The 144,179-nt window shown below is 46.3% G+C and overlaps 3 protein-coding genes across 6 annotated transcripts; 1 reads left to right on the forward strand and 2 right to left on the reverse strand.

The window, feature by feature from the left end:
• Window positions 1-4,895: 4,895 nt before the first annotated feature.
• LOC128755735 (tripartite motif-containing protein 16-like) lies at window positions 4,896-6,533 on the reverse strand. The gene has a single exon (XM_053859683.1). The coding sequence runs from the start codon at window positions 6,522-6,524 to the stop codon at window positions 4,896-4,898; it is 1,629 nt and encodes a 542-aa protein (XP_053715658.1). The 5' UTR covers window positions 6,525-6,533.
• Window positions 6,534-25,187: 18,654 nt separating this feature from the next.
• Window positions 25,188-65,595, reverse strand: LOC128755394 (cadherin-10-like). 4 transcript variants are annotated; one of them, XM_053858787.1, is made up of 13 exons: window positions 65,437-65,581; window positions 52,881-53,216; window positions 41,519-41,813; window positions 37,796-37,915; window positions 35,010-35,177; window positions 34,759-34,940; window positions 34,106-34,359; window positions 32,948-33,084; window positions 32,761-32,882; window positions 31,169-31,277; window positions 30,507-30,758; window positions 27,867-28,014; window positions 27,245-27,298 (listed from the first exon to the last, which is right to left on the reverse strand). In XM_053858787.1, exons 2-12 carry the CDS (start codon window positions 53,082-53,084, stop codon window positions 27,911-27,913), a joined length of 1,947 nt encoding a protein of 648 aa, XP_053714762.1. In that variant the 5' UTR covers window positions 53,085-53,216; window positions 65,437-65,581; the 3' UTR covers window positions 27,245-27,298; window positions 27,867-27,910. The 4 variants fall into 4 exon arrangements, with proteins under 4 accessions (XP_053714760.1, XP_053714763.1, XP_053714761.1 ...); XM_053858785.1 differs by lacking the exon at window positions 27,867-28,014 and having other exon boundaries at window positions 25,188-27,298; XM_053858786.1 differs by having other exon boundaries at window positions 27,175-28,014.
• A 5,061-nt stretch (window positions 65,596-70,656) lies between these two features.
• LOC128755709 (tripartite motif-containing protein 16-like) lies at window positions 70,657-72,894 on the forward strand. Its single transcript, XM_053859636.1, has one exon. It carries the CDS (start codon window positions 70,657-70,659, stop codon window positions 72,265-72,267), a length of 1,611 nt encoding a protein of 536 aa, XP_053715611.1. The 3' UTR covers window positions 72,268-72,894.
• Window positions 72,895-144,179: the final 71,285 nt, after the last annotated feature.

Raw genomic sequence — 144,179 nt, forward strand, 5'->3', positions numbered from 1 at the left:
GACTTGAAGGGATATATAGACCCGTCCGAAAATTCGCATGTCAAGAACTTGCAAAATGAGTATCCTAAAAAACAACTTCCAAATAAAAGAAATTCAGAATAAATGTCCCGCCTTGTCAGGATTGTTAGTCAACGGGACACTGAGTTGTGTTCCGTCGCTCCGTGTTAGCCGTGTCCCGGCAGCACATAAAGAGACGTCTCGCCTACAGTCCCCGCGTGAGCACTGATAATAAAATGGAATGTTCTGGGGGCCGCTGGGGCCCAGGCATCTATAACCAATAACCATGGAGGAGCACTTGAGCTGCGGCGGCACTGCTCCTGGAAGAGCCTTTCATTACGTTTATCACCAGGTCTGTCCATCACGTCACTCATGCCAGAAGAACATGATCCCACTTTACAACTTTACGAGCGACGCTTAATGCAGGAAAGACACATTTACATGTGGAGTACGGGTCATGTGGTCCTGCGAGCCATCAGCCGTGAGCGATGGCCTTCGTGTGGCGCTTCTATTCCGGGAAGATTGGATTTAATATCTTATGTTTTTCTTTCATGAATACTGTCTTGATCGATCATTTTTTATTCACACTTAATGGTATATATTATGTCTTTATTTTTGTGTGTGAATACACTGTAAATACAGCTTGTACGGTTCTTTCTATTTGCACTTCGTAGCATATGGTCTCCATTTTTATTTTCATCTTGCATGTTTGTTGAGTAACTGTCCATGTTACCTACGCTCTTTGCTTTGTGTCCTCTTTTATTTTGAGCAGGAGTTGTGGTTGTCCCGAAAAGCAATTTCCCTCCGGATAAATACAGTGATTCTGACATTTTATTTGTTTAAAACAAACATATATGTTCAACAAGAACTTGCGGCTGAATAAAACTTTGAAACCTAAACCAGGAAGTCATTGGACACACGGTTCACCAGCTTGAGCGCGGGCTGTTTTGAGGCGAGCGGCAGCAGCAGAACCAAGTCCGAGTCTGAACTCTGGACCGTATAGCTTGGTCTCATTCATGGCAGGATAATTAAAGTGAGTCCCCGTTCATCGGAATCAAAGCTCACGGCGGCGTGGTCATAATCCCGTCGGGAACTCCGCCGCCCGCCACTCGTCCTGCTCTTAATTCCCTAAAACACCATCACTGATCCTCCAATTTAGTGGCGGGACGCTCAGTAGCTGTAGCTATTTTTGAGTGTTGAGTGAAAACTGTGAGTGTTGGAGTCGGACTTTCACACCGTCCCTGAGGCTCAGTTAAGTCTGGTCCAAACTCTTCCTCAAAGAAAATAGGGCTTAATTGATGAAGTGAAAACACTTTGAACCAATTTATTACTATTATTATTGTTGTTATTATTATCTTTTTTTTTTTCTTCTTCTGAGCATCATGAAATCTCCTCCACAGAAGGAGTCGGCGGGACTTCATCATCAGGACCCTGAGAATCACTACATTGGTGACATCAAACCCTATTTTCATGGCGGGACACCCCAGGACTGGACGCTCTCAAAATCACACTGTTGGAGTCCTGAGTCTTTATGAGACCAAAAAGTCCCAAAATATCAGAATGAAGCTGATTGTTTAAACTGAGGTAATTGGTGTTGGAGCCACAATATCAAGTTAGTTACAGCAGCATCTTTTGTTGTTTCAAGTGTAGTTTTGGGGTTTGCCCTCAGGTGGTGCGCTGACCTATATAGGAAGGTGAGGAGCACCAGGTGTTTTTTGTTTGAACTTAGCTTTCTTTTTTGAGCAATTGGAAATGTTTTTTTTTTTTTTTTTGGAAAGAAGTCGAAGGTTATTTGAGTTACCTCGCCTTCTGGAATATTGGACCATAAAACTGCTTTGCACAAGACGAACACACGTATTGGCTCGTCATTGCTACAGAACACAAGGATGAATGAGTTTATATATATATATATATATATATATATATATATATATATATATATATATATATAGTGGTACCTCGGTTCTCAACCACAATACGTTCCAGACGGACGTTCAAGAAGCGATTTGTTTGAAATCTGAATGGATTTTTCCCATTACAATGAATGGAAAAAGAACTAATGCGTTCCGAGCCTTAAAATAGTCTTTTGTAGGAGTGAATGTAGAGCGTCTGCTGCAGGTGGCTGTTCCTCTATGTGTGTGGCCGCTGCATGTGGGAGGGGTTGCCGAGTGAGTGAGGTCTCTCCAGAAGTGAAGAGGTGCCCGGTGCGTGTCCAGCTCTGAATGTGCGCTTCTGTGCAGTTTGGCTGTGACCAAGTCATAAACCAAGTCACGCTCTGTCCCAGACTGGCCTCATCCCTGTCCCAGCTCCAGCCCACAACAGGACATCAAACCCTGGAGTGAGCGCTCCAGCACCTCCCCTGTGACACTCTACCACGCTCCAGTGTGGAGACAGGAAAGGTTTGACACCTCAATATGAAGAAAAAACAGTCAGTAAATGGAGCTAACGGGACACGTCTGCATACAGAGGCTGCGTTATACACAATAACAAAGTGCCTCGTGGGTCAGCTGATCGGTCGGCGCACGTTAGGTTCTTTCCAGTTTTTTTCGGGGGCATTCGAGTTCTGGATTTTCGTTCCGAAGCAAAAAAATCCTGTGTATATATATGACATTGAAGTCACATGACACCACTGAGGGCGCTGGATATCAAACAACTTTGTCAAACATTGATCCTTTCTCACACGGATGGATGAGGCTCCTGACTCCATCTGTCGTGAGAGTGAGTTTTGTCCACTGGAGGCCACCGTCTTCTGTGAGCGCTCCTCATGGAACAGTGAGCTGTGTGGATCAGGCTCCAGTGAAGAAGGAACAGGTTTCTGTCACTGACTCCACACTTCATCTCCTCAGCTGACTAGCGTCTACTCTCTGTGGATTGTGGTCTGAAGCCTGCGCTGCAACCATCCTCTCTACTCTGCGTGACTCCGCCCTCCAACATTTGGGCCAAGCACCAGCCACTTGGAGAGAAACCAGCTCCTCAACATCAGCCAGCTCCACATCGCTGTGCACTGCCGACCCCAGCTGTTGGCAGCAACCTTCTCGGCAGCTCCAGGAATGGCTGGTGTACAGCGAAGACGCGGGGGCCACAAACGGGTGTGTTTCTCTTCTGAAGAATCAACACAGCTGCTGGAAGGTGGCGTTTGCTCCGGCAGATGTTATTTGTTCAGATGCTCGGGTGGGAGGACGGGGTGGTGGGGGGTGCTCTGGCCTCGGGCCTCCATCTTCATGTTCCCTCCGCTATCCCAGTTAGTCTTCAGCAAACACATGTGGAGACACTGTAAATACAGTCTGTTGACGCGGCTGTCAGTTCGGTGTTAAACAGACGGGAATCAGCTTCACAGAGAAGCGTGGAGATCACATCACTTCCTGATTCTGTGTTTCACAATAAGAGAAGACTCTTGAATCAGCAGGGTTTGATTGTGGAGTGAGAGAGCTGCTGAGCTTGGATTAAACCAGGTCAAAGACCCGAGAGACTCAGGCCAGATCACCATTTTTATGTTGGCCTCTTTCAACTGTTCTGTTATGACTGACATTATTCTGAAATGACTCCCTCACTCAGATATGTGGGACTCTGTTAGTTTGAATCGTGATAGAAGGGAAATACTGAGTACTGAAGGGTAGATGAGGCTTCATGACTCAGTATTGAAGGGTAGATGAGGCTTCATGACACAGTATTGAAGGGTAGATGAGGCTTCATGACACAGTACTGAAGGGTAGATGAGGCTTCATGACACAGTATTGAAGGGTAGATGAGGCTTCATGACACAGTATTGAAGGGTAGATGAGGCTTCATGACACAGTATTGAAGGGTAGATGAGGTTTCATGACTCAGTATTGAAGGGTAGATGAGGTTTCATGATACAGTATTGAAGGGTAGATGAGGCTTCATGACACAGTATTGAAGGGTAGATGAGGCTTCATGACTCAGTATTGAAGGGTAGATGAGGTTTCATGACTCAGTATTGAAGGGCAGATGAGGTGTCCTGATTTTCAGAGGCCACCAGATCTGCCTGTCTATCTATCTACTCTTTAAGAAGAAAACTCCATAAACCAGTCACTGGACTCCTCAGAGTTGCAGCACTTGTGTGCCCAGGATTTAAATGTGTCTTGTCCTTCACGTTTTCCTTGGTCTGACATCTTCAGTAAAGGACAAAACCGTGATAGTTAGAACTCTTTGTTCAATGGCAAAAAGCCATTTGTCAATTTGATGTTGTGAGTTCTTCAGTAGGCAGAAGCAAATGATCAGCGATGTTTCGAGATCGGATTAAGACACAACACAAAGCAAGTTGTGACTTGGTTGATCAAACCCTTTATTTTTACATGTGGAGAAGAAGAGCAACATCAGCCAAGGAAAAGGCAACGTCCAGACATTCACCCTCTCCCTTTCATGGGCTGTAAGTGTCAACTCCTGTGTTCATCTCACACGGTGATGGGTTCTTTTTCATTGTTGTGTCGGATTGTGCTGTCAAAGAGTGAACTCATTTGATTCTCACGCCCCGAGTCTGGACCTGAGAGTCCTCCACTGCAGAACAGAGCCATGTTAAAGGAGGAAGTCAGAAGACTTGAAGGTTCAGGATGGTGTTCTGAATTCTCCAGGATTGTAGCTGTGGAGATACGTTCACAAACAATTGCTGTGTCTTCACAAATAGATCAAGAGAGAAGAGGGGAAAAAATCATAAATAGAACACTGCAGTGATTCGTGACTTCTGAACACACGTCTGAGTTTCATATTGTTCTGACGTCTTCAGAGCAGGAACTCAACCCTGAGGAGAGCTGGAGTCTGAGGAAGTGAGCTCAAACACTTGTATTTCTATCCTTGTGGGGACATTGTGACCCTTTCCCCAGCCTCTCCACCTAAACCGAACCATCCAAAACACATGGCTCACCTGAAGCAACTGTTGTCTACTTCAGCTTCAGGATCTCACATGAGGAACCAAACTTGAAACAAAGCCAGACCGCAGCATGTAGAGGCTGAGTGAAGGTGGTGTGGACTCTGTGGAGGAGGGTCATGGTTCCAGAGACGCTGTAGAAGGACAGAAGACCTGCAGAGTGATCCAGGTACACTCCCACTCTGGAGGGACCAACACTGGAGACTTTAGTTATGATGCTGTTGTGCGTGAAAGAACAACCAGAGTCATGACAAAATAAAGACCAGGACTTATTATTTAACCCAAAACGACGTTTTTCTCCTGATCTGCTGATGTTCTTGTATGAGACGGCTACCTCCACAGCATCTCCACTCCACTCCACCTCCCAGTAACAACGTCCAGTCAGAGGCTCTTCACTCAGGACCTGAAGATAATCAGTGAATCTGTCTGGATGAGGAGGACGAAACTGAGCTTCTCTCATGTAGGTCACTTTCCTGTTTCCTTCAGACAACAACAACCTTGTGTTTGCAGTCTTTTGCTCCAGAGTGACGTCCCGAGAGGATCTGAGGAACTCAGCTCTGGTCTTGGGCTCTGCTCTGAGCATGAGTGAGATGTTGGTGCAGGTGTCTCTCAGAAGGTCCTGGAGTCGCTCTCTGCTGGCTGACACGGCTGCTGACACTTCCTCAAAGCAGCAGTGAGGACGGACGTGGGTCCTGGAGGAGAGCGTGTCTTCACTGACCTCTGAGGGTGAGGACCAGTTCTGGAGAAAGACCAAGTAACTGTCGGTGAGTGACAGCTGCTGCAGCTCAGCATCTTTCTTCTTCAGCTCAGCGATCTCCTGCTCCAGCTGCTCCTGAAGTCCTCGCACTCCAGCGGCTTCAATCTCCTGCCGGGATCTGATCTGCTGCTCCACATCAGACATTCTTCTCTGGAGGTTCTGGATCATCTGCTTGAGGGTCTCCTGACTGTCCTTCACTGCTTTATCAGCAGAGTCTCTGATGGTCTTCTGCTCCTGCTGAAGCAGCTTCAGCTCTTCCTCTCTCTCCTGGATCCTCTGCTGGATCCTTCCTCGACTCTGATCCACCTCTTTCTCTCGCTCTCTTCTCTCTACTGCGGCTGAGACAATGTGGTGGTCTTTGTGTTGGTCCACAGCACAGAGGTGACAGATGACCTGCTGATCAGTACGACAGAACATCTCCTTCACCTTATCGTGTTGAGGGCAGATGATCTCCTGGAGCTGCTTGGACGGCTGGACCAGCTTGTGTCTCCTGAAGGCCGGAGCTTCTAGATGAGGCTGGAGGTGTTGCTCACAGTAAGAGGTCAGACACAGCAGACAGGACTTGAGGGCTTTCAGCTTCCTCCCAGTGCAGGAGTCACAGGCCACATCTTCAGGTCCAGCATAGCAGAGGTCAGCAGCTTGGAGTCCAGTCTTCTTCAGCTCCTCCACTAACTCTGCTAACATGACGTTCTTCTGAAGCAGAGGCCTCGGGGTGAAGGTCCGTCTGCACTGAGGACACTGGCAGATGTTCCTCTCACCTTCTGAGTCCCAGTAACCTTCAACACAGCTCTGACAGAAGCTGTGTCCACAGTGAAGAGCCACTGGCTCCCTCAGGAGCTCCAGACAGATGGAACAGGAGAGAGCTTCAAATCTCTTCTTCTCCATTTCAGTGACTGACAACCGACTGCCCTCCGTGATATTTAAACCACACTGAGTCACATGATTTTATGATTCTTGTGAATGATCCACTTCTGAACATGTGACTGTTGCCACGGTGACAACATTGTCCCCGACTGTGTTCCTAAGAAGCAGTGGAGGAGCTTTGTTTTGAGGGTGGTCTGCTGTGTAAACACAAACATTTGCGCACTAAAGACGTGAAGAAGTTCAAACTACTCAGAGTTTGAATGAAACTCGGCCACATAATGGTTTCTGAAGTCATTGTTACGTTGTCTGGAAAGACTCCAAGGTCACCAAAGAGATAGCACCCGTCACTAATGTACTTTCTTAAGCGTCTTCAGATTGTCCTCGATGGGCCTTTTGTTTGCTGCGAGGACGTGATATTTCTAAATTGATGGGGACAGCAGGAAGCTGAGACCTTGGGAGGCCATTAGCATTCACACGCAGCGCCGGTTCATCATCGCCGTGAAAATAAAGGTGACCACATGACGGCTGCTCCGCTCACTGGAGGCGATAAGAAAGAGGTCCAGCCCCTCTGATGTTTAGGACCGTTTGGGACGTGACGTCTCGCGCTGGGAAAGCGCTGACGTGGCTGTTTTATTGACGGACGGGCTGCGGCTCTGACACATTAAGGTCACATTACTTCCCTCCAAGCTCCCGCCTCGGCGACGGCACCCTGCCGCTAAAGATAGAAGCAGGACAACACCGAGACCCCAGCATGTCCACCATTAAAAATGCATGGACTTCTCGTGTTGAACATGGCAAAGGACAGAGAGACAAAGCGCTGGAGAGGTTTTCTTGGAGCTGAAGGTGCCGTGTGGACTTTTCACAGATTTCATTTTTTAAGTATTTGATTATTATTCACAACTAGCACTCAACGAAAGATATTTTTTTTATATAACATTAATTTTTAACATATATATAGTTCTCTAAATTAATATTGATACATTTCAATCTCCATACTTTTCGTCAATGACCATTTTTTATAACTATATATTGAACAAAAGCCAGGAAACAATCAAGAATGAAGTTCATCAAAGGTCAGTATTGAGACAATATCTATATTTATCAATCGTGATGTCAAGCCTTTTTCAAATCAGGTTTTACTGAGATGACATCTGAGTTCAGGTGATACAGAGATGCAACAGATCAGTCACTGGAATATCTCGATGCAAGGAAGGACAGGAAGTCGGAGACCAGAGACGCGGCAGTGTTTCATCCATGAACCTTCACGATCAATGGACTAGAAACGTGACTCTGTCAGAGTCCAGAGTCGGAGTGATGAGACCCTGACTGATGGTTCATCGCAGAAGGTGTGAGGATCATGGTGCCGTCCCTGGTCTTCCCACACATCACTCCGTCCACTCAGGCGCCATGCTCCCCTCTGAAGAAGCTGGAGACCACAGAGTGGTCTGCTCATCTTGAAGGACCTGCTTCAGAAGAGCAGTCAGTTTTCATGTCGACAACCAGCTCCTGGACTTCTGGGCTTCTGGAGGTCCACCACCAGCTCCTTGGTCTCATTAGTATACACAGGAAAACGTGGTGGAGTGAGGACAGAGCCCTGGGGAACGCCACTGAGTCAGAGCTCTGCCTCACATTGGAAGTCTCTGCAGTGCAGACCAGATGTTGTCGTCCGCCTCCTGGATGGTCCTACAGCAGCGATGCAGTGGCATCGCGACAATAGATGCTTCGACTGAAGGAAATGTTTTGACCTCGTAGCGTCAGCTGTAGTTTTCTCATAACATCTTCCACTCAAACTCTGTTGATGTGTTGACTCCTTTATCACCTTGCCACTGAAGCATGTGGTTTCAAGAGGGCGGAGTCACGTGTGAGTGGATTTCTGAGGTGCTGATTCGGTTCAGCGGGACTGACCATGATTCTGAGGGCTTCATCCTGCACCGCCCCGCTGAACTGGGCAGCTCCCGTAAAAACTAGGGTGTAAACCAGCAGACGACGGAGTCACTCCAGTCAATCACCTTTCATGTGACTGTGGTGATAAAGTGGTGTTGTGATTGTCCACTGAACATTGCTTTCAGACAATAGCAGAGCAATAAGGAAGCGCTACGACACGGGTGTTGACCCCAGGGTCACGAGTCAGAGCGGATGCTGGTGTTTGTGAATGAACAACCAAGTTTCCAGAACAGCAGAGGACTGTCTTTCTAACCAAACCTTCCTTCCTCACATGGTATTATGAGACATTCCTCCGCCATATCGCAGCACGCAACACCTGCAACACACACCAGTAAATGGCTGAAACGTCCGTGAGGAGAGAAGTGTATTTGCTCACAGCACAATAAAGTCAACACACTCAGAGAGCGCACACTTCCGCCATCGTAAACCGAGTCAAACTGAAGCAGGAACTTTATATGGCGTCACACAGAGCCCTAACCACTGACAAACCTCTTGTGTGGTCCGGCTTTAATTCTGGTCCCAAGGATGAAACACAACAAACAGGACTGAAGTTGGTCACAGTGTCAGACTGTCAAGCACTACACAAGATAACAGAATCACGCTTTGTAGCTTTGCTTCAAGAACAATGCAAAGAAACATGAGACTTGAAACTTTCCTGACTGTTACTCTGACGTGTCCTGCTGCAGCCTCAGGTGCCATATGCAACAAACAGCATGTGTATCGCGAAGCTTCAGGCAGGAGGAGCTCAGAGTGGCAGGAGTGGTGGTGAACTGGGTCCAACAGGGAAGAGTCCATGCTGGATCCAGACAGTGGTTGGGATCGGATGTAGCGCATGAACAACACAGTCAGTTTTGATCTTATGATATTTATGGCTGCACATATACTGTATGTTGCAAGTAAAACTATGATTAGAATGGCATAGAGTACTTTTAATACACACACATTAAACATGAATATAAACATATGGCAATAAAAACACACAATTCATCCCTGAAAAAATTACAATGAAGGATTCTTTGGCAAGTTTTTCTGTTCTTGAACTGCATTTGTATTTATTTTTTTGCATTTTACTTCAAGATAATTTTGTTGTCTCCAGAAACAAACACTGGTCGCGTCTCTTTCTTCATTCTTTAAACAGCACGTTGGTGTTGTTAAGACCTCATCTGCTGGAAAGTCCGATAAGCTGTCTTGTCAGCATAAATAATGCATGGCAGGCTCTCAGGGTAAAATGGAGAAGAGGTTATAAATATGAAAAGGTAGGCATGGTTATCGACGAGGCCGAGCTGGCATCCGTCATCAGCAGTGAAACAGCAGACGCTCGGCGTCCTCGCCCTCTGCTGGACCTCCAGAGGTCAGCCGAGGTCGCGGAGGGGTCATGTGCTCATGCAACAGTCAATATTTCATATCGCTACAGTTTTCTTTTCACCTCCGGCTCTGGAATCTGAAGTCCGCCTCCGAAAAAGACAAAGGCTCCGCTGGACTCTGATGACTCTCTCTGACACTTTGCAAATGGAATGGAAATATCAAGGCGGGACGGATGAGGTCTCCGGAATTCTTCATGCCGGGGTTTGAGGCTCCTTCCAGGGATGCGCCTGAATCGATGAGGCTTCAGTCTGGGCTCGGATGATTGGTGAACGCTCACAGGAGCGCCAGCGCTCGTGAGGGGCTGAAGGAGATGGATGGTGTGGGCGCTGCCACAGATCTGTTCCCACGTCCCCTCGGAGGAAAGTACCTGCCTCGCCATCCATTATGACAAGGAAGGTTCTGAGGCTCGCTGACAGGTTCTGATGTGGTTCTGGGCTCTGACCTGGAGTTCACTCACGCCGGACCCAAACACTCGTGTCTCCCTATTTAGATGTGGCCCAAGTGCAAATGTTTTTATCTGTCCACAGTATTTACTTGCATTTAGTAGTTTAAATGAACATAGTTTTTTTGGAAAAATAATATTTACCAGTATTTGTTTGTTTGTTGTTCATACTCCTTTACTTTTGTTTTGTGCTTGTATTTTGTTTTCATTATTAATATTGTACGTCACGCATTCATGTATCAAATATTGGGATCATAATTGTGTTTTTTTCTTTGTTCATGAATTTTCTTTTGTGCCTTTTCATCATAAATTTCATCCCTTTTCATCATAAAGAAATGTAGCATTTTTATTTATTTTTAAAATACACATGTATTTGTAAAGTGTATATGCTCCACTCCTATAATTATTTATGTTTTTCCTAGATGCTATTTGACTTATTAACATAATTGACTTGGATCTATTGAATGTTTTATTTCCAATCATTTTGTTTTCATGTTTACTTTTATTTTTAAAGATTTTTTTATCCATATACATTGTTATTGAGATTAATATACATTTAAAATGACTAAATAGCAAACTATTCTGTATCGCATCCTGTCACGTTACATTATACTGCGTTATATTGCACTTGTTTTTACTCAAATGAAGAGTTCAAATGAGGAGTTCAGATCTCCAGGATGAGGAACATGACAGCTCCTCAGACACATCAAGTCCACCTGGACGTGAGGATTCTAGCGTCGTTTGACTGGTGTTTTTTGGACCCCCGTGATGATTTTAAAGTGATGTTGTGAGGTTCCTGCTGCTGACTTCAGGCTTCAGAGTGTCAGGTACCGTCATGTGAAACGCACAGAGGCTGGCTCACCTTCCTAAATAGCACCAGCGAGCGCCTGGCGAGTTAACTAAAACCAATCCACTGACCTTCCACGCAGCGCGTCACAGGAACATCCTCCTCGTCACCGGCCTCCGAACCAAACAGGTCTCCTCTTTCTTTCCGCTCACTCGCTCGGGTACGTGCTGAAGCCTTCTCCCTGACAGCATGTCGAGTGCTTGCGCAGCTTGGAGTGGCGGAGGAAGTGGGATGAAGCTCTCTAAGGTGTAATTTGCCTGACTGAGATGGATGATGGTGCGACCGCGTCTCCCTCTCCAGGTGAAAGAAGTCGGGCTTTCTGTGGAGGAGAACTCTTCTGGACTCTGGTAATCGTGAGATTTATGATCCCAGTCAGGCCTGGTGCGGGGAGGCGCCGCACCAACAGGTCAGCGGGTCGTTTTGTTGTTTGCTTCAATGAACATGATAGAACTTCCTGTCCATCTTCTCATGTGCCGCACCTGTAAGGAGGCATTTCCAGCCTCTGCTTCTTTCTCCCGCCACAAAATCATTGTTAAAACAAGACTGACATGTGACTGTGCACAGGTGAATTCAGTTCCCAGAGGAAGACAGATGAAGAGGTGCTCAATGCTCCGTTGTCTAAGTCAGTGACTCCTAACCATCGGGCCAGGGCCCATGGTTGGGCCGCGAGCGCCCCCTAGAGGGCCACTAGACGCTCAGTTTTAATGCATGAGCCACGTATGGTGGCAGCAGTGAGTCACTGAACTGACTTGACAGCTGCACATCTGTGATGTTACCAACTATGGAGAAGTTCTTGAAGTTCTTCATAGTAATATGTTCATGAAACACCCCTTTTGAAAATGATGCGATACTTTCATTCACACTTTACTTATATCTTCTTTGGAGTTTAAATAAAATATATTGTTTTTATTTTATGATTTTTAGACATGCTTTTATTAGATTTATTTTATTAGAATTTTCTTTACTTTTTCCAATTTCAAATCAACACTTTGCATCAAGTGTATTATTTCTTTTTTTCTCTTCAGTAAATGGGATGAACGTGACTTGCGCCTGCTTCTGCTGCTGGTTGGACTTTTCCATGATAAATAAATATCTTTGCAATGATCACATGGTTTCATGTCATTTCACACAGCTTTAGTTTGTTTGCGTGTAAGTAGATTAAATATGGTTGTTGATCACAAATGAAATCAAGAGTCATGAATCAGTTCTGTTGAACGTGACTCCAGGCCCAGTTGTTCTGGGAAAGGTGGGCCCCGGTTAAGAACCCCTGATCTAAGACACGATCACTTGACTTAGCGCAGATGTTCAGTCCAGGGTCTCAGGAAGAAAATACAAACAGGGACTGAGGGACGGAAGACGAGGTCTGTTGCTGGGGATCAGAGGAGCAAGCAAAAGATGGAAGACAATGTTGGACCTCTTCTCCGCCTTTGACTCAAATAGAATTGTAGTTTCTTCATGGAAAGTTCGGATATATAACGAAACGTTTCCGAGGTTAAATAGAAATGCTGTTAGAAGCATTGGTTGCAGCAGAGAACCGGAGAGGGAAAACAAAATACGATCAAGATATTGGATGTGTAAACATGATGAATCCACAAATAACATCAGGAGAGAAAATGAATCTCCAGCTTGAACAAACATCGTTGAAGTAGCCACTCGACGGCAGCGGGAGAGAGGCTCTGAGCTCCGACTGTTATTTGGACGTGGCTGCCCGAGTTAAAGGGCCAGCTGTGGCCCTGGGGGCCTCCCGCTGTCTGGCTTTGAGAGGAAGTGGGCGCACAAACATTGAATATCTGTGAGCGGCTTCAGCGTCACAGACGACCCGCTTGCTCCCCAAACTGCTCTCTGCTTCCTCTGGTTTCCGCTCAGGTCTTGATATCAGAGCGATAAGGAGCAGGCGCAGCCGCCTCAGAAAAGACCTGTTATCGGTCCGCTCTGGTTTCCGACACCCGCCGCGCCGCTTTTGTCACTTCTTTGTCGCTCCCAATTTTGTCATTATGCGCCGCCGAAATCCCAGCACCGCTTCCCTGATATCATCCTGCCGCCGCGCTTCACACTCATGAAGCCGAGGCGAGGAGAAAAGAAATGCAGTTTTGTAAAACAGCACCCATCTTGTGCCTCGATAACTCAGAGCTGCTGAAATATTCAGTCCGTTTGCCTCCATGGCCATGGAAGAGCAAAACACAAAACTCTGCCTGAAGGTGGGATTTCCTGGTGACGCCAGGTGTTATGTGAGGACTTCCTGTTTCAGAGAAACTAAACTAGCACAATATAAGACAATGACTAAGATAGATAAGAATCTAAGATATTTGAGCTGTCTGAGTAGCAGTGATGGCTAGAGGCATCATGAAACAGTGTTGTAGAGTTGCTGAAACAGTGTCCTAATTTTCAGAGGCCACTAGATGGAGCTCTTGCTTTGGAAATGATGTGTGGTTTCAGTGAATTAGTGATGGTTCGGTGAGGTTTCATGAAACAGGGTCCTGATTTTCAGAGGCCACCAGATGGCGCTGTCTGTTGTAAAATGTTTGGACTTGAACAACTAGTGTTACCCAGTGGCCTCTGAAAGGACCCAGGGTTTCATCAACCCTGCAGTACTGTTTCATGATGCCTCATCTACAACCAATAAAGGTCATCTAATCTAATCTACTGACAACATCTCATGCTGGTGCTGAAGATGGCACTTGAATCACTCACTGCCAACTACTGTTAGGAACTTCAGGGACCTCAAAAACACAAACGTAACATGAAGTCTTTATCTCATAAATATCAGTATTGTGGACCGCATGGCGCCAGAGTGATTTCAATGAAATATTCGACTTTGATATCACTATTTTTGAGGCTGGAGGCTGAAACGGTTAGAGACAAAGGTGTGCAGTGACACAGAAGAACATTCAGTGCGACCCAAAGCTGAAACCTTCTCATTTGCTTCTCCGGTGCATCTAAAACCACTGTAGCCTCAGAGATCAGGCTCTGTTTTCTAGCGTATATTTACTCAGAATCTTTGACTTGAACATGCCTTGTTGCTCAAATTGAAGTTACAGGTGCCTCGATGTTGCCTGTTGCCATTTTGCAACTTCAGCACAAAATGGTTAAAATATTCAGATATATTTGGACGTAGGAAATATTGAAAAGAATTTCCTCATTCAGTCATTCCTCTTCAGCTGCTTCCTTGTCCGAGTCTTCGTGATGGCGGAGGGAATCCCAGCTGCTGGAACCCTGAACCCGTCCACAGCATGAGCTAAACAGCCATTCAGCCAGACAAGTTAAAGAACTCAATCAACCTCTGTTTGTTTTTGTTTGTTTTTTTTTTTTACTTTGGGAGGAAAGCAGAGTGCAGAGTAGATCCACACCAGCATGAGGGGATCATGCAGACCCCACCCATTAAAGACAGAGGTTCACTCAGGCTGGAAGCAAACGTGGCTGTCATGATTCTGCTTTTATTTCGGTCCCTTGAGTCCTGTTTTGCTTTCTCCCTCCTTCCTTCCTGTTCCTGTGTCACACGGCTGGAGCCAATCATCCTCTGATCACCTGTGTATAAGAACACCTGGACTCTGGCTCTCCTGGTTCGCCCTTTCTCTGTGCGCTTGTTTGCTTGTGTTGACAACTCTGTCTGAACCCTGGTGCCTGAGTTACTCTTCTGTTCCTTCCTCTGTTTCCACCTGTTTCCTGGTTTGTTTTGTGACTGACTCTCTCTGTTCATTGTGTTTTGTTTCTCCTGGTTTGGTGACTCTTTCTGTTGGACTCTCATTCATGTTTATGGACTTCTGCCAGTTTGGTGACCCTTTGATTTTGGACATTCTGACTTCACTTTGTTTCTCCTGGTTCAGTGATGCTTTCTGTTGTGGCTTTATTGTTGTGAATGATTAAACTATAGTATTTGACTCGCTCCTGTGACTTTCATCACTGCACTTGTGTCGGTGCACAGCAGTTATTTGTCAGAAAGGGGCTTCAGGCCTTGTGGGGGGCTTGGTCCAGGTGAGGCTGTCATCCAGCCGCTGGGCTGAGGGATCATGGTGGTTAACTGGCTTCATGTGGTGCCCCTGGTGGCACCGCTCCATGCCACAGCACTGGTGGTTGTAGACTGAGGGAAGGGAGGACCGGGTCCGACTGGCCAAACAGAAGGTGTACAATGCTGACATGTGACCGTTGCTGGATCAGCAGGGCATCCTGGTTAAACAAAACAAACCCCTGCTGCGAACAACCCTTCCAGACGTCACCCGCCATGACAGCTTGAACTTGTGAACTCTGAGTCGAGTTTGTCTTCAATAAACCCGCAGCCGTCCTAAATGAGCGTCCCGTCTCTCTGGGACTCTCCTGTGAGCGCTGGACTTTGATTAGCCGTCTTCAGGGACGACTTGTAAATTCGACTTTTCTCGCAGAAAGAGTCGCGGAACCAGATCCGAATGGCTGCGGGGCTCTGGCGTCTGCACAGAAATCAAAGCTCTGAGCCGCTCACGCAGCTTCTGACAAACATTTCTGGTGATTGCAGCATGAGCGCCGTGCAGGAGCGGAGCATTATGGGATGTCGCTCTTCTCCGGCCTCCCACCAGAGGCCCAGCTTCCCGTGGCCCCCCGGGTCTCTGCGTACGAGCGCGGTGGCCCTGGCTGCTGTGAAGCCACACGACACTCTGGCGTTTTAGCGAGGCACCGAGGCGTCGCTGTAATGCAACGGCGCTGGTGGCCTTGGGTGGGACGTGGAACGGGTTATTATCCGGCTCTTCAACTGTCGATCACGTTGATGGCACGCTGGTCGTGGCATCTCATTGACATTGTGTGGAATGTCTGCGCTGCTTAATTGAACACAGAATTGCCCCATTTGGAGGCGGCGAGCTGAGGGAGGGGGGGAAATAGCGCCGTAGTTCGGGGCTGACCTCTGGATCGCACCGCGGATGGGCGAGCCAAACGCGACCGGCGACAGCCATCCGTCAAAGCGCATGGGTTCCAAGCGCCCACATTTGGATTATTGTGTGTGATTCAGCCACGGCAAGTTGCCTCTCGGACTGCAACCCATTCTGGACCGAAGCATCTGTGGCGCTGATGCAGCACTTGGGGGGACAAAAGTTCATCACGACGCTTCGCTCTTAAAGAGCTGTAGTTTGAGCTGATGCAGACGCAAAGTTGCTCAAGAGCTGGCTCTACTTCCTGCAGGTCAGTTCAAAACATACCTTCAAAATGAGGATTTTGCTTTGATTTTTTTTCAGCATAACTGTGGAGATAAATTTGAATTCAAGAAATCAGAAGTTAATTTTCGATCCCGGATCTGATTGTCTCTGGTGTCATCAATTCATGACACACAATTTTTGTTTGTTTTTTTTGGATTTGTTCAAATGATTGATCAAAAATTACACTGTTTTCACCCAAAAATAGATGTAAAGGAAGAGGAAGTCAAGTGGCGCTCTGGAGGATCTGGATCTGAGCCCTGACTTGTTTCCCTCCACGAGTCTGTGAGGACCAAAAAGGTCAGCAAGTGCATGAAACGGTCAGGCATCATGGACTTCTGTGGAGCAAAAGTGAAGATTGAATAAAAGCTCTGTTTAACCAATGAGCTGTAAAACTTAATTTTTCAGTTTTTAAGTTCAGCACTGGGTCAGCTCCGCAGGGGGGAATGAGACTCCAACAGCATGTAGCCTGGATCCCAGAGTACAACTGGCCAACATCCAGGCCAGATACAGTTTGCTGTCAGGGCCAGTTTGACAGAGCTAAAAACAACAATGAAAAAAAAAAAAAACTTTCTTAGATTAAAGGTTTCCAACTCTGACAGGATTCTACTTTGTCCAGCAGGGGTCACCAACATGGTGCCAGCCAGGGAGCCGACAGAGACCAAGGGAGTAGCCCACGGACTGTTGAAGAAAAGAAATAAATAAAGAAAAAAATCCTTCAGGAATATCCTCAATCATCCATTATATATGGTGATGTCAGAAGTCGGGTCACACAGTGCCACGGTCGGTCTAGTCCCCCGGACTGGGCTCCTCTCTGGCAGAGCACGAGGCAGCCGTGCACTCCCATCTTGCACAGCATCTAAACCCTCCAAACTCACTTGTTCCCTGACCGTGTCGGCACGCAACGATTTTTCTAGTGATGGTTGATGAAGATTCATGAAACAAGGTGCTATGTGTCAGCAACCACTCGATGGCACTGTCTGAACATTAAACCATTTCAATGGAACATTTGTCCTCTACAGTTTAATTTCATCATTAATTATTCAAATTCCAGTTTGTGACACTTAAATGTACAAAACATGTGGATCAATAATGCTGTCAGTGCAAAGAAATGATCCAGAAACATCGGAGTTGACAGGCGAACTCAGCAGCTCTGGTGGTCAATCCGACCCTGGCCAAACAGCGTGAGACCAGAGGAGTGAAATGCTGTTGTTCCAGGCCTGAGATACAAGGCTTTCTGGAGCTCTGGTGAGGGAGAAACTCAGTCGTCCGCCTGGGACTCGGACTAGAGCTTCTCCACACTGTCAGGTTGAAGTGGTTCCCTCTCACGAATAACCATAAGAATCGCTCAAAAACCCCTCAGTAACGTCAATGTTATGGGAGGATCCGTGAGTCTGGTTGGTTTAAACAGGTGATGAACGGGAGCCAACGACGTGCTTCATTTAGCTGTCGCGTCTGTGGCGCGTCAGGTGAAGATCTCTGCTGCCCTCTGTCGACTGAAGGCGGGATGGCACCAATGGAAGCTGCAGAGTTCTAAGGTGGCTCCTCAGCTGAGAATCCTCACTGTTCAGTTGTTGAACATTCATTGATTCTTGGGTCCAGCAAGTCAACAACGGTCCTGTCGCTGACACACCCTCGGAAACACTAGAGGGCGCTGTCGAGTCTGACGCCCAGCGAGAGATTCGATAAGCAGGGTAACAAATAAAAATAAAGAAGAGAGGGAGAGAGATCTGTTCAGGGCAGACAAAATAGAATAAAAATAAATAAAATAAATAATATTTTTAATGTCTAATTTTACAAATTCATCACTCTAAATTTTTTGTATATTTTTTTCAGTTTCCCTTTTTGCTGACTTTAGATGATGAATATTTTCAAAATCTAGATTTTTGCACAACATAAACGTATTAAAACCAATGGACAGGAGATGGCGCCACTTCGCACTCCAACACAGACACACTTCTCTGCGGGAAACTTGGGCCCAACCAGAGTTCCAGGTATTTCCGGACAGAGCCGCAATGCGATATATTATAGTCTGTTGTGTCTATAAATGAAACCCTAAATTGTTTTGACTTGCTTTTTCCCTCTTCTTTAAATGAGCATTTCTTCAAATTCATTTCATGGCTTTTTTTTTTTTTTTTTTTTTTTTAAATGCCCGTTACATTATTGCAAACTGGCCTAAAAAAACTAAAAATAATTATTTTTGGTGAAATAAAATGGCAATAAAATAATAGAATAAATCATCAATCTAGGACGCAGAAATAACACAACACAAACATCATAGTTTAGGTTTATTAAATAATAGAAATAGAAAACGTTTGAGGGTGAAAAGGAAGATTTTAAAACTTAAATTGTTCACATATGCATCTAAATTATTTGAAGTCAAATAAATGAATGCGAGTAAGAAAAAAAGAAATATATATATATAAGTGGCGCTCTCGGATTCAAAGTAAATAAAACAACTATTTCATGTGTATTTTGAGAAAATGTTTTGAAATGTTTGATGTATTTTTCCCATATTCTCTGATTCATTTTTGACGAATTTCCCGCATGTCAAGACCAGTTTTGAAGTTTTCAACTGGGATATAATGACGATTTGAAAAGCGCTGCGCAACGTGAGGCAACAGCTCCATCTCCAATGAATGGGAGACGCAGTGGCAGGGCTCAGCCAGAAGAGGGCGCCAGAGGATAAGGTCCTGGCGCCGTCCCTGCTGTCTATCATGAGAGGAAGGGCCGTGGGGGGAGAAGGAAGCGCGTTTTTACGAGCGTCTGAATGGCCGACGCTGTCATTTCCTGCTCGGAGTGAAGGATTAGGCCTCATCTCAGGTGCTGTTTGTGTCTTTGTGTTGATGCGCGCTGACTCGGATTGCAATTACTTGCTCAGAAAATGATCCAGATGGGTTTGAAATATGCAACAATTTGTTTGGTCATTAAGCTGCCGATTCCAATTGCCTTCTCTTGTAATTATAACCGACTCGGCAGCGCGCCACGCCGCTGATGCGTCTCCCTTTGTGCTCACAAGCCATTTTCCCTCCCTGAGGGGGAGAAGCGCGGCGCCACTCGCGCGTTTTAATGTGCAGCCCACGTCCGGGCTCCACGACGGGCCGCTGAGAGGAGAGGGAGACTCTTCCGCCAAAGAGGAGAAGCGCCACTGATGTGAGATGACGATGGGACGGAGTGACGGCGCGAGGCCGCGGCCGGAGCGGGGGCGAGCTTGCTGCCTGGTATTTTTAGGCCGCTCCCCGGGACGTCCATCTGGCCGCGAGTTTGCTCCGAGACCAGCTCTTTGCGTCAGGGTTGCAGAGCTTGTTTGCCTCCCCGAGGGGGGTCAGCTCCGCAGACTCGGCTTTCACCGCAGTTCACTGAGGACTCTGAAAGCTTCGCCGTCCGCCCGCCTCGCCACTCGCATGAATATTGGACCAGGCGGGGAAGTAGATCTCCTCAAACACGACCGGCACAGAGAGGAGCGTCACAGTCAGACTCCTCCGCTGCATCTGTAGCCACAGGCCAGGATGTCCACACGTTTGAATGTGGAGCTTAGGTTCGAGCCAACAAGCCGCCACGTCATCGTCGATTCAGTGATGTCTCTTCACCAGCCATCAAGCCAGCACAGCATTTCCTCACATGATTTAATCTGAATACCAAAATATTCCATCAAGATTTTAACTCGTCAGATGGCACCAAGCCAGCACAGCATTTTCTCATCTTTAGTTTAAGACAAACATCATTTACGAGCTGCTGTTCTAATTATTTTGTTCTTTGTTTTTAAATAGCGCTTCATGTGAAGTTGAACTTTCAACATCCAAGGTACCAAGCCGTCGATTCCATTTATTGTTGTGAAATGTTGATGTCTCTTCACCAGCCATCAAGCCAGCACATCATTTTATCACATGATTTAATCTGGATAAAGAGTCAAAGTTATTCTCTTCAAAGATCAACTAAATTATGTTTTTTTTTTTTTTGTTTTTTTTCTTCGGCAGTTTCAAAAGCCGACTGTTTCTTCACACGACAACAAGCCAGCACATCATTTTCTCACACGATTTAATCTGAATAAAGAGTCAAAGTTATTCTTTTCAAAGATCAACTAAATTATGTTTTTTTTTTTGTTTTTTCTTCAGCAGTTTCAAAAGCCGACAATGTTTCTTCAGGCGACAACAAGCCAGCACAAGGTTTTCCCAGATTATTTTGTCAGTGCTAACAAGCTTGTGCAACACTTGCATTGGATTTGGTTTCAAGTAAAAACATGTATTTATTTATAATCTCACAGACATTTATATTCACTTTCCTGTTCATTTATTTTTCAATCTGCCAATATTGTGACATGCAAGGCAGCAAGCCGGCACATCATATTTCCGCAGTGCAATGCACCCCAGTGTTTCCTAAAGAAGCTGGTGCGCCGCTTCCTCTGGTTTCCTTTGGACACTGAATCACAGAGTCACATGAAGCCAAAAAGCAGTTGTGCTGTCGAACTTGGCGAGTGGGAAGGAAACGTATCTTAGAGGCGGGAACTTGGACCTGCCACTGGGGAGCTGGGAGGTTTACACCCTGGGTTTATTGACCTCCATTTGTTTCACACTCCGACAGACTGCCGCACTTTCACAACCCTGACGCGGCGCAGCGTGGTCGGATGGCGGCCTGCGGAGAAAATCCGGGACTGCGAGGCTTAGCGGTTTCCCGCCGCTCTGACATGTGGTGACACACATTCGCCGCGTCAACACACGTTTGCCTTGTCAACACACCTTCCTGCACCTGCTGCTCGTCCTTTTGTCGCACAGCCAGGAGCCGCCCGCCAGATCTGCGCTGAGATGGGGAGATTAAAACCCAACAAACCGCAGACCCTGAAAATAAAAGGATCCATGGACGGCAGCAACTAAAAATACACCTTCATTACAATTTCTCCATCGAAAACTCACTTTAAATGTCCACTTGGGCTCAAAACTATTTTTTTTCTGGAGTTCTTTTTTATGATAATTTTTATTGTGTTTAAGTGTTTCAAAAATGCATGATAAATCAATGGAGTTTAAATAACAATGTATTACATAAATTAGAATTAAAAAAGAAACACTAATACCCCTTTTCAATTCTGATCAATAGTTATTTAAAATTGAAATGTTGATCAATAAAATACTATTGAGAGCTGTATGCATATATTTTTAAGGCTTTGGTGATAAAATATGGTCATTTCACTCAATACGGATCGATATTTGTCTTATGACGGAATGTAAATAATGATGATAATAATACAAAGTTGATATATAACTTAAATAAGGGTTGAAAATTTGTGATGATTTGTCGAAATATCCAAAACTGTTGGAATTAAAATCGATTACAATTCAAGAAATATATAAATAAGAAATTGGATGTATGAAAAACGTGAATAAAGGAAGACAAAATTAAATACTATTTTAAAAAAAATAAATAATAATGGAAGGATTAACACTCATCCTCAGTATAACAATTATTTCATATTAAAAACAAATTAAACTATGAATTATTGAAACTGCAGAGAAGTGTGAAGAAACAAACATGGTGAATATGAATGAAAAACCACGCTTCACTTGTACGTCTGCCTCTCCCCTCTTGGCTTCTGTTTGCTTTCCTCCTGCACTCTGACCAGCCCGGGGTCTCTCTTCACGGCAGAGTTCACCATTGCACTACCATGTCTGCGGCGGCTTCTCTGCAGTGAGCAAACAAAGGTACGTCCATTTGTGGATTTCTTTGATTTCTAAAAGGTCATGAACGAGCACAGATTTTGGCTGCTCTTCGCCACTGACTGGAGGTCTGTGTTGATGTGTGCCGGTCAGAGAGAGGGTCAAGTGGCCTCACTCGGTTTGAGTTCTGCTCTTCAAGTATCTCCTCTTCACTTCGGTGAAGATCAGAGGTCGAGCTTGTTAACAGGCCACAGTTGGTTCTGCAGCGTCTCCATCTTTCATGTTTTATTCCATGTGACATGCAAATGCCTGTTCAACATCAAGCTTTGGTTTGACTGACCCTCTGATCAGGAAGAGGGGAGCATCTATATCTCCGTGGAGCTGAGGGTCCCAGGGGCCCGGCATGAACGATGGTGCTGAGAGTGATGCAACCTCGTGGTTTTCACAGCTGGGATTCCACTGCATCTAGTTCAAGCTGTCGGCCGATGATGTAGTTCTGTTGGTTCCTCAGGCTCCTCCAAGTCTGAGTCCACGGCTCTGATAAGTTCTGTCCAGGTTGGAGATGAGATCTTGTCTCAAGGTCTCGCTCATGAGTGAGGGAAGGACCAAGAAGGAGCTGAGCCAAAGGATGTCTCACCTGTGATCCAGATGAGACTCAGAGTAGAACCTCTGCTCCTCCAGGACAAGGCCGTGGCTTTGCTCAGGTTGTCCCCTGGACTCATGAGGAGATCCAGGAGCAGGCTTGGGCCTCTGTAAATGGACTGCTGCCCCCGGGACCTGACCTCTGACTCAGTTGGCGTCCATGGTATCAAGGATTTTTCAAACCTATCAGGACATACATTGACTCTTCAGACCACTATTCCTGAGGCAGAATACAAGACTTTCTAAAGGTCTTTCATGGACAGCACTGACTCTCTGACATGTCGACATAAGACAGAAGTTGGGTAATCGATGCGAGGCCAAGACTCGTGGGACCTTGCACCGGAGCAGCGTTGCGAGTAAAGGCTTTCTGAGCGTTCGCACATATGCACGTGACGTCTGGCATCTCGAGGCTCCCACGCAACGCCTTCTTCTGGAGTCTCCAGTTCAAGACTTCTCACGAGTCAGATGTGCAGCTTGGAGGACTCCTCCACGTTAGTGCTTCTGTGAGTCAGACGTGTTGTGGAGGAGGTTCAACCGCTTGGATCACAGACTCACTAAGATTAATTTGAACCTATGAATCCGACTTGCTTCGCTCCGAGTCACCCAAGTCACTGTGATACATGAATCAAAGTCTAAGGTGCATTTATGTTGAAGTTAAACCAGGACAGCTGTCTGAGAGACTCATTCCAGACCTTTGGAAGTAAAACATCTGTGAGATGCTAATGTGCCCGAGTCCTGCAATTACTGAGTCAGACTCAGTTCCTGTCTTACACAGGTACATTCTCCACAGAAGGAGAGGGACTTACATTCCATCACTAGGCTTCATTCATTTGTGTGAAAGCCAGTCCACCTTGCATCCGGCGAGTCTTTCAGAATCAGACTCATGATAAACTTGTGTGGTTAAAGCTGATAACACAAATTGTTGCATGAATTGTGGGAAGTCATTCGAGTCTCTGAGAGTCACTGACTATGATTGAGTCAGACTCCCTTTCTAACAACAACAGCGAAAAGGACTCCACTCTACTGAATCAGACCCATTTCCTGTCAACACAGTAATGTGACTCATGAGTCAAAGGATTTCTGCTCTTCTGCAAGCCAGTGAATTTGAGTCAGTGTCAGCACCGACTCATGGCTTAAATGTTCTCTAGTTCTTTGTAGTGTTTCGTTGTGATATGTCAACTCATCACTTTCTGAACTCAAGTCGGTTGTTTGTTGAATACAACATGAAGATTTTGAAGTGACTCAAATGACTCACTCATCTTTGTTCATATCACGAGTCTTCATCACACGACGTGATGCTGACTGAAGTCGACGTTGTAATTTGAAGGCGATACTCATCTGTGAACAGAGTCTGGAGCAGATGGAGTCATTTCAGGTGAGTCGGCCGCTGGTGAAGGAGTCATCGTCGAGTGCTGAAAATAGAAAAGTGCAAGATGGAGCTCCGAGGAGGCGGCGAACAGCTGGCAGATGTTAAAACCTTAAAGTGACCGGAGAAGGTTGGTGCTGTGTTGTCCACAGCTGCCAGGGACACACGACAGACTCCGATCCCAGCGACTCACTGGGACGTGAGGAGACAGCAGCTGCAGTGGCACTCGGTTTCAGCTGTCAGCCAAGAGTTGGTTGATGCTTCACTACCCACTTTTGCAAAGGGTTATTTTGGATTTATCTTTTCAAACCTCCACGAGATCAGCGGCTTTCCAGCGCTCAGCAGGCGGTGCTCTGAATGGAAGGTTCAGTGAAATTCATCTCGTGTTCTCTGAATATGAGGAGACCGTTTCATGAAGCCTCCTGATGAAGACTTGATGAAGCTTCATGAAACAGTATTTTTTTCCTGAGCTCAGTGGGTGGTGCTATTGGTACCAAGTGAGGGTTCACTGTAGTCAAGCTAGTGTTTAATGAATCCTACTCTGTAGTGACAGGCTGATGAAGCTTCATGAAACAGAGTCATTATTCCCACAGCTCAGTAGGTGGCGCTGTTGTTTTAAGAAAAACTGCGAGTATTCATTGAAATAGCTGCTCAAAGTTTGATAGACATGAGGACTCTGTTTCATGAAACCTGCCCATCACTCTGAAACTGCCAGATGAAACATACAGCAGAAAACAAAACGGGAAGTAGGTAAGTATTAAACGGCAAAAAGTTTCATGACACAGTACTGAAGGGTTGGTGATTTCCAGAGGCACCAGATGGCGCTGTCTGCTATAAAATGGTGGGGCTTGAACAACTCATTCAATGACACCTCACATCATTTCTAAACCAAGAGCGTCATCTAGTTTCCTCTGAACATGGGGACACTGTTTCCTCAACACTGCAGCTCAAGTGCACTTTTGTCTTTTGTTTTTATTATTTTATTAATGAACGTTTGCCATTAATAATGAAAATAAAATTTTCCTACGTTAGAGTGTTTAAATGATTTATTCATTTTATTTCACCTCAAAACTGCTCGTTTATTAATTTATTTTGGTCAGAAGTGTGACAGAAAGCGCTCACCGCTCCTTCTGGCTCAGCTCTTTTATCGTCCTTGACACAAACTCTCTCTTTACTGAAACTCGTTCCGACTGACCGAGTAATTCAACACTGTGTTTTACAATCTTTTATTAAGAAAATAAGTATAAAAATATAAATATAAAACAATACTCCGCATTCAGACATCATGACTCCAGTGTATGACACTTTCCTACGACACACACTTCCGTTACATTGTACACCTACAGCGATGAGATGAGATCCACGGACACACGGCACCGACCGTCCACGTCACCTCCTCGGGACAAAGATAGCAAATAGAATATAGGATCGTAAGAAACACTGTACATTGACGGTTTGGAACGGAAAAGCCGCTCGCCTTCGCCTCCTCCTCCTTCCCCCGCCCCTCCCTCCCCCCACACACCCTGATCACGACATCGATAGTATACAAGACTACTATCTCTCTGCTCAAATACAAAACACATTTTCCACACCAGTGTTCACAAAAAGATCTAAACCTCAAAGGCATCTTTACTGCGTATGACTGAAAGAAAACGTTCAAACCTTTGAGTATTTCTGGAGTTTTGTCCGCTCGTTTTGTTGGCGTTGTGTGCAAGCGCTTCCCCCGCTTGACCCCGTACAGCCCGCGTTCGGATGGGCCTGTGATCGGATCTGCGACGACAGAGCCGGATAAAACGTGGATCGCAAGAGCAGAAGTACAAAGTAAGGTTTCATCACTACAGCTTCCGACACGGCAAGGTTTGTGAATTGTTGAGCAGTTGTTTCTCTGTCCCAGCAGCAGGTTCTCTGCCGCGTCTGGATTCTCCAGTTCACTTTCACCGCGTCAAACAGGATTTAAAGGGAACAGCGAGTCAGCTCAAAGTAGCGTGTCTCGACTGAACCATTGCTTTCCCCTGTGTCTCCTATCAAGTGAGATATTCTCTCACCTGTGTCTTGGCACCTGTGGTGACGTCATGCGGAGCAAACTCAGCCGCTGATTCCCGTTTTCCTGAGGTTCCGCCTTCTCATCTGTGTGTCCTCTTGTGTGTTTTGAATTGCTAATCCTAATCTCCCTGTGTCCAGAGACGACGCGCATTCGTCTCCATCTCGTTCATGACAGTTGCAACGTAACCACGAAAGTCTTTTAATTTGGAAAAACTGCCTCCTGATCGCCCCCTACGTTCCTGTGAATGACCCTTATTTACATCAGAAGAGCTCCGTCTCTGGCTGCTAGTCCCATGGTATCTTGGCCGTTTGGCAATCTCCTCCGTTCATTTTCTCAACGGAATAAACTCTAAAAATGTCGTACACATTTCAGTAAAAACCTTCTGGGTTGGTTGTGAACCCAAGTTTGGTCAATGCATGACGACAGACTGATGTGTCTGTCTTTAGTGGCTGTCTTGACTCGGGGTATTGGTCTTGACTAGGCGGGGCATTTCACGGCATGAAGCGGCCAACGAACTTGTCCGGACTGAAGAAAGTGTCCCGGGTTTCCCTGGAATCAAGGTATCTTGGACCATCAGTGTGAGTATTGCTTTGTACCGGAGGTGCAACCCGGCCAACTACCTTACGAGTCACAATATGTTCTAAACAACTGCGCACAATCCGATTGTTAAGTGACCCACAGAACTCCATACCAGGTCAAACAGGGGTTTCGTGTGATCATGGAGAAAGACTAGCCGACCAGCACCCAAGCTAGCAAACTAGACAGACAAATGTATCGATAGGTCGACAGATGAACGGCCTTTTGCCAGCGATGAAGAGACGAAAATAAATTCCAGAAAAGAGTTTCACGTCTAAGTTTCTCTGTCGGGACTTTTGCCTATGTACATCTCCGCTAACTTCTTAAACTGAGGTCCCCAGTTGCTGAGATAGTCGTACTCCTGGTCGCCCTCGGTGGCGGCCGACTCCAGGGAGCTGAGCGACTCCGCCAGTGAGCCGCTGCCTTCGTACGCGTACGTGGCCAGGGAGTCGTAAGGGGGCGCCGTCGGATCCGAATCGTTCTCCTGCAGCCTCCCGTTAATGAAGTCTCTGACGTCTGTGTTGTCTTTAATCGGCGACGTCCTCCGAAAGGGGAAGAGCATTTCGGGGATGATGTCCCTGCGTAGCTTGTTAGCATCCATCACCTCCGGGTTGCGCAGCGTGCCGATATCAAAGGCCTGGGTGTCCTCCTCGCCGCCTCCCTCGTCGTTGTAGCTGACGACGTTGTCTCTGACATCCTCTTTGGAGATGATCAGAGGCTCCTTCTTCCGCTGCCTCCTCAGGGCAGCGAACAGAACCACGATCACTGCACAGAAGCGGAGAGAGACGTAAGAAGTGTGCCTGCGAACATGTGTCGCACATTAAAGAGCACCGGGAGCACACAAAGCAGAGAGGGGAGACACATTTGCTCGCAGTGATGAATACGCAACTCTGCCTGCGGCGCTCGCCTTCTATTATTAAAGATTCAGTGAAAAAGCTTTTTCCCTTGAACGACACGTTCATGGTGGAAAAATGCACAACAGTTGCAGGATTTTTTAGAGCTGCGCTCGCATAAAAGCCTGGAAACCAGGGTGTCAATCTACAGCCTGCAGGCTCGCTCGCACGCCAGCGCCCAATGTGTGTGGTGTTCCTGTGAAACGTGTTGTGCAAACCCGTCCTTCAAGACCAGCTCCAGGCAGCGTTCGAACTGTACACATCATTGCAGACTTGAGAGTCCAGGCCGAGTTTTTGCTGGCTCGAACGGTTCAAACCAACATCTGCCGCCCTGCGGTTTAATCCTGCTGCAGTGCGTGAGATGATGCTAATCCTAAAAATAATCCGCGCTGAACCTCCGGAGGACTGTGTTGCTGACGTTAGAAGCACTCGCAAGTCACCGTCACCGGGGCAGCAGGTGATGTAAAGAGGTCCAGACTTCCCTCTACCGAGAAGCCTCCCCCAGATCTAAAGAGGACACGTGAAGGACATCATATCTCCAGCTCGTCCTGGGTCTGTCCCGGGGAGTCCTCCCAGTTGAACATCTTGCTACGGAGAAAACAGAAGCAGAGGTTCTCTTCAGAGTCTCGCCTGGATGACTGAGCTTCTTGCACTAACTGAGTCCAGACAGAGAAACTTTGTGTCATTGGCTCAGCTCTTTCTTCACCTCAAAACTGCAGACCGATGGATAGGGAAGGATCTCATCTCCAAGGTCTCATTGCAGCTTCACATCACCAGTTAGACTGAAGGTCACAGGCTGGAAACTGTGTCCATGAAGGTCAGGTTCTCATTGAAAACCATTGTGAAAGGAAAAGAGAAGCTTTTACAATACTCCCTTGTTTGCAAACTAAAATGGAAGTCATCGGTCTTCAACCGCACATTTTTTTTACCTTCCTTTATCTCAAATATAAATGACCTTCTGGTCTGCTGAAGGACTCGGGTTGTCTTGGCTCTGTCCGTTCAGGTCAACACCTCACTCGCCCTGGAGACACCTGTCTTCTCCTGGAGGAGCAGAGGCTCTCCTCTGAGTCTCACCTGTATGACTGGGCTTCTGTCTAAGAGAGTCCAGGCAGAGAAACTCTTGTTCTCAGGGCCACTCCACAGCTGGTGACCACAGGCGTGAGGAGAAACCCACTGGTCAGTGGAGAGCTTTGTCTTCTGGCTCAGCTCTTTCTCCACCATAGAGCTTTCTCCTTCCCTCACTCGTGAACAAATCTCTCAAATCCAAAACAAAAAATGATGTGATACTGAGAACTAATGTCCTGGAGCTAGAAGTGATGTTCCTCATTGCTCCTCCACATCTCCAGGCTCATGTTTTCCACGTCGGCGTGTATTCCTGAAAAGTTCTAGAGTCAAGCGAGCGGATAGGAACTCCGGAATGACACCGGCACCTTCCTCCTCTGGTCGTCTCCACGGGTGTCTCCGTCGCCTCGCGGCCTCCTACCTGAGTGTTAATTACAGAGACCTTGGCGCGCGTGGATTAGAGGCGCAGGGCGGCGGATTAAGAACACATCTCCGTCTGATCGCGGCGAGTCGCTGCGGCGTTCCAGCTCAGCAGCCGCCGCTCGCAGTCAAGCTGAGGTGATTGAGACAGTCTGTCTGGGGCGTTGGAGCGAGAGAAAGCGGCAGATAATGAGCAGATGTCGTGATATTTCGCCGCAGGAGTGCAGCGTCTGAGTTTAACCTTCACCACACTTGATAAGTCAGAGATCCGAACGGCGGCAGACATGGAATTTAGATCCGGAGAAAGAGGTGGGGTGATAATATCTATTGTCTGCGGGCGCTTTGACTGACAAGATTATGATGCTGATCGCTCCGTTCCTCTGCTGCTTTCAGTGGAAAGTTCACGGTGAGCTCAAACGGAACAGTGCGTCCCTCTTCCCTCCAGCAGATTCATAACTTTGTGTCACAACTTTGTCCTGCAAAGTTCGAATGCAAACTTAGGGGACAGAGTCCTGAAGAAAGGTTTGTCAGGACACTCGCCCTGACCACGCACCAGAGACTAGATGTCAACCATTCAGAGTCCAGAGTCGATTCTGCTTATCGATTCTCAATGGGAAGAACAGGAAGAGAAAGCCGTGAATTAGTATCAGTAGATTTGGGTTTCAGATGAGAGCAGTTCCATTCATGATGCGACTCACTGACACCGTTTTTAAAGAGTCACATCATAGAGGAGGTTTTTAAACTTGTTGATCGGTTCACTGTGTTGCACCGATGACAAGGGAACTTGAGTCAGTGTCATGTAGAGCTGAAAAAGCTGGGTGGATTTAGCATCAGAGGAACAGGACGGAGTCGGAAATGAAGCCTGTGACGCCTGAACCATGCAACACTTCTGTCCAACTGAGGTCTATATTGGTCCATGTGAGGTGTTTCAAACATCTCCTCTCATAGATCTGCTCATCCAGCTTCAACGCTCTGATCTGCATGACTCTATAAACATCTGAGATGATGCGTTCAGTGTGGCTGCTGAGTCCGGTTCTGGTTCTTCTCATGGGTGCAGGACGACCCCAGCTGCTTCCTGAGGAGACAGACTGGGGACACTTGGCTCCATCACTGTGAAAACAAGCTCAGTAGCAGATCTGACCTGGGTGACATCATTCAAAACAAATCCAGTTCCTCTGACGACAGTTAGCGCCATGCTAACCCTCAACGTAGCTGCTAGCTCAGGGGTGTCCACTGTCTCTGATCCAACACTCCTCCATCATGAGACCATGATGTGGAAGGGGTACAGTCCTGAAGCTGCATCGTCTCTGCAAACTAAACCAGGCCTCATGAGCTGCTTCACCATCCTGTGATCAGCAGCAGTGACACCGCAAGTAGAGTCGGACTTCAGAGTCAGGAACCGATAAGAGGAACCGGAATGAACATTTCTGAATGATTCCAGAGAACCTGACAATTGTGAACCAGTTCTGAATAGTAACCCATCCCTCTGAGAGACTGAGGTCAGTGGAGTGGTCGACCAGACTGTTTTCTGGTGCTTCTTTCAAGTGTGCGGCGGTTTGAACGTGGCGAGCGGAAATGCGAGCGTCTCCGGAACTTACTGAGGAGGATGATCACGCAGAGCAGGATGGCGACCAGCGCTCCGGTGGTCAGGCCGTCAGAGAAGGGCAGCACCTCGGGGTTGCACGTCTGCATGTTGCCCCGGCTGTCGCAGGCGCACACGCGCACGACGAGCGTGCTGGTGCTGCTCTGGATGGGGTAGTCGTTGTCTGAGATGACCACAGGCAGGAAGTACAGGCTCATCTCTCGCCGGCTGAAGCCTCCTCTCTTGGTCAGGATGTTAGCCGTGTTATCTGCAGAGGAGCGTGGCACGCATGAGTGATGAAGACCTGAGGTGAACGGGTTCTCTCATTTCAGCACATTATCATCTGTCCATCGTCTTGCTCAGATCAGGGGTCAACTACAGAGGCCTCGAAATGACCTTCAGGTCAGCTGAGAGACTCAGGTTGTCCTGGCTCTGCCCCTTCAGGGGAACACCTCACTAGTCCTGGAGACACCTGCCCTCTCCTGGAGGAGCGGAGGTTCTCTGCTGAGTCTCCCCTGGATGACTGAGCTTCTCTCTCTAAGAGAGTCCAGACAGAGGGTCACGCCACAGCTGGTGACCACAGGTGTGAGAAGAAAGCCTTCTGGCTCAGCTCTTTCTCCACCACAGAGCTTTCTCCTTCCCTCACTCGTGAACAAGATATGAAACAGCAGTCGGTACCTTCTCTGTCGACGATGGTGAAGTTGGGGTTGCCAGGATTGATGCTGAAGACAAACTTGTGGCCGACCAGCGGCTCGTCGGTGTCGACGGCACTGATGGTCTGAATCAGCTGCGACAACAAAGAGACAGGCTCCTTATATTTCAGCCAAACCACCATAATTAAATGAGTCTTGTCCATCATCGCACGGCCTGCATTGCAATTTGTGCCGAGGCTGGAGCTAATTAAGGATCTGCTGCGTCTCCTCGCTCTGAATGTGGGTGTTGCGCGAAATAAAACACTCGTCTGTCGGTTCAGCGGGTTCACGTGTAAACACGGCGTCTTGTCAACACCACTGCATGAAGTGTGCGCTGATGAAATGCCAGGGCTATTTTTGGCCAGCGCAGCAGGAAAAGAAGCAGTGAAAAGGATGCAGTGCTGCAACCTAACCACCGGTGTTCCTTGGGGTCCTGGAAAAAAAATCACTCCTCGCTGAAACTACGTTGTTAAAACCAGATACTTTTTCTTCGCCACTTCCCAAAAACCAAGGCAGATGTTAACATTTCTAGTTTTCTCACTCTCCTCCTCAGATGCCAAACACTCCGGCGTCCTTCAGGGCTCCAACCTTGGTCCATTATCTCTCATCAGAACACTTCCTCCCAGGCAATGATCACATTGTCGATCATCAAATTGATTTAAAAGCTCTTTTGCGGATAACTGCATCAGTCATTAGTGTGAGATTATCTCCTGTGGAATTAGGTTTCCTTTCATCTCATCTGACCGTAGACCCCACCACCCCCATGGTAATGGCATGTCTCTTGTTGACTTTTCACCTGTCGTTTTCTACTGTTTTTCATGTTCAGTTCTACCTTTCTGTTTGCCTCACTCCTAAAGCCGGATTACACTCCTTTACTTCATTCTCCTTTCATCTTTTTTTCATCATCCTGAAGGGGGATTCACTCGTAGGTGATTCTGACGAAAGATCAGAGTCTGCATTTAATGTCAGATTTTCTATTTTGCATTCCATCACACTACTGAAAAAACAATCTCTTGTTGCTAGATTAGCTCTTCTGCTCCGTATCTCTTCGCTCAGTGTGAGGTTTTCCTCCTCTGTTGTTTAACGTCAGAACACAATCTCATCTATTCTGCTTTCAAATTGGGATCACATTTATTCATTTATTTATTATAATTAAGTCTCAAGCGACACCATCTCTTAGTTCCTCATGTGGTGGATTTTCACCTCGCAGTTTATCTTCAGTCAAGAAAGATTTTCTCTCCCCCGAATTCGAGCTCAAAATAAATCTGACGTGAGTTATTCTCTCATCGGTTCTTGTTGTCTGTTTTGCTGTCCTCATTTTTATTTCATTTTCCAACAAGATATCGTTGGATTATCTCTGTCCTCATCCAGATTTTCTCTTTTCTTTCGTTTCACTTACTTCTGTTTTACTTACAGCAAATGCATTTTCCTTTTGTCAAGCTCATGCAAGAGTATTTTCCTCCAGTGAGCACTTGAACGTGTCGTCACTGATCGGTCCTGTTAGACTTGGGCATCTGAAGCGAGTCAAGTCACGACCACAAAAGTCCGAGTCCTCCTTCACAGGGTGTCCTCGCTCACCTGACCAGCTCTGACGTTCTCGCAGACGAAGGTGTCGTAGGACATGGCGAACTCGGGGGCGTTGTCGTTGACGTCCAGCACCTTGATGAAGACGGGCACGCGGGTGGTCTGCCGGGGGTTGTCTGAAACACCAGCAACCTCTTCAGCCTCGCGCTCACCTCAACAGGTCAAAGGTTCAGCCACCTACTCATTTCCGTGGCCACCACAGAGATGTTGTGCCACTTGGACATCTCTCTGTCCAGCGCCTTCAGCGTGGTGATGGTGCCGTTGACAGAGTCCACGTTGAACAGCCGCTCCAGGTCGGTGTGTCGATCGATGGAATATCTGTAAGAATGGAGTGGTATCAGTGGCGGCGCCGCTCTGCTGCACTCCACAACCACTTTGTTATTTGCACATAAATTTCCTGGCCCGGCTGTTTTCCCAGCATCCGTCCCCCCGCTGACTCGTCGTTTGTCAGCGTCAGCTTTCATATCGCGGCGTGATTTGAATACGCAGCACAGTGCGGCGCCGGGCGCAGACACGCGGCGCTCGTGTGAGAGAGATGGCGCCGCGCAGCCAATTGATACAGCAGCTTCGCCTCTTTAGCGCTTCAGAGTGCCTGAAGAATGGTGTGTTTGAGCGCTTTGGAGGGCAGCAGCCTCTTCCTCAGCATCATCACCGTTTATCCTTTCTGCAGAGCAGCTGACCGGTCTGTTCCCTGATCGGTCCCCGGGGCCCCACCTGACCCTAACACGTATTTCAAATAATAATAAAGATGATAATAAATTAATAAAATGTTATACAACTAGAAATATTAAAAATAAACACAAAAATAATGAAAAGTAAATGACATAACTTGAAATATTTGGTGGATGTTTAGGTGAAACAAAAAATGAGTCAAAAATATAAAGTAAAAAATTAAAAAATTAAAGAAGTTGATGGTCATGATGGAACTACTAAAACAAAGGTGAATGAAAAAGGTGAGATTAAATACATTTCTGGGGAGGTCACGATGAATAGAAAAGGAACTGTGAAGAAAACTGTGTATAAAAAATAAAAATAAAAAGCAACTTGCCAAAAAAACAAAAATGTTCATTGAGATAAAGACAACCAAAACGGCATAAAAAAAATTACACACTAAAAACGGCAAAATAGAGTCAACTTACAGAACAAAGTTGGTGGCAGGAAACTAAAGTGTCCAAACGCCATGAGGCTGGTGGAGACGCGACAAATCAGTCACAAGTCGAGCCTCAGTTGTGACTCTCTAACTTCTAAACTGTGTTATAATCCAACCCGAGTGACTCCCGAGACCACCACTCAACCCCGGATGCACCACAGAAGTCTTGTTTTCAGCGGCTCCACTCACTTGACTGGCTTGTTTTCGGCGTCAGGGTCCCTCGCCGACACCACCCCGACGAAGCTGCCCGCCGCCGTGTCCTCGTGCACCTCGATGATGTAGGGGTTCCTGGTGAAGACGGGCGACTCGTCCACGTCCTCCACCGTCACCTTCACCGTGGCGTGGTCTTTGAACTGCAGGCCGTTGATGAAGCGGGCGTCCAGGTAGGTGTTTCTCACCTCCACCCGGAACTCGTAGTCTCGTTTGCTTTCGTAGTCCAGCGCCTGGAGAGACGAGGTCCAGTTTTACAAATACTGGGACACAAATGAAACTAGACGTGGACCAGCGCTGCAGCCGTTCCTTTGATGTTTCATTATTTGAGAACTAAAAGACGACGAGACATTTCCGTTCCTCACTACCTTTTGCATGTCAAACCTTGCAGCTATTTGAGTTGTGCTCATCATTTACTTCATTTTTCAGGTCATGAACAGGCTGACCAGCTGCTCTGTCCCTCACCACCAGTGGGCGCTGCCATACGACAGTCAAAGCATTGTTGTTAGCTATATTTGCCTCATCATCACTCAGGAATGTTTGAGCTATTCTTGAACTTCCAACATTAAAATCTGGATGTGACGTGCCGACCTCTGTGCTCATGGGTTTCTCCATGGCATCCACGAACTCACCTTTTTGATGATGATGACTCCCTCCTGCGTGGTTTGGTCTGTGATAATGTTGAAAATGTCGTGACCCCCGACGATGCTGTACTCCATGTCTGCGTTGTGTCCGATGTCCGGGTCGTCTGCTTTGATGCGTCCAATGGCTCCGCCGATCTCCGTGGACTCTGCCGCCGTCACCCGGAAGGAGTCTGTATAGGAGCCGCATTGTGGGCTTTGTGGGCGGGGTTAAAGTGCTCCCGCTGGCTTGACTGACTTACGATTGGCGAAGCGCGGCGGGCTGTCGTTGACGTCGGAAAGCGTGATGCTAACTGTTGTTGTGCCCGAGAGACCGCCCATCTGTCCCGCCATGTCTTTGGCTTGGATCACCACCTGGTAGTTCTCCTTCACCTCCCGGTCCATCCCGGGCAGCGCCGTCTTGATGGTGCCTGCAAGAAACCAGAACTCCCCTTCAACACTGGTCCTCACTCCAAGTTGTCTACCACAGTCTAACAACAATCTTGAAATGACTTGACTGACTCCTGATTCTTCCTCTCACCTGACTCATACCATTTCGTGTTGTAGTCAAGACCGCCTAACTCAGGATCGACTCGAGACTGAGGCCGAAACCAGAGCCCAAGACCAAGAACAAGAGGGCCCATGAGCGGTCTTGAGTTATCTAAGGTCTAAGAGTTTGTAGGCTCTGGTCTTGACTTGGTCCTTACTTAGGTGGTCTACTGTTATTGAGAAGCTAGTGCTCTCCATTAGGGGGCGCCCTAAAAATTCACAAAAGTCTCCTGGAATCATTTTCAGCCTGTGAGTCTGAATCTTCACAGAGAGAGACTCATGTCTCCATGTGAACTTAGTGGAGGTGCCACTCTAGTTTCCAGGGTTCTTTCTCTAGCTAGTCCTGCTCAGTAGTCTTCCTCAGACTTGCCTGACTCTCAGGTGGGACTCTCCTAGTCAGTTAGACTCGGTATTGTTCCAGGTTTTCGTGCCAACCGCTGCATGAGTTTGCAGAAGAGGCACTTTGGGACTGTTTCCTGGTCGTCAGCTATATTTGGATCCAGGAATGAATCAAGACTTCCGCAGTAATGACTCGTAAACAAAGCAAATAGACTAAAAACCTGAAGTGCAGAAGACAGACTCGTAGTAAAAAACACCATTTTCCGCAGCGCTGAGCACGTCTGCCTTTAGAATTTAATGGCTTCTTTTTCGTTCAATGCCACACGTCATGAAATATAATTCACTCATGAAACTCGGCTTTATAGCGTTTGTGACAAACAACTCGGCGCCGCGGCTGCAAATGGTTCCCGCCGCTGTAAGTACAAAGAAAGTGAGGAGCCTAACGACGCCAGCCGTCTTTTTAACAAACAGCTTTTTTCCAGTTTGAACTTCTGCGCCGCAGCAGCTTTTCAGAGTTAAACAAATTTCACAGGAAATAAAAGTTTTATGATAATAGGCGAGGTTCAAATGGAGTTGAGATTCCTTTGTCTGATGAAGGGAGTCCTTCCCACCATTCATCCTGCACTGATATCTATCCCAGTCGCTGCCTGGAGTCCGGCCGACGCGTGAGCTCAGGAACATTTTGGGACATGTCCTTGAATCGACTCGAGAAGAGCGGCAGCATGTTTAATTGAATCCATGAGTCACAATGTCATTGGTCACACTGCCGGAATTGAGTCTGCAAAAGTGAATCCCACAACTGAATCCCACAAGTGACTCAGTGAAAAGGGAGTGACTCTTTTTGCAGGACGAACATGAATCATTCTGATAGTGGAGGTGAAAAGGTCCCGTTCATGACACTAACCCATGAGTCAATGAGATCATCCGTGAGTCAGAAAAAGTGAATCCCACAAGTGACTCAGTGAAAAGGGAGTGACTCTTTTTCCAGGACGAACATGAATCATTCTGATAGTGGAGGTGAAGAGGTCCAGTTCTTAACACTAACCCATGAGTCAATGAGATCATCCGTGAGTCAGAAAAAGTGAATCCCACAAGTGACTCAGTGAAAAGGGAGTGACTCTTTTTCCAGGACGAACATGAATCATTCTGATAGTGGAGGTGAAGAGGTCCAGTTCTTAACACTAACCCATGAGTCAATGAGATCATCCGTGAGTCAGAAAAAGTGAATCCCACAAGTGACTCAGTGAAAAGGGAGTGACTCTTTTTCCAGGACGAACATGAATCATTCTGATAGTGGAGGTGAAGAGGTCCAGTTCTTAACACTAACCCATGAGTCAATGAGATCATCCGTGAGTCAGAAAAAGTGAATCCCACAAGTGACTCAGTGAAAAGGGAGTGACTCTTTTTCCAGGACGAACATGAATCATTCTGATAGTGGAGGTGAAGAGGTCCAGTTCTTAACACTAACCCATGAGTCAATGAGATCATCCGTGAGTCAGAAAAAGTGAATCCCACAAGTGACTCAGTGAAAAGGGAGTGACTTTTTTTGCAGGACGAACATGAATCATTCTGTTAGTGGAGGTGAAGAGGTCCAGTTCATGACACTAACCCATGAGTCAATGAGATCATCCGTGAGTCAGAAAAAGTGAATCCCACAAGTGACTCAGTGAAAAGGGAGTGACTCTTTTTCCAGGACGAACATGAATCATTCTGATAGTGGAGGTGAAGAGGTCCAGTTCTTAACACTAACCCATGAGTCAATGAGATCATCCGTGAGTCAGAAAAAGTGAATCCCACAAGTGACTCAGTGAAAAGGGAGTGACTTTTTTTGCAGGACGAACATGAATCATTCTGTTAGTGGAGGTGAAGAGGTCCAGTTCATGACACTAACCCATGAGTCAATGAGATCATCCGTGAGTCTACAAAAGTGAATCCCACAAGCCCAGTGACTCGCTGTGATTCAACCAGCACAGATAACAGTTGGTTTGAGGAGATATTTTAGCTTGTCTTTACTTGTCCCCAGCGTAAAACCATTTGGGAAGCGCTGGTCTCTGGTACCATCACAGACTTCATGGGGATCCCTTGATTTTTCAGCTCCCTCGCGGCCTCTCAAAGCAGCAAACAAGTGAACAAACAGACGTCTCGGCTGAGACCGACTCACCGTTCTCTGAGTCCACAGAGAAGTAGGGCTGGCCCTGCAGGATGCTGTAGACCAGCTTCGCACTGTTTCCATACGTTTGATCGTCCGCATCGGTGGCGGTTACCGTGACGACTGATGTTCCTGCAAAACAGTTTTCAGCGTGAGCCCACACCATTTTATACACCCGGCTTTGTTATGGTCCCTGCCAGCCGCAGGGTCCACGTGCGCCGCGAGATTTTCTCTTGTAGGACGCCTGACTCCACCAGAGCAGCTGAAGCTGCCAGACGAAAACAAATAGACATTGGTGACCGGAGTGACTGACAGCTGGGAACCCCAATCTTTTAGTTGATTTCTTAAACACACACACACAAAAAATGGCAGTTAAAACAAAATAAAGGGCAGCGTTTAAATAAATACAGTTCTGTCTGAAAATAAATAAATAAATAACATAAAATAATATAAACTGGTGATGTCAAATGTGGAATGTGAAATACAATGTATTTTACTTTATTTTGCTTCATTCGTGTCAATAGAAATAAAGTGAGAGAAAATGACAAAATATGAAGACACGTGAAATAAATATTTATTATAAAAATAATTTTAAAAAATGTTTTTTAATTCAAGAAAAAAGAAAAATGTCATATTTTCAATTTAGTGCAAAGAAAAACATGTATGTATATATGTCAGTGCATTATGTGTATGTATATATATGTATATGATGTTTATTAATGCTATGTATATCAAATATAAAAGAAAATACTAAACAAGGAAACAAGCAAAAAACTAAAACGTGCTTATATTGATGACATTATACATGAATTGATGAATTAATACATAAATAAAGTTGTACATATGTTAATGGGACAAAAAATGACACTTATAATGATCAACAAATATATAACACATGATTAGTAACCATTGAAAACAAGAAGATACATGAATAGTCTTCATATATCGTTGTGCTGTTGGCGGTCACCTGAGGGTCCCTGGTTCAGAACCTGAGGAATTTTAATCTTTAAGTTTTGATTCCATATTTTTATTCCTCTGTAATGTAAAATATGCTGAATGATAATAACATATATTTACTCATTGTTCAGATGAAAAAAGAGGGTGTAGGAGGGGCAGTATCGGAGCGGTAGAAAGTGAAAGTGAGCCTTCTAGAGAGAGTCAGTCAGACCAACGTAAACAAACATTTTGAACGTCAGCTGTCCCCTCTTTCTGACTGAATGAATGAATGAAGAGGAGAACAACAATGACAGAGTGAGAGCGGCTGCGGTGATACACGAGTGTCGCATCTGCTCATGAAAAGTTTGAAAAATCCAAGCCACAGTGCTGCAGAAACCTTCGGCGCCGCCGCGACACAAACGGCGTCCTTGGCATTCAGCAGCCCTGCGCCGCGTCCTGCTCGGGACCGACCGGCGCCACGCATGCTAATGAGCCCCGGAACATCTGTCTGGCGCCGTCTCTGAGCGGCCGGCAAGACGAACCGCCGCGTTGCCGCTCGATTATTAGCGGGCGGATGATGGCGGCTGACCCTGACCCACCTTTCAGCCGCAGCTCAGGCCACGGAGCGCGCTCTGATTTGTCGTTGGCATAATTGGGTTTTGACTCGCCGCAGATTGCCGGCGTATTAATTTTCTAATTAAGTGCTGTATTTTCCCTCCCCCATATTGTTGTGTTTATTTCTCCTTTAAACAGGATGAAGTGGAGTGCAGCCAGGCGAATCCCTAACTGGATGGAGCATCACAACATACCATGTTTCTAAAGGCCCATTAAAAAGGGAAAATGGCGTCGGCTGTTGTGAATGCGCGATGAGCCGCGGCGAGCAAATGAAGGAGCCAGGGAGTCGCCGAGTCATCGCGCGAGGCAGACCATGTTCCTGTGATGCCACATTCAAACATGCCGCTCCATTATCGACTTGTTAGTCAGGAATCTGTCAAACAGAAACTGTGAAATGGAAACTCATTGATTCCCAAGAACGAGGTCACGTGGACACAGTTATGGAGTGGAATTATGAGCTGCAGGATGTGATCGGTGTTTGGAAAGAAGGTTCCAGAGCATTGCCTTAAAATACTCAAGAAACTGGTCTGAAGTTGCGGGTGAAATATTTTTAACAGTAACTTCAAACTGATGACAAAAGCAACCACAACTTGTTCAGAGTCAACGCTCAACGTGCAGTTTCAACGACTTCTAGATGTCGCTCCGACAGCGTCTGGGGGTGCGGCGGTGTGTCAACACGGTGGCCTCGCAGTCGGTTTATAGTTGGGTCAAAAGTGTGGACCCTGAGCTCCACACTAGTCATGGGCAGATGAGGTTCCATGAAACAGTGTTGCAGGGTTGTTGAAACAGTGTCCACATTTTCAGAGGCCACTAGATGGAGCTCTTGGTTTAGAACTGATGTGAGGTTTCATTGAATTAGTGATGGCAACACTGTCATGAAACCTCATCTACCCTTCAATACTGTGTCATGAAGCCTCATCTACCCTTCAATACTGTGTCATGAAGCCTCATCTACCCTTCAATACTGTGTCATGAAGCCTCATCTACCCTTCAATACTGTGTCATGAAACCTCATCTACCCTTCAATACTGTGTCATGAAGCCTCATCTACCCTTCAATACTGTGTCATGAAACCTCATCTACCCTTCAATACTGTGTCATGAAGCCTCATCTACCCTTCAATACTGTATCATGAAACCTCATCTACCCTTCAATACTGTGTCATGAAACCTCATCAACCCTTCAATACTGTGTCATGAAACCTCATCTACCCTTCAATACTGTATCATGAAACCTCATCTACCCTTCAATACTGTATCATGAAACCTCATCTACCCTTCAATACTGTGTCATGAAACCTCATCAACCCTTCAATACTGTGTCATGAAACCTCATCAACCCTTCAATACTGTGTCATGAAGCCTCATCTACCCTTCAATACTGTATCATGAAACCTCATCTACCCTTCAATACTGTGTCATGAAACCTCATCTACCCATCAATACTGTGTCATGAAACCTCATCTACCCTTCAATACTGTGTCATGAAGCCTCATCAACCCTTCAATACTGTGTCATGAAGCCTCATCTACCCTTCAATACTGTATCATGAAACCTCATCTACCCTTCAATACTGTGTCATGAAACCTCATCTACACCTCATCTTCCCTTCAATACTGTTTCATGAAGCCTCATCTACCCTTCAATACTGTGGCATGAAGCTTCATCTACCCTTCAATACTGTGTCATGAAGCCTCATCTACAATGCTCCAATCAGAGCAGGTGAGTGCAGCGTCCTGAGTCTTTCACCTCACTCCCTCCAGTCAATGTTTTCATGCACTGTGAAGCATTTTGGTCAGCATTCCCTGAGTAAACGTGCTTTACAAATGCACTTGACCTTGAGCTTCGCCGTGAATACTTGTGCTTCTACTTGAGCTTCTACATGACAAAAATTCTCAGAATATATGAAGTCGATAAGAGAGGACGCTGAAGTGTTGCTGAAGCAAGTGGACTGGGATGAACCTGAGAATTTTGACTGCAGCTGAGGAGAGGAAACCCGACTGACTTGTGCCGAGCTGCACCTTCAGAGACTCGCTCTCCTGCTGAACACTGCAGCTGGAACCTCACAACCTTCAGCATCAGGCAACACACTGCACAGATACTCAGACAAATGTCTCAAATGCACACAGGTTCAGCTATAGGGTCTAAAGAGAGTCATGTGACCTGAACGGACGCTGTGACTCACCGACGTCGGACATTTCGGGGACGCTGGCGAAGTAGATGTCCCTGGCGAACTTGGGCGCGTTGTCGTTGATGTCGTGGATCTTGATGTTGAACTCGGTGTCGGGCTCCAGCTCGGCGTTGGTGGTGCGGTCCAGCACCTTGGCGTGCAGCGTGTACATGGCCTTCTCCTCGCGGTCCAGCCGCTTGGTGGCGTGGATGTCGCCCGACTTCTCGTCGATCAGGAACAGGCTGCCGGCGCCGTCGCCGGTCAGGACGTACCGGACCGTGCCGTCGTCCTTGTCCATGTTGGAGTGAAGCTGCAGCAGGAGGAGCAGAGTTGGAGTCCACAGTTACGACTTGCGTGAAGGCAGGTCTTCATGTCAACAGTTTGAATTCATGTGTTCACTCTTTTTTAACTTCATTGTCTGTGTACATGGCCAGTGAGATCTTTCATTTTTTACTATTATTATTATTTATTTCAGGAATATTTTACTTCATTTCATTTGTAAATCCATCATTATTATTATTATTATTATTATTAGTAGTAGTAGTAGTGTTTTACTCCTACTTTACTGTTGTAATAATAGGTAATTAGGTAGTCGTACCTAAGTAGTAATATTGGTAGTAGTTAGTTATATTATTATAGTAGTAGCAGTCATCATAGCAGATTTTTTATTCTGAAATATTTTACTTTTTAATATTACGTTTAAAGTTTTTTTCCAATAATAATCATAATATCATGATAAGATAAACTATTGCTTCTTTTATACAAATAAAATGATTGATTTCGTCTCTTTATTTCTGGGTCACATGTTCCCCACATCAATGAACTGCTTCATTTATTCATTCTTCTTTTGTTCCCAAAAAGTCATTTGTCTTTTATTTGTGCTTCTTATTCTATTTTATTTTTGTCATTATTTGTTTGTCTCTCAGTGCTGTATTCACCACCTGTGATCAAGGGATTGAATTTCTAAAAGCTTCGTTTCTCTTTGACTTTCTTTCTGAGGACTTTTCTCCCCACTGTAATTGTGTTGCTCTCAGTCACTGCAGGAGCGTCTCAGGGAAGAGCATAAGGTTGCTGGTTCGCTGGCGGCGCCTCGGTCACATGACTCGACGGCTCAGACTCGGCCTTGACATGTGCCACGCCGAGCGGCCGCTCGCTCCTGTGAGAGGCGATGAATCCCGAGCTTCGGCAACAGTCACGAGACGGAGTCACCTCTGAGCGATCCATCACCTGGAGGCCGCGCGGAGGAGCGATGGCGGCGGACTGTGACAGACACTTGATTCAGGCTCATTATCTGTCGGCAGATATATTTGGAGAGACCGTCTCCCTCGGCCCGCGCTCCCAATGACAAGTAGTTAGGGACACTGAGTCAATAACTTATTAATATTAATGCCTCCGCGCTGCCAGGAACTCATTATTTTTCGGCCGGGGAGTTTGGAGCCCGGCGCCGCGGCTCGGGACGGGAATCACAGAGTTATTCCGAGTGAAAAACAAACACGCTGGAAGACCAGGGCGAAGAAGAGACACGTCCACAGGCTCAGGAGAAGGACTCCGAGTGCTTCAAGATATGACCTTTAAATGTTTAAATATCAGATGTTCTAGAAACACCTGGTTTTTCTAATGTTATTCATGCATTTCTTTTCCATTATCAAAGAAGCCGTTGCCCTGAAGAAGAAGTTTGGACTCATTGGAACCAACATTTTTGTCATGGTTCTTGTATAGATTTTTGCTGGTTGTTTTGACTTCATTTCGATTTGATCTGAGGTTGTTTTTCATGTGTATTTTCTTTCTGTCACTTATGTTTATATATTCTACATCCACCTCAAACATGTCACTGAATTACTCTTTGGTTATTATGTTGGAAATAAAAGCCTACAGAGTTCAATCTGTAGTTGATGTAGTTTGTGTGGATTGTATTTCCCCTAAAATGTTTTTCTTGTTTAAATCACATTTTTGTTATTATTTGTTCATCTTTTCATTTAGTTATTTTTTTGTTTATTTATTTATTTTTTCCAGCTAATTTACAGATTAAGTACTCAGCGTTCTTTTATCTGGTAATTTGTCACTTTTTTTTGTTGGATTTTTGTGTCAATATTGCTTGTCGTTCCAGCTTTCTCTGACTAAAGTTTTTTGTAAAAAAGACGTACTTAAAATGTGCCAATGCTGGTTAAACCGCCTGACTCCATCAGAGTTCAACACCACTGGAAAGGTTACATCGGTGACATCGCTGAGGCCGGGCATGGCCACCAGAGGGCTGCGTGGGGCCCGCGGGCCTTATGTTAGTGTCCAGGGCAGAGTCAGTCCATCATATGAACCAGAAATGATCGAGTCAAAACTGAACCGCAGCAGATTCCAGGCTTCTCCACGACGGATCAGGAGGGTATTTTGACTTCTGAAAAACACAATAAGCTCGGAAACATGATCCCGGCGTTCATGTTCCACAACAATCCATTTGGTTCCTGCCTTGAAAACTAAGCTTCTTATCGAGACTCTTCACAGCGACTCCCCGGAGAGCGGAAAACCAACCAACTCCTCCGTCATCTTCCTCTTTATTTTGACTCCATTAGAATTCCTCAGGAGTGTTTTGTTGACTGCAGGAAGCATTAGCACCAAACAGCCGCCGTCACAATGAACCCGGCAACACGGACTCCGTCGCCCGGATCCAAAGCCTCGTCATAATGCGACGTCTGTCAAAGCCGATTTTTCAAATCTTCTAATTATTGTTTCCTGCGGTTTTGATCTGATTAGCATATTCCCTCTGTTCCGGCGGCTAATCCGTTAACAACAGAGGAAACCTGCCAGAGAAAACAAGTCATCAGCCGAGCTCTCCTGCACCGTCCTGGTCCACATAATTCCCTGTGGGGCTACGGAGCCTCGCGGCTCGCGCGCTCCTGCTAAAGACGAATCGTCGACCAGACCAGTCCCCATCGGATGTGTAAACAGGTCCTTCGCTGTGTGGACGGAAGGACGTAGCAAGGTAGCTAGCAGGTTATCGGGAGTTATAACAGGGAGTTTCAAATTCAGTATGATCGAGTCGTGTTTGTCGAGCGAGTCAATTGACACCAAACACACACGAGGACCACGACAATCACGACACGTCTCTGGGAGGCCGGGACCTCGGAGAGATGTCTCGGTTTTTAAACTGCTCTTTGTTTGTTTCAACAGAATTATTGTTCATGTAATTTTTTTTGGTTTTTTTTTTAGATTTTTAACCACATTCACTTGTCAAAAACAGCAACATGAATAGCAAGGGTTGAACAGTTTTTATTTTGTCAGTATTTACCCACAACATACATATTCTATAAACATTACTGCAGTATGACATTTCACTCAATTTTTATTCCATCATTTATTTATTTTCTATTTTACTAAAGAATTCAGGCTTTAACCTCAGAATTCTGCGTAACACTTAAAACAACCATTCCGATCACTGCTTTTCAGTTTAAAGTTCAAAAGTCATAAATCATATTTTCATCATGACTTTTCTTAGTTTCAATGGTGTTACATGTTTTGGTTCATCTTTTTCCCCACATTTTGTTGAGCTTTTATTTGGATTATTTACATTTTTATTAAATATCTTTGTATATATATATATATATATATATATGTGTGTGTGTGTGTGTGTGTGTGTGTGTGTTTCTAAATAAATTCATTGTTTTTCAGATTTTTTCCCCATTTTTGTTTCACAAAATTAATATGTACAATTTGACACTTTTCAGTTAAAGGATTTTATTTTTTTTCGAGTATTACTGTTATTATTATTATTATGATGTATTTCATTCATGCCATCACACAAACACGTGAATTAAAGGAATGTCCATAGAAAACCACCTGCATGATTCTCCTTCCCCTAAACTCCAAACTGTTTTATCGAGGAAAGTCAAAACCTTTGATTCTGCCTTGACTCATCTTCCCTTTGACTCATGCCTTGACCATGACGCCATATTTCAGATGCATGAAGACATCGCTGCCTGCTGGAGAATCAAACGGGCTCAGGGCTTCACAGCAAAAAAGCTTTCAAGGCCACAACACAAACACAGAGGAGGGTGTTGATGGGCCAGTAGTGCTGAAACACTGAGGACTTGTCGGTTCAGGCAGAATTAGAAATTCTCCTCAGGTCCTGTGTGAGTCATTCGGGGTCTGCCAGCAGGAGATGGAGGGTCGAGGGTGGATCAGGAACACTGACTCTCTGATTCCTCTCCGAGTCAGCAGCTCCAGTGGGGGGCAGTAGCGGGTTGAGTCATGAGCTTTAGAGTGTGTATCCAAGAGTACATCAGAGAGATGTAAGTCTGTGAGAAAATACTTCAGAGAGCAGACACCTACTGTTTCATGACACAGTATTGAAGGGTAGATGAAGTTTCATGACACCGTTTTGAGGGGTAGATGAGGTTTCATGACACAGTATTGAAGGGTAGATGAGGTTTCATGACACAGTATTGAAGGGTAGATGAGGTTTCATGACTCAGTATTGAAGGGTAGATGAAGTTTCATGACACCGTTTTGAGGGGTAGATGAGGTTTCATGACACAGTATTGAAGGGTAGATGAGGTTTCATGACTCAGTATTGAAGGGTAGATGAGATTTCATGACTCAGTATTGAAGGGTAGATGAGGCTTCATGACACAGTATTGAAGGGAAGATGGGGTTCATGACTCAGTATTGAAGAGTAGGTGAGATTTCATGACTCAGTATTGAAGGGTAGATGAGGCTTCATGACACAGTATTGAAGGGAAGATGAGGTTTCATGACTCAGTATTGAAGGGTAGATGAGATTTCATGACTCAGTATTGAAGGGTAGATGAGGCTTCATGACACAGTATTGAAGGGTAGATGAGGTTTCATGACACAGTATTGAAGGGTAGATGAGGTTTCATGACTCAGTATTGAAGGGTAGATGAGGCTTCATGACTCAGTATTGAAGGGTAGATGAGATTTAATGACTCAGTATTGAAGGGTAGATGAGGCTTCATGACACAGTATTGAAGGGTAGATGAGGCTTCATGACACAGCATTGAAGGGTAGATGAGGCTTCATGACTCAGTATTGAAGGGTTGACTGGGTGAGTAGCTGGGTGATTGTAACTGGGTTCCAGTTTGGGTCAAAGTCCCGCTTCAGGTGAGCCATGTGTTTGGGATGGTTAGGTTTGTCCGGCCTGTTCCACCAGCCTGTTCAACGCGCCTGTTCCACCAGTGTGTTCCACCAGTGTGTTCCACCAGTGTGTTCCACCAGTGTGTTCCACCAGTGTGTTCCACCGGCAGAGACGGCGGGTCATGAATTGTCCCGCAGAAGTCACGCTAAATGAGATTGGAGGTTGCTCACGTTGATACAACGCCGCCACATTCCTTCCTCACCAGCGTCAGCGCTGCCGCGATGCATATTTCATGTGCATCAAACCTTCGGGTTAATGAAGACGCTCCTGTACGTGGTGATTGTGGTAATCACGAAATCAAGCTGGAGAGAATGTGAGTTGATTGAAGAGGAAACAGGAGCTCAGAGTTCAGTCGGAACTTTGGCGTCTGTTACGCGCTCAAGTTTGGAGTTCTCACGAGGTTTCTGTGTCATCCGGGTCTGCTGGGGTTCGGGTCCAGCACCAGGGGGAAGACCACAGACCAAGGAAGCAGCCCACGGGTCGTGAAAAGAAAAAGAAATAATAATAATAATCATGTTATAACCATCTTGTTATGTTTTTACTGTGAAAACTCAAGTATTTGAGAGGACTATAGTTTGTCATATGGTCATGTCAGAAGGGTGTACTGAACCGAGCCCTACAGGTCACACAGTGGACTTGGAGTATCTTGCGTGACCGCTGGGTTAGGGTCACAGGGAGGGGCTAAGGGGTTGGGTCGGTTAAGGTTGGGGTTGTTGGGAAGGGCTGAGGTTGGCTGCGGCTAATAGTTGGGCTTCAAGAGGGGGTTCTGTCTTGGATCAGGTCAGGGATTATTGGGCTCGGATAGTGGGTCCAGGTCGGACTGTTAGGGTTCCTGTAAGATTTCTAGTTCATGGTCAATCCAGGGTCTGGGTTAGGTGTAGGGCAGTAAGCCGACTTTTAGGTGCCGACGACTTCATGTGTCGACTCGTTGTGATGTCATCGGTCGGAGGAATGGCCGTGACTCTGGGACCATCACGGATCAAAAATATCAATTCAACAAGACATCACAACTGTTGACCACAATTTATTGCCATAAATTCCAGGGCCCAAGGCTGGGACCTCTTTCTCGCGGTCTGAACCCTGCAGCTAACACTGTGGTGAGGATTTTTATGAGCAAGCGAGCCTCATGCCGCCAAAATACTGAGCCGCGACATCAAACCAATGAAATCACAGGCGTTTTATTTCAGCGCTCCTCATGCAGTGTTGTTGCCTGCAGCAGTCACACGGGCGCCAGCATTTTGAGTGCTTGAATGTAAATAAAATAAAGTGTTCTGAGCGAAAACGACGCAGCAGCAATAAACAGAAGCTGACTTGAAAACAAGGCGGAAACAAGTCTGATTCTTCCTGAGGCAGCTACGAAAGCTACGACTGCCAACGAAGTTGCTGGTGGAGTTCTACACAGCCATTATCCATCCAGTCCATCCTCACCTGCTCCATCACTGTCTGGTACAACAGCGCCACCTCCAGGGACCAGAGCAGACTGCAGCGCATCGTACCTTCTGCTGAGAAGGTGATGGGTTGCAGCCTGCCACCTCTTCAGGACCTGTATGTCTCCAGGACCCAGAGACGTGCAGGTGGGATCAGAGCCTTCGACCCTTCTCACCCTGGACATGGACTGTTGTTCCTCTTCTCTCTGGCAGGAGGCTACGGTCCATCCAGACCAGAACCTCCCGTCACAGGAACAGCTTCCTCCCCTCGGCCGTCAGACTGTTGAATTCATGAACAGCCTTTGTTTATTTTATTTTATTTTATTTTATTCCGAAACACTTCCCCAGTTGGTGGGCTCCCCACTGACCATGGCTATAAATTTGATTCTGATTCTGATGATAACACGGATGGGATCACAATGGACAAACCTGAGCCTTGACATGTTGAGGAGGATATGAAGCAGTGACACTTGTTTCGTAACCTGCTGCATATACCGTGGAGACTGAACTGGAAAAGAAGCCAAATTTAATATTCCGACGTTTTAAAGATTCAACGCTGTAGCTCCGCCCACTCCTGGCTCTGAACCTGCGCTTCTGAAAACATGGTTTTGCAGCGCACAGGTGCGTCCTTTACCAGGTGTTGAGAGAAGCTGACCTTGACATTTAGTTTGATACTTCCAACTGGCTCAAAATAGAACGCATTTATTTAATAAAAACAAAACTTTGTCAAGTCACGTGACCAGGAGTTTGTGGAGGCGAGACGGTCGCGACAATGGAAATGCACATGTTGAACTGAATGGCTGTGTTTCAACTCTCCTGGTGAGGTGAGGGTGACATCAAGCTGCAGACTCACAAAGACTCCGCCTCCACTGAAGCTGGGTTCCAGGCGGATAAACCAAGCTTCTCCTGATTTTACGCAATCCACAATCCACAAACGGCGCTGTTGTCGCAGATGTAAGAGCTACACAACTAGCTTGAAGGCAGCGGTAAAGTCGCCATCAGTTCCATCAACAGCGTCACAGGTTCAGTCACCTCATCGTAGACGAAGCGTTGGCGAGTTATCAGGCAGCAGCGGGGGGTTGAATCTCAACCTTGTGGAGAGTTTGGATCCCTGCAGAACCGGAGGAGACACTGTGTTTGTGACACCCAGCTCATGAAAGCTCTCAGACGTTGTGAGGCCGCCGAAGTTGGGGGCCGGGGATCATGAGGGGGGTGCAGGAGCAGCGCTCGCTGACACCTCAACCTCGCTGATGTCACAAGGAATGATCTCTGCTGCTTCATCACGTAACGCAAGTCGCAGATTGAAATGTTTTCCTCTTCCTCCTCTGTTTGCTCGTCTTCCTCATTTATTTCTTTTTTGATGTTTCTTTTCTCTCCCTCGCATCGCCATGACGGGTCCCGCAAAGGAAGTTGTCACTTCACCCCCTCCCCCTTCCCCCTCCCACCCTCCCTCAACCTCGCACAAGACACTTGTTTACTCCTCAGGATGAGGAGCGCGATGAAAGCCGGCTTCCTCCCAGAAAATTGCCTGTCGACCGTCACCGCGCTTCTCTCCCTGGAGTCGTGAGCCGCAGCGTTGCTCATCACACCTGTCGTTCCGCCGCCAGCATCGGCAGCCTGACAGCGAGGCTCTGATCCGAGTGGGTGGTGCGGCACGGAACCGACCCGGAAAACTCATCTTTATTCACAAATCTCTCAAGAAGTTAAGTTTCCAGTCGTCAGCCGTCCAAAAATCTGGTGACTCATCTGGCTTTTGATGCGACGAGGAAGAAAAATGCATTTTTCAGTCTTCCTGGCCATCAGCCCAAAAATAATCTATACTCCTATACACTTTTTAGAAAACAGACTGAAACGTCTTTATATGTTCATGATCATTTTTTTTTGTTTTTTACATTTAAGCTGCACATATGAGGGAAACATCACTGGGATACTGCACACACACACACACACACACACACACATATTTATATATATATATATATATATATATATATATATATATATATTTTTTTTTTTTTTTTTTTTTTTTTTTTTTCTCAATTTATTGTTTGTACTTCTACAGGTTTTTGTTTCTGTTTTATACATATAATTTGTTTAACTATAATTGTACATAATTATGTGTATATTTGACTGTCTTCGGGCCAAATAACCATTTAAAATAAATGTGTATTTCATTTGATAAATAAATATTGCGTAAATAATTTGCTGGAACAATAAATAATTAAATAATAATTATAGTAATTAATATGTCACTGCTTTTTTACAGTAAAATGTCAATAAAATCGATGGAAAAAACACAACAATGAAAGGAAATGCATAGAGGGGCGGGGCCAAAGGAGACTCAAGTGATTGGTGGGCTTGGCCAGAAGGTCACAGTGACTGCAGCGCCTCGCAGAACTTGCGAGGACCGGCTGGAATTGCGTTCAAAGTTGTTTCATTGCGATTCCATCTGTAGCATTACCGCAATCCTCCAACCACTTAAAACATTGGGTCTCTTTACTTTTCGTTCCAAAAACAGATTAAAAACATGGTCAAAAACATCCAGACGCCAGAGATGAAAAAACAGCGAGTGTCTCTGTAGCTGCCACATCCAATCTGGCACTTTGTCAGCGAGCGTGTATCTATAAATCTCATATACGGCCCACATGTGTGCTCACTTCCCTGCCGTCCCACCGGAGCCTCGTGATAAATGTTCCCTCCGACACTCCTCGCACAAACACACAAGCTTCCATCAGGGACTGCTGGTTGTTTTATTTCACGACTCTTCTCAGATCTCTGAGCCTCTCTGTCGTACGTGCTTCACCCACTAAGAGGCCTGGAGCGCCAACTGAGATGCGCCCTCTCACCAGCAGGCGGCAATATTGCCTGCCAAAAACCCTCATTTCCTCACTCTTCCCACTCTTATTTTATTTTATTTTATTTTATTTTATTTTATTCCAAAGCACTTTCCTAGTTGGTGGGATTCCCACTGACCATGGCAATACATTTGATTCTGATTCTGATTCTGATTCTGATTCTGATTCTGAGTCTGATTCTGATTCTGGTTTAGAAGGGCCTGTGACATTCATCCAGGTAACAAGTTCTCTTCTCCCACCGCTGTTGTTTCTAGAGTGTGGCATGGTTGTGTCTATTTTGGGGGCCTTTTTGGGGCCTTGCCGTCTGCAGTTTGCAGCTAGTTTATGAGGTTGTTGTGTAGAATTCCGTCTCAACATCAGTGGTGCTACATGGCTGAGCTTTGCTTTTACACAGCCTTTGCATCATGTTGTTGACGGGCCGTGAAAAGGACCTAAACCGACGGTTGCTATGCTGCTGTTGTGAAGCCATGTTGTCACCCGGCCCCTTTCCAGTGCCACATCCATGTTGCTCAGTTACATCATGAGCTGTTAAGTTGCGTGTCTGCAATTTCACTCTTTGTATTGAGTTTCACCATGTTGCTTCACACTGGTGCTTTCATGTGACACGGGATGTCTGATGCTGTTTCAGTTTGTGTTGCGTTTGGTGTCGTGCTTAGTGTCGGTGATGGCGGTGCTCCACCCTCTGACAGGTCGGCATGGTTGTCCCACGGTGTCGCGCTGCGTGGTGTTTTCATGTCGAGGTGTGTAGCACCATGCTCCCAGCTTTGCTTTAGTGTCAACACTTTCATTCATATTTTGTCTCATATTTCACTGCAGGAATTCACACCACTCCTCGCACGCTGCTGTGCAACGCTGGTGCGATCATATGGTGTTTGTGATCTCATCGACGCTTTGCTACACCTGATCTTCCTCTCAGCTCAACTGAGATCTGCCACTCGTCCTGAAGACCCCTCAACTGTCGCCTGCAGGAGCCTGGAACTGTTTTACTGTGGAAGAGTGTACGTGTGTTGAGGATGGACGGAAGCTACTCAGCGCCACTGTCTGTTCACACGGAGAGGTTGACGCTCGTATTATCCACGACTTAGTGCCAGCATGGTGAAATACAATACGCGAACGTGTTCCATGTTTTTCGATGAATGTTTAGAGGATTTGTTCTTCAAAAAAAAACCTCAACTGTCTCCTCCTGCAGCTTCTCCTCTGAGCTTATCTCTCACAGCGAGTCCAGACAGAGTCCTAGCTCCGCTCTTTCTTGTCCTCGTGACTGAACATCGCCATTCTTCCCTTCACTCGTGAACAAAATCCTCCTCCATCTCATCTCCAGTGAGCATCCACCCGCTAACATTTGACCCTTGAATGAGTCATCCACCTTCGACCAACTAGTCCCTGCTTGCATCATCCAAGTCGCCTCACAGTGGCTCAAGAAAAACGTGCGACGCCACATGACTCACGGCTGCATCACAGAGCAGCAGCATAAAGAGTCGGCGTCAGATTCTGGTTCATCAGTGCTCAATTAAAAGACAATGAATCACTTCTTCACCCTTCGAGCGGCAGCTTGAATAAGACTGGAAAGCTCAAGCCGCCCGTGTTGGCAGAGCTGTCAGTCAGCGTTGCTATTGAAGCGCCATTTAATGACAGTGTTGCACACTTTATTGAATCATCACATCTGTTTCTGGAGTTCTACTTGTCGACTCATGAAAAGTTAGCAGGGCAGTGTGATGTCTGTCGAGATAAAGAGCCGTGTTTGTGATTCATGTGCCCATCTTAAAGATAAGCATCTTGTAAATCCTGACAAAACCTTGCTCAATCTTCGCCCCCAGATTTGATCGCTTGATAAATAGCGGCGGCGGCGGCGGCGGCTCATTGTTTGGCTTCGCCTGAGTAAACTCCGCCTGCTGACACTTTCCTGCCAGGGATTTGCTCCGCGCATCGACTCAAACCAGGAACGTTACCTTGCCCACGTATTGATGGTCAGTGCCGGTGTATTCCTCGAGTAGAAAGAATTGATTCCACATCCATCCTCGTTTGGAGCGCTGGAGAATCCTCCCGTCGCTTCCCGACAGCCCAAGCAGATTCCCGATATTCCCAGGCGTGAACGGCAGGGCGGCGCTGGACCACAGGAGCGTGAGGAGGAGCAGGAGCCGACTCGTCAGCATGGTATCCAGTCTGCTGCCAAACAGTCCTGCGTATCTTCTGGCGTTATTAGGAGCTTGGGACGAGGTGGACACTAGGGGGCGGTGTCATCGAACAGGACATGGTATTCCGTACGAGGGTGTCCTTTTAAATCCCTGGAAGGAAGAGAGGAAAACTTTAGGCGGGCGCTCTCATCACGGACCTTGAGAGCTGACAGCGAAGGACGGTGACTGAAACATGAAGCACATTACTCGCCGGCGTTCAGGGCAACACTTATGCGCACTCAAGCTCATTTGTTTGATTTATAGCAGCTAATTATGCACTCGGCTAATAGGGTATCATTCAAACGTGCGTGTAAAAGTCACAAAATAATGTTTCCCTCTCCATTAGACGCGGAATAAATGGAAAGAGAATGGTTCTGTGAAGCGCCAGATGACAAAGTGACTTCCACTTTCTTGACATTGTTTTGCCGAAGGAGACGCTGGTGTTGTCTGGTTGCTCTCAGGATAACAATGTGCTCCACGCTGCCCCCTGTAGACGGCTCTCTTTCTCAGGTCGACTTGGTGCCTCTCAGGTGTGCTTGCTCCAGACACTAGTCTGACTCTGCCTCCAACTCCGCCTCCAGCTCCTGGGTGATCTTGCGAAGGCTTTTCTTGATCATCAAAGATGCAATTCTGCGTCAGCAAGACCTTCAGTGAGGATACGTGACCTTGCGTGACGTCGTCATGAAGTCATGTGACTGATGGAAAAAAAAGGACTAAAACTTTCTACATAAGTTTCCGCTTAACTCTTCAAAATCTCATTTAGTCGATCAATTTTTCATTTGAAAAATATGAAATAATAACAAGCTTGGGCCAGTTGTCTCGATATGCAGACAGGATTTTATGATTTTATTTTTTGTAAATGTGTGGTCCCACATGATTTTATCATGACAAAAGGTTGACGACTAAGGGGCTGGGATTTCCGCCATCAGTGTGCTGAGGATGGAAGGAAGCTACTCTGGAAGGTACAGCGAGTGCAGTCAGCGAGACAGCGCCACAATCTGTTCACATGGAGAGGAGGGCGCTTGTATTATCCACCGTTTAGCGCCAGCGCGGTAGAAGACAATACACAAGTGTGTTCCATACGTTTTTCTGTGCATGTTTACGAGATATGTTCTTCGAAAAACTCCTGAATGTCGAATCGCAAATGGCCGATGTGTACCAATGTGTGCTGCCAATGCTGTCTGCACAGGTCAGTGCTGTACCGGCTTAAAAATCATTTTCAAAACTTGTTTTGAAAATGGGCTCCAGCATCGAGAGTGAGGAGCGTTTCGATTTATCCACGCTGCTCTCACAATTGTCAAGGTGCAGCTCTCCAGCCAGGCTGAAGTCTGCAACTAAAACCCGACTCACTTGTGTTCACGTCAGACTTTTGAGCCGAACGCACTGGAGACAGCATCTCACATCTTTTATTCACATTAAAGGCCTCAAAATACGCAGTTTTCGCCCATGTGCCTAAAGTTCTGACACCACTGCCGGTTTCTTCTGGATTCCAGACCTCCAGGAGATCCTCTGTGTTGACGGAGCTGTGGACACGCGGGCGAAAACAACATTTTGAGCGCTTCAAGGAGAATAAAAAGGCTCTGATTTCATCAATTTCATTGCCTCTGATTTAATCTGATTTCAGCCTGTAAAAATCCATATAGCCGCGCTGTTGTATAAGCTGCAGGGCTCAGACCGCAAGAAAATAGTAGCGGCTTTATAGTCTGGAAATTACAGTGGACATGTGCTTAAGAGTGGCTTAGCAAAAACGTTTTGTAGGCTACAGTTCCGTAAAGCATCAAAATGAAGCCTTCGCAGAAGTCGTCTTGCTATGTTGTGTGATGGTTGTTTGTTTTTGCAGTTTAAATTCCTTTTCCGACTGGATCATTTGGAATACCGTTTCCTGCACTCGTGACCCTAGTCTTAACGCTATCATCAATGCTAACATAGCGACGCTCATTGTGCTAGTCACACCAGGTGTAAGAGGCTGCTAGTTTCTCAACGTCCCCCTGCCTCTTCAGTTGCATTAAAAAAGCAGGCCCGGCTGTTGGGGGCGGGGCTATGTTTAGAGCACAGTCAACATGGCGGATCAGAGAGACAGAAGTGAAGCCCTTGATCTACATCGGAAGTCTGTTTAAGCAGCAAAAGACGCGGCCGTCTCAGGGTCCAACAGATCCATCGGTGGAGCTACGTGAGTCCTGAATGATGGCAACCGCTAGTTTCTAACCCATTTCATTCCTCTCATCATGTGACAACTGAATGTCGTGCAACTTCTATTCAAATTATTTTTAAACTGAAACCAGAAATGCCACCTGGAACGTGCAGCATCCCTGTTCCCACCCAGCAGTGGCTCATGATCAGGCCTCTGCCTTGACTGTCGCTTAAGTAGCGTAGATGACGCTTGGCGCGAACATAGACGAAGACCTTCTTTAAATGAGTGATCAACACTCTGTCACGTTTCATCGCATCTTTGTGTCTTTTACTCTCAGGTCCTGTTGAACACTGTGTTGCGCGTATGTCGCAGAGAAGCTGCATCAAATCACCCCTTGCTTTTCAAACTTCTTCAGAAAGTTGCTCAGAAACCGGGGATCAAATCGGCAACATCCCAGCCCCCGACGCTCCGGAGTTCAGTCGCCTTCATGAATAATGCAACAATACAGAAGCACATCATCTGTCGCTGTCCAAAAGTGGAGCCGCGACTTTCATGCTGTCGACATGAAAGAGGCGATTTGGTGCGAAGCAAGGCCGGCGACACCAGACGCTGCAACGCCTCGGCAAATGGCTGCAATCGCTAAAGTGCATTAGCAATTAGGTGAAAGTCAAATGCAAATGAGAGTTGGTGTCGGCTGCTTCCATTTCCTGCCGCCACGGTGATGAGGCTCCGTCGTCAGGGCGGCCTCCTGAATCACTGGCTTCATTGTCTTTATGAGCACTTCAGAACTTCATGAAGAGGCTTAGGCGGTGGTCTTTACCACGCCGTGATGTGAAAGTGAAGCACAGTTGAGTCGACGTCAGTCAGGGGATCCGCTGGACATGCCGCCTGTTCACCACCCAGGCGGACCACCACTGGCAGCAGGAGCTCGAGCGCTCCAGTCCAGCTGGAGGACACTCTCAGAGCGAAACTCTCTGTGGAGTTTACATGTCCTGCATGTTCACAGTTGAAGATGTGTGAGACTGGCCTCCTGTCCAGGGTGTCCCACACCCCTCACACAAGTTTAGTTAACTTTGCATGTCGACTTCCTGTTCCGCTCCCTGCGTGTCTGTGAGCTTCATGGCTGGACCCACTCCACTATCGAATACACCTGCTCCCCACTATACTGGGTTGCTGTCTGCTGTGATGCTCACCTTCCTGCTGGTAAACTGGCGCCCACTGTCTCTCGGCTTGTTCAATTTTCTAGTGACCTGGTATTGATTTTGGTTCTGTGAAGCGGCAGATGACAAAGTGACTTCCACTTTCTTGACATTGTTTTGCCGAAGGAGACGCTGGTGTTGTCCGGTTGCTCTCAGGATAATAATGTGCTCCACGCTGCCCCCTTTAGACGGCTCTCTTTCTCAGGTCGACTTGGTGCCTCTCAGGTGTGCTTGCTCCAGACACTAGTCTGACTCTGCCTCCAACTCCGCCTCCAACTCCTGGGTGATTTTGCGAAGGCTTTGCTTGGTAGTCGAAGATGCATTTCTGCGTCAGCAAGACCTTCAGTGAGGATACGTGACCTTGCGTGACGTCGTCATGAAGTCATGTGACTGATAGAATGACACAGATATATCGAACATTAAACCCCTGTCTCTCTGCACCCGACTTCCTGTGGTCAAGGGAGCATCCAACTGAGAGGTGACAACACACAGTGGCTCTTTATATTTCGTCTTGTTTTTGTGGAGTGGTTTGTTTCTAAAGGAACCAGATCATCATTAGCTTTGTGTTTGTTTCAGTTTGTGTTTACAATGATATTGAATCTCTTTTCTGCAAATATAATGTGAAAAAAAGGACTAAAAGTTTTGACAATTTTTCATTTAAAAAACATGAAACAATATTAAGCTTGGGCCGGTTGTCTCGATATGCAGACAGGATTTTATGACTTTATTTTGTGTAAGTGTGTGGTCCCACATGATTTCATCATGACAAAAGGTTGACGACTTCTGTCTGGAATACCATTTCCAGCCGTGACTCTAGTCTTAATGCTTTGTATTTCATCCGTGAGCCACGTGTTGTCTGTTATTGTGCGGTTCCCCTTTGTCACAATCATGTGATGTATTTATTTGCAACAATTCGTATTTGTCAATATGAGTTTTCAATCCTTTGTTTTCCTTCTGTTTCAGATGCAATTTTTCTCTGCAGGTTTGGTCTCATCCTCCGTTCTGCATCTGACTTTTCTTTTCTTTTCAGCTCCATCAGAAACAGTCAGAAAGCAAAAGTAAAGAGGCCACGCCAACATGAGGCACTAATCTTTTCTAATCCCACACGAATGTCACCTGCAGTGGTCATGATGTTTCTGCTGATGAGTGCCCTCCGGGAACAGCATGAAACTGCGGCTGGGCGCTTGTTTTACATGCTGATATTAAAGCATTAATTCATAAGGCGAGCAGCCACCTTCCACTCATTTATCATCCAACTGGACTCAGGAATCTATAAAGTGCTGAGTCGCGTGGTTCGAGTCAGCGGGCTGGCGTTAGTTTTTTTTTCTTTCTCTGGACGGACGAGGTGTGCGATGTATTCAGCAGGCGGGCGCGAGACTCCGAGGAGCTGCTGGTTTTTATCTGCTCCCAGATTTTCTGATTCAGCGGAATAATGTGAGCAGATTAGAGCTGCCAGGACGGACGTGTCCAGATTAGGGATAACAAGCGCCGGACGTGGCTTTACAAGCACGTTCTGGTCCCGTCACTTCTGCGAGGATGAAATAAGCTGCTTTGGCTTCATCTAATCATAAACAACTTTTTCTCTCTCTCTCTCTTAAGCCAGGCCGACTGTAATAGGCTGAGTAAGTTGAGATAACTCAGCGGGGCCTGCACCAGCCGCCGCGGCCGCCGCGGCGCCTTTAATGGAGGGGCTCGGGAAGACGCGCTTAATAGGCGCAACACATCAAAGATTGATATCCAGAATGCTATTAGAGCTCAAGGACGGGCTGGAATCTTAATTAGAAAAGGCAATAACAAGCAGATGAATTGCTGGTTTTCTGATCTGTCTGCGGCGTCAGGCTGACAACATTTCCTCCGATGGTGCGGGAGACGGAAGATAGTTACAGCAAGTGGCGCTGTTTGAGTGGCGCTGTTAGCGTTACGATTATAGCAGCGGGAACCTGAGCGGAACTGAGAAATGCCCGATCACAGCATGAAGAGGAGGCGACGCAAACGAACCTTGTTCCTTCGGACACAATAAACTCTGGTCACTTCCTGGTCACTTCACAGATTATTTCTGAACTCTTTTTCAAAGAGATTGTTTGGTTGGAACAAAGGCCAGGACCTTGGGGGTGGACTATGTGCCATTCAGGAGTGAATGTGTATTTGTTTTTAGTGAATTTCTTTGAGATTAAGTCTCTTCCAACAGATGCATAGTTAAGATTGTAGTCTGCAATTTTGTATTAATTTGACGGCGGGTTGAGGGACTGCACCTTCTTCATCTATTTTTGCCTCCGCTTGAAGCGTCATGAAACAGTGGGTCACCAGATGGCGCTGTCTGCTCTTCCATCTTTGGCGTAAACCAATGATCTGTCAATGAGGCCTTTCAGCGTTTATAAAGCAAGAGCACCACCCACTGAGAACATGCCTTGTTTGGTGCACCACAGTGGCAACAGCATCAGGTCACCTTCCAAAACAAAGTGTTTCCGTTGGACTCAACAGAGGAGCGGTTCCTTCAACTGACCTTCATTGGGACCCAACACGTCTTCTGGTGTCCCGTGACAGAGCCGGGTACTTGACTCAATAACCAATCCACTGATTCCATTCAAATCATGAATCGATTCTATTTCGTTTTCAAGTCACATTGCTTCAATATGGAGATTTTCTAAGAACTGAACCCACTGACTCTGAGTTTTATGTCAGATCCTAATGTCTCTGTCCTGGTTCACACTACGCGCAGGAGAAAATCCATTCAATAATCCATTTCACGAATCAATGCCAGGCCATGCAGAGGGAAATCACTTGAGACCAATTCATCCTTTTTTTTTCTTTTCCAGTGATGAAATGAAACTTGACTGGAAGCACCTAAGTTTGTGAGTCATGAGTAGTCGACCAGATGACCACAGCGAAGTACAGACTCGCAAACACAACAGATTCAGTGAAAAACTTGAGGAAGTGAAATGAATAGTGGACGCAGTGCAGGGGGACTCTCCGGTCCCTGACGGCAGAACGGGGAGGGGAGTGGCTTGGGAGTGTGCACTGTACGTCCTTCACTGCCCTTCTTAAGGGGAGGAGTCCCAGACTGAGGACAGGGTACTGCTCACAACGGAAAACTCCCTATACGCCTGGAAAACCTCAGTGTCAGGCCCCTACTGCACCATGCTGAAGTGTTTGGGAGAACCGAGGAAGATGACTCGTATTTAGAGCTTTTAACAAGAAATAAAAAAAACAGCTACCAGCCGTTTAAAGTGAAGCGTCACATGGGAGCAAATCTCCATTGAGCTAAGCTAGTGGAGAGAGGGAGGTGGCCTGGAAAGATATGTTGAGGTGGAGCAGCTGAACGGTCTCTCCACTGAAGTGGCCTGAAAACATGTCGTGTGTGTTTGTGTGTCTGTGTACAGCAGTCCTTCTGGGCACTAATTCTTGGAACCACATCTGCTGAGTACCTTGGCACCTTCCTGTGAGGACATTTTGCTGTGTCCTCATGAGGTTTAGAGGGTTAAAACCTCAGTGAAGTGGTTCTCTATATTTTGGTTTCAGTCTGGTTCAGAGTCCTGGTTCAGCTTAGCCACTTGTTTAGGTTGGTTATGTTAAGGGAGAGGGGCTGGGGAAAGGGTTATGGCCATAAGAGGTCCTCACAAAAATAGCCAAACAAACACCCTTCGGACTCCATCAGCCCACTTTTGAAACACAGTCCAACAAAACGTCTCCAGCAAACCTAGAGGCGAAGTCTCACGTTGTCGTCGAGATATTTGCTGGGGAAAAGAAAAACACTGGCTTTACGTCGAGGTGTCAGATGAAATAAAGGAGGCGGCACAAGAAGCGACTCACTCCCCACAATTTGTCAGGCTACTCTGGGGAATATTTTCTTTAGCCAGCCGGATTGATCACCAAACAACGTGCTTCTTCACCCGTTTCCTGCGCAGCCTGGCGCCCATTCTTCATATCGGCAGTCGTCTTCCTGGGAGCGCATGCATAATGTACAACCTGCGAGACGTTAATCCCCATAAATCTGGCCTATCTCCCTAAAAGAGCCAAATTAGCACGCTGGCATTATAGCGGCTGGCAGCGCCGGCGTCGTCCTGACAGCCGTTCCCTCTGGTTCCCACGGGAACAGACGCGCCACTTTCCTTTTGCTCTTAAATAAGCAGCGCAAAGTCAATGAAGGCGGTTTGTCGCAACAAAGAGCCGTTTGGTCTTTCAGCAGATTATCTCACCGCTGCCATTGTCGCACGTGGCAGTAAATGAATTTAAGCTTTTGTATAGAAAATCAAATGAGTCGGTTAATGAGATCTGAAGCGGACGCTTTCCTCATGAGCCTTTTTCTTTTCCGCTGCTGGGACGGCTGCGTCAGCAGGAATTGACTCCCCGCCCCCGACCGCTTGTTTTTGACAAAGTGTGTCGTGAATCACAGTTAAAGATTTGGGGTCGAGAAGGTGGGAGGCCACAGTTCGACCCGACAAACCCATGGATGTCGCTCTTAAGAGTCTCACAAATATCTGGACACGTTTTGAGACGAAGAGCCTGTGTGACCTTTTCGATCGATACGACTGTGAGTCGAGTTGTTGCTTCGGCTCATAACTTGTGGACGAAATTTCTCGGTGCAGTCAGGTTGGAAAGAGGAGAGAACCTCAGCTCCTCCAGCTGAGGACTTCTCCTGTAAGATGTTCAACTGGGAGGAGGGCCTGGGGCAAAGCCAGGATCGACTGACCTTGCAACACCTCACGTTTGTATTATTTGTTTTTTTTCCCCCCTCCACTTTAATATTTAGTAGAGCTGGGCAGATGAGGCTTCATGACACAGTGTCCTGATTTTCAGAGGTCACCAGATGGCGCTGTCTGCTGTAAAATGTTTGGACTTGAACAACTCATTCAATGAAGCCTCACATCATTTCTAAACCAAGAGCGGACACTGTTAGGACACTGCTTCACGAAGCCTCATCTACCCATCTCTTCTAAATATTAAAGTGGAGAAAAACAAGCAAATGATGCAAATACAAATGTTAGGAACCAACCAACCAGAGAAGAAAAAATGTGCAATATTTCACTGTTTTAAATAGAAGAAATTATTCATGAGATAATTTAAGATTCAATTATGATTCATAATATTGAGTCTCAACCAACCATGAAGGAAACGCTGAATTAATTACTCACATTTAACTCAAATATAATTAGTTCTAATACGTCTGATTGGAAAATGAAGTGAAATGATTCCGGCACATTGTAAATGAGGCTTCCACAAATCTAGTTTATTTTAGTCGACACAGTAGAGTTTGTCAAAAGTTTTTTTTTTTTTCATGAACAAATAAAATAATGCTAATATATATATATATATATATATATATATATATATATATATATATATATATATATATATATATATATATATATATATATATATATGCACTCAGCTTCCTTGAGCTTGGTGTTGACAAGCATTTGTTCAGTTTGAGTCAGTGTTAGGAGTGATTCTTGACTCACGGGTTAAAGCAGTCAAAAGGCTAAAGTGACTCGTTCGTCCCAACATTGACCCTCCAAGTCGTCTCATATTCCAAGTGAGTCAGTCCAGAGTGAGTTCTCCGGCCAGAGTGTCGACCTGTTTCACACCCTCCACTAACACAGCAGCAGCTCCAACAGTACACAGTGACCACAAACATCAAGTGGCTTGATTCTCTCTCACAACCATGAAGACGTGATTGCTGTTACACTGACTCAGTGGTGGGTGAATCATTAAGCTGAGTCACTTTAACCACGTGACGATAACAGCTGCGCATCTCGAGTGGCTGAATGTGTGTGTACTTGAATCAAATACGGCACAGTTTGGATGGACTGGTACAGGAACGATAAAAGCTTCTAATCTTGGCCATGAAAACACACACACACACACACGCACACACACACACACAAACCTGAAGGAGCGACACACAATCTGCTACCAGCATAGATTTTAGTCAACAACCACAGAGATGTTTACGACTCAGACAAGGACAGAGATAAACACTGTCCAGGCCAACACACACACACACACACACACACGCACACACACACACACGCACACACACACACACACACACACAAACCTGAAGGAGCGACACACAATCTGCGACCAGCATAGATTTTTGTCAACAACCACAGAGATGTTTGTGACTCAGACAAGGGCAGAGATAAACACTGTCCAGGCCAACACACACACACACACACACACACGCACACACACACACACGCACACACACACACACACACAAACCTGAAGGAGCGACACACAATCTGCGACCAGCATAGATTTTTGTCAACAACCACAGAGATGTTTGTGACTCAGACAAGGGCAGAGATACACACTGTCCAGGCCAACACACACACACACACACACACACGCACGCTCTGACAGTAAGTGGGCCAGAGTGTGAGCGACCATGAATATGAGTTTAATAGTCCTCATTTATTCTCACTTTCCCTCCCACAACAGACGTGACGCCTCGCTGCGTCCAGCTCTCCTCCGCCACGTTCATCCAAATGAATGAAATTACAGCACAGATACGGGACTCCAGAAAGGATTGTGACAGCGCTTGCTAACTGTCTTTGGTGGCTGCTAGCAGGAGGCTAATGATGGCTTTGAAACGCGATTCATGTTTGGATCCGTGCGTCATGCTGCTGTTTATCGCACGTATCATTGGATTTTTCAGTCATTCGATTGGCTTGTGTCTCTGCTGTTGCTGCTTGCTTTGCATTTATTTTATATTAATAAAGTTTGGACTGTAAAGCTATGAAGATTTTTCATCTCCATGAATCGCGCTAAAGCAGAGTCCACCCATGATTCATCACAGATCACTCACTCTCTCTTGTATTTGTTCAAACTGTCGAGTCAGAAAATCAGAATCAGAAAAACTTTATTAATCCCAAGGGAAACTGTGTAAGTGTGTATCATCCCAAGATTAATGCTAAATAAATCGCGACTAAATGCAGCTTCAGTGCGATTAATCTGCGTTAGTGTGATTATCACAATTAGTTTCATTAATCTTTAAACATGAGAAAGACTCCAAACTTTTTTAATGCTCTGCTGTTGTATACGTTTATCGACGTCACTGACCTGCTTGTCTTGTAGCAACTGGCAACGTAGCATGAAGAAGCTACTTTCAACATGTCATGTGCGATTATTTATGCCTGAAGAGCTTTGAGGGAGGAATGATTCACGTAAGCTTTGTAGCATCACTAGCTCGGTGATGCTAAGCTAACAACCTTGATTCAATCTATGATGACTCACCTTTTTTTTTTTTGCAAATGCATTTTAGATATTTATAGCATGAGCCGTCAATCAAACGACCACACTGGATGATAGCCTCACTATCTTAGCTTGTTTTCTTCGCTCTGTGTGGACAACAGTGGAATAATCCCACGCATATTTGAAACATATTTTCCAGGCAACCTGATGTAAAACTAAGTGTTTTGTTCATGTCACTGACATCCATCGAGCATGGTGACGCTACGCTAGCTTTTTCTGATTTAAATGTGAGCAGCTGCGTCAACACGACCAGACGGAATATCAAGATCAGAATTCAGAGGTTTACAGCGGGGAGAGGAGGAGATGCATTTTAGTTCTGCTCGTGTTTGACTCCTCCATCCTTCATCCTCACCACATTCAGACGCACAAGTCTGACACACGTTTGCCAAGATAATGGACTGCAGACATGAATTACATGAGGACGCGACGTATCGACAGTATATTTCATGATTTTTCTTTTCTTTTTTTCAAACCAGAGCATATGTAAATGTAATGTAAACAAATGAATAATACTGTCATATTGTCACAAACGCAGCACACTTGAAATGGTCTGCAGATTGAAACTAATACTTCAGTGAGAAATGTTTGGACCCAATCGTAGCCTCTTTCTTTCGCCAGCACATGTATTAATTCATGACTTGCTTGCATCAACCTGAACAACAAGGACCAAATATGATAAAGTGGAATAGGGAGTTAATTGGCTGCGAAGAAACTGCACCATGATTTAAGAAAAAAAAACACTCTTGAATTGGGCTCCTTAATTAGAGAAAAGGATCGGCTTAAATTTGCTGCAGCGAGAAGAGAACCACTGCATCCAGACATTACTTATACGCTAAATAAATACGGTGATTTCAGTACTGTTGCAGGGTGAAAATGCAGGTTTGACCGAGAGAGTGTGATCGCAAATGCCTTTCAAAAGTCGCCACATTTGACTGTACGGTCAGTAGTTACGGTAGAGAAACGCTCCAAAACATAAAGCGCCAGTGTGGCTGTTGAACGTAACGCCAATGTCTGTTTTCACTGAAATAAATGTCACGTGAATTTCCGTCGAAAACTTCTTCCGCACATGGTACACTATATAAATCCCAACTGATGGCGGGATGAGAATGAGTGGGGCCTCAGAGAAGGTGGGATGTGATGCAGCAGCCAAGAGACTGCTCCCTCCAGCTTCCACTTGGGGGAGCCCTCGACCCGTCCTCCGCCGCCGCTGGCCGCAGTCTCCGGCCAAACCTGAGCAAGCTTTACTCATGTTCTCGAATCCTCTGAGCAGCTTCAGGGAGGCAGGGGGGGCAGCCCCTCTTAGAAGAGGGTGGGGGGTGGGGAGGGGGGGTGAAGTACCAAATTCAACGACTCTCAACAGAGAATTAATGAACACATTATTAATCAATCTTGTAATAACGGCTGGATTATGATAATTAAAATTAGAAAATTGGAATTGTCATTACCGTGTAGTTATGCGTTGTATTTATGTTGCAGTCCCTCTATTTACGCTGAAGTTCAACATCTCCATCAAACCTGCGAATACTGACTGAGCTCATGAGCGGTGTTGCGTCCACGACCTTCCGTCGTGACACGGTGAAGTTTGCGAGTCCGATTCCCCGCGCGCGCTCCGCGGGACGCACGCTTCAGCGGCTTCGCTCCGGCGGCGAAGTTGCCGCTGGCGCACAGGTGCCGCGAGCGTCATGACACGCCGCCGAGAGTTTGCGCTCCTGCCGCGCGGGAGGACGCAGAGACGGAGACTCACCGTTTGAGGCGTCCGCGCGACGCTGCGGTCCCACTTCGAGCTCAGCGGTGCAGAGGGAGTCGGAGTCAGTCCTGGCGGCGGCGGAGCTTTACATTCCGAGACTGACGGCGGCGCAGCTGGTGAGTGCGAGAGAGGGAGTGATGCTTCCCCGCGCTCGCTCGCTCGCTTCTCTCTCGCTCTCCCCTCTTTCCCTCCTCTACACTTTCTTTCTATCAGCCCCCCCCTCCTCCTCCTCCTCCTCCTTCCTTGGCTCTCTATCTCCTCCCCTCTCTTTCTCTGGCAGTGCATCACTTCTGGCGCTGGATGTCACCGAGGCTGAAGCCGAGGCGACTCTGGCCCCTGATTGGCTGCCATTCACAAGTTGGCGATAAAGAAAAGGCAAAAACGGGAGGAAAGAGAAAAAGCGGAGGAGGAGGAGGTGAAGGGGGGGTGGAGGGAGGGGGGGCGGCCTTACATCCCAGCCAGCTCCAGTTTGACTGTAGAATACTGAAGTGGACGCCTGATGAAGAGGACGGACGGACGGACGGACTTCTTCTGAGACCCCCCCTCCTCCTCCAGCACGAGGAATGGGCCGTGCGTGAGGGATGGACGGCTGGATGTTGAATGTTTGAAGCAGCCTGCCTCATCTAATCTTCCCTCGATGACAGGCGAGCGAAGGAGAAAAAGGCCGTAATGTGTAAATCACCCGTGCAGTCCTGGCAGGAGGCTCCTCTTCTTTTGCCCCTTCATCTTCCCTTTTCTCGCTCTCACACACACACAGGCTCTCCACCCGTGTCGAGTGCACATCAGCGTGGAGCGACTGAAGCCCATCCAGCGCTTTAATTCCTGATGATTAGTTATAGTGGAGACGCCTGGCCGCGGGACTTGGGAGCTTTTTCAGACTGTTCAGCGCCTCATTTCTGAAGTGCTCCCCAGCAAATAGCGGTGGACCCTTGCTCATGTAGACGCTGTGCTAATGGATGTGTTGCTTCATCTGAGGATGATGACGGTGCGCCTCAGCATGTCCTTCCTGTGCGCTCACACTGCAGCCTCAGCTTCAGCACCTGGACAGCTCCGACAAAGACCAGCTCCAAACTGAAGCTCTGTGTGGGAAACAGAGAGAGATATTGAAATGCTGTTTTCACAGGACACAAGTTAGGGTCTCCATGAAAGGTCAGAGGTCACATCACATTTCTGCCTCAGCGGATGACATCACAATCTAGCGCAAAGGCTGCACTGTCTGTTGGGCTCCCTTCTTCTTACAGTGGGCTGGTTGACCAGTGTTCAGGCAAATTTACGTGCGTCGGTCAAAATCTTCAGCGGCAAGTTAGAAAGCATTGTCCGAAACACTCGAGTTGAATTGCCACTTTCTCCATTGAATTTGGTTATATCACCACAAATGGACTAAAAATTAAAAGTGTTTGGCACTCGGACTTAAACACAGTCTTTAATATTCAGGTTCCCCTGCGTTTTGAGACTCATACTTGCTCCATGCCTGAAATGTAGGAGCAAGCATAAAGCTGCTACAAATTATTTTCGTGGTCAACAAGAAGGACATAACTCGAAGATGATTTGTCGCCAGAAAACAGAAGTGTCGCTAAAAGAAACCATGGACGGAGAAGACCATTCATGATTGACAACAACTGGTGTCACCGGTGGGATGGCCACCTCGAAAACCATCAGGGGCGGAAGTGTGGTTGGAAGAGATTTCAGTCCCTTGGATGCGCATGAATCCAAACACTTGATGTCACGTCCACGAGCCTCCTCTAAACCCTCTAGTCCCACAGGATGTCATGTCCCCAGCGGTTGCTTCTTGTCCCCTACTCGTACCGTTGATCAGATAAACGGTCGGTCAAAGTCACTTTTTTAAATTCACGGGGCGCTGCTCCGGCGTTGCTCTCCATGAATAATTGAAGAAAAGGCAGCGGCCTCGTCCGAGCCGGAGTTTATCGGCCGCATAGATTATCATCCGCGCTAAAAATAAAAACCAAAAAATGCAAACAGGCCAAACTAATTAGCTTGAGCGCGAGCGTTGAGGTGGCCTCGCCCCGACAGCAGGCCGCACGTCGCCCGCTCCACTGGCCCGTCTGTGGCGTGGCCAAATGAAGAAGTCGCATTAGCCGGAGTGTGGTGTGGAGCTGTGAGCTGTGTCTCCCACTCGCGCCTGGGGTGTCCGTGCTTAACAAGCCAGTGGGAAAAGCAGGCTATTTTGTATATCTCTGCATAGAATTAGTATTAATTTACTTGCTATTTACACCCCAGGGACGTTCATTACGCCGTTGTTACACAGCACAAACCAGACTGTGCAAACATCAGAGGACAAGAAGCCGCATTGTAGCTCGACACGTTTGGAAAACTGTGTTTTTTTTTATAGAAGCCCTGACTGTTCCGCGTGAAGAACAACCTTCTTTTATTTTACTTTATTTATAGTTGGCATTCAAATGCCTCAGCAAGTCTTTTCATCTGCTCGCCAAGTCACTCCCCCCGTGTCCCCTGATACTTTGATGATTCTGTGATTCTAAATTGAAGGACTGCGGAGGAAGTGAACTTTATGGAATCAAAATGCCTTTTGGATCTCCATCGACTGGAGTTCAGCTCTTCGACAAGTCACTTGGATCTGCGGCTCGATGTCAAAATCATGTGGAAAAACATGATCATTGTAAACTCTGACACTCCTTTTTTTGGGGCATCTCTGTGTCTTTTTGGCAAAAATTAAGAAATACGCTTTTCACTTTGGTCAAAGATCCATTTCCATTAAATATCAGTGCAATATTTAAAACAAGTATTTTCACGTTTATTTAATATATTTGTATTATTACGGTAATGGATTCAACAATCCATTGCGACATACATCCAAACTAGTCCATGATTGAATGAACAAAGTCTCTGTTCTTTCAAATAAAAATGAGAAAATGAAAGTAAAAAAGTTCAAGTTCGAGGCCAGAAGACTCCAGACTGAGAGTCATGTGATTTCCAGCGGGTCCACAGGACGTCAAACCCCCAGTTCCCTGGTGCTGATGACGACTCCATTAGCTGGAATCAAAGTTTTCCTGGCAGAGGAAACCGCTTCCTTAACGGAGGGCGTCTCCTGGTCCTCTCCCAATTCCACACGTCGGCTCCCATCAGCGTCAGCGCCGCCTGCACTGCCGTTCACCTCCACAGATGTCAGCGCAGCAGATGAGCTCTGCGGTTCCCTCGTCCTCCCTGAAGCGCCGCGGAGCGATGGTGTTAGCAGCAAGTCGTGACTCGATGGTCCGACTCTTTGTGGGGTCCACTTCATGGGAGCTTCTTCTCTGCAGCTGTCACAGTCGGTGCTTGAGTTGAAGTCAACGCTTGGTCGTGTTGAGGAGCAGGTTTGACCTGCAGCACATCCGTTGAAGCTCAGCACAAAAGTTTAGGGCTACAGTAACAACAGACACCAGACGCAGATGCTCCGTCACTTGGACAGGACAGACTGTGTTGCACCCAAAACGCTGAAGAAAAGCACTGAGGTCCGTCATGAAGGAAGAGGACCAGAGGACTTGATGGAGTCTCCAGTCACCTCTGAGCCCTGTAACATTGTGTTTCCATGTCCAGCACCTTGTGACACCTCGTATCAGAAAGACGCTGTTTAAAGACTTATTAATATTAAAGCATGGTAGATGTGGAATATAGAACATCTTTCCTCTCCACAGAGCTTGTGTTGCCTGTGTACACCAGAGAAGACAGGAAGTCTGGGTCAGAATCAGAACCACTGTCCGATCTGGTTAAACTTTCACACCAGGGAGTCGTGCTTCAGATCATCTGCGTGTGCGAGAGTTGCGCCACGCTAACGGTTATGTGATGGCAATGTCTTCTCTTTTAACCAACAATCACATCCTCTGATCCTCTCGTGACAACTAACCATCAAGAAGAGCTGAGTGGAGGAAGTTGACCATCATTGAGGTTATTTCACGAAACACTGTCCTGATACTGTGTCATGAAACTTCATCTACCCTTCAATACTGTGTCATGAAGCCTCATCTACCCTTCAACACTGTGTCATGAAACCTCATCTACCCTTCAATACTATGTCATGAAGCCTCATCTACCCTTCAATACTGTGTCATGAAGCCTCATCTATCCTTCAATACTGTGTCATGAAGCCTCATCTACCCTTCAGTACTGTGTCATGAAACCTCATCTACCCTTCAATACTGTGTCATGAAGCCTCATCAACCCTTCAATACTGTGTCATGAGGCCTCATCTACCCTTCAATACTATGTCATGAAGCCTCATCTACCCTTCAACACTGTGTCATGAAACCTCATCTACCCTTCAATACTATGTCATGAAGCCTCATCTACCCTTCAATACTGTGTCATGAAGCCTCATCTATCCTTCAATACTGTGTCATGAAGCCTCATCTACCCTTCAGTACTGTGTCATGAAACCTCATCTACCCTTCAATACTGTGTCATGAAGCCTCATCAACCCTTCAATACTGTGTCATGAGGCCTCATCTACCCTTCAATACTGTGTCATGAGGCCTCATCTACCCTTCAACATCACCTTACTGAAGCTCTCTGGCACATCACCCAGCTGAATCAGAGTTGAGCTACCTGGAGACATGCAGACTCGGTCAGGAGTCAGAACTTTGTCGTCATGTACCCGAGGCCATGGATCCTCGGAACCATGCCAGAGCCACACCCTGGAGTCACCTGTGTTCACCCGTGGATATGGTGCAGTGACCTAGAAATCTGCCCTTTTGACTGTGTTTACGTCTCAGAAGTTGATGAACATACATTAAATGCAGAGAAAAAAATGAAGGAATGAAAATTACAAAACACAATTTTAATAAGAAATGACAATAAAAATGCTGTTGGTTGGAGCATTTGACTCTCGACTCCTCCCTGTGACGGGATCGTCCTGCCCACTCTTCCTCTCATCTGTATTTACTGTGAAGGCAGCAGAACCTGCTCAGCCAGCCAGTAGGTGCCACGTGGGTGTTGCCACGGCAGCTATGACTTCCTCACCCGCCACTGATCTTTGGAACCAGGCCATCGCCGACACCCTGGAGTCACCGTCATGTGGCTGAGTCCACGCCTCTGCCGATCGCCGTGGTAAAAGGTACATGTCATTGACACGCGCCGTCACGTGGTTTCAAAGAACTATGACGATAGAGACAAGAAGCTGGACCAGATTCTTGGAGGATCATGTGACTCAGAGATCAGAGCATAAATATCGGACGGAAGTCATTCCGTTTTTCAGTCGTCGGTGAAATGGAGAAGACAAGCGCTGAGGTGCTCTCCTGTTCCATCTGTCTGGAGCTCCTGAAGGATCCAGTCACTCTTCCTTGTGGACACAGCTTCTGTCAGGTCTGTGTTGATGGTTACTGGGAGGAAAAGAACATCTACCAGTGTCCTCAGTGCAGACAGACCTTCACCCCGAGGCCTCTCCTGCAGAAGAACGTCATGTTAGCAGAGTTAGTGGAGGAGCTGAAGAAGACTGGACACCAAGCTGCTGACCTCTGCTATGCTGGACCTGAAGATGTGGCCTGTGACTCCTGCACTGGGAGGAAGCTGAAAGCCCTCAAGTCCTGTCTGGTGTGTCTGACCTCTTACTGTGAGCAACACCTCCAGCCTCATCTAGAAGCTCCGGCCTTCACGAGACACCATCTGGTCCAGCCGTCCAAGCAGCTCCAAGAGATCATCTGCCCTCAACACGATAAGGTGAAGGAGATGTTCTGTCGTACTGATCAGCAGGTCATCTGTCTCCTCTGTGTTGTGGACCAACACAAAGACCACCACATTGTCTCAGCCGCAGCAGAGAGAAGAGAGCGAGAGAAAGATGTGGATCAGAGTCGAGGAAGGATCCAGCAGAGGATCCAGGAAAGAGAGGAAGAGCTGAAGCTGCTTCAGCAGGAGCAGAAGACCATCAGAGACTCTGCTGATAAAGCAGTGAAGGAAACTCGGAAGAACCTCAAGCAGCTGATCCAGAACCTCCAGAGAAGAATGTCTGATGTGGAGCAGCAGATCAGATCCCGGCAGGAGACTGAAGCCGCTGGAGTCCGAGGACTTCAGGAGCAGCTGGAGCAGGAGATCGCTGAGCTGAAGAAGAAGGATGCTGAGCTGCAGCAGCTGTCACTCACCGACAGTTACTTGGTCTTTCTCCAGAACTGGTCCTCACTTTCAGAGGTCAGTGAGGACACGCTCTCCTCCAGGACCCACGTCCGTCCTCACTGCTGCTTTGAGGAAGTGTCAGCAGCCGTGTCAGCCAGCAGAGAGCGACTCCAGGACCTTCTGAGAGACACCTGCACCAACATCTCACTCATGCTCGGAGCAGAGCCCAAGACCAGAGCTGAGTTCCTCAGGTTCTCACGGGACATCACTCTGGATCCAAACACTGCTCACTCAAGGTTGTTGTTGTCTGAAGGAAACAGGAAAGTGAGAAACATTGGGAAAGATCAGTCTCCTCCTCCTCATCATCCAGACAGATTCACTCGTTATCCTCAGGTCCTGAGTAAAGAGCCTCTGACTGGACGTTGTTACTGGGAGGTGGAGAGGAGAGGAGGGGCCATTCATGTAGCAGTCTCATACAAGAACATCAGCAGATCGGGAGGAGAAAGCATATTTGGATGTAATGACAAATCTTGGTCTTTATCTTATCACAGCTCGGGTTGTTCATTCACACAAAACAGCATCATAACTAAAGTCTCCAGTGTTCGACCCTCCAGAGTGGGAGTGTACCTGGATCACTCTGCAGGTCTTCTGTCCTTCTACAGCGTCTCTGGAACCATGACCCTCCTCCACAGAGTCCACACCACCTTCACTCAGCCTCTACATGCTGGAGTCTGGGTCTGGGCCTCATGCGAGTTCCTGAAGCTGAACTAGACAACAGCGTGAGAATGATGGTTTCACTGAGGACTGGCTCTTCTCGGTCCACGACGGTGTTTGATGTCCCTCCACTATGTCCTCAGCTGCTCATCTCTCCACTTTTTCTCTTGGCTCAGACGGCATCATGTGTATTGTTCATCCCAAACATGAATCTGTGTCTCACTGTTTCATTACAATACGGATGGATATTTACATTTTCTGTATCATATTATTGTTGTCAATCATAGAAGTCGATTCAATTTTCATCTTGTTCACTTCGTAACTAACGTGTTATTTGTTTTACAATTATATTGTTGTATTTGTAGTTCAGAGTGTCTTTGACTTTACTCTGTTCTCTCTGTTGCATGTGCAGAATAAAGTCATGGGACGCTGAGGCAGTGCATCCTGGTGTTTGAAACAGACTAGAAACACCATGTCACGACGGTGACCACATATCTGGAGGCCACATTTTGGTCCTTCAGCAGCACGGTGGCTTGTGCTGACCTCTGCTGCCAAATTGTGTGGATTATATGCCATGCATCACTTAAGTGTGACACAATAGTTATACAAACTCTTCATGGAACACATTTATCATGTCATTGAGGAGAATGAAGTAAACATTCATTCATTCATAGCTGCATTATTATTAACAACAGCACCATTAAACACCAAAATGTGTTGCACAGTCCATTGTAAAAGTCCGAACTTAGCCGTTGCGTTTTCTGGGCCGTCATGTACCCGAGGCCACGGATCCTCGGAACCATGCCAGAGCCACACCCTGGAGTCACCTGTGTTCACCCGTGGATATGGTGCAGTGACCTAGAAATCTGCCCTTTTGACTGTGTTTATGTCTCAGAAGTTGATCAACATACATTAAATGCAGAGAAAAAAATGAAGGAATGAAAATTACAAAACACAATTTTAATAAGAAATGACAATAAAAATGCTGTTGGAGCATTTGACTCACGAATCCTCCCTGTGACGGGATCTCAAAGATATGCAACCGCTCGTCATGGTTGGCACACGGACACACACCTGCGAATAACAGTTCAGCTTCACAAAGATACACACAATATCACGTAGTATCTCATCATATCACACTCGTCATGGCTTCACAATAGTGTTTCACACCCTGTCCACACGGAGACCAATCTGCTCGGTGTCGGATCCCTTGTTTTCACTCGCCGAATCCTATACTTTTGGAAACAAGGCCACTAGGTGGCTAGGTGTGGTCAGCAGATCCGATACTTTCTGGAAACACCCCTCTCACTACCCAGGAGGCTTCAACAGTCACTTCACAACAACAACGTTGCGCTCGTTCTGCAGCATCTCTTGAACTTGCTGGAACCTTCAGCTGAGCAACTGATCAACCACCAGCTGCTGGAGAAAACCGTCAGGAACTGTAGAAACTGAGTGCAGCATCACGCTCCTGGGTCAGACCTGGGAGAACCGGCTGCTGGAGTCGTCGTGGACCAGGACATCGTGAAGGACATGGGACAAACATGCAGACACCGATCGACGTCATGAAAGCGAAGATGCTGAAGTTGTATGAGCTGAGCGACGAGGGACGGCTGATATCTGCGTATCCGTGCGGACGGCAGAAACAACTCGGTCTTTTCGCAGCACTTTTTTTGAAAACGGCACAGACAATGATCAGATAAGATAATGTGCGGCTCCGTGTGGACGGGGCTTCAGTGTCGGAACAGCAACGGACAGAACGTTTATTTCATCAATAGTCCATGACACTCAGAAGACGCTGGGAAAGTGCTGACACCACTGCAGCAGCGTGAAGCAGGTGAAGCAGGAAAAACTGTGTGGGAGAAACTGGTCTGTCAAGGCCACTGGAGAGCAGGTTTGTCAGGAAAGGTTTTTTTTTTCCTTCCATAACCCAAACCTTCAATGACAAGGTGGAGAAACTCTCTCTGAGTCTTTACCACCAATGCATTTCCTGTCAGGAAGATCTGGAAGTGAGAGCTGAGGATCCAAAACCAGGAGAGGGGTTTGTGAAAAAGGGACGGAAGGTGCAATATTTTTTTATTTCATTTTTTAACCTAAACTATTATTTAATTATAGATTTTAGTTTCTTATGAAACCAACCAGTTGATAACAAAATTTAAAAAAAAATCTTGAAGAAAAATAAAAAAGAGAAAAGATAGTCTGCATTTTGGAAATAAATACAAGCAAAAATAATATATATTTTTCCATTCGAAAGGGCAAAGCAAAACAATCAAAAGGTCAAGTAACAACATAAAAAAAACCATTAATTTTAATAAAAACATATAATTTTACTTCAATTACAACACAATAAAGAAGTAAAAAAAAGAATATATTTTTTTCTTAGTATAGAGATGCCTGCACAAATATGTCAGTTTGACTCAAAAGTATGAGAAACATAAAGAGTCTCAACATTAAAATAAAATATATATTTTAAAGAAAATGTCAAGATATGTATTACAGTACTACTGTTACTAATTCATGTTATTTTTTTTTTACTTTGCGACATCCCCAAAATATACCGTCATATTTAATAATATTGAACAAAAACATCAGCATGCATCATGTGGCTGTAAGTGAAATGTGAACAGCGATGGATGAACAACATATCAATGGCGAAAGGGAAATGTCAAGACAAGAAGGATAGCATTTGAATAAGACCCTCTGGTCAGAAGAGAACTTCCCGATGAGGACAGCGTCCGCTCTCGTGACGAGTCATGGCAGCATCTCTTCCAGCCCACGTCACGTGACCGCTTTTGTCCTTCTTTCCCCGCGGTTGACGTGGAAGGCTTCAGCTGCACCTGCGCTGGAATTTAGGCCACGCTGATGAATTCTGTTCGCCGTCCGCCATGACGGCTCGCAGTCGCCGCAGCGTGTTTTAACCAAACCGCTTTCTTGGTCTCTGTGGGCCGATGATGGATAGTGACACGCATAAATTCATGTTAAAAAGCTGCTCGCCTTCTTTGGTGTGAATTACAGAGTAGCTCAGCAGAGCAGCGTCCTAAACCTCCTGGCGCCGAGTCTCGCCGCCGCCACCGCCTTCAACAGGTCAGGTGATCACTGACCGAGAAAACAAGTGATCATCCATCTCCACAACGTCCAGACATGCTCAGCGGCGCTGACATGGACTTGACCACAACATCCAGGTTCCTTTCCAAAAGCTCTCTGAGGACCTTGAGAAACACGGTGCATTCTGGGAACTGCGAGCTGCTGTTCACCTTCTGCACTCTAACACAAAAACACGCCAGCATGGCAGTCAACACACACGCGTCCTCACAGAGGAAGTTGTGTTGTGAGAAGCAGACGTGAGGAAGCAAACAAACACAGGCCTGCAAGTGTGGCACGGACCCTACGCACACTTGCAGAAGGAAACACGCCATGTACATCAATGCTACGTTGTGCGGCATGCAGACACACTTGTATTGTAGGGAGACGTGGCTCAAACGTAGTGCTGGAGAAGCACGGTGGCACACATACACAGCTGCTGTAGTTAACATGGCACAGCCATGTAGGGAGACGTGGCACAAAGTACATGCCGACTTAGTGCTGTGGCATACGAACACAGTGCCGGCATTCATACAAAGTTGATGTTACGAAGAGGAGCATGGATACACACCTGCGGTGGAAGCCATGTGATGCATGTGTTTGTGTGGTGACACTATTTAAGTGTGTATGCTCGAGCAAACGCACATGGAGTAGATCTAACGTCCTACGAGCAGTGTGGCGGGTGTATAAATTGAAAGAGTGTGGCATGGTGCCTGACATAAAGTAGTACAGTACGTGTACACACTCGTGGGAGACACAGTGCCGCATATCTACCTTTGAAGGAGTGAAGCATACTAGCACACGTTCGGTTTTAGTCGTGTGGCATGAACACACTCTGTACTGCGCTGGAAGTGTGTCACTGGAGGATGAAATACTCACATATTCACGCCTGGAAGGAAGCAAAGAAAACACCCCCCAAACGCTGGAGATGACGTGATGCGGCATCAAGGAAACAAAAGTTACATTTTGAAAAACGAAGTACAAATGTAGTAGTCGCGAGTCCTTGTCGTATCGTAGTGAGGCATGCACACGACACACACTGATGTCGACTCGTGCGACATGCATGAGTTACATTATCGTCCAGGGTCAAGTCCCTGTCTTGACCTCTGATCTCATCGCCACCACCTATCCGTTGCGCGACTCTACTCAGCCTCGCCATCGTCTGACGCTGAAAAGCCGAGCAGAAAGCGCACTTCCTCCTCGCAGAGCTCTGCTTCGCCTGCGTCAGACGTTAATGAACATCTCTGCCTCGTGTCTCCTGGCTGTCCGTCTTCTCAAGAGCGTGTTATTTTGGGAGCGTCGTCGGACGCCGAAGAGCCTTCGGGAAACTGGAGCGATAACATTTCACTCAGTCTGCCGAGCGCTGGGTTACGGAGGCGCTCAGCGGGCGATACATCTGCTTTTATTGACTAAATTGCCACAATCATACAAAATTTCACGGTCCGCCGGCTCCTCACGGGCGTGCGGCGGCAGTGGCAGCGCGGCTCTCAGGTGGGGGGTGAAATAATTGAATCTGTGGAGGAGAGCGACTTAACTGTCTGCTACAGGAAGTTTGAGGGGAAATAATGCAAAAACAATCATCGAGGTTATGGAGCTTCACTCAGAGGTCAACGAGTCGAGAGACTTTGGTTCAGCGTCGTCAAGAAATCAATCACAATCTGTGATACATTTGAACTTGGACTGTTTTTATATACATATATTTGTATTCATATATTTTTTTCTGAGGCTCTGTAACATTTTTGTTGTCTGAAAACATTTCTGTTTCACATGTATGAGATCATGAAGTAGAATAATGTGTTGTTACTTCCTGGGTTTGGCTTTTGGGATTTGTGTTTTCACATGTGATCTAGAACAGTTTCACATGTGTTTTCATATACGCTGACACAATTCATTTGTGACATGTATTTATTGATTTTATTCATTTTAAATTTGCAATATTTCCTAACCTTCTATTTTCTGTGGCGTTTTTATTGATTTATTCATATTATTATAATTATTTGAATGATTTGTAACCATTTTATATGAATAGAAATATCTACATATATTCATATTTTTTTATTTTTTTATTTTGTCAACTCAAGATTTTGCTTTCTACATTGATTTTTTTTCATGAACATTGTTCTCCTGCTTGCATCAACACAGACAGATGTTTTTTCCTTTTTTTCACGTGTCAATGTTCAGCCATTTTCCTTCAGAATTGTGGACAGACGGACGGACGGCGAGGGCAGGAGCTGACACGCACCGAGTGAAGCAGAATCTCCACAAAAGGAGCTTTTAATTGAAACGTGTCCAGTCGGGGAATAAAGCTAAGTTGGAGATTGCAAACCCACCAAGGACAGGAGAGCAAGGCCACCCGGAGATAAAGGCTCGGCCGCAGCGTTCTCACTTGGCACGCAGTAAACATTCCTCTTCACGAAGTCAGGCTGACGGACAAACCTGATCTTCTCTGAACACTGGAGAGCAGCTGTGGAGCAAACACAAGGTCAGACGTGGCTGACGGACGGAACACGCGCTTCTAATTCAAACAGCTTATATTTGAGATTTTTTTTTTTTTTCAATATTGTGATTGATTTATTTGATCAGATTAGTTAGAATTTCCATGCACTGCACACATTGTACATCATTAATAATAACTCCTCCACTCAGCAGATCTTCTTCTTCCGACAGCGCCATTTTCCAGGGTCTTCTTTCACACGTGTGCCGGCAGACCGGCTGGCAGCCGGGTGGGTGCTGCAGGTTTCATCAGGTGCAGGAGCACGAATGAAACATCCCCATCACAGCACCTCTTCAGCTTTTAGTCCGCCGCTCTCTCCCCAGGTGAGGAAGCCTCGCCGCAGCCAGGAGCGGAGAGTGCACGAGAGGAGCGCCGGACACAGCGAGGCGCCGGCGTCACCTGGTGCCGGCTCTTCGGCAGAACCAATCAGCTGGCCTCTTAACAGGACCAGACTCGGGCCGCCCACTGTTCCAGTCAGGAGCTGGAGTGGGTCACCACACCCGCCTTTCTCAGTTCCTCCTCTGCCTGGAGCCGAGTCTCTCTAGACTTGATCATCTTGCAAGGCTCTTCTGGACTCTTGTGTTTGCCAAGTCAGTTTTAGCATGTTTCAATTGTTTCCTAGTTGAGAAAGTTCCTTCCTGACTTGTTTGTTTCTACTTCTTGAGCTCCAAGTCTTATTTTGATGTCCTACTTTATCAGATCAATTCTGAACCTCCAAGTCTATCTAGTCATTTTGGATTATCTAACATATAAAGCGCAAACTCTGACTTGTCACCTTCACGCATCTATGCTGTTATGACTTGTTTATGTCATGTTAGTGCTCAAATTAGACGTGAATAAACTAACAAGTAAATGGACAGTCTGTTTCTGACCAGGTTTACCAAGTCTGCTCTGGTCATCCTGAGACTGACTCGGGGGTGAACTTTGGTGGACTGAATTGGACCCATAATTTTCTTTTCTCCGACTGGCAAATTTAACAAGTCTGCGACCAGATATCAGGTCCAACTCTTGTCTGGTCTAGCAGGTCGATTGCATATGACCTATATCACAAATCTAATCTAATTTACCAATATAATTTACCAAGTGACTTGGTGAAGAACTGACTGCAAGTCAAACTTCAGGCACGTCCACAGCTGTCTTTTCATTCGTCTGGTTTTCAAGGTGGATTTCAGGATGTAGACTTGGCTTCTTCGCCAAGTCTCTTCCAGACTCAGAGGTAACTAGTGTATTTTGGTAACCAAGTCTGCGTCAAGCTTTCTAGTCTCCCCCAAAATGGTCTTTGGCCACACAGACCTGACGAAGAAGGCTACTGGACACGTCAAAATCTGTCTGAAATAGTGAACACGAAACCAAACAGTCTACAACAGGACATTACAAAGAACCAAAAACTCAACAGCGAGACCACACTTTGCTAACACACAACAGAACAAGTCGTAAACATCAGTGATGGGTAGATGAGGCTTCGTGACACAGTGTCCTGATTTTCAGAGGCCACCAGCTGGCGCTGTCTGCTGCCAAAGGTTTGGATTTGAACAACTAATTCGATGAAACCTCACCTCAGTTCTAAACCAAGAGCGTCGTCTTGTGGCCTCTGAACATTAGGACACTGTTTCATCACCCCTGCAACACAGTTTCGTGAAACCTCATCGACCCATCACTCGTAAACATGTATAAGGGCAATGATCATAAATCAACCGCCAGACAAACACAAGACTCAACGCTTCACAACAAAGACAGAAGTGAGTAAACACAACAATCCTGAAAACAATATTGGGAAAACACAACACAGTAGTGAATTGTATTTACTCCTTTACTTATTCTTTGTTGGAGATACAAAACACTGCAATGAACAAACAGGCAAAAGAGTAAACGTAAATAGATTCAACATCGATATGATAAAAAAAAGACTGAAATAACAACAAACAAATGAACATGCTATGTTGTACGTATATAGAACAAGGTCTCACATTTGAGGCAGTCAGAACTGCTCTCTAGCTTACGACGCGGCAAGAAACGAGAATCAAACCAACAACACGACACTCTGGCTCAGGAACGTCTTGAGTCGTGGATCCGCACTCACTGGAAGCAAAAGCCCTTGTCGACACTGAGTCTCTGGCTCCGACGCCATCCCTTCCTTTGCTCTCTCCACTTATCCGGATTTGAATTTCAAAAAAATGCAAATGTGCCTGTGAAGCGAAAAACCCGCTCGAGTTATTGTTTTTATCCTTGCCTAATAATTTCATAAATGAGCTTCTTCAGAGTGAAAAAACAGCACTTGCAGCGCGGCGTCACTCCGCGTTGTTGTTTAAAATCATTATCATTCCATTTTTCATCACAGGACTCGCAGGTACTTTATATATTCATTGAATTTCAAACGCCGGAATCTGTTGTGAAGCACTTGAGCGGGTCGATGCGACGAGAAAAGAGTGATATAAATGCAGTCCATTCATCCGGTTATGCTTTCAAAACTCTGACGAGAGCGCTCTTTGTTGGATTAAAAAGAGGGTGTAAATCCAATATTTCTTTTCTTCCTTGCAGATGCATAGGTGAGGGGAAAGTTGTCTGGCGAGAGTCGGCGCCGCTCCTCGACACGTCACGATTTGATTCCTCCGGGTGTGACAAGCGTTTGAGGAGGATGCAAAGGCGGGCGGAGGATGTCGGAAGACGAGTCAAACCTTGGTTTTAATGGGGAAGAAAAAGATCGACAGCTTCTGTGGCACCGCTTGTCAGGCAGCCGAGAGGAGCTTGACTTGTTCTGAAAGCTCATACATGCTAGCTTGAGAGCTGTCGGAGGAGGAACTCCTGCATGTAGTCACGCAAAGAAAACTGTCCGAGTCCATTCGTTATTTCAGCGGGGAATATTTTTATTGTGGCGGACAGCGGTGGTCCCCGGCCTTTCTTCCGTCATCGGCACGGAAGCAATATTGAATGTGGCGACAAGAAGACAGCTTGGTCTCGACGACGCCTCACACCGGCGCCTGACTTTCACGGAGCATGTGGAGGAAATGTGTCTCCACCTGTTGGAAGTTATTCTCAACTGGAACTGAAGCTGTACGCTGATGACACCATGTGTCTAGATGCATCTGCAGCCCGCCTTTCTTCTCAGACTGTGCTCTCCTGGAGGACGTTCTCAGCTCATCAGATATGATCTCTGACTCGCGTCCTCAGGCCGCATGTCCACGGATGACCTGACCTGCCGCTGATAGGGAGGAGCATCTGCGACAACATGCTAATAACAATGAAGATTGAGACAAAACAGGTGAAACACAGACACATGTGGATCAGAACTACCAACACAAGCACAGTGAAGAGCTAAATCTCAACCCCTCCGAGAGAAGATGTTCCAGGTGGCCATTGGTAGCATGTCTTCTGGACTGGTGAGACGCAGACCCAGGACTCACTGACGTGATCATCGTAGAGATGACCTCAGGTGAGATGGGAAGGTGCTCTACACAAGGTCATCGCCTCAGTCCTTTGAGCTTCAGCTTGTTCTGCACAAGGTCACCAATCGTTGCACCTCTGACTCGGAGGAGGACTCACCTGAAGGTGTGATGTCCAATCAAAGGGCTGAGAAACATGAGGAGCGGGATGGAGTGATGAACGGCGGTCAGCTGACCTGCTGCCGAGACGGAGGAGCAGCTGCAGCGGCACCATCATAATAATGATAATGGAGACCACAAAGGACCAAACTGGAGAAACACAGATGGGTAACAATTACATCATGATGAGGTATTAAACACTTTATTAGCAGAAATATGACCACAAACAACCATGCATCGCTTCAACACGAAGATAAACAACATCCGATCAAACACTAGAAACAGCCTCAAATATCGTCGCAGTACACAGTAAAACAGAGCATGACAGGACGACACTGACAGCAGACATTAGTGAACATCACGACACAAACAATAAACGATAAAATGAATAAACACACCGCAAAAGACCCAGAACCCATCACAAGACAAAACCACAAATTCAAGAGTAAACCACAGAAATGGACACAAAGAAAGAGCGGTAGACACAGCATTTGTAAACAACATTTGTAAAAACATCTCACCACAGTCAAGCAGCATCTAAACACAACTACACATCACGGAGAATTAACTGAAGACTGGCGCACATCGACGTGAAGAGCAGTCACAGTGTCAGACCTCCGCCAAGCAGCTCATCATAAGCTGTAGGCAACAAACTTCCTCCGCTCTCCCGCTTCACCCTGTGCGTCTGACTTTGACATCACACAATACAGTCAGTCATGAATAAAGGAATCCAAAAAACAGTCTCAAACACAAGAAGGAGAAGGCAGACAAGGGTCAAGGAAATGCTTCACTCGTGGAACTGACAGAAGCATTTGACTCCGCTCGAAACGAATGGAAAAGGAAAAGATTTAAGTTCCTTCAAGTCAAAACAGAAACATGATGTTTCAACAAATGTGTTTTTGTGTGTCAACTTTTTTCATTTTAGTCTTCATCCCGTGAAAGAGAAGTAAAATAATCCCTCGAAAAACAAAACGTCTCTAGCGGCGCAGCGACTAACAGGCTAAGGGACAGCGTGGGAGCATGAAGTCATGGGTTTGAATCCCTGTGTGTGCGTCCGCTGAGGTGAAGAAACCGCTAAATGACGTAACAATGGCAACACGGTTTTGTTGCTCACAAAAGTCTAAATCATCGACGGTTGTTTCCTGGTTTGTGGGCGGGAGTGTAAACAAACACACATCAAGATTGAGTTTGTTTTCTTCAAGAGGCGTTGTGTCCTCAGTAAGAACCGCACAATGATGAAATATCAGAGAGCGAGGACGGCGTTGTCTCTCGACTGCACACTTAGAGCAGCAAAAGAGGATCATTTGAAATGTAAAATTGGTTTTCTGCTTCCTGTTGGCCTCGCAGAGTCAACAGCGGTAAACAACGGCGTGTTTACGGCGACGCCGCTTTCTGCCTCTGGAGACGTTTCCGCGGGTGAAGAAGAACGTTATCATGTCTTCTTCAGCATTTCGCCGCTTTCCACTGAAAGTGGGGAATAAAAGAGGTCTGCGAATCCATGATGATTTGATTTTCAGGTCCTGTAACCCCTCCGACTCTGCCATGGCAACAACGTCTCCGTGAAATCCTGCGGGGAAACGTCTCCCACAAAGAGCGGCTGAAGCAGCTCCTGTCATTTTGGAAAAGTGTCTTTTATATCGCGTGCGGTCACAATTAATTGGAAAATTAATAACCTGGAGGGAGGCGGGGGGAGGGGGGCGTGTCAAAGTCCAGACGCCGAACCAGCTCGCTGGGTTCTCTCCACCACTGAGGGGAGCAGAAGTAATTGTTTGCCAGGAGAAGAAGAAAGAAGGAGCAGATTTATTTATAATAGCCTCCCACTGCTCTTTGTGCACGCAGCGCGCTCAGAGCTTGCGGTGCACTTTTTTTTCCCATTATAAGAAGTTACGTAAGAAAGAAAAAAAAAAAACACTACAGGAATAATGACAAATGAAATGTGGATCCGACACCAGAGTGAAAATCTTTCATGTTTATTCATGCAGGAAGCTTTTATGCAAACACTGAAGGTCTCTATTGTGGAGTTCATCTTGGTGCTGAGCGTCACCACGGACCGGAGGCTCCTCAACCAGGACGCCTGGGACAGACCCGGGTCGGGCTGGAGAAGTCACGGGAACGACCTGGGCTTCACCCCGGGAAGAGGAGAAGGATGGAGATGATCTTCAGACATGAACGCTCTCAGTCATGGTGAAGAAAGAGCTGAGCCAGGAGACAAAGATGTCCACTGACGATAGACGTGTCCTCTAACCTGTGGTCAGCTGCTTTGTCGGATTCTGTCTGCACAACCAGAGAGAAGCTCAGTCATCCAGGAGAGACTCAGGGTAGAACATGGGCCCCTCCACGAGAAGACATCTGAGGTGGCCATTGTCAGGATGTGTTCTGGACTAAGGAGAAATGAGTTGTTGCAACCCATCCTCACTTCTGTGGCGTCATGTATTGACGTAGGGAAAGTTGCATTCTGCGTCCTATACTGACAAAACGAGGACACGAGGACACGATCTTGGACAGGTGGAGGTTTTCCCGGGTGAGGGAAGTCTGGGCAGACGCCCCTCTTCAAGGCCATTCCATTTGTCCTACCAACATCACCTTGCATGAGTTGGTGGACTCGATTATCTAAGTCTAAAATCTAAGCTGAGTGCAGGTGTACAGTCGCAGAGAGTCAGTCGGGGTGATGTTCTCGCTGAGAGCTCCTGGAGAGACCAGGGGTCTGCTGTCCCGCACAAGCTCGACCCGGAGAAGACCGTGGTGACGGCAGCAGGCTACAGTTGAGGGTCGGCCTGTGGGTCCTTCCAGGTTCTCGGTCGACGTTAACAGACACGCTTGGATTTGCTCCAAATCTCCTTCCAAACATGTTCAGCATGAAACTGGCGTGAAGCCCACAATCGTCCTGCTGTCTCGGTCCAGTGGGCTGATAATAGGCCGCGCCGTGTAATTATCAGCCCACTGGACCGAGACGCCTGTTGTTCCTGGGGTCAGAGACCTTCATGGTTCCAGCTTCACTGAACACAAGGCAGGTTGAAGAGTGGCGATTTTGTCCTGGCATCTGAGGAGGACAAACCAGACTAGATGTTAGTAGTGGCCATTTTCCACACATGAAACCACAGGAAGCTGCGAGGGTTATTTTGAGAAGAAAAATGGAATAAAAAAAATGCAATTTTCACTCAAGGGAACAATGAAGAATTAAAATCACTCGAGGAAAAAAACAAATCGAAGCAAAAAGTTTGTTTCAAAAATGGCATTTTAAAAGACTGAAAAAAAGAAACACAAAAGGAACATCTCAAATCTTGGTTTGATCCATTGAAATAGTTTATAATGTTTAATGAAATAAAATAAATGTGACATAAAAAGGGATATTTCTTCAGAACGCATTTGAAAAAAAAAATCATATTCTAAACGAACCAGCTCAATGGATAATGATAACATAGGCATAAACATCATATGAACCTGGTGTTGAATGATAACATTAGAAAGGTAAACTAAATCAATGTATTTTCTTTAAGAAGAAACCGCTTCCTTTAAAATAAACAAATCTGAAAATGAAACTAAACTCCTGGATAAATGAAAAAAAAGGCACAAACACTGAGTGCAAATGTTGATCTGGATTCAAACTCTCATAATTCTTATCTCTCTGTGCAGAGGAGATAACCGTCACGGCGGCGCGACCCGAACACTCCACTCCCCTCCTCCTCCCCCCAAAGACCAGGAAAGTTTGAGCAGCCAGGACTGTCGTCAGTGGCCAGGACCATCACCAGCAGCCCCCTCTGCTCGCTCCTGTCAGTGAAACACCCAGTTTGTGCCGCTGCCATCACGGCTTGTTGTCTCACTGAGATTATGGGATTACAGCCGAGGTTCAGTGGCGGCCTATCAAAGACGCGGCGGAAGCGCCCACGCTGCGGATTTGAGCTCTCAATGCAATGTCTTGAGCGGTTTTAGCTTTGTGTTTGACGACGCCACAGCCAGGAAGGTCATACGAGTCGCTCGCAAGTCCAACGCACTCGGATTGCTCTTCTGCTCAACCGCCTCCGAGGCTTGACTTATTGGTGTCCGCGTCTCGGCCGTTCGGATTTTTCAGTCCAACTGTGATTTTTATTGTTATTTTTTATCCTACTGTATTTTGAGGACTTTTTCAGGATCTTCTTCTTTAATCCCATATTAACTGATTTATTACCCAATGTTTACCACCCACACTAGCCCCCGTTAATAAAATAAAATAAAATAAAATAAATCCCATATTTTCCCCGCTTAATTTGCTGATTTAATATAATAAAATATTATGGATATTTAATGAAACTATGCTATGAAATGTATTTTCTTTTGAATGTGTGCCATCATTTGGTAAGTAATATATTCATATTTTCACCTTCTCCTTTTATCTTGCCACCACAACAATAAAGAAAACAAATCCCATTCTGCTGAATATTCAAAAAATATTTTAATAACTTCCACACTGATTTACATAAACCTTGGATGAGTCATTTACATTTGGATTTATCTTCCCATCAATATCAGCCGTGTGAGCGCGCACGCCTGGCTTGGCATTATGGGATGGGAATTTGGGGCTAATAAAAGTGGCGCTCATCAGTCAGTCAGCGCGTCTGCGCTGGTGCCACCTGTCAATCATGATCAGCAGAGCGGGTCCGAGTCGATGTTCAGGTGATCAATCTTCACGTGGATAAGGACCGGCTCAGGTTCTGCCAGTGCTGTCACTTTGGCAGGACGGAAACTTGGACGAGCCGCTGCTCCGACGTGCCCTCCTGTTACAGCGGCGCCGCACCGCCCCAGATCTGACCCCAATAATGTTTTGAAAAGCGTGACTCACCCCCCCCGCCCCCCGCTCTGCTCCAATCCCTCCCCGGTGATTGTATTCCAGCGACATTGATCACACGCTCACGAGACGCGCGAGGCCGAATCCGGGCGTCTCCATGGCGACGCGGCTGATTGACAAGGTCAAAGCCGGAAGATAAGTCTCAGCCCTGATGTGAAAGCAAGGCTCATCAATGATGCATGTACCCAGATAAGACTCGTATTTACAGATATTTAGGAGCTCTGACCAAGTCCAACCTTCAGTCACGGCACAGACACAGGACCGGGACTTTTCACATGGGGTTGAGGACGTGAGCAGACGGAGGCAACGTGGACCAGGACAGTGACCAAGGAGGAGGGTCGAGACTTGCTTGAAGAAAACAGTCAAAACTGCCAAGTGTCTGAAGATGATGTTCACCAAGCCACCGCCATCATTTTTACCACTGGCGTTTGATGAAGGTTGAATCACGAAAACAGTGGCACCACAGCCAAGGTCAAGGGTCGAGGACAGCGGTCGGGGTAATGACAGGGTCAAGAGTGACAGGTGAGGACAACAAGTCAGAGGTGAGGCGTGTCATGACCAAGGACAACTGTCAAGATGAGGGTGGCAACACTGGTTCGAAGAGTCTGAAGGTCATGTTCAACCCGAGGTTTGAGGGTGAAGTGTTATGTTCACGTCCATGACATGAAGATCAAAGAAGACACTGTCGAGGAGACAGGTCGAGAACTTGGGTCGAGACCAAGACGGTCGACACCAGCTCAAGATATGTTTGACAGTCAAGTTGAAGATGATGTTCACCGAGACACCGTCATCATTTTTACTGTCGTTGTTTGATGAAGATCGAACCACGAAAACAGTGGCACCACAGCCAAGGTCAAGGCTCGAGGACAAGACAGGGTCAAGGTGTCACCATGTGTGTGGTTTGAAGAGTCTGAAGGTCATGTTCAACCCGAGGGTGAAGATTGACGACGACACTGTTGAGGACACGGGTCGAGAACTTGGGTCGAGACCAAGAAGGTCAACACCAGATCAAGAATGCCAGGTATGGAGAACGTCAAGATGTGTTTGATGGAGACCGTTAAGTTGATGAAGAACGTCGCTCCATGAGGTTGGTCATGATATGTTTTAAGATGAATGTTCAGGGACGAGGTTCCAAAACTTGTCGAAGGTGGTGATGGACGATGACGGCGACGACACAGAGGATTCCGGACAATAACATGGGTGAAGTCCAGTGGTCCAGACTGACGGATGATGTTCAAGACAAGTTTGAGGACGACGACTGTCAAGGCACGTGGAGGAGGAACATCATGACACGGCTGGGCACAGTGAGGTGACCACAGTCGACTGATGTCTGAGCAGGATCCAGCTTGAAGGTCAGCTGTAGCAGGACGGCCATGAAGGGCTCTGTGAGGCTGATGATCGGGAGCGATGGTCAAGACGTGGTGCGGCATGTGGAGAACTCACCATCATTTCCTCCTATTTTCAGGACTGTTTTGTTGGACTCATTTGACCTTGGCCCTGAGCATATTCAGCAGCAGGGGGACTCTGACTCTGAGTCCTGTAGTGCATTCACTTTCTTTCTTTTTCTCTGGTTCAACGTGTATTTGTCTTTATATTGTGTGTGTCTGAAGATGTTCGCTCTGGGCTGATGTATTTCTGTGTCTACGTCACCAGAGTTGTTGAGCTTCCAAAGACATCAAAGAGCTGTCCTCTCGTCTCTGCAGCTTGTTGTGAGGACCTTTATAGTGGAGCATCTTTCAGCAAACACAGCGTTTGCTGTGTCATCATGTGGCTCTTTCACGCAGCCTCTAATGCCGGGACTCAATGGTGCTGCGGATTTACAGGAGCAGCAGCTCCAAGTGAGCGGCGAGAGCAGGTTCTGTCACTCGCAGACTAAAGCAGGCTGCGTCCCCCCGCGTCTGGCGCAGCTTGGATCTGCTGCTGCCGCGCCAAACGCGGCCGCGGCGCCGCCAACGACTTGGTGTTGGTGCTGCACGTTGTAATTAAGTCCAATCAAACAGGAGAGCACAATCAAATCAGCGAGTTGAGCTGCAGAACCAGCCACTTCATTACGAACGTGGGATGAAAACTTTGTTTGTGAAGTCGAGTTGCACCTTCAGAAGGTCGACTGACAAAACAGTGGCTAATTACCGACGGGTTTCTGCGTGTTACTGCAGTGAAACTGGGTTGTTAAACAAGCGTGAGCAGCTTGTTGGGTTGGTTGGGTCGGACGAGGAGAGAGGTTCGGCGTGCCTGAGGTGGAGAGCGAGCAGGAAGAAGTTGGGTTTTGTTTTTTTGTTTTCTTTCCAAAGTCGTGGGGGCAGCAGCTGAAATGCAGAGGCCCAGACTTCTGTCTGGCCCTGAAGCCTCCTCCAGTTCCTTTTGCAGGAACACCAAGAAGTTCCAGGTCCTAAGAGACCTCATCTGTCCAGCGTGTCCCGGGTGTGGCCCTGGACCTCCACCCAGGTTCCACACCTAATACATACACTGGGACCGTTGAAGTACATGAACATAAATAAAATAAATCAAGCGATAAAAAACAAGGTTTTCAAGTCATGCATCAAGTCAAATGAAACAGTGGACATTTTGATTCAAAATAAATAGTAAAATAAATAAAAAAATCAAAGGGGAAAATTAATTAAAAAGATTAAAATAATAAGAATAAGAATAAAATATAGTTATGAAATGATGTGGAGGGAAACCTGTGTAAAGTCAGAAGTAAAATGACCTTGAAAGTTAAATGAATATTTTTCAGCAACTACAAGGCAATAAAAAGGGATTTGCAAAAATATTCAACAAAAAAAAATTCTCAAAATGACACAGAAAAATAAGATAAAAAGTTGTAAGTGGAAACATGTCAACGGCTAGTAAGAAAATCAAATAGATAAATTAACAAAACAAAGGAAAACAAAAGGATAGAACAGCAGCCACAATGATATGAATAAATAAATAGCAGTTAAGCTGCTATGTGAATTCAAAGAAACAATTGATAAATAAATTGTGAAAACACCAGTCAGATGAGAAAAAAATAGTTGTGAATATCAGAGGCACAAAAAAGACGGGAAGCTGAAGACAAAAGGAAGTCAGTGGTTAAAATACAGTCAAGAAGTGGCGGTAAACCAAAGAGTCTGTGTTATCCTCCTGACCAATCGCAGAAGCCCTTTCATGACTGGATGGCTGTAAACTGTCTCGTCCAGGTTGTGAGTCACAAACGAGTCTTGACAGTCGACGACTTCCAGAGGGAGTGTTCGGTGTTCCCGGGAACAATGGGACCTCCGGGGACCCGGCGCGGCGCAGGCAGTTTTGTGAGCACCTGCCTCAGCGGTAATGGAAGGTGACTTCCCTCCACTGCCATGACACTGATGCCCAGCCACGCTGCCGTGACATCATCCATCTCATGTGGCTGCTCTCTACGTTCTGTCGAGCGGTGGATTCAGGCGGGAGAGGGGGGCAGCGCTGGCCCCGCCGGCCCATATGTCGCCTGTCATGGCCTCCCATATTCTAAAGAGCGTGTGTCAAACTATCAGGCAGTCAGCAGGAGCCGTCCGTTCACATTTGTGGGCGACAGCGTGTCGTCGCCATGCGGCGACAGGAAGCCAGCGTGAAATCATGACACCTGACACACGTCCGCGTGCCAGAGGCCGATGAATCACGGGACTCTAGCCGCCGTGCTAACGCAGACAGGAGCCTCACACACACCCTCCAGTGGCTGGCTTCAGTCCTGACTTGGGTGAGTCGTCCTGACATGAGCCACCTTGATGTTCTCCAGCGAGTCTCTCCTGGATCACTCAGAGAGCACTCGTCTTTTGCATCGGTTCTCTAACCTGAAGTCCTGAACCACACACGTAAAATGTTGCAACCAAGAAGACGTGACCACCTACTTGAAGAGCCTGAGTCAGAGGGCCAGTGGATTTATGACCCATGAGTCAAAGAATCCCGAATGAGTCACAGATCCATGAATAAAGGAGCAGCTGTGTTTTGCCATCTGGTCATGTGAGTTTGACTGGTGAGTCTCTGACTGTTCACTTTGCATCGAGCGACTCACATTGAGTGCAATTGAATGACTCACTTCTGGCTGACTCCAGAGTCACTGGACGCCGCAGCAGAGCTCAGACTCGCTGCTCCTTCCCTCCCTTCTCCTCCAGCTCCTCGTCCTCCCACTCCCTCTTCCTCGCATCCTTCTACTCTTCCTCATCCACCTCCAGCCCCCCACTTCCTCTTCTTCTACCTCCTCCTACCACCCTCCTCTTCTTCCTACTCCTTTGCTTCCGTCTTCTTTTCCACCCCTCCTTGGCCTTTACCACTCCATCTTCTCCCTCCTTCTCTTCGTCCCCAGTCCCACTCTTGCTTGTCCTCCTCTTTCCTTGTCCACCCCTCCACCTCTCCTGCCTACCCCTCCTCCTCCAGCTCCTCTTCCTACTCCTTCTCTGCCTCCTCTTCGTCATTCCCCTCCTCCTCCTCTCCCTCCTACCTCTTGTCTTCTCCTCCTTCATCTCCTCCTCCTCCCCTCCTCGTGTCCCTCATACCTCTTTTCTTCCTCCTCCTTCATCTCTTCATCCTCCCCCTCTTCCTGTTGCTCCTTCTCCTCCTCCTCTTCCTCGTTCCCCTCTTCCTCTCCCTTCTACTCCTATTCTTCCTCCTCCTACAGCTCCTCATCCTCGCCCCTGTCACCTCCTCCCACTCTTCCTCTGCCTTCTGTTCCGTCTCCACTAGCTCCTAATCTTCCCTTCTTCTTCTCCCTCCTACCTCTTCACTTCCTCCACCTTCAGCTGTCTGTCCTCCTCCTCTTCCTCCTCCTGCACCCCTCTTCCTCTGCCTTCTTCCTCCTCCTTCTCTTCCTTCTCCTCCTGCACCGCGTCCCTCCCCCCTCTTCCTCCCCCTCCACCTCTCCCTCCTACCTCCTCTCTTTCTTCTTCTTCAGCTCCTCATCCTCCTCTCCCTCTCCTTCATCACCCTTCTCTTTCTTCTCCTCCTGCTCCTCGTCCTCCCCTTCCACCCCCTCCCACTCTTCCTCTGCCTTGTCTTCTGTCTCCACTAGCTCCTAATCCTCCCCTCTTCTTCTTCCTCCTCCTCCTCCTCCTCCCCTCCTACCTCTTCTCTTCCCCTTCCTTCATCTCCTCCTCCTTTTCCTCCTCCTCCTCCCCTCTTCATCTCGCTTCTTCCTCCTCCTTCTCTTCCTTCTCCTCCTGTTCCTCGTCCCCCCCTTGTCTGACTCCTCCTCCTCCTCTCCCTTCTCTCTTTCTTCTCCTTCAGTTCCTCATCCTCCTCTTCCTCTCCCTCCTCACCCTTGTCTTTTTCTCCTCCTGCTCTTCGTCCTCCCCTTTCCTCCATCTCCTCCTCCTCCTCCTCTCCTCGTCTCCCCCTAACTCCTTTCTTCCTCCTCCTGCTCCTCTTCCTCCTCCTCTTCCTCCCCTCCTCCTCTACCTCCTCTCCCCCCAACTCCTCTCTTTCTTCTCCTCCTGCTCCTCGTCCTCCCCTTCCACCTCCACCCACTCATCCTCTGCCTTGTCTTCTGTCTCCACTAGCTCCTAATCCTCCCCTCTTCTTCTTCTTCCTCCTCCTCCTCCTCCCCTCCTACCTCTTCTCTTCCCCTTCCTTCATCTCCTCCTCCTTTTCCTCCTCCTCCTCCCCTCTTCATCTCGCTTCTTCCTCCTCCTTCTCTTCCTTCTCCTCCTGTTCCACGTCCCTCCCTCGTCTTACTCCTGCTCCTCCTCTCCCTTCTCTCTTTCTTCTCCTTCAGTTCCTCATCCTCCTCTTCCTCTCCCTCCTCACCCTTGTCTTTTTTCTCCTCCTGCTCCTCGTCCTCCCCTTTCCTCCATCTCTTCCTCCCCTCCTCCTCTACCTCCTCTCCCCCTAACTCCTCTCTTCCTCCTACTTCTGCTCCTCCTCCTCCTCCTCCTCTCCCCCCCGTATCAGCCCGGATACAAGACGCGAGGAGTCATTGTGTCTGGGAACATTCCGAGGAGAAAGTTGGAGATGATGCAGAGCAATTACCCATTAGAGATTAATTAAACTTGTCACCTCCTTTGTAATCTAAATCAAATTGGCTCATTAGGAAATGAATTGCTTAAATTAATGGTCTGGAGAAATGAGAGATGCCCTTTAATAAATAAATAAGCGCTGAGCTGTTGGAGGGAGGGATGGTGACTCAGTGGAGCTGGCGCTGACGGAGTGAGCGAATGATGAGGACAACCTCGGAAAATGACTCGATGGAGTTTTTCTCACCTGTGAATCTCTTCGTTCTGTTCCTCTGCAACACAGTCCAGTTTCAAAATTCACCTTTTTAGTGGCTTATTTACTGGTTTTCACAATGCTCTTGTTTGTGTTGCCTTCTCTTTTTAGTGGAGCTGGTTTCTCTCCATTTTACAAGTAAAAACATTACGTAGTTTTCTTTTTTCATTCATTTATCTTTTATGACCAGTGTTTATTTACAACATATGACATTACAGTGCTTTATTTCTATCATAAATATGGTATGGCACATTTGATTCCAGCATAATTTCTCAACATACATTGTACATTATGTGGAAAAAAAAACATGATCTTAATTAGGATTTCCACTATATGGAAATAAATAGTATTTTTTATTTTGTTTTATTAAAAAAAATCTGATTTTTATTTTACATTTCCTTGTTTCATCACTTATTGTTAAAAACATTTTAAAGCTATTTTTATTTCAATTTCCTCATCAAATAATTCTTGACGTACAGAATCATTTATAAAAAAAACGTTTCTATCAGAAATTATTTTGTTTCACACCATTTAAACGGTGTATTTTAAATTGAATTAAAGTCTGTTCTCAGTGCATTGTGTTTTGATTCAGTAGCCTTTTTTCATGTTTTAGCTGTTGCTGTTTGTTTGTTATTACTGTATATGGTGTAATATATAATGATAGCTTGGAATGCCACGCCTCAACTACAGGGGCCGCTGTGGATCAAACGTCTTGAATGAAGGAATTAAACACATGAAACTGGGCGTCATCAGTCTGAGTGCCTCCGACACTTGAAACCTCTGACTCCGAGTCTCTTCTTGCTGTCGGCGTTTGATTAAAACAAAGTCCATCGATCGGTTCTCACACTTCCTGAATGGCGACGTATTAATGGACGCCTGGTTCTGGCTGCATCTCCCACTTAATCCGCATCGAACAATCCCCGATATTTAAATAAAGATAAAAGTGCGGCGGCCAGAGACAAATCGACAACTCAGGAAATATATAGAGGGGCATTAAACGACTCGCCAAAACGGATGGACACAGTCAAGAGCGCCGTTACACGGAGGCCGTTCGCCGTGCATCATTGCTGAGAACGACCCCATCAGCACTTTTGGAGACGTAACGGCCACTCGGGCAGACGGATGGCGGTCCGGAATCATTACGCTCGCGGATTTGAGCGGAGTCACGCGGACCTATCGCACATTAAAGTACAATAACGACAAAGGAGCCAGAGGATTGATGGCGGCCTGGACGTCCAGCGCCGAGCCGAGGACGAGGCGTCGGGGTAAATATGTCACTCCCCCGTGGCTCGGTCCAGTCTCCCGTCCTGCTGCTGCTGAGGAGACGTTCGGCCAGATCCTGAAGACCTGAGGCATGACATGACTGGGATTCCTTTGAGTGACAGGTGTTCTGGTTGGGCTTCAACCGATTCATTTGGATGAACTGGGTCCAGACAAAAATGCTCACAGCATCATTGTCGTCACCAACATATCTGTGATGTAGGAGACTAAGTGATGGTGCATCTCAGTATCGGGAAAGAAGCCCATAAAATGAGTCGCTCGCCGCTGAAGCACTTCCTCCCTTTTGAGTCCAGTTTATTTTATTATATTTTTCTTTCTTTTTTATTCTTGTTTTTAGCGTGATCTGAAGTTTCAATTTCCCGTTGTTTCTTCTAAACCTGTTCTCTTTGATAGTTTATTTTCTTCAGTCGCACTTCTATCATTTATTTTTCTGTTTCTACATTCTGGCTGGTCTGTTGAGTGATACTTTTTTTTTTCATCACCATTTTTTCTCCTATCGAGCAGGACAGTTTCGCGAAGGCCGGCTTTTTCCGAACCGTGAGAAACTAGCGCTGCTAGCCGTTAGCTCATCCTCCGCCCTCGCGGCGGCCGGGCCTCGCATAGCCAGCTCCTGTCCTTCCGTCCCGCTGCGCCCCTCGCTTCATCGAGATTCCTGAGCGCTACGGTTTACTCACGTCTGTCAGGCGTCACATTAGCGAGCAGATAACGCCACGATTGGACACCAGCTAATACGATCAGAGAGCGGGAAACATCAGCCCTCGTGTTCCGAGAGACGAACGATAAATCTGACTGGTGATCATCTCGTCCCTTTCTTCCTCCCCCCCGCCGAGCGCCCCTCCTCCCCCATCTCGAGCAAATCAGATAGAGTGGCAGATCACCAGAGACTTGGCCGTCATTTATATGCAAATGTGATGCCATCTATTAGCCTTCCTGGAGATTATCGACGGGGTCGGGAAGCCATCCCAGCAGCTGCTTGTTTGCTTTTACGGCCGTGTTGTCACCATCCTGCTTTCCACGCCACCTGGAAGTGTTTTCACAGACCGATCCGCACTTGTAGCGGCGCCCCGGACGCTCGGCGAGAAGGTGGCCGCACAGGGAGGGGAACCTATAGAGTTGGGAGGGCAACAGTCAGAACACTTCGGACATCCACAACTTGATCAGGGAAATATTTGTTTTGACGCTGGCTTTTCCAGTCAGATCTGAAGGCCAATTTTAAAGTTTCAACTCTTCAGGATGGAGAGTTGGCTAGTGGGCAAATAGGACAACTCAGTGGTCATGTATCGAAGTGATTGTGGAAGCATCTGCTGCAGAAAGAGCTGAGCCAGAAGGCAAAGCTCGCCACTTTCTCCTCTCACCTGTTGTCACCAGTGTTTTGTCTGGCTGAAAAGTTCAAATTGATTATAACTGGGTTTGAGTCTGGTTCAGGTGAGCCATGTGTTTTGGTTGGTTAGGTCTAGGGCTGGGGAAATGGCGGTGGCGGCAGTGAGACGTCCTCACAATGAATTTAAAACATGACTGTGCGTGTCTGGCCTGGAAAACCAAATTATTGGGTCATTCCAGCTGAGATTAGACTTTTAAAATGCATGTGAACTACTGGAGAGAAAATGGAATTTATCTTAGTCAGACTCCACAGCCTGGATAATGTGGTTATAATAGCTGGACCAAGCTAGGATGTAGCCAGAAGCTTGACTAAGCTAGCATGTAGCCAGTAGCTGGGTTAAGATAGCACGTAGCCAGTAGCTGGACTGAGCTAGCGTGTAGCCAGTAGCTGGGCTAAGCTAGCATCTAGACAGTAGCTGGACTCAGCTAGCATGTAGCCAGTAGCTGGATTGAGCTAGCGTGTAGCCAGTAGCTGGGTTCATGGCTCGGTCTGAGCCCATGTCTGCTGTCATCACATGACAATGACGTAATCCCCAAACCTGGTGAAGGAAGCGTGTTGAGGATGGTGACGGCTCCATGATGGTGGCGGCGTTGAACCATCGCTTGCTGATTCTGGACCACTGAAGTGAAACCTGTTCTTCAGCAGCACGGTCCCCACAAAGAAAAAATACAGGTGAGTGTCTTCGGTGTCTATAGAGCATTCACGTTTGTCTTCTCTCATTTTATATTTGCCTGGTACTTTCAGGTTGTGATGTGAAGATTAGATTTATTTATTCCCAACTAAATCATTTTATATGCTGTGTTATCATTTCAAGCAGCAGATCTCATCACCCTTCCATGCACGTGTGGTCTTTTCACTCGGGCCGTAGCTGAGGCCGTCCTTGTATCCAGCGAGCAACACGCTTCTTTCGCTTTTTTTTCCCTTCATTTCTGGTTTGACTCAGATGTGGTGATATAATTCCGCTCCTCCTGCAGCTGATTTTGTGAGTCGATTCCAAGGATACAGGGCGAAGCGTCACATTGACCTCTGATGTTTAATGTTTTATCCATTTCTGAAATCGCATCACTCCAAAATCCATTTCATTTACACCCTGCTTTTTATCTCCCTGATCTCGCTCAGAGTTGTGGGATGTTTGGTGTGAAGGTATTTCATTTGTCTGTTTGAAAAGACCATGTCAATCCCTGGCTCTGTTTTCAGCCGTGCCAAAATGAAGCAGATTCTTGCCAACTTATTTTACCTCCTGTTAGGAAGTTGTTGAAGTATTTTTTCATATTCTTTACAACATACGAAATAAATGAGCTGAAGGAGAGTCAGACCGACAGAACATGGCGGCTCTTCTTGGCCGCCGCCAGTGAAACTCGAGCAGGAGACGGAAAACTCCACCTGCAAATGTGAAACAAAATGCCGAGCTGCTCTCGCCGTGCAAACAAAACAACAATCTGTCATTTACATAATTCTATTCCCTCTGAATATCATGCGCTGACATTTTCCGCCGGACCCTTTGCGTCGCAGGAATGGGAGAAATAATTGGACGGTCGGCGTGAGCCCACATGTTCGCGGACGTCGCTGGTGCCGACGTTTGGCCCGATGATGCCACGACGGATGGAAGCGACGTTCAGCGTTCCGGGCGCTCTCATTGGCTGACGTCGCCGGCTTGATGTGCGAGCTGATGGCACCAGGCTGGAGGCAGTGAGGACTCTCCAGGGCTCCTGGATCATCTGGCCTGCAGACTGTTGCCCTGGAGATGGTGTCTGTGGAAGTCACTGGTGATCCTTGCTGGAAATGCCATGTGATGCAGATCTTGATCCAAGGAGATGTGGACAACAAAACTCGGGGGATCTCAACCAGGCTCCTGGCCTTCAGAACAATCTGCCCGAAACAGACCATGAACCTCCTGTAACCTTCTCAAACTCAGCTGGAAGCTGTTTTCTAGCTTGCATTCATGTAATATCTCGCAAACACTGGCTGATTTCAATTGTCCGTTTGCGCCTCTCTTTCTACATGAGGAAGTGTGAACTCGATCCTGCCACACTTCTTTACCTCCTTTCTCCGGCACTGTGTGTCAGAGGCCACTAGGTGACACTCTTAGTTCTTAGTTCACTCTTAGTTTATCAGCGAGTTGAGGTTTCACTGAATGAGTTGTTCGAGCCCAAACGTTACACAGCAAACAGTGCCATCTGGTGGCCTCTGAACATCACAACACTGTTTCATGAAGCCTCATCTACGAATCACTACATACACTGCAGATATGGTATGACTTTGCTCATTCAGTTCAGGGCGTTCAACTTCGTCTCGCCTGAAATTTCTTCAGACGGATTTCCGAGGTGTTCGCTCATCAGCGCGACATCATCTGCTGGGTGTCCTGGTTCTGCTCTGGGGCCTCCTCCGAGTCAAAGACATTGTGACAATCGTACCACTCTGAACCTCTCTTGGATGACTAAGTTCTTGTTGTTTTGGTCACTTCCAAAGCTGGTGACCACGTGTGAGAGGAGAAACCCAGAGCTGTTTCTTCTGGCTCAGCTCTTTCTCTGCCATGAATAAGAATCCTTGTTACTGAAGATCCATCCCTCACTCGTGGAACATCATGGACCCGCCCTGAACATCTGAACTTTTCCCTCTTCCTTGACTCTATCATCGCCACTCTTTCTGCTTCCTCTCATTCACAAACCTCTTCTCACCTCTCCTGTCCAGCTTCTCCTCAATTCTCTCCCCTCAAATCCGTCTATCATCAGCAAACATCATGGTCCACGGAGACCCCTCACACACCACTGAAGGATTCAACCAAACCTCCGATGATCAAGTGGATTTTTGGCCCCTCACTATCACCATCTTTAGATTTCTTTTTCAGTCTCTCTGCCAACCGCCTTTGCCTTTGGCGACTACAATAAGCCCTCCATGTTCTGGCCTCGGCCCGCTCTCGCCGCTGCGTCCTTAATGAGAAACACTGCACTTTTTCCTGGTCGTAATTGTGCGTTCTGAGTGAGCTCGGCGTCCCACCACTCATCCATCCTGCTCCTGTGTCGGCCAGAGGACGAAAAACAGCCTTATTCCTCAGCTTGAATAATTCGGGGCCGCGGCGCGTCGCGCCGTAGCAGCGATTCATTTGAAGAATTCAATTTTGCAGCTTAAACACTATCTTTGTGTAATGGGGACAGGAATATTATGCATTGCCAAATTAAAACTATCCATAACGCTGATTAAAGGCACCGCACACACACGCACGGCGGCTCGACTGCGCCGCTGCTGACGTCTTTATTTTAGCGCGCAGAGAAAAACCCATTTAGCTCGGGAACAGTGCAGCAGATGTCGACTGTGCAAATATATCTGGCTCTCATTAAGGTTCTCTGTGTTTCAAAGTAGCAAAGTTTACCCTGTTGCTTCAACATGAGAGTCGTGCTGCTCATGATTCAATATTAGTCACGTGATATCAAGGAAAAACATCGTCTTTGCTGAGCAGGGAGAAGCCTCAAGCTCGCCGCAGTCGCCTGGATGCTACTGGTCGACTCAAGGGAGGCGGACTCACTGTGATGCTGAGGTTTCATGAAACGCTTGGTTTAGATATGATGTGAGGTCCAAACATTTTACAGCAGACAGCGCCATCTGGTGGCCACTGAAAATCAGGACACTGTTTCATGAAACCTCACCAACCCTTCAATACTGTGTCATGAAGCCTCATCTACCCTTCAATACTGTGTCATGAAGCCTCATCTAACCTTCAATACTGAGTCATGAAACCTCATCTACCCTTCGATACTGTGTCATGAAACCTCATCAGCCCTTCAATACTGTGTCATGTAACCTCATCTACCCTTCAATACTGTGTCATGAAACCTCATCTACCCTTCAATACTGTGTCATGAAACCTCACCAACCCTTCAGTACTGTGTCATGAAACATCATCTACCCTTCAATACTGTGTCATGAAGCCTCGTCTACCCTTCAATACTGTGTCATGAAACCTCATCTACCCTTCAATACTGTGTCATGAAGCCTTATCAACCCTTCAATACTGTGTCATGAAGCCTCATCTACCCTTCAATACTGTGTCATGAAACCTCATCTACCCTTCAATACTGTGTCATGAAACCTCATCTACCCTTCAATACTGTGTCATGAAGCCTTCAATACATCTACCCTTCAATACTGTGTCATGAAACCTCATCTACCCTTCAATACTGTGTCATGAAGCCTTATCAACCCTTCAATACTGAGTCATGAAGCCTCATCTACCCTTCAATACTGTGTCATGAAACCTCATCTACCCTTCAATACTGTGTCATGAGACCTCATCTACCCTTCAATACTGTGTCATGAAACCTCATCTACCCTTCAATACTGTGTCATGAAGCCTCATCTACCCTTCAATACTGTGTCATGAAGCCTCATCTACCCTTCAATACTGTGTCATGAAACCTCATCTACCCTTCAATACTGTGTCATGAAGCCTCATCTACCCTTCAATACTGTGTCATGAAGCCTCATCTACCCTTCAATACTGTGTCATGAAACCTCATCTACCCTTCAATACTGTGTCATGAAACCTCATCTACCCTTCAATACTGTGTCATGAAGCCTCATCTACCCTTCAATACTGTGTCATGAAACCTCATCTACCCTTCAATACTGTGTCATGAAGCCTCATCTACCCTTCAATACTGTGTTATGAAACCTCATCTACCCTTCACCAGAGAGGCAGTAATGAGCCAAAGCTCTGTCAAGTATGCATCACAGACAAAAGACAAACTCTTCATTTGATACATACATTTTTTATCTAAGTCAAACTGAGGGAAAAAGCGGTCGGTTAAATAAATAGGAGCAAATAAACCCTCGACCCCCAAAACCAAGATGCGCATCTTAAGTCATTCAAAAATAAATAAAAATAAATAAATAAATAAATACATAATGATAATAATAATGGAAGAGAAAAAATATTTTTAAAAAATGAAAATAATCATTCATTATTGCAATCAAATAAAACCATTATTTGATAAACATATTTATGTTTCTCTTTATTTATTCAAATTTTCATGTTAATAATATTATTATTATATACTAGAAGAATTGGGAAGACGAGTCTTTGTGGCGGATCCACTGGACGAGTCAAAAGAGCCGAGCGACTCATTGACTGGAGTGGTGAGACTCACACCAGGAGGAGGCTGCTTTTAGGTGTGAACCAGGGAAATGTGGGCTGATCTGGAGTGAATAAATGAGGAGAAACTTTTTTTCAATTAGAAGAAGCAATGATCTCTGAATCAGCGCCGCCGCGTCGGGGTCAAACTCATTACAAGCGGAATCAGGGTGTAATTAAAATTCCATTGCTGGAAATGACATATTAATGATCCACCCCTCGGTTCCTCGGGAGAACATTTACAGACACCTGGGGATTTCAGTGAGCTCCCGGCTCACCTGGCTCCGCGCCGCTGACACCGTGATCAGGTGAGACTCCCGAGCGCGGGAACCAACCCCCTGCGCGCGGCGGGTCAGGAGCCACATCAATAACACATCAGTCTGAATTTGAGCCGCTTCATGTAGCAGAAATTCATCAGCGTCAGCAAACAGCCGAGGACACGGACTGTTTTTCAGATTGCCAGGGATCCGTTCAATGAGCCGAACGCACAAGTGATTTATTCCCTCATTTTTCAGGCAACTGGCTGCTCGGCGCCGGCAGCTTCCACTGACCCAGGATGTAAATATGGATCCATTCTGGGATTCATTTCAAACCTCCACGTCACGGCACGAGTCTCAGGTCACCGCCGTTTTAGCTTCGGAATCCCCTCCTCACTATCAATACAGTTGGAGCCATTCAAAGCACAGCTCGATGTGTGGTTGGACTGCAAAAGGATTCTACATTGAAAAAAAAAATCTATCATTTACATTTCTTTAATTCTACTGCTACTCGTACTCGTGGCTGTAGTAGCACCTGTACTGGTGTCAGGAGCTGAAGTGCAGTGTAGCTTTAGCAATGGAAAGCTGAACCAACCCAGTTTCGCTCCACATGTACTACATTTTTCTGTACTAGTCCTCAGTTTTGTTGGACTCGTGTACAGCTTACTAGTAAAACGATAAGTGTCACATGTACTGCCAGCAGAGCAACACACTGCTATTAGCACCGACAGACAAACGTTTCTACTGGTGAAGTAAAAAACTCACACTTGTGCCACTGTTGGCCCTTATATATCCAATAAATAGGCAAGGAATACTGGCTTCCCATTGGCTAGTGAAAATATTTCAACCTATCAGAGGGCGGGATTTGGCAGTATCCCCGCCCCTGCATTTGCATACAGTCTTCTAGTGCCACTGGTGTTGGGGTCGGTTTTACGAGATGTGACAGTAAACCAAAAACTGTCGACTCATACTATTAGTGAACTTTTTTTTTGTTGTGCCAGAACTATGAGCAAACATGAAATTGTTTTACTGGTGAAGTTTTTTGCTAGTGTGAGACGAGGTGATACAAGTGAGGCAACAATCAACTTGTAGACAGTTTTGTGACAGTCGTATGACTAGTAACACTTAAAAATGTACTCGTGATTGTTTTCGTAGCCTCCTAGTGATTCAAGTAAGGAAGTGAAAATAAAGATGGCGGTGATCACAGTAATTGTGTTTGTTGTTCTAGTCTGACTAATACCAGGAGCCATTGTAGTCGTAGAGAAGGAGGAGAATAAATCTGATTCTTCAATAGCATGAGTAGAAGAAACTGCTGAATGTAGCAGTCAGAGTATTTGTGGTACCCGCTCAAAGAAAAGAAGTAGTAGTATTTCTAGAAGCAGCAGTCAGAAACTTCATCAGCTCATGACAGTGTGTTGTAATTAGAAGTATATCATTATTGACAGTAGTAGTATCACATGTAAAGCTTGAACCTGCGGTCGTAGTTTTGCGTGCAGTAGTGGTAGTTGTGGACATATGAGCTGTGCCAGTGAGTAGCTGTGATGTGGGACGATCCAGGAACTGTAAACATGTAGTAGTACTGGTTGCATGGGCTACTTTTAGTAGTAGGAGTGTTAGTAGTATACTAATACCAGTGTACCCAGTATCAGAAGTTAAAGAGGTTTGACTAAAGGTACAGTAGTTGCTGTGATTACATTTACATGTATTTTTTTGAAGCTGCAGTGCAAGAGGTTGGAATTGATGAAAGAGTAGTAGTCGTAGTAGTAGCAGATGTTGGAGTGGAAGTAGCAACAGATTTGATCGTGGTTGTGAAAGTAGCAGCCCAACTAGGAGGAAAAACACCATGGTTGTAGTAGTGGTGTACCAGTCGTCGTGGTAGTGGAGGCAGCAGTATGTGTTGCAGTATTAGTCGTTGAACAAGTAGCAACGGATGTAGTAGCAGTATTCGGGGCAGCACAGATACTTGCATTGCAGAGGGAAAGTACTGGTAGTTGAGGCAGTACTCAGAGTATGTACTGAGAGATGTTAGAAGTCGTGGAGTCGAAGTAGCGATTATAGTAGTAGCAGGGTAGTAGTTCATGTATCAGGTCTGAGGATGAGAAGGACTCGCAGTAGTAATAGCAGCGGTGGACCGTTTGCAGTGGCTTTTTCTGTTGTGTGTCTGAGTTTGAATGATTTATTTACGTCGTGTTTCAGGTCCATGCGCTGTTGTCGTCTCTCCCTGACTCCATTCAGTCACAGCCATGTTGTCCTTCCTCGTGGAGTCTGAGTCAGAGCAGTGGCTGACGGATGCAAAGGTCAGCTCAATTACACGTTGCACTGCGGCTCTGTGCAGCATTTAACCACTCGTGTTTATCAGAGAAGAAAAGAGCAGGGCTGCGAGAGGAGAGCGGGAGCTGACAGCAGAAGTGACACGGCAAACAGAGTCCTCTCTGCAGCTGTGGAACTCCAGGCTCCTCGCAGACTCCAGACCTGGACACGACGGTGAGTCATCCGTGGGTTTCTGATCTCACCTGGGGCCACCAGGGACCTGAACCACGGAGCCGACAGCAGCTCTGCAGGAGCCAGAGACGACAGAGTCCAGGTCTTTTCTTGCTTCAAAACAGTTCTGCAGAAGAAGAAGGGCCCATTCGGTGTTGACTCTCCAGCAACTCTGGCAGCTCTGTTGCAGCGACAGCTCGAGCGCGGGTTTCTCCAAGAGTCACCAGGTGCATTTCAATAAAATAAAATATGCTAAAAATTATATTAAATGAAAATGAAAAAGACAGAAAAAGGAAACATGATGCATATTTCAATAAACAAATACATAAATAAATAAACGACTCTCCATTTCTATATTGATAATTTCAATAAACCTCAATAAATAAATAGATGCGTGAAAAGAGAAGACTCACTGTGTGACTGTGAAACTCAAAATGAAACTTAAATAAGATAAAAAGATTCAAGGTTTATATGCTGTAAACATATTTGTATCAATATTATATGTAATAAATAACAGCGTCAAAATGCTTCTTGTACATCATGAAAAAATGAAAAGAAAAAGTAAAAGTACCTTATGAAAAACGTTTTACACAGTTTAAAAAAAAACATTTAAAAAAAAAAGTTGAAAGTGAAATAAAAATATTTTATGAGGAAATAAAAAAAATAACATGAGGAAAATGAATAATTCAAAAGGAATATTTTAAAAGGAATATTTAATTTAAGACGTATTACAACCAATGAAAACAATATGGTAAAAATGAAGAAATGACTGTGGGGTCGGAGCTCTGAGGTCGAGGTCATGGTGACGTCACGCGGAAACTCCTCCAGCGCCGCTGCACGGCGCTCGGGATCACGAGAAGCAGCGGAGTCCTGAGGCGAGTCAATACGATTAAACATTTACGAATGTTTCTGCAAACATGAGCTCTTCCTCCTCTGCCTCTCATCTCTAATCTGCTCTCTGTTTCTGCGCAGACCAGAAACACTCCTGGTGATGGATCGCATCAGAAATTCTTCAGCGCAGAGGTCACCAGGGCGAGCGCCGACCCGTGGGCGCATCCCGCGGGACGCTCGCTGCATCTCTTCATTCTCCTCCTCTCAGATTGGCCTCCACCATGATGATGAACCAAACAGCGAGGAGCGGCTCTTCCGTCTTCGAGGGGGGTCCGTGGAAAAGGGCTCGCTCAGAACTCCTGTTCGGACGCTATCGTTTCATGTGTGGCCGTTCGAGGGCTTTTAAGAGGGTGGTGAGTTCGTGTATCATCATCTGCTGTGTTACGTAACACCATCCAAGGTCGGTGTGGAGCAGCACTGGAACAATGTGCACGTGTCTCAACATGTTCAGACTCCCTCTACATTGTGAGTTAAACCGACAGACTCAGTGTGAGTCTGAGATCATTGGCTTCCTGTTGGGGGAATGACTCAAAGTCAATGAGTCCGAGCAACTTCCTGTCGAGATTCTCACCGGGAACCAATTCAAATCTGGAGTATTGTAACAGTAAGTTACTTTTAATGTCTCTTCTTGTCCGATTTTGACTCTTCTACATCTGCAGTCTTTCCTGAACTATTTTGTTTTGTCATCTCACTTTTCTTTTTTGAACTACGACTTGTGCTTCTGTCAGTTACGTTTGTCTGAATGTGACAACAATATTCCTGTGACCTCATTTGAAGACTATGACTCTTGTCATCAGTCTGCATCTTTCCTGGACTTTGACTCTTTTTGGGCCGATGATTCCTGATGACTGATGACTCCAGTGGTCTTGTTGCCGACTGCGACCACCACCTTGGTTGTGACTCGCTCACCAACTTCGTTGCTAGAGGAGTCAGAGCCAAACACGAGTCAGGTGCTGTCAGAACTGCAGGAGCTTCTTATTCCACACGCGCCATAATCAAACCAACATTATCCTGTCATGTTTTTGAAGTGAGTGGGGTTTCCTACACTTCTCACAGCACTTGACCACATCGCGACGGAGGTTTCAGCGAGTGCAGCCGCCGACCTGATGACTGACTCATTTAGATAGCAACACCTCAAGTGGGTCAGCTAGTGTAGACGTGCAGCGCTCTGCAGTGCCCTCTGGAGGACACAGACTGCGCTCCGTATATAAAACTGTAAAAGAGAATTGTTGGCGGATGACTGTAAATCTCTGTGGTGAGTCATGGGTTAACAAGAGTCAATGGTATGAATGAATCCTGAGACAAACCACGTGGTCCGTTTACGTCCCGCGGACGGTGTTTTTCCGAACCCGAGTCGCAGGAGGAGAACAGGCGGAAAGCAACCCAGATCATGTGTGTTTGTCTTCCCTCCACCAGTGGGGGAGGCGGTGACTCTTTTCTGCTGCCCACCTTGGCTCACTGCTGGTTTGTCTTCAGATCAGAGCGTCGCCATGAACGGAGGTTGGCACTACATCCAAGTGTCCGGTGGAGATAAGGCGGCCGCTGGGACATTACAGATGCAGGCATCAGCCGAGCGCCGGTCCAGCTCGGGACTTTGATAGAGCTGCCCGGGTTTACTGCCACTCCAGACGCAGCAGGCTGCTCCCAGACCTCTCACATTCATATTCACACCAGCGCTTAATGGACTCAGCCGCTCCCGCTCAGGACGCTGTGATCATTGTCTTTATGAGCTCGCAGGAACTTGAACCGCCAACACGGGAGCACGAGGCAGGCGGGGAATATTAATGTGGGCCCTCCTCACGAATGATGACATCAAACACATGTGGCTGGGAGTCGCCGACGTTGCTCTGGCGCAGGCTGGTTGTCCAACACTTGAGCAGCAGCTCTTCACTCTCAGAACGCATTCACAAGTCAATAAAATAAAATAAAATGTGTCAATGTGTTTTATCATCTCAAGTTGACAGGAATGAATAGATGAAAACATGAAACATAAATAGGATACAAATAAAAGTTGATGGACTGTGTGATAAATACTGAAATTTCAGTGTCTATTTTTCATTTTGAAATCTTAGTGTGTGTCAAAAAGCTCATTTTAACTGAAGAAAAATATTAATAAAATGCCCAATCATTGTCTGGAATGAATCAAAAAGAAGCATATTTTCAGTTACAAAAAGGCAAAAAGGTTCCATGGAAGGCGAGGTGACTTTTTTTTTTTTTTTTTTTTAAGAGAAAAAGGTTGATGTTTGTGTCATTACAAAATGATCAATAATTTAAATAAAATGATACAACTGTATCAATGTCCTTTAAAAGCAACAACACAATAATAATGACAATAAAAAGTATTGAATTGGATTATTACATAGCTGTATTTGTTTGTAAAATCACATTGCTATGAAAGAACCTAAAGCAGGGGAAAGGGATTGTTGCTAATCTTGATTTCTGCTCATCGATTTCGACATATTTTAATGCATGTATTTTGCGCCGATCTCAGCGTGGATGACCTCAGGGCAGCACATTTCTCATCTCTGAACACGCGTAAGTGGACGTGATGAATCGCTCTCGGTTGAAGCTGGATCCAAACGGACTGGCCTCCGTGCGCGGCTGGATGGGGTCACGTGTGAGCCTGGAGGGAGCGGGTCGGTGGGAGGGCGGGCGAGATGGTCGCCATGGTGAGGACTTCCTCATCCTGCGTGTCTCCGCTCTGAAGCGCCAGTGAGTCCAGCCTCTGCCTGACGGCTCCAGAAGCAGGTTTCGCTCTCTCTCTCTCTCCTCCTGACACCAGGATGTTCCCGCAGGAGCGCCGCCTCGCCTCCGCCTCTTATCTGACAGCCGCAGCAGCCATTACTGTTACTGTCCTCCTTCCTCTGCCGCTGCCGGCTGCCAAGTGGCCACGAGTCGGACCAGAGGGAGGAGAGTCGCCCGCCAAGGAGCCGTCGCTCTGCTGGACCTGTGACTCATCAACTTCCAGAGCTCAGACTCGCTGAGGCCGCGACAAGACTCACTATCCAGACAAGATGGAGTCGAGGTGAAGATGAGCCAAAACATCATTGGTGTGAGTTAGAACTGAGTCATACACCAGAAGAGTCTTTCGGGAACCTGACTCGTTTGTTTTGTGAGCTGAATATCAGAACCAGGAACAACTCATTCATTCATTCTTCCATTCACCAGCTCACAGGCGTCAGACACAGACTCTCCTGACACAGAAATGACTCGTTCAGTTCGAGTCTCTGAGAGTCAGTGAACCTTCACTCAAGTTTTTTTTTTTTTTTTTTTTAGAGAAAAACAGTCTCCTGTTTTTATTTATTTATTTATGATAATTATCTTGTTGTATTTAGTCCACAAAATTGTGGTCATCCAACTATGAAGGTTTTTTTTTTTTTATTCTTCACATCCTATAAGAAGATTCACAGATTTCTTTCATTGTCAATGTTATTTTTTCATTGATTCATCAATTAATTTGTTGCATTTTAAAGCAAGAAACAAAACTACATTTTGGTCAAGGCCTTTGTTGTGTTCAAACTTTTTCCGGAAAAATATTTTCAGTATTATTATTTATTTAGTCAATTTCAACATGTTATGGTCCAAACGTCATATATATATATATATATATATATATATAACTATATAACTATATATAACTATATATATTGTTATATATATATATTGTTATATAGATGTTTTAACCTTTTTTTAAACATGTTTTATTTCTTTTAGAAACTTCTTGGCAAATCTCTGTATTTATTTATTTATTTTGTTTTATAAGATATGTTTTGTTATTGTTCTATAATCTCTATTCTAACTACTGCCTGCATTTTTATCTGATTAGGCATTTTACTGTTATGTAATTGTTGTTTTCAGCTGAAGAGAACAAAGAATATGAGGTTTTGACATGTCAACAAACAATTCCAGGGACTGATGTTTGTCCTGTGAGCGTCACAAACCATCAGCAACACTTGAGTTCCCAAACTTTCTTTGGCCTGTTTGGTCCAACAGAAGCGACTAGTTCAGTTGAGCTTGGGTCCGGACTCTTTGGTTCCTCACATCTGATGCACTGAAGTCAGTGGAAGGCAGAGACAGGTTTCACCGAGACCTCAATGGTTGTGACTGTGTCGTCAGGTTCAGGTGCGAGTCTGTCGAGTCCCCTCTTCCTCACATGTTTTGATCCTCCGGCCGAGTCACTCTGAAGGCAGTCGACCTGCGGGCCACTTGGTTCCATGCAGGAGCCTTGAAAAGGGTCAGATACGTGATGAAGGAAGGAAAAGCTGTCGCTGGTCCACAGCTGTCGCGGCTCTGGAGGGAACCACTTCTGTGTGAAATCAATTCCTTCTTCTTCTAATGAAATATTTAAAAAAGCAATGAGGAGTTATGGACTCGTGTCCAGGAAGGTTGATCCAAAGGAATCGCTGCGGCGCCCTCAATCTCCCTGGAACAAGGGCACGGACGGCGGCGACTCCTATTTCACGGTGGGCCGGGTCACTGGCTCGCCAAATGAAAAAGCTGCTCCAATACGTGTCCGGTCTGGACCTCGGAGCGCCGCGCTCTGCAGCTTTCATTACGTATGCTGCGTCCACAAATGAACAGGAAGTCATTTGGAATCTAATATGAGCTCGGGGTCATAATGAAGGTGATGGAGCACCACGTCGTCCATCTTCTGGACCTCCAGTCCTGTCCGGAGCTCCGTTGAGACCTTGTGTCTTCGCTGACCTCTATTGACCCCGGTGGTCCTCCCACCCGTTAAATTAGGTCCGTAAAATGAAATAAAAATAAACAATAAAAAGACTTATTATCGTTATTTCATGAAGTGTGTTTTTGGGGGCTGATATTTTCATTAAATATATTTTTTTTATTATTATTATCTGCATTATTGATATATTTTACATATATTTATTTTATTATTATTATCTTCATTATTGATATATTTTACATATATATTTTTTATTATTATTATCTGCATTATTGATATATTTTACATATACATTTTTTATTATTATTATCTGCATAATTGATATATTTTACATATATTTATTTTATTATTATTATCTTCATTATTGATATATTTTACATATATATTTTTTATTATTATTATCTGCATTATTGATATATTTTACATATATCGTTTTATTATTATTATCTGCATTATTGATATATCTTACATATATATTTTTATTATTATCTGCATTATTGATATATTTTACATATATACTTTTTATTATTATTATCTGCATTATTGACATTTATGTTCCTGGAGATTTGCTGATTAAAAGTCCAATTTATTTTATTATTATTTTTCAAAACTCTTTTTGTGATTGACGTCTTTTTAAGAGCAGTATTTTGAATAGAAAGTTCAAAAACTTAATTCATATCTAACTCACAACTGACTCAGTGTAACCTCTCTTTAATGATGTAAAGCAAATTGAATTTGTCTTTGTCTTTGGATTTGTTTTCATAATGATGTTTACATGATCTTTATAACACGATATATATTTTTATTGTATTTTTGATGACGATATCCAGGGTATTTGCCTTATATACATTTGTCAGTTGTATAGATAACTTATGCTTGGTTTTTATTTTATTTATTTAGATATTTTTTTGACTTCCATTTGACCGTTGACTTTTTTCGCCTTATTTCCTGCTGCATTTTTCTGAACGGTATGATGTGTTTTCGTGGCGCTGCACTTGTAAACACACTTTGAGATGCTGCTGTTTCTCACACTAAAAGTCAGGATTTGATGGCTCCTCTTCAGCGGCGAGCGGCGGCAGGTTTTGGCGAGGGCTGGTGTCGTCTTCGTTTACCCGCTGATTTATTTGTGCTGCTGCTAAATGAGCTGTTGCGCCGGCTCCCTGTGGAGACTTCAAACTATTAAAAATCAATAAAACATTTCCGTTTGCATGGAAATGATGGATGATTCTCTCAGCCGGCGCCGCACTTTTGGGCTCCGGTGTCACCGTGGAATGGATCGGCTGTTGACCGCTGTCCCCCGGGGGGTTCGTCCGCCGCGCTCAAGTGCAGCCGGAGACAAAAGTGTGGCGTGATGAGAAGAGACGACTCCGTCGGCTCATTTGGTCAGTGAAGAAAAAAGAGAAACAACGCTGTTTCATTTCAAACCAACACATGATTATTGGTCATTGACTTTATGAATCTTTACACTTGTGTCATCTGCCTCTGATCCATTCATTGCTGGTCCCCTCTCCACCGCTTGGTGCGATGTGGTCTCGGGGGCCAGAGGGGTCGAGAGACCGGGGTCACTCCGAGCTGAGTGAGGCATGTGCTGAGGGAGGAAACCAGAGTTTTCTACAGAGTTAATATTCTTCACTGACTGACTGACAAAACCGGAAAAGTCTCAAAATCCTGGTTTTGATCCACATTGTGTCCCACGGTAGATAGCAGGGCCCTGCGCTCCTGCGTGGTTAGCAGTGGAGCTTCATGGTGCAGCACATGTCTGTGATTTTGGAGGAGGCCGCTGTTGTTGGCTCCTCTTTTTTTAATCTTTATTCGACCACGTAATTGATGCCTATATATCTGTGGTGGTTAACAACTAAGCAGATGTGTCCTCCCCTCACTCCTGAACAAAACCCCTGAATTCCACCACAAGGAGATCTCAAAAGTCACACATGGAGAAATAAACGTCGGCATTTTAGTGGCGGACCATTTTTATTTCTCGGAATTAAACTATAAAATTCTTCCTTGCTTCTCTTTTCTATAGATTTATTTTTATCTCAAGAATTTATAAAAATAAATGAAAATAAATAAACACAATGTCTGTTTACACCAAAAAAGGTTGATGAGGAACAAAATATCATTTTCATTCCAAGATTGGATTTATTCATCTATTTATTTTACTTCAGTTCAGCAGGAGGGAAAGAAGGGAGAAACCAGACACACATCATTTACGGATGTTACAGAGGTGTTTGTGAGGGACAGGACTAGACCAGTCAGTTAGGTAGTTAGTCGCCAAAAAAAATGCACTGAAAATGACTGAATTATGAACCAAGTAATAAATGAATAAATACATAATATGTGTGTGGAAAAAGATCTAATTTGCAATGGAAAACAATGAATAAGAAAGAGTTCATTTAACTAAAAAAAGAAAAGAAATAAAAAATCAACCTAAGAGCAGAGTTCCTGGCCTGCCGTCAGTGGTCATAATGTTATTGCCGATGTGGTCCAGGCTGTAAAACCCTGCTGTGGCCTCTCCTCCGCTCGGCAAGCCATTGAGTGCGCACCTCGAGCGCGAGTCTGTCGGGAGGCCAGCGGGAGGACGGGCTGTTTGGTTTTCCATAACACCTTCCGTTTTTAAAAACCCATCCCGCCGCGGGCCGCGCTGGCCCGTAGCTATTTTGCCCCGTGGGGAGCAGCTTCTCTGGTGGCTCTTGCCAATCTTCGCTTCCAAAAAAGGTCGGCGCCAATTCCCTCCTCGCAGCGAACATGTGCACAACCTTCCCTCGCATCCTGCTTCGCCTCATTATCCCGGCGCTGTGAGGCATGTCGGGATGTTTCCGCGCTCCGGCCTTGAATCGCTCGTCATTACGGAAGAAGTCGCAGGAAGGAACGCGACGACGGCGCTCCGGGTCTGTGCAGCAACAGGGTTTCACAGACGGATGCTCTTCGTCACATGGTCGTCCAGAATCACCCCTCAGTACGGGGTCAGGGGTCGAGGCGAGGTCAGCTACCACTCCACTTCACATGGTGAATGTCTGGCTTAAAGGAAATGTTCAGTGAGGGAGTATGGAGGGGTTCACTTGGCTACTGTGCTGCTCTCATGTGGTTTCATGAAACAGGGTCCTGGCTTTCAGAGCTCAGCAGGGGCCACTCTACTTCATCATGATGTGACGTTTCAGTGAAATAGTTGTTTCAAAGAAAAGACTGTAGAGCTGAGAGCACCATCTAGCATGAACATGACATTGGACCCTCATCACTATTATTATATCATTTTTTATTTATCTATTTCTGTTTTTACATAACATGATATTTACTTTGAACTTGATCACACCAGTTTCTTCACTGTTTTTCTTTTATTCAAAATATATTTTAATATAAGTGAAGTTTATATATGTATATATAAACTTCACTTATTTAAAAAAAAAAATTTTATGCTGATTTTTGTTGTGTGGTGGGAAAAATCATTGACTTTTTCTGTTAAAGCTGACAGCGCCAGACACTGTTGTCCAGATGAACTTTCTTCGGGACTCCACACGTTTGACCACTTCTCAGCAACAATGGCGTTTGTTCATTTTGTGGGTCATTTGGCTGCTCTTAAATGAATGATTTTTATGTTTGACTCTTGACTCATCTGACCTGATGTGCTGTTGTCTCTTGTTGTGACATTCATTTTGCATCACTGCTTTACTTTTCATTTCATTTTCATGTTAGTTCTTGCAGTGTTGTTCAGATTCTTTGGTCATTTTTTAAAAGGTTGTATTTATTATTTTTTCATGCTAAATAAGATGGACTTTTCCCTCAGTTTGACACATTTGTTGTCACTTTTCCCTGTACGTTGTATCCAAGCAGTTAGCATTGTTGAGCTGATGGCTACATTTATAATTTGCTTGGTATGAACATGTGACTTGTTTGTGGTTGGGGTGCTGTTTTCTGACGGTGGAATGTCGTGTGGTAACACTGTCTAATGGAGCAGAATTCAATCGACTGAATTGGCTGGTAGAAATCTCCCAGTATCCTGAGGCTCAGCAGTGATATTAAGCTCCAAAACCAGTCCTAAAATCCCAAGTTAATTAGGTTGCATTCAAGGGAGGGAGTCATGAAAACAGAGCACCAACTCGTCTCACTGTTTCCTTCCATCTCCAATAGTTGGTGTTGAATCCTGGGAAAATTCCCTCTCCTCTGGAGGCGTCCGATGACTGACTCACCTGGTTCCTGCCGAGACTCTGGGAGGAGATCAGGGGCAGATCCGGCACCATGTGGAGGGATTATCTGGACGGCTCTGAGTCACAGCCTGACTCGGGCAGGATGGATGCTCCAGTATCCGAGGCTCTTCGCTGCCACGTCCGCGTGTGGGATCTGTTCCCGGAGGGAGGAGGTTCAGGACCCAGCTAAGTCGGCTTACCGCGAGAGTCCCGGGAGACGGCGCGCTATCGCGCTGAAAGCACCCGCGAGACACGTTAACCCGACCGTGGGTGACCTGAGAGGCGAGAGCTGGCTGACTGGGACAAGAGCCGACAGTCGCAGCAGCCAAGTCAGACGCATCCGTTACTTCTACAGAGGACGCTGCGGCTGGAAGCTACAGTCGATCAATGAAGCGACTCGGCTGATGAGTCATCCTTCACTGTCCTTACATGTCTTTATTACAACCGTGTCTTTTATGGCCGGAGGCTTGGTGCTGCTGAGTGAGGTCAGAGCGGGTCAATGGACTGAGGCACGCCTGCGCCATGTTCACAGGGAGGACTCACTCAGAGGTGCAGGACTCAGACTCCTCACGCTCTGATTTGCAATGTTTCCAGTGACGTTGACACAGTCGAACTGCGCAGTGAGTCTGGTGGCTTCATGTCTTGATGGCAAGAAGCCCTGTCGTCCAGAAATGAGGGTGTTTCATATTCACTTCAGGATGGATTTTTGGTGCGGAGCGGAGACTGTATCTGCACGTGTGCAGCTAAGAGGGAACATTGCTCCCTGACCTTGTCTGTCCTTGACAATAGCAAACAGAGCTGATCCCTGACGGACTCCTGCTCTCATGGTCACACCTCACCGCCGTCCTCATTCATCTCCTGCACCGCCCTCACATGCTTCTCTGATGCTCCCGACTTCCTCATGCAGGACCACACTTCCTCTCCAGGGAGGTTTTCCTCAGATCCACCCAGACACAGTGCAGCTTCTTCTGACCTTCTCTGTTCTCCTCCATCAGCATCCTCAGATCAGAAGGATCTGCTGAACACAACAGAAGCTGTATCAGGATCAAACCCCTCACTGTTTCATTTCTTCGACCACTGAGAGGCCTCAGTTTATCCTGACTCTCAGGTTCATCCAGCAAGTGAGTCACACGCCGAACAAGCATCTCTCCAAACAAAGGGCAGACGATCCGAGCCGTGAACCCGAGAGCCACTTCCAGGAACCACAGGAAGGAAGCAGCCTTCTCAATCTAGGACACTCATTTCCAATTCAAACGCATCTGGAGCAGTGACCCTAAACTTGAGACGAGATTTTTTTTTTCCTCTCCCTCTGTTGCCGCTCCGGCGGGGCTGATAAGCAGCGTGGTTGGGAGTGTAAGGAGGATTTATCTGCAGCCGCGCCGAGAGCCCAGCTGATAAACGCCTCACACAGATGACTTGTTTTGACAGCCAGTGAACAACGAAGGTGAAAATGTGCAAACACTTTTATGTAAAACAGGAAATTGGACTTGTTGAGGATCCAGTGGACAAAACACGGCAGTAAATCAAAAGATGTCACTTTCATTTTTTTTATTTCCTTCAGTTGCATCCAGGAGAGTCGGAGAGACTCGGTTGGGAGGACAACTCGACGCACCAAAGCGTGTTGGACTCAGCAACCTTTGCCACCGGCAGAGTGGAGTTCAACCTTTAACGCAGAGCTGCGCGGGAGAAGCGCGGCTCAGGGGCCGTTTGACTTTTGACCCCGGGCCGAGGTCAGTATGGAAGAGTCCAATGAATATGAATTATGCTTCAGCTTCTCCTTTCTGACTGTGATATTGATATATATTGACATGTGACGCAGGCATATTTTGTCAACCCGACCCGACCCCCACCTGAAAAACATTAAGACAGAAATAATTACGATTTTTTTAATCATTTATGATCTTCCAATCTCAGTAACAACAACAATAATACTATGAATTTATATTTATAAAAGTATTTTTCATACTGCTTTTTTTCTTTGTTTGTCGAATACATGAAGAAGAGAAAAAAAACACATTTATTTATTTATTTTCGTTGTATCTGGCAGAAGGAAACATACAAATGTGTATGGTCCTTATGTTTTCTTTCAAAATAATCCTCAAATCTTCAATAGTCTTTTCAAAATAATCTTCATCACGATATTATAAAAGTGTTATATATATGTATTCCAATTATTTTTATGATATTTTTTCCTTCTATGTTCATTAAGAGCACATCTTCCCATTGACTTGCTATATTCTCGTCGCACACTGCATTTGTTTCTCACTTAAATTTTTCTTCAACCACAACATCATTTATTTTTACATGGGTTAAGGTGGAGCAGTGTGTTTGGTGATGAAGCCTTCTGGTGTTGCTGTGGTGTTCCGACCGACACATGTATGTCATGCCATCTTTGTGAGGACCTCACCTGGCCATCACCCTTTCCCCAGCCTCTCCCCCCAAACCTAACCCTCCAAAACACATGGCTCACCTGAGCCAGGACTCTGAACCAGACTGAACCCAGTTAGAATCACCCCGTTATTCATCCTCAACCAGCAAAAGGTCCCCACAAAGATCAAGAATGGATCCCCACAAGTACAGCTATACAAGTCGACACACACACACGCGAGGCCTGAAACACTCTCTGACTCCGTCAGGTCCCTCTTGGACCGCACAACACACTTAGCTGAGAGAAATTGATCAGGACTCTCCACTCGGTAATTGATCGCGTTTATTCTTGTCCGTCTGATCGGAAAGGTTTCCAGCTGCGGGGACCAGGAGCAGACACCACGCCATCTTTTTTTTTCCTGTTGTGACGAGAAATGGCCTCTGTCATGGCCTCAATCATTACAATTGTGACGCGGGTTATTGCGTCTGGATCAGAAGCGCCGTGCCGCCGCCGGCCGCCTCCCACAAGAGGCGTGAAGTGGCTATTACCACGGCGACAAAAGCCATTCAGAGGCATGAGATTGAGTTGACATTCATGTAAAGCTGTGCAGGTCTGGAACATGACTCGTTCCCTGTTGACTCATTTACATCCAAACTGGGTTGTGGTGAAGCTGACACACTTGTGACACGCCATCCAGCGACGCCTTTGTTAGACTCGTCTCCTTTGTTTCACAGGTCACACTGGAGTCTAGTTCACACCTCTCTACTCGCCACACAGATTCATTAGTTGAGGTCCCACCCCTCAACTGTCCGAGTCTGGAGCGGTCAGCCCTCCCCACACAAGCCGAGATTTTTGATGGTAAATATTGAACATTTTTAATATCTTGTCAGCTTTGTTATCAGAGGCACGTCTTTCTGCAAAACCTGAGAAGAGGCATGGTAATTGTACATCGCGGTATATACGCGATAACTCGGACATCTGAGCCTAAATGCACTGGACGACTCATTGAGTCAATTCACAGATGAGCCACAAAAGAATCCAAAAACAAGGTGATGCATCAACTTCATTTTGAGTCACTGACTCAAGACTCCTGTCGACAGACTGAAGCGAGTCTCTCCCTCCAAGTGGTTGTGGTCATGACTCATTCGGAGCCTGGTGGACAACACACCACGACACAGTCTCCTGAAACCAAAACTCATGGCGTGTATTTGAAAACAGACGCAGCATCATGTGCTCGCAGCTGAAACCAAGCAAGGCTGTCGTTGAGGCTCGGTACTTTGTGGCAAAAAGCAAAATGACATTAGCCTCCTGCTATTACAGTGTATCATGATGGCGATTACGTCCAGTAATGGTCCCCGTGCTTCGGCTAATCTGCCGTGATGGGATTAGAACCATTTGACATGTGTGTAAAAGCTCCACATCTTACAGCGTGTCATCGTCTGCCGTCCGCCGTTTAATGCTAGCTGAGTGGAGAGAGAGAGAGAAGTGGCTGAAAGGTCACGGCAGCAGATCACTGGAGGAAGAGGATGAGTCTCTTCTGAAGAAGACCAGATGTCCTGCTGAGTCACCGCCGCTCCGATGGTGTCAGTCACTCGGAGACGCACGTGTGGACCGAGCTTTGTTCTGCTACATGAAATGAAATCAGAACATAGCATTTTTGGTTTGCTTTATTGACTATTTTGAAGCAGAGAGGAACGTTTGTTTTGGACTGAATCTCCGAGACAAGGTGAGTGGTTTGTTTTCATAACCTCTTCCTTCATTCTTCAGAGTGATGCCTCGTCGTGAGATGGTGGCGCTTCATGAAACAGTGTCCTCATTTTCAGAGCACAGTAGGTGGCGCCATCTGTGCAAAAATGGTGTGAGGTCTCATTGAAGATACAGCACAGTGCGCCCTCTATTGGCTTGTGAAAATGAACTGTTGAAACCGGATCAGCTCATCCCCAATGTTTATGGCGTTCTAGCAACAGTGAACAGACTTAACGCATTATTTCAGTTCCTGTCAGTGGCGACTCAGACCTGACGAGTCAGTCAAGTTCTAAGGTGAAAAGCTGAGACAGAAAAGTTGGTTTACGTTTGCAAACTGTGACATCATCAATGGCCGTGTCATATTTGGCAGCTGAACAAAAGAGTATTTCAGAGTCTCGGTGCCACTTGTGATGTGTTATTTTCTTCCACCAGAGAGACACTCGACAGCATCCCTCAGCTTATGTTCCGCTTCAACTTGTTTGAAGGTGGCGAGAACTAGTGGGGTTGATGAAACAGTGTCCTAATTTTCAGAGGCTACTAGATGGCGCTGTTGGCTTATAAATAATGTGAGGTTTCACTGAATAGGTTGTTTGACTCAAAACATTTTAGGGCAGACAGGTCTCTGGTGACCTCTGAAAATCAGGACACTGTTTCATGAAGCCTCATCTACCCTTCAATACTGTGTCATGAAACCTCATCCACCCTTCAATACTGCGTCATGAAACCTCATCTACCCTTCAATACTGTGTCATGAAACCTCATCTACCCTTCAATACTGTGTCATGATGCCTCATCTACCCTTCAATACTGTGTCATGAAACCTCATCAACCCTTCAGTACTGTGTCATGAAGCCTCATCTACCCTTCAATACTGTGTCATGAAACCTCATCTACCCTTCAGTACTGTGTCGTGAAACCTCATCTACCCTTCAGTACTGTGTCGTGAAACCTCATCTACCCTTCAATACTGAGTCATGAAACCTCATCTACCCTTCAGTACTGTGTCATGAAGCCTCATCTACCCTTCAATACTGTGTCATGAAACCTCATCTACCCTTCAGTACTGTGTCGTGAAACCTCATCTACCCTTCAGTACTGTGTCGTGAAACCTCATCTACCCTTCAGTACTGTGTCGTGAAACCTCATCTACCCTTCAATACTGAGTCATGAAACCTCATCTACCCTTCAGTACTGTGTCATGAAGCCTCATCTACCCTTCAATACTGTGTCATGAAACCTCATCTACCCTTCAGTACTGTGTCGTGAAACCTCATCTACCCTTCAATACTGAGTCATGAAACCTCATCTACCCTTCAATACTGTGTCATGAAGCCTCATCTACCCTTCAATACTGTGTCATGAAGCCTCATCTACCCTTCAATACTGTGTCATGAAACCTCATCTACCCTTCAGTACTGTGTCATGAAACCTCATCTACCCTTCAATACTGTGTCATAAAACCTCATCTACCCTTCAGTAATGTGTCATGAAACCTCATCATCCCATCACCAGCGAAAACCGAGAACCAAGAGCAATAACAGTAACTTTACATTTAAATGTTGATTTCTGAAGGATCATGGGAGAACTCAAGAATGGCTGATTGTAACATGCCTCAGGACCATAAGGTTTGGAGTCCTGAGGTGTTCGTTGACTGGACTTCACGGGTATTTCCGGGGTCACTGCAGGACACACCGTCAGTGACGTGTGATCCAGCACATCGCTGGGGCGCCAAGGACCCGGCGCCCGTCCCGTTCTTATCTCACAGCTGAGGAAAAGTGGCACTCTGGCAGGGTTCCCGGCCACACCGGCAGGGCCCGTCATCTGGCTCCGGGGGTTCAGCCGGTGAGCCAGGAGCAGTGATCATGACTCTTGGAGAGGTCCAGATCTGCCCTCGGCAACAGAGCGCCAGGTTCAGCTGCTGTCAGCGGAGGAAATCAGACGCCTGGAAGCCTCCACTCAAGACAGCCCGCTTCTCCAACATGTTTGGTTCCTGAAGGACTTTTCAGCCACGCGGTTTGTCACACCTGTCCCACCGAGACCTGACCCCTGAGCCCTGACCTTTGACCTCCTGCACCTAACACTAACCTGATTCAATGATATTCTCACCATCCATCACCGGTATTAACCCCAGACGCTGACCTCACTCTCATCCCTGATAATCTGCTTTGGATGAAAATGAACTGGACCACAGTCGGGGGAACGAGGAGAGAAGACGCTGCGAGAAGGAAGGCTAAAGCTCCAGCATCCCAACATATAAAGTGAGGATGGAAAAATACATCAATGAAAAAGAAAACTGAAAACTAACAGGGAACGAAAACATGTTTTCATTTGAGCTTTCTGTTAATAGTAAAAACATAGCAAAGGTTCCCCAGCCTTGGTGGAGAAAAATAAAGTAATAAAAGGTCAAATTTAAACTAAAAGTTCCATTCGGTGCGAGACATCATTCTAAACAGTAAACCAAAATTAAAAAATTTAAGAGTAAACAACATATATGATGATTAGAGAAATAAAATTTAAATTAAAAATAACTTTCAAATGAATAAAATGTTACATTTACAAATGAATAAACCTAATAAATATTATTATTATTATGAAAAGAAGTAATCGAAGCACGTCATATGTGTTTGAAAATGACTTTCATAAAACAAATACATGAATAAATAGCATTTTCATTCCCAAAACAAAGTTTTAAATGGTGGACTAAATGATCAGTGGAACAAACTGGAACATCTCATCTCACTGAAACACAGCTGCATCTTTTCCTCTCAGACTGACTCCTCCATATCATCTCAGGGTTTCTGAATGAGCCTTTTGTTTCAGCCAGCGTCGTGTCTTCACTCGTGACTGTGTCTCTCCTGGAGTTTGAGCGCTGACCACCGGACGGACAGCATCGAGTGGGACGGTGAAAGTGGCCTGTTTGGACTCGCTGGGGTGTGAAACTGAAGGGAGGGCGAGACAATAGTTTCCGTTACGATGTCAAATATTCACGTCCGGATGTGACATTTCCTCGACGCCCCCCGCCTGATACCCAACTTACATTTGCAATATTCATCTGAAACTGACATTTATTTAAAATCCAATTTAGCTCAGGTGCTAGAGGATATCGCCCCCCCTCCCCGGCCGTGTGGCCCCCCTCCCTAATACGGAGCGGCGCGTGGACGTGAGGCTGATGAATACGAGCAGATGTCAGCCGCTGATTTGACACATATTCCATCAATTCCAGCTCGTACCTGCCAGCGGAGAAAGTGTATGAATAAGTCATTTGGTAAACAGTCAGAGCTCATATAGCCGCTCAAAATTGCATTCAACTGCGTGTGTGTGTGTGCGCGCGCGCTGGAGTTCGATAGCATGTGTCGGCAAGAAAGTTGGAATTTAGCAAACAACTTCATAATTGAAATATTCAATTTCAGCAGCTTCTCATGGGAATTGACTCTGTCACGCTGACGCATGAAAATAAACAATAAATCCATATATCTATATCCACACGGATGACCAGGCCTCATGGACAAGTGGAAATTCACGAGGAAAATACATACATTAATAATATCACAGAAAAATGAAGGTCTTCATTGCATTTGTTTTCGAAGAATGTATCCATATTTTTACATTGTTTCATTTACCGTTCCAGTCATTCTAAGTGTGTCAATACGTCAACTGCCTGTCGAGCGGTGACTTTCTGACAGCATCTTCAAGGAGGTGTCATGCTCTTTGAGTCCCGTACCTGGAGCTATATGGAAGTAAAACGTGTTTATTTTCTCTCTCTCTCTCTCCTGCTGAGCATGATGCGCCGTGCACCGGCGCGCTGAGGCCCGCGCAACACACGGCCAGCACCATCCAACCTGGAACACTACGGATAGAAACCGTTCCAATGAAACACCCCTGCGTAAGATTCTACGCTGAAGGCTGCCTTTTTCGTCAGTACAGGACGCAAAAGTCCACTTCCCCAACGTCAATATATGATGCCGCGGGTCGAGCGTCCAGGACCTTTGACGCTCGAGCCGCGTGCTTGGGATCGTTCTCATGCTGGAACACCAAGCCACGTCACCATCTTTAATGCTCTCACTGATAGAAGAAAAATGTCTTGACTCGGATCAGTCATGCTTCGCAGCAGGGACGCTGCTCTTGGGATGCAACTCATCTGACCACATGACCCAATCCTCTTCTGGATCAAAGCATCACTACTCGCTCCTCCATGTTGATGAGTATGAGCTTGCACCACTTTTCAGAACTCAGAATTGGAATTGACTTTTTAGCTTTTCATTCCAAAGTTTCTCCGTCTTGTTCGTACTTCTAGCCTTGCTCCAAATCTTTCAGGGTTGAAAACCATCGCCTTGGTCTTGATAACCCACAGAGAGATGGTGCACCACGTTTGTTGATGACTTCTCGCTCTCTTCCACCAACCCTTGTCATCCTCAGTGCTGTGTCCGTCCACATAGGATTCGGAGTCCTCAGAAAAGTTCTATTTGGGTCGACGTGTGGATCACAGCGGCGCGTCTGTTACAGCAAAGAGTCTTGATGATGAAAGAATAAGAGAAACACTCGGGGTGGAGAGCGAGAAAAGGTCAGCTGACAGCCCGGAATTAAAATACGACAGAAATGTCAGAAAGCATTTTTATTAAAATGCCAATATTTTGCTGGATCAGTCTAAGCAGGTCATCAACCTGAGACCTTTACACTCGTTGGCCTTGCTGTCAAATCCTGGCATTTTCACCAGACTCATCGCCTTCTTTCCAGACGGGAGAGAAAAGTGGCACTCAGTTTTTATCCTCCCAGCCTCGTCGTACGAAGGCCAGTTGAGGCTTTAGGAGCCAGGCATTCAACTTCCTGGCCTGTCAATAGTGGTGAGTGGATGAGGCATCATGAAACAGTGCCGCAGGGTTGATGAAACACTGTCCTAATTTTCAGAGACCATTCGATGGAGCTCTTGGTTTAGAAATGATGTGAGGTTTCATTGACAGCAGACAGCGCCATCTGGTGGCCTCAGAAAATCAGGACACTGTTTCACGAAGCCTCATCTACCCAGCACTGATCATCAACATGACTTTTCTACTTTCACATTTTTTTAAATTTATTTTTTTTGAATTATTTTCTTTTTTTACGTGAAGTACTTGCTGTGTTTTGTTACATTAACTTAATGTGGTTCAGGAGTTATAAAGCTGTATCCATCAATAAATAAACTTCAATTGTTTCTGTCCATTCATCCAAAGCAATTCACACAACCAAGTCAAAGACCAGACTGACAAACCTAATTTTTCAGGAGAAAAGCAAGTACACAAGTACAATTATATTTCATAGAACACAAAAATGGCAACATTAAAGTGCAAACACGGAAAACATAACAGCAATAGACGATGCATCACAACAGCAGTTCAAACATCAGAACAATGCTCCCTTTTTTTAACTCAAGATGGTGGACTGTGTTTCTCATCACTGGTGACAGCTCCTTTATAACTGGTCTCCAGTTCAAATCCTTGTGATTTTATTATCATTGTATGATACTTTTCTTTCAGTGGCTGGTCTTTGTATTGTCAACTGTTTATACATTAAAACCCTGCAACAAATGCAACATTGTCCAGGCCACACAGGCCCAACTGCCCCTCCAGGTAGCGGTGGGTCGATGAGGTATCGTGAAACAGTATAGCAGGCTTGATGAAGCACTGTACTTATTTTCAGCGGCTCTTAGATTAGAAATGACGTGAGGTCGTCCAAGTCCATACATTGGACAGAAGACAGCGCCATCTGGTGGCTTCTGAATATCAGGACACTGTGTCATGAAACCCTTCAACGCATCGCTACTGCCAGGACTGTCCCCGGTTCACTGGTCCATGTCCTGGCGTGAATCGTCCCACAGTGTCCAGTGGATCCTTGGATCGGTTCATGAGCCTGAAACCCCAACAGTGACAGAAGGCTGGAGTATAAATCTGTAAAATATATGAGTACAAATACAAGGCTGTGGCGGACGTGTGTAGCTTCATGGCCTGTGTCCATGTTCCACCTGAGCATAGCCAACACAACACATGTATCTGTCTCCAGTTAAAGACCAGAAAGAAACCGAATCAGAAACCAAAGAAACGAGCTAAATCCATGAATGTGCCTGCACCTTCAGCCGGTGGTCATCAGAGCCCCTCCCTCGCCGCCAGTGAGACCTGTCACATGTGAAATAGCTGGGAATCACGGATTTACTGTTGTTGATTCTGCAGTATTCTGTGAGCTTATGGTGTGAGTCACTTATTGATTTAACAATGAGTCTCTATCTATTTATTTTCTCATTGAAATAATGAAGACATGACATCTATACGCCCAAAATATATTAAAAATATAAACATATTTATTTATTGATTTATTTTTGGACATATAGTTTTGTTTTTGGAAACCGGAGGACTTTCATTGCTATAATATTGTGATATGTTTTTATACAATGACAATAAAGAAAGTCTAAGTCTAAAAAAGTAACTGAACAAGAAATAAAGATACAAAAGCGATTGGCAACAGTCAAAATAAGTAATTAAATAAATCATAAAAAATAAATAATGAATGGAAGAATTAAATGAAAAAGTAATAGATAAAGGAGCCTGGAAAAAGAATCAAAGGAAGGCTTGAAGTGCTTGTGGAATCCCTTCAGGAGTCAGAGAGAGATGTTTGTCTCTCTTCAAAGCCGCTTCAATCGCTCAGCCATCCAAAGTTCCCGCGCCAGAGCGGCTGAACTTTCAGGAGCGCGCTCACGGAAGGTTGCCAGCTGATATCCGGCCGCCGCCGCCGCCGCTTGCCAGAACCGTTTGACGTCTTATTAGCGCTTCAGATGTCTTGCTTAAGAACGCGGCGAGACGGCGGGCTAATTAAATTGGCTTCCACGCGGCGTGTGACTGCCGTGCATTGTGCGCTGACGCGTCGGAGAGTGAGCTGACAAACACAAATAAAAGAGGGAATGTCTCAATAAAGAGAACAATGCTTGTGTACGAGGGAGTGTTCTCCTCCGCCGGTAATGAACGATCGCGCGGCACGCGTCAGCGCTCGTCTCAACTTCACTGGAGTGACAGGCGGCGGCGGGAAAGGTCATGATTAGTTGGAGAGGCGCTTGGTAAATAGACCAGCTAATGAATGAGGAGTAATCCCAGAGTTCCATGTGGCCACAGTCAACCACGATGTTTCCTGTCAGATTTGAACCGTCAATTAAGGAAGAGGCCGCAACTCAGACCGTCAGCAGGAGGAACTGCATCATGCTTTTGTCACACGCCAAAGAGTGTGTGATCAAACTCACAGTTTAGATGAGAGCGGTGGATGAGGATGTTTGCTGATGATCTAGTCATTTCCAGAGGAGAAGAGGCCGGAGAGACCAGGAACAAGAGTCAGTAGAAGGGTGGGTCAGTCATCAGAGCGATGGATGAGGGGGGTGAAGAAGAGAGTGCGACAGGGTGGAGGCAATTGTGACGTCAAAGTGAAGTCTCACAGGACAGTTAGAGACTCAGGAGTCAGAGTCAGGAGATACTGAGGTTGTCAGTCAGATCAGAAATGAGTTCCTCAGAGAGACATGTAGAGAAGTTTGGGGACTCAGTTAGGGAGGAGAGATGGTGGGACCAAGAAGGTTGGAGATTGATCTCCACTAAATGAGGAAAACTTGTCAGTTCTGAAAAACGTTTCTCAACCAAAAGTGGGAGGGACTCACCACTCACAAAACCTGACGGGAAGCTAGTCAGACTCATGACGTTTCAGTCATGATAACTCATCCATACATTGGTTTCTCCTGGCACGTTTCTTCTGAAAGACCTGTGCCGAACCTGCCGACACAGTTGCCGAGTCAGTGGACTCAAAAGTCATCAGTGAGTCACCACAGACAAACTTGAGAAAAATCATTTATTTTTCTTATGAAAACCTGGTACCAGAAAACAGGAACCCTACATTTTGATCGACAGTTCAATGCGCTGTCAATAACACCCCGACCAGAGTGGCATTGACTCTTCAGTGACTCACTTTTAAAGGCCGAGTCATTAATCAGGATGGAGTGAGAGGCAGATTTCCGAGCAGCCGGGGTTAAACCCCGAACACGACTCAATTTATTCAGTAAAGAATTTCATCTGCGACACAAACTGATTGTTTGTCCAAAGGTCACAGCGTCGTAATAACAACTCCAGACTCGAATGACTTTCCGCCTGCGTGAAAGTGTTTTCTGCGACATTAAACACCAGAGATGATGAAAATGTGGGGCGATAATGCGCAGCGTCATTGTTAGCAGGTTTGCTGAGATGAGCAATAATTTCAATCTACACTTCTAATAACCGCATGACTTCCCACGCTGCTTTTAATAATTGTGTTGTTGTCTCTGGGATAAACTGTGGCTGTGACTCGGCGCCGTCCGGACGTTCCATTCAGGCAAGAAAATACATCTTTTTTACAGCTCCCTATGACAAAACCAGTCCATAAAAAATCAGAAAATGCTGCCTCAGCGTTCTCCCGGCGACCTCGCGCGCTGTCACTGTGGTTTGACCTCCATGTCTTGTTGTGTTTCGCGCATCTAAGAAATGTCTCAGGTTCAAGTTCAAGTTGTAGTCCAGCCTCGACCTGGCTGAGTCCTCTGACCAGCTCTGAATTGAACATGGCGTACTCCTAGGTGGTCGTAATGTTTTGGCTGATTAGTGATCAAGTTCCTAGCTCGGTTTGCTGCATCGACTCGGGACTCGGTCGGCCGCTCGGGACTCGGACTGCCAACAGAATCAGAAGCCAATTGTGGGTGAAGGATAAACTCTGGCGCACAAGTCACGCCGGACTCAGCCAGATAAATAATACATCATCCTCCATTATTGAAGGCAGCCAATCGCATTAGCCGGTAACGAGCAGAGCAAGGGACCAGGTGAGCGCGGCGCGGCTCAATTCCACCCGGCGAGTGGGCGCCGCCGGACCAGCTGGGGCCCCGGTGAGTGGGAACATCAAGACTGACAGCTGCCAGCCAGCGCTCGGAGCCGTCAGAGTCAGGCTGACCTCTGGCGTCTGCCGAGTATTTTCAGGAACGGAGGGGGGGAGGAGGGGGCGGGCGCCAGCAAGGTCGGCGGCGCCTTCATTTATCTGCTGTTGTTGCCTTGCAGGTGTTGAGACTATGACAGGATGAAGGGTCACATGTTCAACTGATGGAAGAGTCTCAGAGTCGCTGCAGAAGAAAGAACCAGGACCCACACACTGAAAACACCGAAGCTTGAATGATCGGCCGGATATTATCCATCAGTTCCATCCATCTGTTCATTCATTCATTCATTCCTCTTTCCCTCTCTTGGTCAGTTTCTTTATCATTCATTCATCATTCTCTCAGCCATCAAAACATCCATCCGATAGTCTGTTCATTCTTATCGACATGTCCATTTATACGTCCATCAATATCCGTTCATCCATCCATTTGTCCTTCTTTCTGACCTTCCTTCTGTCCCACCATCCATCTGTCACTGAGCCATTCATGCATTCATTGACTTAATACTTTATCATCAACTTGTCCATTCATGAATGAATACATTGATTTGTCTCACCTTCTATCACTCATCCATCTATCATCTTTTCGCTCATTCACTTGTTCATTTGTTCGTCCATCTTTCCCTCAGTGGGTCAGTTCACTTATTCATTCCTTTCATCTATTCATTCAATCATTCATGATTCATTCTCTCATCCCTCATACATACATCCAGTAGTTTATTTTAATTCATCTGTCCTTCCTTTCAGTCATTCATCCATCTATCCATGTGTTTGTCCTGTCCGTCTGATCACTCCTTCTTCCTTCCATTCATTCATTCATCATTTGTCCTTCTTATTTGTTCACTTGTGCATTCATGAATGAATACATTGATTTGTCTCTCCATCCATCCATCCATCATTCATCTATCATGTATCCATCTGTTCATTCATTCATTTTCTCTTTCATTCATTCATCAGTCTGTCCTTAGGTCCATCCATCCGTCCATCCACTCATTCCTCCTGCTTCACATGAGCGACCCACCAACCTGAGCCACCTGGTGATCCACCCAGGCGGCGACTGCCTGGCCTGAAATATGAGCAGTGTGAAGTGATAGAAAACGTCGGCGCTCCTGTCAAACCTCCTTGCTGCCGCTCACTCACGAGGCCGATGTTGCTGCGCGGTGCCACAGGCTCACAGACGGACTGGTCGTCCTGGCTGAACATCAGACCCGGGTGCGCTCCTGCCTGAAGGCAAATGACCCTCATTTGTCTGACGCGTTTGCTTTTGTCTGCGCGTGCAGCAGCTCCGCCGCGATATGAGGCTGATACACCTCTGAGGTGCTCACGCGTCTGAGATGGATGGAGTCTTGTTCTCCACCAGGCGATTCATTAAGGCACGAGCAGCAGTGACCACCGTTGAACGCCAAACCTTCTCCATGAATATTCAGAATGAGTTTGCAGAAACGCTCGGGGATGAAATATACTAACACCTGAGGAAGAAAACTGAAAACTCACCCGAGGAGAAACCGAATCACCCGTAGAAAAGGAAACGGTGGAACATAACACACACATGCGTGGAATCTGAATATACAAGACACCAAGACGACTCAGGAGCGAGACCTTTACCAGGATATGCTAAGCAACTATCTGGCCCAGCAGTCTGGAACCAGGTGGTGGATGAAGAGGAGGAGCGACAAAACAAGACAGGAAACGATACGAGTCCTGACAGAGAAAACTCTGGCTGACTCGCAGCTTTCCACACTTTCATGCCTCTCTTCACCAAATGAGTGGGGCGCTTGGAGCACGTCCAATGCAGATGAGAGTGGTGGTCCTCAGACTTGGAGCCTCATCAGATCCACCATCAACACCACTGACATGACTCAGTTCCATGCTTGACTCTGTCCTTCCCTCAACTAAAGCTCTGGCTTGTGTTTCACCTGTGACTCACTGTTGATGGAGGTGAAGTCCGTGAAGAGGAGAGGCTCCGGTCTGCAGCGTGGCTCACACACACACAGACCGGGGCCACGTTATTGGTGGCAGGAGCCACGTCCAAACATAGGAGTCAAGTCAATGGCGCCCACATTCCTATCCACACCGCTTGATATTTCCAGGAGGATCAGGGTCAAATGGAGGGATTTGAAAAAGACATGCACAAGAGACGTACGTGAACCAGCAACCTGGTGACACACAGGGATGAGCTTTAACCACTATACTGAGTCAGGTGAGCAGCTGCTCAGGTGAAGCCTCACAGCCTGACGTGTTTGGAGCATGTGGCTCTGCTCAGCAACACAGTCTAACAATGGTGCTCTGAGCCTCCGACTGTTTGGCCAGCCCTGCTTTAGGGTCACAAAGAGTCCAGTGATCCCAGGTGAGAGGAGGAACCCTCCAGTCCAGGAGACCTGATGAGACATTCCCTCGTTGTGGACGAGTTGAGCGTCAAGCTCTCGCTGATGTTGTGACAATTGAGACCATCTGAAGACGCAGCATGAGTTCGCCAGAAAAAGAAGTCAAATCACATTATTTTGTTGGATTTTTTTCCAGCTCTATTTCAAGAAAGTGGTTAAATCTCTAGTCTAGAAGGCTTGTTGTGAGCCCACACGCTGCTGAGGGCAAGATGCCACGCCCACTCATGAGCCGCCATTTCCCCCCTGCAGACTTAGACGCCAGTCAAAAATGCAGTCATGACGGAGTAAAACGTGTATGAAAACAGGAGCGCACAACCTGAAGGAGGCGCTGTCGCAGATATCCTCTGGGCAAAGGAAGCGGCTTGAACCTCAGATAGAGAGTATTAGATTGAAAAACAATGCTCGCAGTTCCAGACGTGTCTCGCTGTCCATGCACAGTAAACCTTCCAGGGAAGGAAAGTAGAACACTCCCTCACTTTCAGACATTTTTCATCCCAGTTTTTGCGGATGAAATTTTGTCATCTCCCGTTGATTGATAACGTCCAGCACGCCGCCGTGTTTCCATTCATAGGTTGTCACTGTTGACACGCTGATGGGGTCTGTTCTGAAAGACAAGCTGCAGGAACAGGAAGTGATGTCAGTGGACATGTCGCGTAGAAGATTGTTCCGGATTATGTTTCCAGCTGAAGGAGCAGAATTTGCAGGATTAGAGTAACAGTTTCATTTGTTTTGAAGGTAGATATTTTACTCATGTATTTAGTGCATTTCAGGGTGTTTTGAAAACTGCGGCCTCACAGGGAGGAAATGAAGGAACAGATATGAGAGTTATTGATTTATTCACCTGTGCCAGTAAAAATGAGAACTAGTAACTCCAGAAGAAAGGAAGTAGAAAGTAAAATGGGTCTGAAAACGGAAAAAAAGTAAGCAAAATAAAAAGAGAATAAAAAGAAAAGAGGAGCAAAAAAAAAAGATGTGACACAAACAATGAAAATAAATTTTAAAAAAGGGCAAAAAAAAGACATTGATCAGATTAGATTGTAAACAAAGATATAAAACAGATACGCAAAAACATAAATAAATAAATGTTTGACAATGAGCAAATTATCAAACAAGTAAATACATATAAAATATCTCAAATCAACAAATATCATCAGATGTCTGTATGAATAATTACAGTGGCTAACAAACATGTTTGACAGTGCAGACCAATGGAAGTTTACTGTTCTGACAGCAGTGGGCAGGTGGGGGTGAGACAGGTTGGCCATCATGGAGGACAGCTTGGCCACAGTCCTCCTGTCTCCATTCTCCACTGAGTCAGAACAGCAGCCCAGAACTGGGCCGGCCCTCTTCAATGGACAGACAATGAGAACTATTGATAAGAAAAACAAAGGAGGGTCGAAAGTGAGGGTCAGACAATGCAACAGTAATAACGGAAAATGCCCCCAAAAAAGGTAAAAAAGGAGCTGAAACTCTGGAGGCGAGGCAGCACAGTAATGAACCAATGATGGAGACAATCCAGCCTGACCAAAGATTCTTCCAAAAAGAGGGTGGTCAGAAAAAAAAAAAAAAACAGTTTGCAAAAAGTAAAAAAAAAAGAAAACAAAAGGAGAAACAATCCACAAGGCCATGTTTTCTTGTCGAGCTGTCAACAGCTGGTCAGAAACAGATCTTGAATCTCAAGCCTCAAGTTTTTGCACAGCAGCTCTGAGGCTCCTCTCCTGTTGGGCTTCATCTCTTACGTGTGTGGGAAAGGTTCCTAACCCGACGGAGATGGATTCTGCAGCGGAGAGCAGAAATAAAAGAACCCTGCTGTAACGAATGAACTGTCGGCGCCTCCAGAGCGGCGGCGGCCACATTATTCCTCGTCGTGTTCCTCGGTGGCCACCAATAGCGGAGCAGATGAGCAGCGCAGTAACTCACTTGGAGAAAACTCCCGCGTCCCATATCTTTCATTTGGCTCCACTTACTGGTCGTCTCTTCTTCTGATCCCTCTCTCGGCTGATGCTGCGTCTGATACGCCGCAGAAATACGGAGCTGATGAAATCTGAAGCTGCACAATCTTGGAGCGCAGAAACATTCCCCTTGAAGTGCGGACGCCGACGAACGTGAATCCGTTTCTTTTATGTTTGTTTGTTTGCCGAGTGTGTGCGTCACGTCACATGATAAATTGACAGCTGCAACACTTCCAGTCAACCACAGAACTCCCACTGTTGGCAGCTCCCACACCACAATTGGCAATGTTGCTCCAGTGCTTTCTTTCAAAAAACAACGGACAAAAAAACAGTCATAGAATAAGGATGGGGAATCTATGTGCAATTTTTGTCACTGCAGCAGAAAAAAAAGTTTTCTTCAGCTGTGATTCAGGGACTCACTCAGGTATGTTGGATTCAGTCGATAACCCCATAAAAGGTGGCCCAAGTCACTAACCCAATCTCACTCCGAAGGCCTCCAACAGGAGCCAGTTTCAAATCTACTTTTGTGTACAATGTTGACGACAAACTCAGTTTGTTTCCCATCCCTCGTGACAAATGATGAATAAATGAGGCTTCGTGACACAATATTGAAAGGCAGATGAGGCTTTATGACTCAGTATTGAAGGGTTGGTGAGGTTTCATGAAACAATGTCCTGATTTTCAGAGGCCACCAGATGGCACTGTCTGCTGTAAAACGTTTGGACTCATTCAATGAAACCTCACGTCCTCTGAAAAAAAGCACACTTTTTTTCATCTACCTGGCAAGACAGTTTCATGATGCCTCACCTACCCAGTGATACGTGTGATGTTCCGAACAAGACCGTTCGGTTTCTTGTGTAAAGCTATTAATGCTGGTGTGAAAATAAAGATGTTTTTGACTTGCAGCCCTGTGGAGCATGTTTCTGACATCATGATGATGTGATGCCTTCTCCAGAAGTAATCGAAGTGGAGCAGATGCACAAAGCACAGCCCCCATCCACCCATCTGACTGAGAAGAAACAGGTTCAGTGGTGGAGACGGAAGTCAAGGTCAGTTGCCAGGACTAAGAAGAGCAAAAGAAGGCAAAGGACTTGGTTCCTTGGCCCCTCGGCCGAGGGCGAAGAGGTGGAGCCAAGAAGAGGAGCCGTTTTGTGGGACTCCAAATGAGCGATGAGGTCCAGTGTAAAGGTGAGCTTTCCCGGCACACAAAAGCAGTCGACCTACAGTGTGCGACGTCACCAGCCGACGGCCCCTCATCCCGGCCTGCTCCAGTCCCACCTGCACACCTTCATGTATTATTCACGCTCACATCAAACCCAAAGTGACAGTCTGGACTGTAACCATTAATATTGATCGGCGCTTGAACCTCCAGCCTCCTCACATTTTCAGGGTGAGTAATCTCGCAGACCTTGGCGATAAAACCCCCACCAGCGCTGCCGTAGCTCCAAATCGATAGTGTAAACACTTTTCTGAGCACATTTGATGCTCCTGCAATAGTTTGCAATGTCAGGCTTTTGCCGTGTCGCACCAACAGTTCTTTTGGAATCCAGGAGCAGAGCGATTCTCATCGCAACAGCATCGCACAGATCTGTAATGAAAAGAAGAGGCGGGAGCTCCCGCCGCCTGACAGTTATTCAATCTCCTCCATTCGATGGTGATGCATAACATATAAGGCGTCTCGATACGGGGTCGTCTCCGGCGCCGCTTCCCCGTTCATTATATTAGTTGGACTGCAGGGGAGGTTGGAAAACAACAGCCAGGTGAACCTGTGATCATTAAAACGGCTTTCTGCTCGCCGCTGTCAGGCGGAAACTCATCGCGCCGGCCATTAAAAAGATCCTTTCTTGGCGTGTGTCCACTGTAACTGATGGGGTTCAACAATCGCCACGCTTGTTTGGAGTTTATCAGAAGCAAACACTCTGCACCGCTACACAAATTGAGGAGGCTGAAGTCCGACAGAAATTCCACTCCTTCGTGGCTTTCCAGGCTCCGCTGCTGCAGAAGGAATAATAAGCAGAAGGAAGAGAGGGTGGTGGACTTCTTACAGCAGATATGACGAATGCTGGAGAGCAGAAAAACATGAGCATGGACCCGATAATGGCCACAGTCATGGGCTCTGTGGGACCTGGACCCCTTTCACCATCAAACTTCCTCGAAGAAACGGTGAGGAGAGGCAGTTTCTCCACATCAATTCTCTTTAATTAATCATGCACCTGAGCGCATCATTCAATGTCTGATCGGACGGTTGACTGGAGCTGGTGAAAGTTTTAGCGTAGGCATTAGCAACAGAGGGCAGAGAAGAGCTGGAAGACACGAAGAAGCAAGTGCATTTCCCTCAGAGTCTGACGGTACAAACAAGAAGCTGCTGCACCAATACACAGGTCCGAATGTGGGTCCCGTCTGTGTGCACTGTTTGTTCTCTCTTTGCACTCCGGTTTCCTCCCACAGTCTGAAACATGAGGTCGATTGTCCCGAGATGCGAGTACGTGCAAGTAATTTTTGGTGCAGAGTAGGGCTGTGTGTCTGGCGACACCACTGTAGAAGTGTTGATACAATGCATCAAGTACATGCTGCGATACATTGGAATATTTGTTCACATCACTGAAGGGAAAACTCATGTACTTCAGAGACCATACACTGGTTAGCTGCAATGCTATATAAGTGTACATTGGTGTGCGTTGCGCCAGGCTTGACCTCTCGTTGTTATTGCGAGTCATCAGTAGAGCGCACTTAACATGTTTACACAGCACTGTGTCATCAAGTATTGCGATGCTTAGGTCCATCAATACTTTCCAACACCACCAGTGTAGAGGAGTCATGTCATGGTCTGGTGACCCATCCAGTGACTGGTCCCAAGTCTTTCTCAACGTCTGACCCAACCCAGAAGGTTCCAGAAGTTTCACTCATGTGTGACTGTGACTCATTTTTTGGAGTCTGAGGACTTGATCTCAGTGATATGTGGAAACAGCAGTCATCTGTTCCGGGAGCTCGGGGTCAGGCGAGAGTCCCCCATGCCACGACACTTGACTGTGGCAAAACGTATTGACTTATAGACCGTAAATTCTATTGAGCGCAGCTGAATTTTCGCCCCACAGACGCGGTTTAAAGAAGATCTCGTAGAAAGGTCAGTGGTGCACCCAGCTTAATAAATGCATGAGGATCACCTCTGACAGGCTCCAGCGTGGAGACAGTCAGAGACTGGTTTGAGAGAAACTTGCCTGTAACACAAGATGTTACCCATCAGCCTTCAGCAGCAGGGGGCGTCACAAACCGTTTTCTCTGAATCTCAGTGAAATTTCTCACCGTCCAAACATGGTTGGTTTGTCCACAGACTTTGGTGGAGATGAGTGCTGAGTCCCGAGTCACAAACTGATGTCTGAGGAGTCCTTGGAAATGGAGGTGAGTCACGACGGAAAAGACTCAACTCGCTGCGGCCATAATGTTTGGGCTTGTTATACATGTATCAAAGCAGTGAGTCAGCAGAATCCCACGTGTGGATGAAAGAGGACGTGCTAAGCAGCTTAGCAAGAGACAAAAATGTGTTGTTCCTGAATCAAGACCTTTGAATTCGACCCACATAAGACGACGCAGGTTGTGTAACGCGGAGTGGAAGTGGTGAGTCAGCGTGTGGTGGAATCAGCGGAATAAGACTTGGCTGGAGACGAACGTGCACGAGAGAAGACAGTTCTCTCACTTTGGCTCAGACCTGCAGTGTAAATAAACACAAGCAAATATGGCGAGAGAATCTTCCAAAGTCTTCCCTTGCATAAGCAGGTCACCAGGTCCCCGGCGAGACACTTCCTCAACAGCACGGCCGAGCTACGGTAGCTGCGGGCGCGACATGTGCAGTTCGATTCTCCTCCTCGTAGTTAGCGCTCACTGCTATTGAACTGAAGCGTTCCGTCTTGACACCAGCTCTCAGTGGACATTTGATTTTGTTGACTTGGAATGACACGTCAGTTCTTCAGTTTCAGTGGCGTTTTCATGCCACGGCAGCAACCTTGGTATTGGATTTAGTTATTTTTTATTCTTACCATTATCTTAGAATCATTCATCCACAGATCACTTTTTTCAAAGTTTTATTTCATTTTCCTTAGTATTTTTGCTTTTTATTTATTTTTTTGTCCAGCCATTTTCTTTGTTTTAATTGTATTTTTTTCTTTTTCTTTTCTTTTTTCAACTGTTCATTTCTTCTAGCATCCAGGCTAATGTTAGCATCGTGAGGGCACTCAGAACCAAGTGCTAGTGTGAGGGGGATGGAATGAGACACAGCATTTTTTATTGTTATATTTTGAAATTTTCTTATTGTATTTTTATAAATAATATTTACTTAGAAACTCAACCTTTTAGCCCAGAGTTCTGGAGCTTTTTAGGAGCTTCAATTTTAATTATTATTAGTAGTAGTAGTATTATTAATAGTATGATTTTATACTACTACTATCACTATATAATGTAATTGTATATTTTTTATTTATTTTCCCGTTGTTATGGTCATAAAAATAGTACCAGCAACAGCTGGTATTATTGTTCACCTGTCTTTATTGGCTCTATTTATCTTTCATATTTATTTTTCAGCTTGACTTCTGATCGAGCTGTGATTTTTGTGAGCTTCGTTCTTTACTCTTTCATTGGACTCTTAAGAGTTTTGCAGCCCTGCTGGCTGTCAGTCAAACTGCAAGGTCTCAGTGTGTAAAACCCGATGCGCCTGCAGAAGCATCATGGATTTAAAAGCGGGCGACGCTGGTGTTCCATCTGGGGGAAGTGTCCATCACTGACCAGCCGCTGGTCGCTCCTCACAAAAGAAGAAGTCACGGAAGGCCTCGGGCACTCGTCGTCTCTCAGGCGCGTGAAGTACAACTGGTACTTTGTTTTCAAGAAAGCGATCAGTGGAAGAAGCGCAGCGGATTATAAATAAACACCCGAGTAGCCCAGGCTCCGCGGCGACGCCGACAGATGCTGGGATTAAAATAAAATCTGGCCACCTCGTGTTGGACTGCTTCTCCACGCGAAGGCGACACACACACACACACACACACTCTGTGGAGCAACCCACAGAGAGTCATGTAAGACGGCCGCCTGAGGAGAGAAGCTTCTTAATTACACACATGAATCCCGTAACCTGTCAGCCAGGATCTGGCCTCTGGTGTACACTGCTGTTTATTCTTCTCCTTGGCTTCCAGGACCTTTTCCGCAGGACCGGCTTGCCAAGAGGAGACGGAGCTGGCAGCCAGCGACACCCCATCCACGGCGAGAGTCCTCGCTGTTGAGGCACGACTTAATTTTAGCTCCTCTGGCAGCGGCTCGCCTCGGAGCCGAGTGCCAGAGGAGCGCCGAACAAACTTACAACACTTCATCAATATATAATTGATCCGTCTGCCGGCGTGTCAAGCTTGAGTTGGGCTTCCAAGACGGGACGAGGCGAGGTCTGCTTCGTCTTGGGATGGAGCCGTGCCAGGTGGCGAGCCGGGCAACAAGCGACACCCAAAGATCAATATTCCATGAAAACAGAGCATGAGAAATAACCTTTCATCACTCTAGAGCATATTTCTTTTTCATTTCTCCTTTTCCCTCTGTTATTTCTCTACTGACATTGTGCATTCATTTTACGTGGCCATTTACACTCTGTTTTTTCTCTCTTTTTCTCACTATAGTTTCCACCATACATTAAAAACAAACACAAAAAAAAATAATATTTATGGAACTACTTAACCTTTTTGTAACTGTGATTTTATGTATTGAATCTGATTTCTGAATGGACACTCACATCAATCTGGATTTGATGAAAGAGACTGCTTGTTGGTTTCCGATGATCGACCAACTTCCTGCCATCTGGGGGTGGGTCTGCCTCGTCGCTTCCGTTCTAAATAAAGTTGTTTTGTTAGCTAACTAGAGAGAATCAACATATGGCTGTGCTTTTATTTTGGCATTTGCCATTTCTGTGTTTTTCTGTTTCCCGTTCTCCTTGTCATCCCTCCTCCAGCTTCACAGCAGCACAGCTGGAACCAGTCCCACAATCAAGCCATGGTGATTTCAACACCTTGGTTCCAGACTGTGTTGCCAGATGGTTACTTCGCGTTCCTACAGTAAAGGTCTCCCTCTCGTGGTTCCCCAGTGTGTTTTGACAACTTTTGGATTTGGGAGTGCGTGTCTTTTCTGCCACCTTCTTAGTTGATTTCCTCATTTGTTTTCACTGAGTGTTTTGTATTGCGTGGGAGCGTTTTTGTAACTCGCCTTTTGTTTTCTCTTTTCAGTTCTCTTGTGTCCCAGTCTCCTTGTGTGTGTTATTCCATCACCAAGCGCTTTTTGTTATTTGCGCTTTTTGTTGTCTCTGTTATTAAGGCTTGAATTTTGATTCACCAGTTCTCTGTTTCAGGTTTTTCCCCCGCTCCCTGCGTGTTGTCTTCTTTGCTCCACGTTTTGGTGTCGACTCCCTTGTTTCTTCATTACTCTTCGTGTTTTGTTTTTGTGTATTTGTATAAAATGTCTTGCTATATCTGGCAGTGTATTTAGGATTTGGGTCCGTTTCCCTGAGCCATCATAACATAAGGAAAAGAAAAAATGAAAGTAATATAGATCAACTTACAATTAAGAATATCTTCTTTAACATTGTCTTTGTAACAGAAAAGACATATAATAAGACTTCATAAACAAACAAAAATGGATGTGCAATTACACTTTATTCTAGTACTGCAAAATATATGTTCCGAGGTGCATCCCTGGCATTGCTCCATGCCGTCCCACTATTTGAGAAGGACTGGTTTACTCCAGCAGAACAGATACAGTACTGTCCAGAACATTCTTTTGAATTTAGAAATGCTAGAAATGTTTTTTTTTTTCTTCTTCCGTTTCCTTCAGCTTCAGGGACAGCCAGTCGTCGACTTGTTTTCTCACTAGATCTTTCGAGAATGAATGACCTGAGACTCGAGAATGGTGAGAGTCAGGAACATGACTGCTGCGGTGAAGTCTGAGCGGCTCCCGTGTATCAGGGAGTCTTGTCCATGGGATCTGGAAAGAGTCTGAAGTGACCAGATGCTCGGGCAGATGACGGCTCTCATGCAGCTGATATTGATGGCTCACAAAGGTGAGGTCTTCCCTCGCCGACCTTTTCATGTTGAGCCTTCATCTGCCGATGAGAAGGTCCGAGCTGGTCCTTCGGTAACGAACCCAATGGAGTCAATAAGGCAGAGGTCCTGATGGAACCACGCGCTGGAGCCACGTGAACACATGAATGGCCTCGCCTGTCATGGCGGACTCAGATGAATCAATTATTCATCACTGTGACATTTGCTGTCTCCACTGATACAGTTTCTCCAATATTTACTCAGAATCAATCTCCCACACGCGCGGCTGCTGCACAAACACACTTTGACTCGGAGAAAAGGCTTCGATAAACGTCGGCACGTTTGACACGGCTGGAAATGTCACACTGCTTTTCAGACGAGGGTAAAACGCCGACCTGAAGGCTACGTGTCTTGTTCCGCATGTGAGCTACATCTGCTGACATCACTTCCTGTCCCTGTGTTTCACGGTCTTCAGAATCAGACTTCCATTCAGGAGTGTTGGTGGTCAACTCTCTGAGACACTCAAGTCTCTCTGGACCACGTCAGAGTGACTCACTCCAACTTGTGGGGTTTCTGACTCACTTGCTTATGAATTAAACACACTGACTTGGATGGCTAAATCACAAGTCCACGACTACCCGCTGCCATGCTTCAGGGGGTCTGTGTCCCTATGCAGTGCCCTCTGCTGGGCGCCAGAATCATGCTGCCAGGAAGTTAAACCCAGTCAACACGGTGAGCGACTCAAAGCCACTTGACACCTCTCAGTTGTCAACTCTCCTTCTTTAATCTGTACAAGTTTAACCGGGACTCTGTCAGACTTGTTCCTGGTTCTTCTCAGAGAACTGGTTGGGTGAGAAACTACATACAAATACAGTGCAGTCCCCCAGACCACTTACAAACTCGCACGCTAGCATTGGAGAGACTACAGGAGAGGTTTTCTTATTTCACATTAGCAACAACGGAACATCCTTCTGCTTTATGTACTCTTCCTTCACCTTTAACTCGGAAGAGTCACTTATACTGAGCAATCCAAGATGGCTGACGACGCCTCCATGCCTTCTTTACGTTGGCATTGCTGTTCATTGATCCAGCCACCAGGGGGAGCAGGCCAGAGTCAAAAGTTTCTGACAACTAATTCCAAAACCAACATGGCGACTGTGGAGTCAGTGTTGATCATGCAGCTCTTGAACAAAAGAGGAAAAAGAGGCAGCGTTGTCGGAGGCGGCGAGGACATTAAATACATCTGCACTGGAGGACGGAGCGTTTCTGCCATTGTTATGTCTTCTTTGTGTTTCATGAGAGCTACGTATAGTGACAGCAACACTGAAGCTCATTGTTTTCAGTGGTGCTGCTCTGTAAGGTTTGTGGAAACGTGCAGAAATACGCAGGAATGAAGGCAGAGCACAGACAGAAGGCTCCGTGTGTTGTATCCTTCAGCACTGAATCCTGATTCCATGGTTTTCACCAAAGATCCGTTCAAGATATATTCATGAATCAGAACCACTTCCTGTGAGACAGGAACAACAGGATGATTCAGGAAGTTCCGACCCCCTGTCCCGCAGTTTTTTCTTTCCCTCATCAAGTCATTCTGGAAGAGTCAGAGATCAAAAAGATCAATTTTGACCAATCTTCTGCCCTCTGGTGGTCACCAGTTGGACAAAACTTGATAACAAACGTTCTCTCCGACGCGACCCATGCATCAGCGGAACGGCGGAGCCAGCTCCGGCGCTCTGTTTTACCACCGAATGTGAGTAAAGAGAGGAGTTGTTGGCTGAAAATAGGAGCCGCTTGAGGTGGACGCCCCGGGACCAGCGCGCTGACAGGCTTCCTCCGCCCACGAGACAAAGGTGTTATTAATGTAATATAACACATCAACCGACGTGGGTGTCGCCTTTGAACGCCGTCTGCCGGCCGCCTCCCGCTCCGCGTCAGCTGCGATCAGAGTTTGGAAGCTGCCTCCTCTCCCGGGGCCGGAGGTGGCTGCAGGAATGAATGATTGATGCCGAGGTGCCGCGTCTTCCAGCAGCCTCCCAGAACAATATCTTCCATCCTGCCAAAACACGCCAACCCCGCCGACCCCGCCTTTGTGCAGCTTTTCTATATTTATTCATTCACTTATTTATTTTTGCTCGCCGCGGCCATTGACTCGCTGTCTTCTGTCAGAAGAATATCTCGCTCCTGCTTTCATCACGGCTGGAAGTGACAACTTTTTCTGTCAGCCAGCCGCCAGACGGGACGTAGCACTGGCTCCGCTGTTAAGACATGAATCAGTCTTTGAAGACATAAGTGCGTTTGTAATTGTCACCACGGCGGCCAGATTATCATCCGCTAAGTGACGCTGATGGCTTTCAAGAGGAGACGTAAAGGAGCACTCGTCGCTCCAAAGGCGCCGACAGAACTCACTTACGCTCTCAGAAAAATAACGTTGCGTGAGTCGCTTTTTATGCGATCGTGACGGGACTTTGAAGGGCTTTGGAAAACAACACAAACCAGACATTTAGTCAGCGCGTCGAACCACCAAGCACAGGCCCCAATGTTGATCTATACATCAAACCTTTATTTCTGCGAAACGTTTGAACGTAGTTTCATCTCCACGACTCGCACTCTTTCATCATTGGAAATGACTCGGCAAGTGCAGATCATGGCTTCCGGCTGCTGGTCCGTCACTGCTGCGACGGCACTTCCACCTCACAGGAAACTACTAGTTCAAGTTGGAGCTTGTTCTTCACACTAATTTTCACTCAAATATAACGTATATTGACTCATCAGCACTTCCACCAATGACTGGTTCACTGGGACCACGTCACTGCACCAGGCCAACCGAAGTGGCTCCCAGTCTCTCACTGAATCTCTTATTTGATGACACTGTTTCAGGGTGTGAATCATTTGCTGGCAGTTCCAATCTGTTGCCAGGTCTTTTCGCACCACAGCTCCATAGGCTGAGAAGATCCGTGTCTGAAACATAAGTTGGTTTGGTTCTTGAGTTTCATTGGTTCTGACTCCATAGGTGGCCAACCACATGCGGCTCTTTTCCCAGTTTCATGCGGCTCTTCAAACTTGGTCATTCCCTAAACTAAACATGTGTTTCACCTGTAATTCATTGTCCTTACATATTTGTAGAATGTGGCTCTTTTCAGCAACAAAGTAAAACAATGTGGCTCTTAGCCTCTGACTGGTTGGAGTCTGTTTCACAGAATGACATTTAGAACGAGTCGTCTGAGGGTTGCACATCCGTCCGTCAGTGTTTAGCATCAGGCTCAACACAGTACTTCATACAACACAACTGGCTGGGTTCATTTCAGCTCCTGAGTCTGCAGATGCTCATCTGTGTGGCGAGTGATCAATATTCAGACAGCAGGGGTCTGTTCGGACTCTCCTGTCGGCTGAACAAGGAGCTGTTGCAGAGTCGTCATATCTGCGTAAAGAGAGCGCACGGGTGAGCTGAGCAAAGACTCGCTGAGAAGAAGCAGATCCTTCCCTGACAAGACTCGTCCCTCTCTGGCTTCATCCAAACTGCTGGAGCTCTAAAGCCATTGCTCACACGTTGAGTCCCACTGTCAGCACAATTGAGTGAAAAACATTTGAATTCATTTGTACTCACTCTCTTCATGTTGAATCTGAAGTGGTGTTTGTCAAAACTGCAGCAGGTGTGTGTGTGTGCGAACGCTCTCATTGCCTGGCTCGGACTCAGGTGTGAGTTAACAGGCCGAGTCCGGATCGATCGGGTCAGCGCCGAGCCAGGCGGGTCCAGCGGTCAGCCCGCGGCCCGGTGCTCCTCCTTAACTCTCTGATTTCTGCAGGAAACCTTTGACTGCCAGACTCTTAGCACTTCCACTCGCTCGATGTGCGACTCAGCCTTTTCACTGGAGGCTGACAAAGGAAGAGCAGGGAGTTCTCTGGGATCAATGCAGCGCTGGGAAGGTGCTGCTGGCTCTGAGGGCGCAGAGCGGCCTCCTGCCATCTGTTGCATGGACAGGTTTGTCAGTGGACGCACAGCTGGACTACAGCCGGAGTCAGATGATGCAAAACCAGCGGGAGAGAAAGAGGCAAAGCGCTGCCGTCAGGAGGGTTGAGAGGAGCGCTGACGGATCGACGCCCCGAACATCTCCTGTCACAGAAGTGCACCGGCCAAGAGAACATCCGTGTGCAGTCAGAGGTGGTTGGTCTGCGCGTGTGGTAGCTGTGAGTGGTGGGGCCTCTTGGCCTGATGGTGTGTCCTGCACCTGAGCTGTGGGAGTTGATCACAGCCCCGTGTGTCTGCCAGTCTGTGTTGTGCAGACAGACTCCTGTGCCATGCATGTGAGCGGCAGGTGTCTGCTGGCATGTGTGTGTTACTCTGGATTAGAGGTGTGAGTCTGGATCTGATGAGACGAGACCAGACTCAGCTCGACTCGATGTGACTAGGATAGATTTGACTCCACTCAACTTGATGTGACTTGGGTAGAGTTGACTTGACGTGACTAGGATAGATTTGACTCGACTCAACTAGATTTGACTGGACAAGAGTAGACTACTTTTGACTCGACTAGACTTGGATAGATTTGACACGACTCGATTGATTCGATTAAATTTGACTTGACGACTCCCCTAGATTTGACTGGACTGGCCTGGAGTGGACTCCATTACATTTACTCCACTCTTAGATTAGAAATTTTTCTATTTTCTCATGTGCAAGAGTTAAATTCGATAAACATTAAAACAAACACTAACAGCAAAGAAATAAATAGATAAATAAATATATTTTGACAATGAAGTCCCAAGATATCAACACAAGACACGTGTGAGTTGCGTGTGCACGTTACACACGATGGTGTGTATTGTGAGCACCTGTGTGTTCAACGGTGTGTTGCCCTTCAACATGTGTGTGTGTCAGTATATGTGCTGCTCTCAAGAGTGTTGGTTGCTCACATCTGTACGCGTGAGCTGCGTGTCTCCGAACATGTGCTCCTCGCAGCCTTGGCGTGAGTCTGCGTGTGGTGTTCATCCAGCTTGCTGGTGATGAGTGTGTTCACAGTTAGCATCACATGCTAACTGGCTGGTGAGCCCCTGCTTCTGGGCTGGGGGGGACCTGACGTGGGATTCTGAGGCTGGGTGTGGAGGGGTCAACGACGCGGGCCGTCCTGTCATTGTGGGGTCCCTGCCCAGCCACGTCGGTGATGATGGACAAGCTAGCGGCACTGGTCCAGCATCGGCAGGAGGGTATAGCACGGTGCTAGTGACAGATGCGATCATCTAGCGTTTGGTTTCAGCTCCAGGTCCAAGGCCTCCCTCTCGCTCTGGCAGCAACTGTGGAGCCAGACTTGTTCCTCGCTGCATGAGGAATCGATTGTCACGGTTCAAGACGCCGGACAGGACCCAAGTGCAGTAATGAAAGAGTCACAGGAGGCGAGTCAATACAATAACTTAAGAAAATACAAAAATATACAACAAAAGGTGACACCAAACCAGGAGAAGAAAACAGAAAATAAATCCAGAGCGTCACCAAAAACTGGAAGAGTCAACAACGGAATGAGTCCAAACGAAAAGCGTCACCGAACCGGGAGAAAGAATGGGAGTAGATTCCTTAACAAAGTACACGAACGCACGAGTAAGAGATAACAGAAAGAAAACCAAGAAGCCTCACGGAGCAGGGAGAACAAAGGGAATCTAAATACGAATACTAATTCACACGACGCATAATATGTACGACGGCAGAAAAGAACGAGCAGAGCAGATGACCCATAGAGGCAAAGAGTGGATCTGGCACACGGTGCTGGAGTCCAGGTGTTCTTATACACAGGTGATCAGCAGGATGATTGGCTCCAGCCGTGTGCCACAGGAACAGGAAGACAGGAGGGAGAAAGCAAAACAGGACTCAAGGCAGCAAAATAAAAGCGGAATCATGACACGACTCCATCAGTCCTTCCTGACCACTGCTGTCAGTCGTGGGCTTGACTTGATTCACTTTGTGTTTTGTGTGTCTAACTGTGTATTAGGAGTATCTTTGTTCTTCTCTAGCTGCTTGTGTGTTGCTGATAAATCACTATGTGTGTCATAGGCGCCTTCATGTGATCTGTTTATACGTGGCTCTGCACAACTGCACTCTTGTTGTGTGTCTGCATGTGTGTTGCTAACCACCATGAACATGTTGTGCACATCCGTTAGAAATGTGCGATGCTCAGGACTATGTTTGCGTGTCCAAGTGTGTTTCAGTTGTGTTCTTTTTATGCTGCTACTGAATCCGAACCCGTTTTGATGTGCACATCTTCACAATGTGTCATACGTGTGTGCGTGCGTGCGTGCGTGCGTGCGTGCGTGCGTGCGTGTGCGTGCGTGTGTGTGTGTGCGTGGTCCCTCGTGTGTGTTATCTGCATTATTTGTTTCCTGGTTGGAGTGTTGTCTCACCAGTTGGAGCTGCTGTGTCACATGACATTCGCTAGCTGGAAGAAGGGCTTCACACACTCACACACCTGTTCTTGTGGGGACCTCTCATGGCCATGACCCTTCCCCCAGCCTTTCCCACTGAACCTAACCATCCTAAACACATGGCTCACCTGAACCAGGACCCTGAACCAAACTGGAGTCTTCATCCTCAAATTGAGGCTCAGATTTCAGAGGAACAAAAAGAAAGAAAAAAATGAGTCAGAGAGTAAAATAAAAATACAAATAAATATAAAACGTTTTGAGTATAAATGAAGGATATCTAATCAAATCTAATGGAAAATAACTATCTCCTGACAAAACATAAGCAGGAATCCAAAAAACAAAAATAAAAAATAAATACTAATAATAATAATAAATCACAGAACACTTCTTTTCGTCAACAAAATCAAATGAACATTTCAAGTGTACAGACACACACATGCACACACATATCTCCATCCTTGTGGGGACCTCTCATGGCCATAAAAATGCCCCAAACTATAAATCAACAGTCAACATGTCTGGGGTGTTTGAGGGTCAACTAACGGATGTAATTGTGTTTGTGTAAAGTGAGCGGCGAGCCGCTTGGTTTCCTCATCATCATGTGTTTCACACGTCAGAGCGGCTCATGACTTCCTGCGGCGTTGTGATGCTGCGAGGCAGATGTCACAGCGTTT

This window comes from Synchiropus splendidus, chromosome 3, assembly GCF_027744825.2.
Source record: "Synchiropus splendidus isolate RoL2022-P1 chromosome 3, RoL_Sspl_1.0, whole genome shotgun sequence".
NCBI lineage: Eukaryota > Metazoa > Chordata > Actinopteri > Syngnathiformes > Callionymidae > Synchiropus > Synchiropus splendidus.

Coding starts and splice junctions, on each gene's coding strand:
- LOC128755735 (XM_053859683.1), bottom strand. CDS start 6,524: ATGGAGAAGAAGAGATTTGAAGCTCTCTCCTGTTCCATCTGTCTGGAG.
- LOC128755394 (XM_053858785.1), bottom strand. CDS start 53,084: ATGCTGACGAGTCGGCTCCTGCTCCTCCTCACGCTCCTGTGGTCCAGC. Junction 34,360..34,758: donor GAGTCATCATCATCAAAAAG/GTGAGTTCGTGG, acceptor TCGTCTCTCCAG/GCGCTGGACTACGAAAGCAA. Junction 31,278..32,760: donor AGAACGTCAGAGCTGGTCAG/GTGAGCGAGGAC, acceptor TTGTTGTCGCAG/CTGATTCAGACCATCAGTGC.
- LOC128755709 (XM_053859636.1), top strand. CDS start 70,657: ATGGAGAAGACAAGCGCTGAGGTGCTCTCCTGTTCCATCTGTCTGGAG.